This window comes from Giraffa tippelskirchi, chromosome X (assembly GCF_054371585.1).
Source record: "Giraffa tippelskirchi isolate mGirTip1 chromosome X, T2T-mGirTip1v1.2.pri, whole genome shotgun sequence".
In the NCBI taxonomy this organism is placed as follows: Eukaryota; Metazoa; Chordata; class Mammalia; order Artiodactyla; family Giraffidae; genus Giraffa; species Giraffa tippelskirchi.
The window spans coordinates 112,725,300-112,869,478 of NC_137289.1; the positions used below are offsets into that span (position 1 = coordinate 112,725,300).

Below are 144,179 nucleotides of genomic sequence, written 5' to 3' on the forward strand. Positions count from 1 at the left end.
ACACTAACTTACGTGATTAGACGTGCGAAGGCACGTTCACATCTTTGAAAGTTCACAACTTGAAGGTTCATATGTAGGGGACTTACTGTACTCAGCATCCAAAACCCCTTCCAGTTCTCATTGTGTGAGTGTTAGTGTAGAGCCTTGGTGTTGAAACATTCTCTCTCTCTCTCCACCCCCTGCAAAGTCAGATCATGGGCACATGGTCCAGCAGGTTCTCTCACCTGAGGCTTTGAATGTTGAAGGACTAAAGAAAAAGAGCCCGGGAGATGAGTCGACAATGCTGTAATCTACCAGCCTTTCTGGCTGTGTCCAGCGACTCGCACTCTCTTGCCATGGTGACTAGACCCATCGGTGGCCGTGGACTATAACAGAGTCAGCAGTACCGTCCTAACCCAGTCTGCTACCTTGCCTCGCTACTTTGCCTACCTTAATCAAGCATTCCTCTCCAGGCTGTCAGTTCTATGAGTTTCCCGATGTTTTCCCACTGTCTTTTTTTTTTAACCCCAAGAACTCTGACTGATTCAGAAATCAGTACCACAAAGTGAACTGCAGGCAACTGACCCTTGGGGAAAAGTGATAAAAAATTTAGAATGATTAAATGACGTTGAAACTCCCCCTTTGAAATACATTGGCAAAACAGATGCTTACACCATTGCTTATGGCCACCTGGAATGCTGATGGAGAATATGATTTAAGAATAGTATGAAGGGCATGAAGAGTTCAATGACAGCCAATGAAATGGTTGCTTCTTAGAATGTATGGCTTAATGGCAGGAGAAAGTCAGCTGCCTCCACTGATCTGAGATGGTCAAAGATAAACTCAGACTTTGGTCTGATCCTGGGTGCTAAAGAATCACAGTATCAGTGGTATTCACAACCCTGACAGATTTCTGAGGTGCACATTTTGGCATTATTTGGTTTAGACTGAATGCTAGAAAATTGACATGGAAATATATGAGAGGATTTAGAGAATCCTACGAGTGCTGAACCCTTAAGTCTCATTGAATCTCCCTTGTCAGCTCAAGAGATCTCCCTTAGCTTGTCTGATGAAACTCTGTCCTTTTCTTGATTGAAGACATTCTATTACTTAAGGGAGTTACCTTGCAAGCTGAAGTCAGTTCACTTCGTCCTTCCCCACCAACCCCCAAGATTGTCAGATTCCAGCATGGCCCTCGGAGGGGGCTGGCAATGACAAAGTCAAAGCCAGAGAAGGCCAAAGAACTCCCAGGTTTCCAGTATATGTTGAAAAACTCTGGGAAGTGTGTGTGAGAATAGAGCCTAAGGATGCTTGATCAAGGATGAGAAATGTGATTTGGGATTGTCTGGATACAATAATGAAAGATTCACTGTAGGTTGAACAGCTATATTGAATCCGAGGAATGAAGAAGGAAAATGCTCCCAGGTCTCAAGCCTTATACCTCCCTGACATTTGACCTGGAGGGAGAGAAGCCCTGAGGCATGGGTCTATTCTGATTCATAAGCACTAGTTTATTTGGCCAGATGATTAGGTGCATGGAAGGAGTACGATTCAAGACTGGAGACAAGGAAGTCTCAAGAAAATTGTGAGTGGGCTTCTCAGAGGAAATATTGATGTTCCTTGTGATACACACAAAAAAGCAAAAGTCTCTTATGTCTGTTTCATTTATTACTGTATCCGTTTAAAAAAATGCTACACTGCATTTTATGGACATAAATATAAACACTTTCTATATAAATGTTGTTTAGTCGCTAAGTCGTGTCTGACTCTTTTGTGACCCCATAGACTGTAGCCCACCAGGCTCCTCTGTCCATGGGATTTCCCAGGCAACAATACTGGGATGGGTTGTCATTTCCTTCTCCAGGAGATCTTCCCAATGCAGGGATTGAACCTGAGTCTCCTACTTGGCAGGCAGATTCTTTATCACTGAGCCACCAGGAAAGCCCTTCTATATAAATAGCAGCAACAAAAAAAAGTCCTCAACATTGTATTGAGAGAAATACATGCTCAATAAAGTTTAGATATTAACAGCACAACGGGTTTAGGTGTTCTAACAGGAAATCATTGATTAGGACATTCTATTGGGTGGACTGATATTTGGCTGCCCGACAGTTGAACCCCCGATTAGATTTGAGGATCTTAGTCCTGCTTTTTTGTAGAAAGATCTAGAGAGATAAAGGGAACTTCCTAAGAACAGGAAATGGGGAAGGAAGGAAATGAGAGAGAAAAGACAGAGAACTGGAAATACTTTTGTCTGACAGTCTTACTGCTGCAGATTACAAAGGATATTTAGGAGGTCATTTGTTAATGGAGATTTGTCTCTTTTTTTAGAGGAGACAGAAAACTGCCTTGTTTTTGAGCCCGTCTGAATATGTAGAAATTCCCAAGTGTGTGAGTCTTAAAAGAAGGTAGCCGTCCAGTTCCCATCAAGGAAGCCAAAGTGAAAGAAAGTGAAGTCGCTCAGTCATGTCCGACTCTTTGCAACCCCATGGACTGTCTGTCCATGGAGTTTCCCAGGCAAGAATACTAGAGTGGATTGCCATTTCCTTCTCCAGGGGATCTTCCCGACCCAGGGACTGAACCCTGGTCTCCTGCATTGCAGGCAGACGCTTTACCGTCTGAGCCACCTGGGAAGCCCCTGAGGGAGCAAAGAAGGCAATATTTCCTGTCCCCACCTCTTAGCAAAGAGGGTGAACTAGCAGGTGAGCTAACCTCAGCCAATTGGATGCTCCCATCCAGGACTTTGCTCTCAAGAATTTAACTGAAAGATGAAGGAAGAGATTAGAAGCATAGTGAGAGCAGGTGTCCATCCAGCAGTGGTGTCCTAGTCAGGCTGCTCCTGTTGGGTAGCTTTCCTTGATCTCTGCCTTTTTTTTAATGAGCCTCATTCCCCAATCTTCCCACTGATTCTCTGCACCAGCTGATAGCCTCTAGTGTTAAATACCTACCCAGGAAAGTTGGGAGGGGGAGTAGAGTGAAGTCCGAGTCTCCTGGTTTCCCATGAGATTGCCTTGGGTTGGCTGTTCCTTGATAGAAATGCCCCAACCCCCTTCCAGCCCTTTGAAATTTGTTCCTTTGTCAATAAACCCATTTCAAATTATGCTAATGAGAAGGTTTCACCTGTTTGTCAGAAACCTGACAGACATGCCTTCACGCATATTTATTTTCTGGTTAGCTTTGTGCCAAAGAAACCCTACAGTCTTAGCAATCTAGGAGGAGGGGAGAGAAGAAACAAAAGCCCAGAGTTGAGGTCAAAGGTGAAATTTTCAGTCACTGGCAATAAATGAGGCTGAATGTAGCCAAGGGACCCTGTTAGGAAAACGTTACCCATGTAAAGGCACAGATAAAAATAGTTCAAAATGCTCTTAGAGTCTTCGAGCCCGGTTCCAATCACAAAGGGTGATGGCAAATAGCACGTGTAAAAGGGAACTTTTGTTCACATACAATTACTGAACAGTTGGGCCATTCATTTTTTAAGTGTCTGGACAGTCATTAAGTCCTCCTTCCCTCCCAGTTCCTATCGTGTTCTGTGCAAACTAAAACGCACCTTGGTTCTTCTCCATGTCTCGCCCAACAGTTTTCTTGCTGTCAGCAGCACAATGTTTGGAATTATGCAGGATGACAAAGCTATTGACCTAGCGCCACCTAGACACACCAAATCAAACTGCAGAGTTGCCTCCAACTTCATTAATGGAGTAGTGAATTTTAAAAGACACAGAGCATAAAGCAAATAAGGGGAATTTTGTATTATGAGGGAAAGTAAAACATATGGAAAAAACTTGCTGAAAGCCAGACACTACAGGTTTCTAGCACATTAGGAGTTATTATCCTGATTTAACAGATAGAGAATCAGAGGCTAAGAATAAGCAACTTGCCCAGATGACTCAGGCAGCAAGTGATAAAGTCAGAATTCAAAACCATGCAATCGCAAGCCTATTTTCTCAGCTGAGGTGTGTGACCCTCCCCTCCCCCACCGAGGGGATGCTCAGGATAATCCATCTTGGTGGAGTGCTTAAACCAATGTCTGGCACAAACAAGAGTGTCATAATCTAAGGCATTATCATCGCATCACATGAGCCTTAAAAGTAGTCATCTAGGAAATAACCTAGTCATACAACTACTGCCATATACCCCTCATAATTCTTCTTTTGGAATCGTCTCTTGAGTTAGTCCACGAGTCACAGGAGATCATCAAGTCCATTTCTTTATAGTCACTCTTTGTCACCCCAAAGCATTTTTTTTTTCTTGAAAATCGTTTATATTTTTCATCCATTTAAGTTCCAAATTGTTCTTCAAAATAAATCTCTTTTATGAGTCTAATACAAGTATAGAGATTTAGGATTTTCACTTCCATGGCCAGTAAACAAGAACATAACTCAAGCTCCAGAGTCTCGTCCAAAAGAGTCAAAGCACATTCCCAGCAGTTTCAGCAATGCTAGACCAAGTGATTGCCCAGAGGAGAAATTTCATTTGGATATCTAAGTTATGTCTCATACTCCTGCAAAAAAAAAATAACCATTTTATCAAAGCACAGTGTAATGTAGGGAGTCCAGTAACCAGTGTCAAAACTTGGCTTGATTACTGGTTCAATACTTGCTAATAGAATCATTTACAGATCATTAACACGTGTAGAATGATTTAATGATTACTTGCTTATGAGTCTGGGATGGGAGATGAGCTCAGTGAGGTAGAGAGCCAAACGACGTAGGCTATTGGCTGGACTTTGCCTTTTATTTTGAATGAGTAGGGAAGCCATTGGAGGGTCTTGAAAAGAGGAGGGCATATCCCTTAAAAGGATCATTCTGACTCCTGGGTTGTGAAAACTGTTAGGATGGAGGCAGGACACTGATGAAGAAGTAATGTGCAGGGTATATTTCTGTTTTGTCTGCAAGTTCATTGGTATCATTTTATCATTTAATCCACATATAAACAATATTATATGATATTTGTCTTTCTGTGTCTGGCTTACTTCACTTAGTATGATAATCTCTAGGTTCACAGATCAAGAAAACAAACTTACAGTTGCCAAAGAGGAAAAGGGTGGGGTGGGATAATTAGAAAAATATACACACTACTATATATGAGATAAATAACCAGCAAAGATCCACTATATAGCACAGGGAACTCTACTCAATATTTTGCAATAAACTATAAGGGACAAGAATCTGAAAAAGAATACACACACACACACACACACACATACACACACACACACACACACACACACATATCTGAATCACTTTGCTGAAAACCTGAAACTGATACAACATTGTAGATCAGCTATACGTCAATTAAAAAACATAATTACAGTGACATTTGACTTTAACAGATAATCGATAATGTATGTTGTACTCTAGGGCTACAAACAAAAACTTGGTCCATTTTTTAAAAAAAAGAAATGATGGCAGTACTCTAGATGAGAGGTGATGGTATTTTGGAGCAGGGAAGTAATATTGAAGGTGATAAGATATGAGGAGTTTGCAGATATATTTTGATATTTTGTAGCCAAAAGGAATAATGTAAGTAAAAGGCCCCAGTGAGGTATCTGGTATACATTGAAACCAATAAAAAGACACAGTCATTATTACTTTATGCTCACAACTTGTACAGTAGTCAATGGGTAGCCAGTTGTTCAGGACTGTTATGAACTAGGATCTTCTAAGATATCCTTTTCCTTCCTAACATATTTTAATTTTTTTCCTCAGTAGACAAATGGCATAATCCCCAGAGTTAGGGTATTGTAGACAGACAAGTATGAGTTCAAATCCACTGCTTACTAGCTGTTGGATCATAAGCAAGTTGCTTAATCTCTCTGTACCTCAGTGTCTTCATCTGTAAAATGGACTCAATAAAATATATCCCAAGGAGTTTTATGAGGATTCAATAAGTTGATATATGTAAAGTGCTGAGAAATATGCCTACCACATCATAAATAATCATTTAATGTTAGCTGTTATGATTGTCAGCTTCTATCAGATTTCTATTTATTATTTTTCATTTCAAACCTTTGATTTTGATTGAAGAAGCAAATTGTGTTCATTATTAAAAAATTAAAGCCATATAGATATAAATGAATTAGAAATTAGAAGTCCCCTCTAATTCCTCACCCCAGAGGTAACCACTACTGCATAGCATAGTAAAGGTTGGTCCAGATATTTACCTATGTGTATATCAAACCTATCCATGTAGTTATATCTATTAATTTACTTTTATATAGTAGGGTAATACTCTGCATATTATTTTACAACTTGTTTTTATCACTAAAAATGTGATCTTAGATATCTTCCCATATAAGTACACACAAACTCATTATACTGATTTCCATGGTTGCATAGTATTCTGTGGTATGGAAGCCTAATAATTTACTTATTCATTAGCTCATTGACATACTTTATGTGTCCTTAATTTTTCTTAAACAATGCTATAGTAAACATCCTTGTACATATTTTTGGTGCAAATTTGTATATTTCTGTAAATTCTGTAAAAAAACAAACTTTCTGTAAAAAAAGTTCAGGAACCACATATCTACAGAAGTGATTATGATGAGTAAGAATTATATGCTTTTAAAAAATATATGTTTAATTTATATTGCCTTTGAAAAGGTCACACCTTTTCAATTTTCCACAAAGTGTGAATAAATATGCTCATTTCTCCTGCTGACTAGGTCCTGCCAATCTTCTTAATCCTTGCCAGGCTAATAGGCAAAATAAATAAATATTATTGCTTTATTTGCACTTTTAATAGTAAATTATCTTTTTGTATGTTTAAAATTTGGATTTTTCAGCACAAGCTTCCTACTTTTGTCCATTGCTGGAGTTCTTTTTATTTATTTTTTCCTTTTCTTGTCTTTAAAATTTGAAAAAAGGCAAGCCATAGGCTAAGGAAAAATATTTGCAATACATAAATTGACAAAGGACACTAGATGTTTACCCAAAAGAAGTTTGAGCATTTGTCCACAAAAAAACCCTGTGCATATCCATAGCAGCTTGGTTTGTTAGAGACCCAAACTGGAAACAACCCAAATGTCCATCAATAGGTAAACAGATAAATAAAGGTATATCCATAAAAATGAACAAATTACCAATACATACAACATGATATCTTCTCAAAGACACTTTCCTGAGAGAAACCAGACACAGAAGAATTGTACAAAAGACAATACATGATGAAAAATCAGAATGGTGGGTTTTTTCCTAGAAGGTGGAAGTGGAGGAGGAAAACACACATCTGGCTTCAGTTCAGTTCAGTCACTCAGTCGTGTCCGACTCTTTACGACCCCATGAATCGCAGCACGCCAGGCCTCCCTGTCCATCACAAACTCCCGGAATTTACCCAAACTCATGTCCATTGAGTCGGTGATGCCATCCAGCCATCTCATCCTCTGCCGTCCCCTTCTCCTCCTGCCCCCAATCCTTCCCAGCATCAGAGTCTTTTCCAATGAGTCAGCTCTTCGCATGAGGTGGCCAAAGTATTGGAGTTTCAGCTTCAACATCAGTCCTTCCAGTGAATATTCAGGACTGATCTCCTTTAGGATGGACTGGTTGGATCTCCTTGCAGTCCAAGGGACTCTTAAGAATCTTCTCCAACACCACACAGTTGAAAAGCATCAATTCTTCGGTGCTCAGCTTTCTTCACAGTCCGAATCTCACATCCATACATGACTACTGGAAAGACCGTAGCCTTGACTAGACGGACCTTTAGGGTGGTAGTTAAATGGCATTAATGGTGTATACATTTGTCAAAACCCATCAAAGTATACACTTAAAATGCGTGTATCCATTTTTAAGTAAATTATGCCTCAATCATGTTGAGTTAAAGAGAAATAAATTATTTTGTTCCTGAATCGAAACATTTCACTTGTACATTAAAGTACAGGAAATTAGTACAGAAAATAATATAATAGTCACTCACACATCACCACTCTAATTGAAAAGATGTTAACATTTCACCATATTTGTTTGAGATCTCTGTTCTTTTGAAAGAAGTAAACCATGACTGAAACTTACGAAGTTTCACTGTTCATCTCTCACCCTTCCTTCCTGTTCCAGAGGAAATAACTCTTCCTAAAATGATGTTCGTCCTTCCCATGAATGATCATGTTGCATGTCTCTATACAAATATTCTATTTATCATGTGTTTAAAATTTATAAGATAAAGTAGCATGCTGCTAAGTCACTTCAGTCGTGTTCGACTCTGTGCGACCCCACAGACGGCAGCCCACCAGGCTCCCCCGTCCCTGGGATTCTCCAGGCAAGAACATTGGGGTGGGTTGCCATTTCCTTCTCCAACGCATGAAAGTGAAAAGTGAAAGTGAAGTCGCTCAGTCGTCTCCGACCCTTAGCGAACCCATGGACTGCAGCCTACCAGGCTCCTCTGTCCATAGGATTTTCCAGGCAAGAGTACTGGAGTGGGTTCCCATTTCCTCCTCCAGGGGATCTTCCCAACCCAGGGATGGAACTGTGTCTCCTGCATCGGAAGGCGGATTCTTTACTGCTGAGCCACCTGGGAAAACTCTCTGCTTACTTAACTTCAACCCCTCCGGCTCCATCCTCTGAGTTCCTCATCTCAGTAAACGGCGCCATCTTCCACATATTTGCTTATGTTGGAACTTGGGAATAGTGTTGCATCAATCCTTTGGGAGGGTTCAGCACAAAAATGTGCTTACCTCTATTTTGAAATAAAAAAAACAAACTAAAGTGTATCATCACTAAAGTAAGTCTTTTAAATTCTGCTTTTCCCACAGGGACTATTCTGATGCTTTTAAAACAGAATATCAAATCCTTTCCAAAATAATTTTGGGCCCTTCTTTTGCTGTTGCTGTAAGAGCCCCTGGCCTGCCTAGGAGTCAACAGTCAGACACCATTTCCTGTTGATTCTGCTTAAAATATTTTTGAACCTGTCTGCTCCTCTCAGGTGCCAATGTGCCGCATGACGATTATGTAAATTTCTGCAATAGCTCCAAATCGTCCTCCCTGCTCCAAATTATTGTCTACAAAGCAGCCAGGTAGGGTGATTGCAGGAATATATATATATAACTGATTCCATCAATGCACTGTTTGCAAACCCTCAGTGGCTTCCCATTGTCCTCAGGATACAATCTCAGATTTGCAACAGGCCCAAGATCCTGCCACTTTGCCATGGGCCAGTGTCACCTCTTTGAGCTCCTGGAAAGAGCCAAGCTCCTTATACATCTTTGTAGCTGATTTACTCTTTGCTCCGCAGCTCTCTCACCCCTCCCAGCTTCTCCTGCCTCAGTTCTTAGATTCAATGTCCTTTCCTCAGATAAGTTTTTCTTAACCTCTTACTCCAGGTCAGTGTTCCTGGTTTAAACACTTTCTTAGTAACCCCTACTTTGCTTTGTAAGTAAACAATTATTTGTATATTGAATAGTTTAATCTCCCCTCCTAATCTACAAACTTTAGAAAACTCAGGCAAACTCCCTGAGAAAGTCAGTACTCACTGTAGTACACACAGGAATTCCAGGATCCTTGAATCCAACTTTGTCTGATTTTAGAGCTCATGCCTAAAAGTTGAGAATTAGGCTTTATTTGGTGGACAAACCTGAGGACTTAAGCCCAGAAGACAGCCTCTCAGCTCTGAGGGACTATTCCAAAGAGGTAAGGGAGGAGCCAGGATTATATAGGAGTTTTATAACAAAAACCAGATAGTCAAAAGTTTACTGTTAGATAGCTCAAATTAATGTGTGCGTGTGCTTAATCCCTCAGTCATGTCCGACTCTCTGCAGCCCCATGGACTGTAACCCACCAGGCTCCTCTGTCCATGGGATTCTCCAGGCAAGAATGCTGGAGCAGGTTCCCATTTCCTCCTCCAGGGGATCTTCCCAACCCAGGGATCGAACCTGCACATTGGCAGGTGGATTCTTTACCACTAGAGCCAACCTGGGAAACCCAAGTTTGCCAATTTAGCTCTTTTCTATGTTTGGGTAGATGCATGAGTCTGTGCTCAGGGAAATGATTCCTTTGGTATGCACCTTAGCTCTCTAGGGCTAATATCCTGTTCTTTCCCGTCCTAAGGCCCCTTAGGGTGCACCTTTGGGGGTGGCTGCAGTGGGGGAGGGCTTAGCTCTGGGCAGCTCCTTTGTCGCCATCCTAAATTCCCTCAGGGCTCACCACTGGGGGCTCTGGTAAGTGCCTGACAGCTTGATGGCCATCCTTTTTTGTTAATATGACTGGCAACATTTCTCCTTCACAGGAGAAACTGGAGAAAAATGTTAACATCTCTGGCTAATACTAGAACAGTGGTGTCTAGTGTGGGTGAATTTCTTTGTGCAAGTTCAAGTCAGTTGTAGATTTCAGGAAACCTCAGCTTTCTGTGTGTGTGGGGGGGTGGTGGGGGTTGGGTGAGGTGTTCAGCTTACCAGCAGGACTAGCCAAACTGGACCCCAGTTCTCCCACCGTATAAACATCTCTAAACGGGGGTAACATTAACCAGCTTGCAGGGCTGTGGTAGGACTGATTCATCGAATACGTATTTAATGAGCATCTGGTATATACCAGGTTTGGGGTTAGATGCTGCTGCTGCTGCTAAGTCGCTTTAGTGGTGTCCGACTCTGTGCGACCCCACAGATGGCAGTCCACCAGGCTCCCCCGTCCCTGGGATTATCCAGGCAAGAACACTGGAGTGGGTTGCCATTTCCTTCTCCAGGGGGTTAGATGATGGGGATACAAATATGATTTAGGATGTTGGGCAGAGTGCCTATCTCATTTAGCTAGACATGGTCACAGGTAGTAACACAACTGTGTGTTGACATCTGCCTGTGTCACGTAGCTTGAGACGGGGTGTGACATTTGTGACGCTGGTCACTATCCGGACGCGGGCCTAGAGGACCTGGGTCTCCACCAACGTCAGTGCTCACTCTCCAGGACATTACCGCGCGGCGCGACCACACCTCCGCTCCGGCCACCAGAGGGCGCGCGGCCTCTACCTTAACAGTCCGCTGCTTCTGCGCCTGCGCCGCGCTGGCTGCCCACCCTCCACTCCCCTCCCCCCGGCGCCCACTCCGCCTCGCGCCGGAACGCCCCGCCCCCGTTGCCCCTAGCGGCCGTTTGTTGACTTCCGGGAACGCGGGCGTCGCGGATCCCGGAGTGTCGCCATGGGGGCCCAAGGGGCTCCCGGCGCCCGCCTCGGAGCTGAGGCACTGCCTTAGGCCCAGCCGAGTCGACCCCGCCGACTTTCTGGCCGAGGAGCAGGCTTTCCATAGTGCCATTACCATGGGGGAACCCGATGAGATGGTGCCCGGTGAGTGGCTCCCGCGGCGGTGGCGGCGGGCCGGCAGGGAGGGTCAGCGGGCGGGCGGACGGCCAGGCCCCGCCTCTGGGCCGGCCCCGTCGGGGAACAGGCCTGGGCCGCGGCCACCCGACTAAGCTCGGAGTCTGGCCGCGCCCCTGCGGTTGACCGAGAGGAGAAAGAAAGGAGGGACAGGAGAGGGACTACGGGGAAAGGGGGTGCCGGTCTTTCTTTTTAATTCTTTTAAAATAAGTTTTCGACGCGTTTCTCGAAGGCAAGGGCAGTTTTCACCTCCCTATGACCTTCCCAAAGTACTTCCTTTGAGGTCCTCAGAACCCGGTTGTGTGTTGAACGCAGTAAAGAGTGGCCGACCGGGGGACGTGCGGTAAAAGAGGATGGGGAACCGAGTTGGAGAAAGGAGGGAGCCATTAGCGAGTGGTTTTTTGAGACTTTACCCCTGAGCTCCAGAAATAATCTTTGGCGTTGTGACCGGGTACCACGTAGGTTCTGTGTAACAGAAATAGACGTTTCATGAAGCAGTACTTATTCTAGCCACTTGGGATGTGCTCAGATCTTTCCTGTAATACTTTGATTGTTCTAAATGGTCATTATGACCCACTAAGTTGATTTGCTGACCCACTCCTCATAACTCAGTTGGTAAAGAATCCGCCTGCAATGCAGGAGACTCCGGTTGGATTCCTGGGCTCGGGAAGATCTGGAGAAGGGATAGGCTCCCTACTCTAGTATTCTTGGGCCTCCCTTGTGGCTGAGCTGGTGAAGAATCCGCCCGCAATGCAGGAGACCTGGATTCGATTCTTGGGTTGGGAAGATGCCCTGGAGAAGGGAAAGGCTACCCACTCCAGTGTTCTGGCTTGGAGAATTCCATGGACTGTATAGTCCATAGGGTCGGCAAACAGTTGGACACCACTGAGCGACTTTCACTTGCACGGGTCACGACCAACAGTTTGAAAACAACACTAGAGCAGAATCGTTGTGTTTCTGCCAGGCCCTTGGGTTCAAACGTGATTCAGTTTCTGCCTTGAGTTCACAAGGTAGTGAGAGACACAAGAAACTAAACAAAATGACAGTATCAATTGACAGAAGATGCCACCAGGCCAGCACAGAGCCACTGGCCCCCTGGCTTGGGGTGAGGGTAGCTGGGGCAAGGCTTCTTGGGGAGCCAGAGCAGGACAAAACAGTTGTAATTATTCATTCTATTAAAAACTCAGGGCCCGTTCTAGAACCTGGCCTCCTAAATCTATCGTTATCACTTTGAACTCGCACACCTCACAATTGTTCTCAAAAGGTTTTTCCACAGTGGCAAGTCTCTTGAGCATGAGTATTTATTATTAATACTTAGGTTTGCTATGTCTTTCTTTCTGATACCTGTGTAGTTTTTTTGTGTGTAGTCATCCTCCTTGAGGTTTCCTCAAAAGCTGAATCTGGTCTCGTGTGTGTGTGTTTAGATAGTGTCTGTGTGTTTAGATATTAAACACACAGCTTTGGGATCTCATAGAAGTTTTTGGTCTCTCTCCAAAATGGTACTGGAGTAAACCAGTTTGTGACTACTCCTCTTATCAGGTAGTATTTAATGACTTCATTTAAGAATGTCCAAATCTCAACATCCTGCGTCCTCACGATGTTACTGGTGAAACTCAATGCTGTCCTGTTTCTGTGTGTGGAGAAAAGCCTTCAGTCAGAGGCTGGACTATGCGACGTTCACCAGTGTGAGTGGGGCATTGAGGGTATCAGCTTATTTCCAAGCAGTGGACGGTCCACCTCATGGCAGCAGGACTCTTAGTCATTGTGACAGTATATTTCTTACTTTATACCAGTAAACAGATAATACATAATTGATTTATTAGATCTTATACATAAAACTAGAATGAAGTCTGAGGAGTAAGACTGAGTTAAGTTGGAAGAAGGAGGGTGTAGGCCGTGTGGAGCAGATAAAGTACTGGAAAAATCTTTTAGTTAACAGGCAACATAATAAAACTTGTGTAATCAAAACTCTCATATATATGTCTCATTTATTTGTAGATTCGGGTGCTGTGTTTGCATTTGGAAAAACTAAATTTGCTGAAAATATTCCCAGCAAATTCTGGTTTAAAAATGATATACCTATATCTCTTTCATGTGGAGATGAACATAGCGCTGTTATTACAGGTTAGTATTAAAATCTTAAATGAAGATAGTAACACTTAGGGAATTCTACGTATCATAGATGTGTTGTTTGAAACAAGTTGAAGAGATACAGAAAGTGAATTTTTGTTTTTGTTTTTTTACTTTGCCAGAGAATTCTTGACAAATTGATTTGTCAGGGAAGACTTTTAAGTTCCCTTAGTATAGTGACACGTGATTTTCTATGCATATTGCTTTCTTAGAATAAATCTATTTGAATATATTCATAACATCAAAAAACTGTTACTGTACAATCTTAGAAACTCTTCACAACTAACAGAATATAGCTATAGGTAGATGGGCAAGGTAACCTGTAAAACCGGTGACATTGTTTAAGTACAGCTTTTTTATTGTTTATGATGACTTCATTATGTTGAAGATGCTTCAGTTTATTATTTGTTTCTTTCCCACCAGGAAATAATAAGCTTTTCACGTTTGGCAGTAACAACTGGGGACAGTTAGGATTAGGATCAAAAGCCACTGTGAACAAGCCAACATGTGTCAAAGGTTTGGGGTCTTTTCTTCTTTATCACTTTAAATACTTAAATATATAAAGTACTTTTCTGTTGATTGTGTAATTCTTTAATATAAATAATAAAGCCTTTAGTTCTTTATTCACTGAGATTTACTTGAATATTATTGGCATTTAACTTTATTTTTCATGTGATATTCAGAACTACTTCGATATGTTAGGATTTAAAAATCACATTGATTTTAAACCCAGAGCCCACGAAGGAAATAATGATTTTATAGTACTGTGTACTTGAACATCGTTTTTTTTTTTTTTTGCCTGTTTTGTAAACCTACTTAAATATTACTGTTATTGTATATACAGAGAACAAACAATATGATAGGATTTTGAGCTCTGTCTCTCTTGTTAGAGTTGTGAACATCATGGTTCTATGTAGTTGTGGGTTTTAGGAAACACACTTTACCCTGCTCTATGTAGTTAGCAGATATGCTGAAGAAAACATCAGGCCTAGGAGTTGATTAGCACTAGTGTTCTTACAAGAACAACAGGACAAAATGTTTCAAATCAGGATTGTCCCAGAAAATATAATACCTTTACAAAGCTTTCTCGCCATTATGTGCAAAAGCTTCTGTTTGGTTCTAACCCATGAATGTCAGCTTTACTTGAATGGTGATAGAGACTCCTTGGGATATGACAGGAGCAGGATTCTTTATCTTTGTGGCCAGATTTTTACTTTGAGCTCAGAATTTCAGTGTAATTTATCATATCTATGCTTCCGTGGTGGCTTAGATGGTAAAGAATCTGCCTGCAATGCAGGAGCCCCAGGTTCAGTCCCTGGATCAGGAAGATCCCCTGGAGAAGGGAATGGCAACCCATTCCAGTATTCCTGCCTGGAGAATTCCATGGACAGAGGAGCCTGGCAGGTTCCATGGGGTTGCAAAGAGTCGGACACGACTGGGTGACCAACACACACATACACACACGTGCTATTTGTAGATATTGTTGTGGAACTTTTGAAGTATTCCACTTAGTCAAAAAGTATTTATTGAGCACAGGCTACTAAAACCCGTACGTTTACTTACAGTGCCTCCTATGCTTACTGTTCAAAATCTAATGAAAGTGAACGTGTTAGTCGCTCAGTTGTGTCCAACTCTTTGTGAGCCCATGGACTGTAGCCCAGCAGGCTCTTCTGTCCATGGGATTCTCCAGGCAAGATGACTGGCGTGAGTTGCCATTTCCTTCTCCAGGGGATCTTCCCAACCAGGGAGCAAACCCGGGTCTCCTGCATTGAAGGCAGATTCTTTACCATCTGAGCCACCAGGGAAGTCCAATATCTAATAGACAAGCTAACAAGATTGTCTAAACTATGAGATCTTTGAGCCAGGGACTCGTGTCTTAGTGATATTTGCAGCCCCTATGCTGAGCACTTAGGAGATGTTCTGTAAATGTATTTAATATGTAAATGAATGAATGAAGAACTTTACCGTAGGTGTATGACTAAACAACAACAACAAATGCCTGTGAATGTTGAACTTAGTGTTTTGTTGTGTGAGACAGAAAGTAAACTTGATGATGGTAATGCCAGATTAGGGAATAGATCAGGTTGGAGAAAAGGCAGCATAACAATGCGGTGGATCTCAGCACATACTAATTGCTTGTGGAGTTTTAAATAATATATAGATGCCTAGGTCCTACCTCAGACCTACTGACTCAGATTCTCCAGGGGTCAGGCTAAGCTATCTGTATTTTTTTTTTTTCAGAACACCATTGGTTATTATGATGCACAACTACCTCCAAAAACTTTTGATTTATTAGTTATGGAAATCAACTTAGAAGTCAGACAGGCCTGGGTTTAAATCTGTTCTACAACTTGCTCATGATTTGACCTGGACTATTTATCATTTCCATACAATCATAAAATATCTTACTTGTCATATTTTTGTATTTTTAGCTCTAAAACCGGAAAAAGTGAAATTTGTTGCTTGCGGAAGGAACCACACCCTAGTTTTAACAGGTATAGTATTCAGTCTGTGGGCTTCCCTGGTGACTCAGCTGGTAAAGAATCCGACTGCAATGCAGGAGATCTGGGTTTGATCCCTGGGTTGGGAAGATCCCCTGGAGAAGGGAAGGGCTACCCACTCCAGTGTTCTGGTCTGGAGAATTTCATGGACTGTATAGTCCATGGGGTCACAAAGAGTCGGACACAGCTGAGCAACTTTCACTTCACTTCATCCAATCTGTATGACTTCCTGTCCAATCTGAGGACCGAGGTCTCACTCCAGTAACATTTGTGACTTTGTAAAATTAATAGAAATGGTACCTTGGCAACAGTAAGATTAGGATTTTTAAAAAATGTAAATGGATAGTACATTTGTTTGCCTATGAAAATGTGCAGATAAATGTTAAGTGGATGAAGAAAAAGCTTCTTTTCTTGGATGATATCAAGGGGCAGCATCTCCTTACCTGTGTGCACACCTTCAGGGGCCACTTGCTCCTGATCTTGCTCTTCGCACTTCTTTTCAGAGGGTGAGTGGAAGCCCTCCCTAAAAGGCTTTTGATGTGAGTTAGCACAATTCCAATCAAAATCCAAACAGGCCATGTGTGTGTGTAGAAATTCACAAGGTTATTCTAAAGTTTATGTGGAAAAGCCAAGGAACTTGAATAGTCAAAACAGTTTTGAAAAGATCAGAATGGAGGACTAACACTACCTGATTTTAAGACCTACTGTAAAGCTACAGTGGGGCTTCCCTGGTGGCTCCGATGGTAAGGAATCTGCCTGCAGTGTGGGAGACCCAGGTTCAGTCCCTGGGTTGGGAAGATCCCCTGGAGAAGGGCATGGCAACCCACTCCAGTATTCTTGCCTGGAGAATTCCGTGGACAGTGGAGCCTGGTGGGCTACAGTCCACGGGGTCACAGAGAGTCAGACACAGCTAAGCGACTAACACACAAAACTACAATGATCACGACAGTGTGCTGTTAGTAAGTAGATAGACAAAGATTAATGGAGTGGAGTCCAGCGATAAAGCCACATGTTTATGCTCAACTGATATTTGACAAAGGTGCCAAGGCAATTCCGTGAGGAAAGGTAGTCTTCCAACAAATCCTGCTGGAGCAATTAGATATCCAGGCCCTGACCACCCAGCAGTCTTTCCCACCTCCGCTCTCCACACACAGCTTCTTCTGTCTTCAGGCTGCTCGCACTGCTTCAGCCCCACCTCACCTCTCTGCCCTCACTCAGTACTTTCCCTTTGCTAAAGTGTCTTTTTTTTATTATTATTATTATTTTTTTATTTTCATAGAAAAGTAGAGCCTTGCTTGTTTTGCTGTATTTTTGACACCAAAAGGAAACTGTTCACCAAATTGTAGGATAATGCCAGCTTTCAACTTTCTTTGCTGATAATAGTGAGACTAGTATACACTGGACTGTCTCCTAAAGATGGCGACTGTGGTATACTGATGTTCTCTTTTCCGTGTGTAGGAGAAGGCAAAGTATATGCCACCGGAGGAAATAATGAAGGGCAGCTTGGACTTGGCGATACTGATGAAAGAAGTGCCTTCCATCTGGTTGATTTCTTTACATCCCAGCATAAGATTAAACAACTGTCTGCTGGGTCTAACACTTCAGCTGCACTGACTGGTAAGACTCTTTTTCCATTTCAAACTGGGACAGAGCCCTTTTTTCTCAGACCAGGATATACAGAAATCAGTAAACTGAAGACAGCAATCCTGTTTCATTTTCTTTCATTGCCCATGTGTTTTCAGAAGACATTTAAAATAGAACTGAAAATCACGACAAATATTACTTAATGCTTACATACATGTAGAAGGTAATTGTTAAGTAACTTCTAAGCTGTACTACCCATCTGTTTCTTTAGATATTCTTAAATAGTACCTTCGTTGCATGTTTTGAAAGTTCTATTTCAGCTTTAGTGAAGTTGCTGTCAGAAACATCCCAGAAATCTGCAGGATATATGTTACTAAACTACAGTTTGTAATGGTCGTTGTGTCGCTCTGCCCTGCCTATCAAAAGCCCATATGAGAAATTTCTTAAAATTTGGAGCCGAGATTGACATGTCTCACTGAAGAAGCTGCCGGTGTACTTCTCTGTTCCAGTCTAGAGAGAGAGGTGTGTGAGGTGTGCTATCGGTCTGGCCGGCAGGAGAGCCAGAGTCGGATCTGCAGTTCCATCCCTTCAGTTCTCTCACCCACACAGTTGGCATTGAGACCTCCTCCTTTTGGTTCTTATTTTCATATTTCCTTTTATTTGCTTTATCATTAGACACTTCAGATTTTAAAACTTTTCATTAAAAGGTACAAGTAAGTAAGTCTTGATCATTCTTTTCCAGAATATTTCTCTTAGTTTTTTTTTCTCCCTGACAACACAACCTTTATGAGAAAGCACAGAAGTTAGCCTGGTTTTGAGATGTTAGGTATGCTAATGCATCTCCTAGTCTCTGAAGTTAGATGATGTATTTTCCACTGTAAAAAAAAAAGTTAGCAAAATAAATTTATTTAATTTTTTTCTTCCTCTAAAGCATCATTCCCACAGTGTTCTCGGTCCCAGTCCTTCTGACCTGAGGCTTGTCTGGGAGATGTCTAGTGTGACTCATGCTGGCATTCAGTTCAGTTACAGGTAGACTGCTTGAAAGGAGGGAACCATCTTCTGTTTAGAGACTTTAAAATAAGGAAAGGTTATTATAGGAAAGGACATTCTGTCTTTGCTATCGAGGTAGAAATATGGGCGTGACTAAAGTGATATACTTTAGGTTATTGTCTATCCTTTATCATTATAGAAACATTTCATAATAGAAATAGTACTATTAAGTAGTTCCCTGGTATAACTATCTTTAGTACTTTTCTTTCAAAATACATCATTTTTCTAAATTAAAAAATAAATGTTCTGTTGGGAATATAATAACTTGCTATCCCTGCTACCTCTTCAAATGTTTTTTTTCCTCTTCATGTTTTATCTATAGAGGATGGCGAGCTTTTCATGTGGGGTGACAATTCCGAAGGGCAAATTGGTTTACAAAATATAACTAATATATGTGTCCCACATCAAGTGACGGTTGGAAAACCTATCTCCTGGATCTCTTGCGGATATTACCATTCAGCTTTTGTAACAAGTAAGACAGAACAGTTGAATTTCTTATGTTATCTCCCATGTCTAAGTTATTACTAAATTAATCATACAATGACATAACATTCTACATTTCTATAGAACTACGGCCATGGTACTCCATGTAATGAAATTATTTTGGTCTGTTTTAGGTCCCAGTGTTTCTTCATTTTCATAATGAGTATTTATAATTTCAAACTATCTGACATGTTAACTGATTTTAATGAATTAGGTCTATTAGGAAAACAAATTTTATATATAAAAAACCCTTCTAAATGTTGGTTCTCAAATTCCTTTGGCATTAAAAACAAGACCTATGAGCCTCTTTTCTCTGGATCTGCTTGGTTCTGTACTTTGACCTACTCTGATCTTGTCCTGATAATTTGCTTTTATCATTTCCGCACATAAGTCATAGATGTTCATTGTAAGAATAGGGTTGAAGATTTGATGGAAAAGGAGGAGAGTTCAGTATGGGATATGCTTTCCTTCAGTGGAACTTTTCTCGGGATCCCCAGTTTCTCCTTTTCCTGGCCTCATTGGCAACCTTCTCTACCTTAATTAAAATATTTTAAATGCTGGACTCTATTATAGCCTACATCTACTCTAGTAGTAACAGCAAAAGTATGATCTTGGTTTTCCATCCTATTTATGGTTTTTCTAACAATAAAAACACCTAGCAGAAAACAGTTTTATGGACCCTCTTAGATATCTCTCTAAGTATTTGTTATACATTTACTTCTTATTCTGTGTACCTCAGATTCAGGTTTAGAAAATGCTTATTGTCCCATCTTAGTGCCCCCCTGTTTACCAATGACTTGGTAGTAGTTTGGTTCTAAGAAAGGGCAAACTCTGACTTGGCTAGTTTTGTTCACTACTGTGTCAGTTTGTGTCTGGAAAAAACTGACAAGCAATAAATCTTGTTGATGAGGAGGTAAGGGAATGAATGATAAATTGTTTTCCTTGGGCCAATAACACATACCAACTTATTTCCAACTTTAGGGCTCCTGGGGTTGGTATAGTCTGTGCTCACTTTGTTTACGAAACGAAAAATAGAAAAAAAACACATGGAAAAACAAATAAAGCGTTGTCTTAGATTTAGGCCTTAATAAAATTGCCAGTATCAGTTTTTATTTACTACTGCTTTAGCCAGTTGAGAAACAAGTGCAATTAATCGTTTTAACTGATAGGCATTACATTGAATTTTTTTGTTTTGTTTTCTGTTTCATGCCTTTAAAAAAAATAGCTATATTGATGTATAGTTCACATAGCATGCAATTCATCCATTGAAGGTGTGGGGAGCAGCAGGAATTTACAGACAGTTATAGAAAGAGACTTGTCTGGACTTAGAAATTCCTTTCATATGAGAAGCAAGAAGCATGGGGAAAGGGGGGAGGAAGTGTGCTGACTTACTGAGCACTTCCATGCTGAGTACTTCAGAAAAAAATGTGGTACAGAAAACTTCACTTTTGTGCAAATCAATCTAGAAAATGAGTTTGGCTGTGTTTGCAGTATTTGACCAAGTTTTAAGTGGCACCTACCTCGTGTGTTAGATGTCACACAACTTCCCTATGTTCTGATGTGCTAGAAGGGCTCTGTCTTCAACAGCTGGTTATACTCATGGCTAAGATTTAGTACAGCAAAGGAAAGATCTGTATCCTTCAGAGAGGTCCCGTATGCACTTCCCAGTCCTTCCTCTTCCAGGGCCACACGAGATGTGTTTTCTCTTTGGCACTGAACGACAGGGATGTGTATGTGATGTCTCTGCCCAGGGAAGCCCTGTTCTATTCTCAGGGTCTGAGGCTTTTCTATGGGTGGCTGGTCATGTAGGCACATCCTACTAGCCACTCATCATGGCACCTGCAACTCAGGCCCTTCAACAGTGAAACCAGGTGTACATCATCAGTGTTGCTGTTTGTGCAAAGCAAGGCTTTCTTAGCTTCTGGCTAAGCTGGCATAATTAATTTCTCCAGGTGTGCATAACAGAATCACCAATCACCAGCTCAAAGAACACTCCCAAGGGCCGCATTCCCAGGGGTTAGTCAGCAGTCAGTCGTGGTGTGGTTCTCTTGGAAACATGCGAGTAATACAACCAGACGTGCTGTGTTACCTCTTCTACATGAGTGTTGTAGAAGCTTACGATTAGATTATGTATTTACCACAGTTTTTAAATTCCTGCTCTATAGGACTCACTTCAGTTCATAGAAACGAACAAAACAGTCCCTGATTTCATGAAGCTCATAGTATAGTGTGCTAAGTGTGATAACAGAAGCAAATCAATAGTATTGGTATGGACAAGGCAGCAATTAAATGACGTGAGTTCCTTAGTAAGAGCGTTTGTCTGGAAAAAGTGCCATCTGAGTAAAACCTGCCATCCTTAGGCTCACTCACCATATTTGCTTCACATGTAAATGAGTGTTCTACAGAAAGTGTCATGAAAAGCAATTATTTATGCAATAAGTATTCTATTTAATGTACTAGACACACTGCTAGGTTCTTGCAAATACCATAGTGAGCAAGACAAAATCAATGTCCTTTTGGGGGTTTAATGTCTAGTCATTTTGCTTTATTAAAAGTCGGTGGAAGAAGTAAGATCATCTTGTCTATGTATTGTGAAACAGATAAAATAATTTTCTGGTTGTTACTGGTAGTGATAGTTATGAATTCTTCATGAAGATTTTGGGTTAGAATAATCAAGAGGAAGGGAAAATCTACCTTTATTCCTTACTATTCAGTACAAGTATCTCAAGAAAGGTCAGATTTATTAAGTTGATATTTTCTAAATTTTTTATCAAACGTAAGAACATGTACCAAAAAGACCAGTATTTTGTTCATGTCTCTGTCATCATCGATCCCTCTTTTTTTCCTTCAATAGCTGAGGGAGAACTGTACACCTTTGGAGAACCGGAGAGTGGGAAGCTAGGTCTTCCCGAAAAACTCCTGGTCAATCACAAAGTACCCCAGCTGGTGCCTGGAATTTCTGAGAAGGTGATCCAAGTTGCTTGTGGTGGAGGACACACAGTCGTTCTTACAGGTACGGGTGCGACTCCATTCCCTGCTTTCTGTTGTGCCTAAGGAAAACCTTTTTTAACATTCGCTTCTTTTTATTGTGGTAAGAACACTTAACATCTGATCCACCACCTTAACAGAATTTTAAGTGTGTAATACAGTAATGTTATCTATAGGCGCAATCTGGTATGACAGGTCTGTAGAACTTTCACCTTTGCATAGCTGAAATCCATTTATTAGCAGCTCCCCTCTCCACCACTCTAGTCCGTGGCAACTACCATTCAAGTCTCTGCTCCAGTGAGTTTGTATGTTTCAGATACTTCACGTAAGTTGACTTTGCATCTTTTTCCATTAAGATCTCTACCTTTTGTTCCTATAGTTAGGAAACGTTTCTGGCCTATGGAAGATACTGTTAAGTAGGAAAAAAATGAATCTTGTTGACTCGTTTTTGCTTACATAATTGACATTTTCATGACCTTTACAACTTTAATGGCAGGAAATAAATTTTGTAGCTCATTTTCAAGAACACATTGTTTTCCTCATGTATATGTATTACATATTTATTTAAAATTGACATTAATTTCTCTAAAATACTTTATTTTGAAGAAATAATAATAATACCTTGTTAATAATCTTTTCTACTTGTCATTGGTAATTCTTTTCTTTGATATTCACAACATCTAACTTGGTGGTTTCTTTGTGATTTTTATGTCTGTTATAGTAATTCGTTAAAGGGGTTAAGATTTTAAATTACAGATAAAAATACAGAATTAGAACCTTAATGATAATGTCTCTTCTGGCTTCTGAATTTTGTTTTTGGTATGACATGTGACTCCTTAGGATGCTAGTCAATATAATTAAAATATACTACCTATTAATATGCTTACATTGATACTCCCAGATTTGTTCAGCATTAGGTTTATTTTAGATGAGTAGTAGAGAGGTAATGCGGTTAGGTAGTGAATGATTAGGATAGTTGTTAGTCAAAAGAAGCAATTTTTGAAGTCTCCACTTAATCTTCAGTAACCCAAAGCTAGAAGTGTTCTAGACAAATTTTTAAATAATATCCAATTCTTAGATGATAATGCTTAAATGTTGCAAGGTGATTCAGTAGTATATTATCTTTAGATTTTCCTTTCTTACATCACTTTTCCTTGACTTCCTATTCTAGTCCTAGTCATGCTTATAAAGCTGTGGTTTCCCAGAATTGCAGTTTCCAGATGGAATATTTTCAAAGTGAGAAATATTTTTTTCCAGGTCTTCCACTCTAAATTTGGAAATAATTCTGAAGTTTAAGATTTTTTTTAAACTTCTGCTGATAAAATGAATTTTTATATAATTTCTGAAAGATTTATTCTAGGAATTAAACTTTAATCTTTATTACTTATCTGAAAATTTATTTTTTAGGCAGAAATGCAATTTATTGTGTCATATATTTTTGCTGGTTTATACAAAGATTATAGAAAGAATTAATTTATTAGGTGATTGAACGTTATTCTGAAGGACGCAATGTTGACTATATAATACTGTGTCATTAAACCATATAGTATAAAATATTTTCATATAAAATATTTTCAAGGTAATCTTTTAATTATACTTAAAAATTTAAAAGTGCACATAAGTGCACATAAGTGTGATATTTTCTTATAGTGTAATAGACATTTAGCTTTCTATGAACTTTGTTTTGAAGTTAAAAACCATCTTGGCAGAAACTGATTGTCTTCTCCAGATTTTTGGAGACTTTCGAATCTCACAGACCAGTCAAGTTTTTATAATTTTAAGTTTTTTATTTTGTAAGAGAATATGAGGACCTACAGAAGATTGCCAACTTCCAGTTTGTATTTGGCTAAATATGGACATTGCAAGAAAAATGCAATCTGTTTTCACCATTATATCATAAAATAAGGGTCATTTTCAAAACAAAAATTTAAAAGCTCTTAATTTTATAATAAAAGACATCCCCTTAAGTCGTATAAACTTATCTGTATGGAAAATTCACTACTTTGCCTATTTTTAAAAATTTATCCATGGACCTTTGAAGGCTTTATTATGAGCCAGTCCTGGTGTTCTGAAGCAGTATGGATAGAAACATTAAATATTTAGTCCTAATTGATAAAGAAATGGACCTAAAGAGTGTATGATCATCAGTTTGAGTAAGTACTAAGTTAAATACCTAAGAGTTATCGAATACTTTGCAGGACCATAAAGCCAAGATAGCTAATCATCTATTCTAAATGGTTCCCTTAACTAAAAGAAAGGGCTTGGGTTAGATGATTCTCTGGGGGCCCTCCCCAGCTTTGTTTTTTCTTGTGTCTGTAATTCTGATCTTAAAGTCTATTTAGGTATTGCTCAATAAAATACTTTAAAGATAATTTTAATTAGTTCATTGTTGATAAATTTATTTAAAACTTGATATTTTGATATGACTATGATAGATTACACAATACAGCTACTGGTTGTAGCGATAGTCAGGGAAATGATGGACTGCTGTTGAGAAAGTATCAGACTGGAACTGGGACAAACTAAGTGAGACTGAGTGATCCATGTCATTTTGTATGTCATCCACAGCAGTTATCAGAAGACAAGAAAGGCTTGGTTATTAGATTGGGTCCACAATGAAGTCTGGGCCCCAAAGAAAATAAGAACTTACCTTCTCCCGATTATATTTAGACAAACTTAAGATCTCTACAGGGCTATACAAGTATCTAGTTGTGAAATGAAATGTATTCTGTGAAATTAGAGTAATATTTATCTGAAGCCAACTAATCAAATCTGTTTTCCTAAGATGGTATTATTTATTAACATTGAATTACATTGTTAAAAATGTTACAAAGGTGGGATGACTAAAAATTATATTGATTTTTGTATATAATGTCCTTAGGCAAGAGTCTTCAGGCATTTAAAAATAATAGAAACTATTGTCATTGCTAATCATTCCAGCACACAAGGGAACAGAATGAGGACAAAACTTTTGTAACTTGATTCAGGCCGCCTGAACGGCCTAATCTCACAGGCTGCTGTCAGACGGCCCAAGAAACTTGGAGTAATTGTTGGCTAGCTCGAGATAGACAGTTTTTTCACTTACCCAACATCCTCCTATTAAGCTGAACATTCAGAATTGGAGATATGCTGTGTGATTATTAGTTTTACTAGAGATAGTGTTTTTTTACACTAAAAATAAAGGCTGGATGGCATCACCGACTCGATGGACATGGGTTTGGGTAGACTCCAGGAGTTGGTGATGGACAGGGAGGCCTGGCGTGCTGCGGTCCATGGGGTCGCAAAGAGTCGGACACAACTGAGCAATTGAACTGAACTGAACTGAAAGGTCTGTTTGCTGTTGCCTCAGTGTGGCTTCATATCCTTGACACACTGTGTTGTCTTTAACAAATAATATCTTTCTGTCTTATTCATGAAGTAAACATTAGAAAGAAAAATGTAAAACTATGTGACAATAGTTATGTGTTCATCAGTATCTTGTGTTGTCACAATAAGGTGAGTTGATTAGATAATTACTTTTGAGAAAAATGTCCTTTTACGACTGACTGTCCCATTGTGTTTTTAAACCTTCCTGTATGTTTTCTCATTTAATCTTTGCAGCAGCTCTTTTAGATAGGGATTATAGCATTAGGGAATTTAAGTAGCTTGTCTGCTTGCCACAGCTAGTAGTAATGAAGGTTTGGGCTTCTACGTGAATCTGAAGCTCTGGCTCCTATAACTGCAGCAGGAGAGGCAATGTGTTGCACTGCGGAGAGGCACACAAATGCAGTAGACACTGTGCTTCCTGAGGCAGGGGCCCGGAAGCATTGTGTGTCTAAAAGGACACTTACATCACCACTTGTTTATCCTGTTCTTGTGCTTTTCCATTTCTCAAGACTATATGAGCTCTAAATTATTGGAGTTCATTTGGAATCACTTCAAAACTACTAATATCGCATAGGATGGATAAACAGCAAGGTCGTATTTTATATTCAGTATCCTATAATAAACCATAATGGAAAATAATATGAAAAGAATATATGTATATGTATAATTGAGTCACTTTGCTGTATAGCAGTAATTAGCACAACATTGTAAATCAACTATACTTCAATAAAATTTTTTTTAATTTAAATAATATAGAGGAAAGGCTTTTCCCCTCCTCTGGTTATTATTGCACTTCCTGATAAATGAGCTTTGTGCTGTGCTGTGCTGTGCTTAGTAGCTCAGTTGTGTCCAAGTCTTTGCAACCCCATGGAGTGTAGCCCACCAGGCTTCTCTGTCCATGGGGATTTTCCAGGCAAGAATGCTGGAGTGGGTGGTGATGCCCTCCTCCAGGGGATCTTCCCAACCCAGGAATCAAACCAGGGTCTCCTGCATTACAGGTGGATTCTTTACCAGCTGAGCTACCAGGGAAGAACTAAATGAGCTTTACTTGTGAATAAATGTAGCATATCTGCTGTAAGTTTTAATTCTCATGCAAATTCTCCTCTGAGATTACTTTCTAAAATAGGTTATTCCATTAAACTACTGTTAAAAGTAAGGACTTTTTCTGTGGGAAACACTATTGGTTTATTTAAGTCAGTGAAAGGAATTAGCTTAATGACAATTGGTGCTTTTTGACTGAGTGGGAATTATAGGGACTTTTTCGGTTTCTCTGACTTTTGTGTATTTAGCAGTTCCTTCTATCATTCTATGTAAGAGATAGAATTAGGCCCATGACATAATTGTTACAACTGTGTGCCTTGTCATTTTTCTCATCCTTTATCGAATGTATAGGTAAGTATTAGGTATTCTTACATGAGTGTTTCTTTGAGAGACCCTTAACATACTTTATAGAAGAGGGAATATCACCATTTTTCCAGATATAATGACGACAGTATCTGTATCTCTGAAATCCTTTTCTTGTATTTTTTCCTCTCCCCTTTCAGAGAAAGCCGTGTACACCTTTGGGCTGGGACAGTTTGGCCAACTGGGTCTTGGCACTTTCACTTTTGAAACTTCAGACCCCAAAGTCATTGAGAGTGTTAAGAATAAGAAAATAAGTCATGTTTGCTGTGGAGAAAATCACACAGCTCTGATAACAGGTACAGATCAAAGTTCTGTTAATATACTTAATGGAACTGGGTATATTTTATTACAAAATAAATAGTATATAGAATGAATGTATCTAACTCAAGCAAAGGAATTAATAAGTGAGAAAAGGTAATTCCTTGTTTAATATGCCAACATATAAAGTTGTAAACTCCTTTCTCATATTTTAGTTCAGTTTAAAATCAGTGTAAATGATCCAAAGGTTTAGAGCCTGAAAATACGTCGGTTCTCTCAGAGGTGAGACCATAGTGTTATACTTTGGCAGAAAGCTGGAGTCGTTTTGAAACTGTTGATTTGAAGGCTCTGAACTCTGCTCTGCCAAGGGGAAAAATCTCCTAAGAAGGAACTTATTTTATTTTATTTTATTTTTAAATAAATTTATTTATTTTAGTTGGGGGCTAATTACTTTACAATATTGTAGTAGTTTTTGCCATACATTGACATGAATCAGCCATGGGTTTACATGTGTTCCCCTTCCTGGACCCCCCACCCACCTCCCTCCCCATCCCATCCCTCTGGGTCATCCCATTGCCCCGGCCCTGAGCATTTGTCTCATGCATCAAACATGGAATGGTGTTCTGTTTCACATATGATAATATACATGTTTCAGTGCTATTCTCCCAGAACGTCCCACCCTCACCTTCTCCCTCAGAGTCCATAAGACTGTTCTATGCATCTGTGTCTCTTATTCTGTCTCGTATATAGGGTTATCGTTACCTTCTTTCAAATTCCATATATATGCATTAGTATACTGTATTGGTGTTTTTCTTTCTGGCTTACTTCACTCTGTACAATGGGTTCCAGTTTCATCCATCTCAATAGAACCAATTCAAATGTATTTTTTTAATGGCTGAGTAATATTCCATTGTGTATATGTACCACAGCTTCCTCATCCATTCGTCTGCTGATGGACATCTAGGTTGCTTCCATGTCCTGGCTATTGTAAACAGTGCTGCGATGAACATTGGGGTACACGTGTCTCTTTCAATTCTGGTTTCCTCGATGTGTATGCCCAGCAGTGGGATTGCTGGGTCATATGGCAGTTCTATTCCCAGTTTTTGAAGGAATCTCCACACTGTTCTCCATAGTGGCTGTACTAGTTTGCATTCCCACCAACAGTGTAAGAGGGTTCCCTTTTCTCCACACCCTCTCCAGCATTTATTGCTTGTAGACTTTTGGATAGCAGCCATTCTGACTGGTGTGAAATGGTACCTCATTGTGCTTTTGATTTGCATTTCTCTAATAATGAGTGATGTTGAGCATCTTTTCATGTGTTTGTTAGCCATCGGTATGTCTTCTTTGGAGAAATGTCTGTTTAGTTCTTTGGCCCATTTTTTGATTGGGTCGTTTATTTTTCTGGAATTCAGCTGCAGGAGTTGCTTGTGCAATCTATAGATTCAATGCAATCCCTATCAAGCTACCAATGGTATTTTTCACAGAACTAGAACAAATCATTTCACAATTTGTTTGGAAATATAAGAAACCTCGAATAGCCAAAGCAATCTTGAGAAAGAAGAATGGAACTGGAGGAATCAACCTGCCTGACTTCAGGCTCTACTACAAAGCCACAGTCATCAAGACAGTATGGTACTGGCACAAAGATAGAAATATAGATCAATGGAACAAAATAGAAAGCCCAGAGATAAACCCACGCACCTATGGACACCTTATCTTCGACAAAGGAGGCAAGAATATACAGTGGAGACAAGACAATCTCTTTAACAAGTGGTGCTGGGAAAACTGGTCAACCACTTCTAAAAGAATGAAACTAAAACACTTCCTAACACCATACACAAAAATAAACTCAAAATGGATTAAAGATCTAAACGTAAGACCAGAAACTATAAAACTCCTAGAGGAAAACATAGGCAAAACACTCTCCGACATAAATCACAGCAGGATCCTCCATGACCCACCTCCCAGAATATTGGAAATAAAAGCAAAAATAAACAAATGGGACCTAATTAAAATTAAAAGCTTTTGCACAACAAAGGAAACTATAAGCAAGGTGAAAAGACAGCCTTCAGAATGGGAGAAAATAATAGCAAATGAAGCAACAGAAGGAACTTATTTTAAAACATTCTCCGTGTTCCATCTGACAGAACCATTCAGGCTGAGTAAATTCTTGGAATGCTTCTGCCACTAGGAGGTGTTTTCAGGAGTAACTTTCATACTTTCTCCAAGGTGCTAGCAGTGCTCGCTCTTCTGCTCTGTGAAAGGAAAGGAAAGTGAAAGGAAAAGTCGCTCAGTCGTGTCCCACTCTTTGCGACCCCATGGACTGTACAGTGCATGGAATTCTCCAGGCCAGAATACTGGAGTGCGTAGCCTTTCCCTTCTCCAGGGGATCTTCCCAGCCCAGGGATCAAACCCAGGTCTCTCTCATTGCAGGCAGCGTCTTTACCAGCTGAGCCACAAGGTGCTCTGTAGTTTCTCCTTTTATCTGGGAAGATGCTGCTTTGGGCCTATTTCTCAACCTCCAAAAGTAGGTGCTGCCATGTAGGACTCAGTAAGGGTGTTTCCCTAAAATGACTGACTCACCCATAGATAATTAATACACTGCACAGTTTTAATTGCTTTGGAACAAAAGGCTCTGTAATTTTTGTTTTTGCCATATGACCCAGCAATCCCACTGCTGGGCATACACACTGAGGAAACCAGAATTGAAAGAGACACGTGTACCCCAGCGTTCATCACAGCACTGTTTATAATAGCCAGGAGACGGAAGCAGCCTAGATGCCCATCAACAGCCGAATGGATAAGGAAGCTGTGGTACATATACACAATGGAATATTACTCAGGCATTCAAAAGAATACATTCGAATCAGTTCTAATGAGGTGGATGAAACTGGAGCCTATTATACAGAGTGAAGTAAGCCAGAAAGAAAAACACCAATAGAGTATACTAACACATATATATGGTATTTAGTTAATTGGTAAAGATAACCCTGTATGCGAGACATCAAAAGAGACACAGATAAATAGAACAGTATTATGGACTCTATGGGAGAGGGCAAGGGCGGGAGGATATGGGAGAATGGCATTGAAGCATGTAAATTATCATATGTGAAAAGAATCACCAGTCCAGGTACCATGCAGGATACAGGGTGCTCGGGGCTGGTGCACCGGGATGACCCGGAGGGATGGGATGGGGAGGGAGGTGGGAGGGGGGTTCTGGAAGTGGAAAACATGTACACCCATGGTGGATTCATGTCAATGTATGGCAAAACAAATACAATATTGTAAAGTTAAAAAAGAGATAAATAATCTAATTAAAAAAAACCCATTCATTTAGGATATTGGTGTTCTTAATATCTGCCTTAGAATCCACCTGCAATGCAGGAGACCCCAGTTCGATTCCTGGGTTAGGAAGATCCCCTGGAGAAGGTATAGGCTACCCACTCCAGTGTTCTTGGGCTTCCCTGGTGGCTCAGATGGTAAAGCATCCACCTGCAATGCAGGAGACCTGGGTTCGATCCCTGGGTTGGGAAGATCCCCTGGAGACGGGAAAGGCTACCCACTCCAGTATTCTGGCCTGGAGAATTCCACGGACTGTATAGTCCACGGGGTCACAAAGAGTTGGACACGAGTGAGCGACTTTCATTTGTTCTTAATATAAAGTTCAAAAATGCTTAATATGAGCTAATAAGATACTCTGCGGTGTGGCTCCTTCTTACCTCTTCAGACTCATCTCATACCACTCTCCCCTTTGTGCTTCAGACACATTGATTGCCTCTCGGCTTCTTGACTGTGTTATGCTTTCTCTGCTTGATACGTACTGCTGGCTTCTGCCTGAAAAATTCTTTGCTCCCTCCTTCTTGTAGCTAAACCCAAATCCTTTCAGCTTCAGTTTGAAAGCCTTTCCTAATCACTGGATTAGAGGGAGAGCCCCTCCTCTGTACCTGTACTGGCACCATTTCCTTTAATTCTGCTTCCATGGCGCTTATCTCACTTGAGATGGAGAGTATGAAGGAAAGGCTTGAGGAGTGAAGGTTCAGACTAGCTGCTATGGCCACAGACAAAAAGATTACCTGGCGAGGTGACAAAATTACTCATCATTATGTTGGGTCCGGCTGTACAGGGGACCCCCCACCAATATTGGTATCCCCAACAAGCAGCATGGTTGGTTTATGGCATTTCTTTCTGGAGCTATCCACAACCCTGAAACAGAAGTAAGAGAGAGAATTGCTCCAGTTGAGTGGTGTTTCGGTCTCCCCAGGGGACACATGGCAATATGGGAGATATTTTTGATTGTCACAGTTGCAGAGGCCGGGTATTGAATGGACATTTAGTAGATAGAAGCCACGGATATTGCTGAACATTCCACAAGGCACAGGACAAACCCATACATTTGGGAATTATCCAACCTCAAATGTCTGTAGTGCCAGAGTTGATAAACCCTCATCTAATCAATGACCTAAGGGAAAAAGAAAATAAATTGGGATGTAGAAGGTCAGACTACAAAAATCTTCTCTTTGAGAAGGTGGTATTTATCGTGAGATCTCATGCTGGATTGCTGCTGCTCCATACAACACCTCACAGGACTGGGTCTCAACTTCACAAGCCACCAAGGACTTAGTGATTTATTCTCGCGATAGCTATTGCCTAATGTTATGTGTGGACAACAGAAACCATAGAGAGTGTGGAAACATCAATGGACCAAATTCAATGCAGAATATGAGGGGAAAATTGCAATGTCAGTTAATATATTTGCTGTTTACACATAGATCCATCAAAGTAACACTTTCATAATTCTCTCTTTTTTTCATTTTAGAATCAGGCCTTTTGTATACTTTTGGAGATGGTCAACATGGAAAACTAGGACTTGGAATGGAGAATTTTACCAATCAGTTCGTTCCCACTTTGTGTTCTAATTTTTTGAAGTATATAGTACATTTGGTAAGGGCTTCACATTTCCCTGTTTACATGTTCATATTCCTATATTTGATTCTTTTGGGATTTCATAGAAAATGAGTCCTTTTACATTTAGATGAAATAGTATCATGGCTCTATCTCGTGAATACACTTGTGTCCTAATGGCCAAATGTCAGACATCACAACACTCTGAAAATCTGTCCTTTTCCTAATGTTTCTCCTCACTCACAGTGGTCATCTGTAAATGTTTGTTGGATCAGATACCATTCAGACCCTCAGATCCTGCTGATAATAAGTGACGAGTTTTGAAAATCCTTTTATTGAGCTAAGTGGTATTTGGATTAAGTGTTGTTTCAGTATTGTCCGCATCAGGCACCATATCTCTGTTGTTTCTAACACCTGCCAATTAAGAACTATAGATGAAAATTTTGTTTAGTCAGTGATGATAATAAGGGCTTCTCAGGTGGCACAGTGGTAAAGAATCCACCTGCAATGCAGGAGATGCAAGAGACCTGAGTTCGATCCCTGAGTCAGGAATATCCCCTGAAAGAGGAAATGGCAACCCACTTCAGTATTTTTGCCTAGAAAATCCCACAGACAGAGGAGCCTGGCAGGCTACAGTCCATGGGGTTGCAAAGAGTTGGACACGACTGAGCAACTGAGTGCACACACACCCCAGACACACGCACATGCACACACACACTGATGATAATATTGTTGCAGGAAGGGGGCCCCCTTCTAGGGCTCGAAACTGGGTTCTTGTCTAACACCCTGAAACGAATTGTCCAAGGAAACACATGTGCTGACAAAGCAAGATATTTTATTGGGAGAGGGTGCCCAGGCGGAGAGCAGTAGGGTAAGGGAACCCAGGAGAACTGCTCTGCCACATGGCTTGCAGTCTTGGGTTTTATGGTGATGGGATTAGTTTCCAGGTTGTCTTGAGCCAATCATTCTGACTCAGAGTCCTTCCTGGTGGTGCACACCTTGTTCAGCCAAGCTGGATGCCAGCGAGAAGGATTCTGGGAGGTGGTCAGACATGTGGTGTCTTCTTTTGACCTTTCCCGAACTCTTCTGGTTGGTGGTGGCTTATTAGTTCCGTGTTCCTTAGCAGGACCTCCTGTCGTAAAACAACTCATGCAAATGGTTACTGTGGTGCCTGGCCAGGGTGGGCAGTTTCAGTCAGTGGGCTTCCCCTAACAATATCACTTGGAATTTGTTCTCCAAAGGCTCAGAGCCTCATACTATGAAACACTTCCCATTCCTTGACTTGACACCTATTTGATGAATACCTGCTTGGTACAAGATACTGGACTGAGGATGAGAAATAGAGAGCATGCAATGATAAACACTGAGACCAGATTCCCACTCGCTGAGCTTATAATCTTGTGTGTGTGTGTGTGTGTGTGTGTGTGTGTGTGTGTGTGTGTGTGTGTGTGTGTGTGTGTGTGTGTGTGTGTGTGTGTGTGTTGGTTGCTCAGTTGTGTCCGACTCTTTGCAACCCCATGGACTGTAGTCCACCAGGCTCCTCTGTCCATGGGACTCTCTAGGCAAGAATACTGGTGTGGGTTGCCATTCCCTTCTCCAGGGGATCTTCCCGACCCAGGGATCGAATCCGGGTCTCCTGCATTTCAGACAGATTCTTTACAATCTAGCCACCAGGGAAGCCCCTGTATAATCTTATGGGGAAGATAATTTTTTTTTAAATGCTATACATAAAACAGATCAATTTTAACTTTGGAAATATTATGAAGGAAAGGTTCAGAGTATGCTGTTCTATGCTGCAATGTAGAACTCGATGAAGATACCAGAAGTCTCTATATTGTAAACACTACACAATGTTTTTTTTAAGCATTTTATTGAAAATTACTTATTTCTTAAAGTGCTTAAGATGTTGATTACGTTTTTCATTCTTTCACCATTGTGCATGCTTGCATTTTCCTCTTGGGACTTTAAAGCATTAAACTTAAGAAACCTTCATGTAAAGAGAAAGGCTTGAAGACATGTTTATCCCAAGAGACTGATGTATTCTTGGGTCCCTTATTTCTTTTTTTATTTATTAATTTATTTACTTTAATTGAGGGTAATTGCTTTACAAGGTTGTGATGGTTTTTACCACACATTGACATGACCCATGGGTCCCTTATTTTTAAGTAGAACTTTTCTTGATTTTTTCAAGTTGTTAGTGTTGCTCCCAGATTAAAATAGCATTTTCTAAATTGTAAAGAGAAATATAATGTGCCAGATAGTTTTTTGTCTGTACTATATATTCAGTTGAAAGTAAAATGATGTATTAAATTTGGTCTAATTTTCAGTAATAGTGTTTAAAGAATATATATTGTAATTCATGTGTTGTGTGTGTGTGTGTGTGTGTGTGTGTGTGTGTGTGTGTGTGTGTGTGTGTGTGTATGGAGGGAGAGAGGGAGAAAGAAGATTGAATTATTCAGTCTAGGAAGTCTACTGCTAAGTTAACGTTTTGTAGCTAAAAGCTGTTAAAAACCCATTTGTGTTTGAAGCCAATGTCGATTAATTTATCCATGAATTTATGCTGCAGGTTGCTTGTGGTGGATGTCACATGCTAGTTTTTGCCACTCCACGACTTGGTATGGCAGAAGACGTTGAGTCATATGAAATAAATGATTCTTGCTTACCTTCAGCTATATCTGTGCCCATCAGTGATCTGCCTTTAGAAAACATACTGCAGAGATCTTTATCAGCACGTGTGCGCCGTAGAGAGAGGGTATGTTTGTGACCTGTTCTATGTAATAAACACTGTCTAGTGCTGCAAAGGAAACTGGAAGAAAACAAATTTCTTTTCTTTTTAAACCAAAGAAGGGTCTTCTTAGATAAATTCACTCTATCAAATTATTAGAATTAATGGCTTACAAACTTTTAAAGAAAACTCAGAATTAAACTTTTAAACAAACAAATTAGAAAATTGAAATGATCATAGATAACCTTTGTAGACAGTGGTACTGCTAAATTGTTGTCTCAGCCATATGTGAATTGACTTCTACTTTGCTTTTGTCTTTTAAAGCTAATACCTCATGAGCATGAAAGGTTATATATTATAAATAGTGAAAGGTGGAAAACAAAAAATAAGGACTTTGGGTTGAGAGAGGGAATGTTCTTTCTCTATTAAATTTAGGGATTCTCATTCTGTGCTTTAAAATGATCATTACAATAACACTTATATTTTAAAAAGTAAAATCCCAAGTAATTTTTAAAGGACACATTCCTTTTTTAATAAAAATTACTTTAAATTCCCAAATGTATGCCTTTAGAGGTAAAAAGTTACATTTGGCTTTTTCTTATGAAAAAGTATATATGGAAAAATTAAGAAATATCCTGTAAGTATTGTGTAATTGGTTTGTGTTTTCCGGGTAACTGTTTTTGTCAGGGAAGACAGAGAAAACACACATACACTTTGCCCCATCTTGTGAAAAACATACCTCCAGATTGACGATTTAGAGCAACTTAGACCCAGAGGCAACAAAACAAGACATTTTTGAGCCCTTGGGAATTATTAACGAGTGAACATTGTAGGACGTTGGCCAATTTGAAGTCTCTCTCTTCAATAGTTTTTGCAACCTCAGGGTAGTTTACATCAATATCAAATATATAACATCATCTAACAGTTTATTTAACCTGTTTGCTTTAAAGGAGAAATCCCCAGACTCTATTCGAATGACGGGAACACTACCTCCAGTTGAAGGGACTTCCCCACAACCCGTTAGTTTTTTGTCTTACTTAGTTAATTTCTGTACGTCTGCAAGTAATCTGCTAGAGAAAACGATGCCTCAAAATGAGAACGCTATGCCCCCAGTGGAACCAGGTAACATTTGATACTCTGCTTGCTCTCAGAAGAAATGTACCATTTATTCCTACTGTTTTCATGTTCATCTTCAGATGTTTTCTCCACTTAAATTGTTTTCTTCCTAGTTAGAGACTGACATCTCATTTGAACTCAAATCCAGAAATACTCTGACTAATAGAAAGCATCTCTGGTGAGCTTAAAAATCCCATGTGATGACAGCAGCATATCTTTTTAGAGCAGTGTATAACATACATGTCACCTTCTCCTACATTATCACCTTTCAACCCAGAAGCAACCCAAAATAGGTGGGAGTCCGATTCTTCATTTTTATGTATGAAACAAACAATGCTTGAAGAGATTGAGTGACTTGCCCAAGGTTACTCAGTTTTATAAATGAAATGAACAGGATTGGCATACAGGTCTTCTGGCCCTATGTCAAGTTGAGTATTTAGGCAATATAGCATCACGGTTAGGAGTATGAGATGTAGAGTCCATTTGATCTGGGAGCAGATGCCAGCTCCAACATTTATTAACTATATGTATCTTCGGAATGTGTTTATGTTGCCGCATGGCATGTGCTCAGATGATAGGGACAGGGCAGGAAGCCAGGACTAGCAAACCAGAGTAAGCAGTAGATTTGGAATTAAGAAGATAATCTGGGCATCTGGGATTAAAAACAATGGGCCAGATCATTTTAATATCTTTGGGCTCAGGAACCTACAGAAAAGGTTGAGGTAACAAAGGATCAGGAACTCTGGCAAGAACTGTGGACCGTGGGAATGGAATATTCCCTACATCTAGGACCTTGATAAGGAGCAGGGCTTCTTACATCTCACCAAACTTTTGTGTTTCCTTTGGAGATAAGACTCACTGGTAGTCTTCAGCCCCGTACATGGGAAAAGTAGATTCTGGCAACAGTGTGTGCAAGGAAAAGAGAAGTTGATGGTTTGGGGCAAGCTCTTTGCCACTTGCAGAGATTAGTATGTGAAGATAGAATTTTTTAGTTAGAGTAAAAGGAAAAGCCATCCCTTATCTTCTTGTGACTGTTTACTAAAACAAACTTAATAACAAGTATTTTGAAAGTTGTATCCCTGGAGGAGGAAATGGCAACCCACTCCAGTATTCTTGCCTACAAAATTCCATGGACAGAGGAGCCTGACAGTCTACAGTCCTTGGGGTCACATTGAGTCAGACACGACTGACTGAGCACACACCCAACATATAATGTGACTTTTTCTAAATTATTTGCAGACTTCAGTGTTTCATGTGGAGATAAGGAGGTTAGGGAAGACACGGATGAGAAGGTGACATTTAAGCTAAAACAAAGAATACGAAAATAACCATACAAAGAGAGAGGATGTGTCTATTCCAGGCAAAGAAAATAATGTAGTTAAAAAGGTTTGGAGGCAGTCTATAGGAAAAGGAAAGAAGATCATTGGGGTTGAAGAGAAAGTGAGTGAAGGAAAATCAGGAGTGAAGGAAAAGACGGGACAAGATGATGTTGGAAAAAGAGACAGCAAAAAAATGTTCACGGTTTTATAGGCCATGAGAGGCCTAAGTGATTTGAGTGTTTTTCTTAAGTGTGATCGAAAGTCATTAAAGGATTTTGAACAGTGGAGTAATGTGCTCCAATCCCATTTATGTTTTACAATGATCATTTTTGCCTACATGTGGATGCAGGGATACCAGACTAGAGGTGGGAAGAAAACTTCAGAGCCTTTTGCAAGAGATGATGGTGTACAGACCTAAGATGTTGACAGTGGACAGAGAAGGGAGCCCACGGGAAATGCATTTTAGACATAGAACCAGGTGAACTTGTTAAACTTGTTAATAAATGATACATAGCTGTGTAGGCAGGAGGATGGTTGAGTGCTTTGAAAGAAAAAAGTGAAAAACTGTGTTTGAGATCCCTGTGAGGCATCCAAGCAGAAATATCAAGCAGGCTGTTGAACATGAAAGCATAACATTCAGAATAGAGGTCTGGACAAGAAATAGAAATTTGGAAACCATCAACATGGAGATGGTATTTATAATTCATGGAAGTTGGTGAAATCACTATAGAGAGTAGAGCAGGAAGAAAAGAGGGCTCAGCATTTTGCCTGGAGACTGTCTGACGCTTAGAGGGTTAGGAGAGGGAGGACCAGCAAAGCCACTTTTCTCAACCTTATCAGCCAGTAGGGCAGGAGGAGGGAAATGAGGAGAGAGTAGGGTCACAAATTCAAAGTACTGCTCAAAGCTCAAGAAAAAGGAGTGCAAAGAAGCATCCCGTGGATCTGGCATCATGGACATTTTTGGTGATCCCGACAAGAGTAGTTCCAGGGAAAGATCAGGACAGAAGGCAGAGTGTTCAAAATTGAGGCATGAAGGGGAAACGAGGAAGTGAAGGGGCGATAAAGTGTGTAGATAGGTCTTTAGCCTATTTTGTTCATGAAAGGGAGCAGAGAAATGGGCCTGCTAGAGGGAGCTAGAGGGAGATGTGGAGGGAGTGGGAGATATGAGAGCATATTTGTATGCTAATGGACATGAACCAGTAGTTCCAGAGAGATTGGCAGCACATGAGAGAGAGTGTAACCAAAGGTGCAAAGCTCTTGAGAATACAGGAGGGGCTGGCATACAGAACAGTCTTGTGAAGAGGAAAGACACATCCTACATTTTAACAGGAAAATCTAGGGAAATGTGTACGTTTGTTGGTGAGAAGATAAAACAGATCAGGTCTGATGACTTCGGTTTTCTCAGTCAAGCATAAGGCGAAGACCATGAGCTTAAACAATATACTATTTTCTAAACTTCCTCTCTGCCACCTCCAGTCTGTCTTGGTTCATCCTTTTCTATGTTAATCTCCTTCTGGTGCCGTTTAGTTTCCATCTGCTCCAGTGTCTTCAGAGGATCCCTAATATTTTTTTTTAATAAGTCGAAATTTCCCATGTAACTCCCACCTGCTTTTCCAGCTTCATCTCTCAGTAGCCTTTTTCTTAAAACCATTCATTTATTTATTGTCTGTGGCTACTTTCACAGTGGCAGAGTTTGAGTTTAGGACAGAGATCATATGGCCACAAAGCCTAAAACGTTGGCTGTGTGGCCTTTTACAGAAAAAGTTTACTGAGCCCTGATGTTGATCAAACTGAAGCTCTTCACAGTCAGACTGAGTGGAAAACCTATAAAGTCCAGGCAGACTTGAGATTGACACTTGACAAAAGAGTCACTGAACCTTAATGTATTCATTTGTGAAATGGAGCTATAACACTTACCTCTCTTACTATCGTGGAGTTAACCTGACATGTATAAAAGCCTTTGTTGCAAGCACATGGTAAGCTTTCAGGGCAGCGGTTGCACAGCTTCTGTTAGCACTAGACTTATTTTCTTCCCCATTTACCTCCATCCCTACCTCTCAGAATTCTACTCATCCATCATTCCCTGTTAACTCCTTAGTGAAAAATTTCCTGATCTCCCACATTTGGATGGGATTTCTCATTCTCCTATATCACATATTTTGTATTCCCTTCTAGACTATAAGTTCGTTAAGATTTAGCAGTTAAGTTGATATCCCCTACCTAATACCTCACATGGAGTGAAGACAAACTGATTATTTATTCATTGGAGTTGAACGAGTTTATAAGGGAGAGCGCACTGTGGACTGCCATTTTCAGTGAAGGCTTCATTAAGGAGCTCCTCTCAAATAAGTATATATGTGCTAAACGGGGGTATAGTAATTGAGAAAAATGTAAGGTCAAATGAAGCTTGTAACTTCTCATTATGTGCTTTATGATATAATAATCTTATGGTTTTCTGTGCAAGTTTCTAGGTCTTTATACTATTTTTCTGTTGCTACATAAGCAATGACCCTAAAACGTAGGCTAAAACAACAAACATTTACTATCTCGCACAGCTTCTAAGGGTCAAGAATCCAGGACCAGTCTAGCTGAGTGATTCTGGTTCAGGATGTTTCATGCTCCTCTCGCAAGCTCACTCACGTGGCTGTTGGCAGGAGGCTGGACTTCTTCATCACATGGGCTTCTCCTTGGGTACACTCACAGCATGGCTTCCCCCAGAGCAAGTGATCCGAGAGAGAGAGAGAGAGAGAGAGAGGAGTGAGACATAAGCCACAGTAACATCAAATTGATCTGCTTATTTTATTGGCCATACAGACCAACCTGGTAAAATGTAGAAGGGAACTACACAAGTGTATGCATAGCAGGAGGGTATAAGTTGATGGGGATCTTTTGGGCACTGGCCATCATATTACTTTTATACCTGGGTAGTATTTACCCCAAAGGAATAATGTTTCTCTGTTCATACGAATGAAACGGTTGTTATCTTATCAGTGTCAGGGTCTTTAAATTTTCAGAAAGATTTTAAAACCTGCTATCACTGTGAATGAATTCTGTTCAGTTCCCTTTATATGAGGTTAAAGGACCTTTGAAAGTGAAAGAAAGTGAAAGTCACTCAGTTGTGTCCGACTCTTTGCGACTGACTGTATAGTCAGTCCATGGAATTCTCCAGGCCAGAATACCAGAGTGGGTAGCCTATCCCTTCTCCAGCAGATCTTCCAGACCCAGGAATCGAACCAGGGTCTCCTGTATTGCAAGCGGATTCTTTATCAACTGACCTATTAGTAAAATTATAACTGTACTTTTATATTGCAGAATAATTTCTGTTTATTGTCTAGTTGTCTTTCACTTTTCTGTTGAAATCTGGTTCTATCTTTTCTCTGTTAATCATTCAGATTATTTTCAACATAAAATGACCAAAGAGAAAGAGACAGATAGCCTTTCATCAGAGGATTCAGAAAGCCTTGAAGAAACTGCTGATGTCTTAAATATGGTACTGGTTTTCCTCTTTGTGCAATATAGATACAAATTTGAGTTTTAGTTCCTCATGTATTTGTATGTGTATGTCTGTGTATATGTGTACGTCCTAAGCCATTCTATACATAGAAAGAAGCTTTTTGTTTTTGTCTTGGTTTCATTCATTATTTTAAACTCAGATTTAGTGAAGTATAGATTAAGTACAGTAAAATTAATTTCAGCCCTCACATTATTAGTATGCGATTGAAAGTTGGTTATATGATTGTCTGAACTGTTTTGTATTAATTTTATTTATATGTATTTTAAATCAACATATGATATATAAATATATAATCATATGTATAAGTATATAATCAGTTATATAGTCTTTATTTTTTTAGAACATATTTTTTTTAAAATTTATTTCAGACACACATGTTGTACCTGAATTCCAATGAAAAACTAAAATTATCACCAGTTCAAAAGCAAAAGGTATGATACAGAGAGTTATTTTCACTATGGTGGGAAGAACAGTTTAAATTGTTTATATTTTTCTTGAAAGGTTTCTGGAAAGAACTCAAGAAAGGTAAGTATTCACTTACTTTAGGATGTAAAAGATGGGGATACAATATGTATAGTCTCCATTTGGGCTTATTCTGTTGGTGTGTATTTTCTGTGATACAACAAGACTGGCAGAATTTCACTGCTGAAATTTGCTCTTTGGAGTCCTTAATAAGTGACAATATCCATACTTTGTTACCGTCAAGGCAAAGGATATGTATTACAGTTCTTAAGTGTTGGAAGACGCTACAGTTGTTTATGAGTGCCTCTCACGCTTTGTTTGAATGTGACTTTGGGTGAGTTACCTTGCTGACCTTACAGGATGATATTAACCTCTTTTCCAGTTCTAAAGTTTTGTGGGTTTTAGTTAAAATATTTGATAATTGCTTTTACAATGTTTGGAATAGGCTTTAATTTATCAAGGAATTGGTAGCACAAAAACAAGATTAAACATTTGGAAGTTAGTCAGAAACCATGCATGAGTGATAGAGACTTTTAATGAATAACAAATGAAGAGAAGAGGAGGGAATATTCTGGGTTTTCACAACCCTGGAAAGATAAAAGCCTGTCCTGAAATCATTTGCTTTTTCTGGCTTGAAGGACCAGTGAGGTGAAATGATGAAGGGTTCAGGATTAGAAACATAAATTGGAGAAATGCAAATTGAAGGACAGAGGCTACAGAAAGCATTTCATTTCTATTTCTAGTACCTTTGCCACATTGTTAAACTAGAAATTCTTAAAATCACAGTCACTGAAATGCAAGAGAATCTGGGTAAATTATAAACATTTAGTGCCAATCCTCATTACTCATATCTGTATCTTACTGAGAGGCATATTGAGTAACAGCATTCTTTTTGAATATGGGAGAGCTTTTTTCCTAACACAGTTGTCGAAGCTCAGTGACTAACTGATTTGTTGGCTTGACTGTACTTCCAAGCAGACATCTTTTGTGTGTCTTTCCTTCCTCTTAGACTCTGGGCTCTGCCTCTTTTGTGCTGCTTTATTGTGCTAAGGAAATAAAGGCACGTGCATTTAGAATTGGCAGCTGGGCCTCTGTCTTAGGGCTATTGAAAGAATTCTGACGTTTCAAAGAAGAGACCTAGAACAAACAGAAAAGGAAAGCACTTTCTTTTAAACTAATATATATTTTATATTTCACATAGTCCTTTTATGTAGAGGCCGTAGGAAGCCTAGTTTAGTGAACAATAAAGATTTATTATCGTATTTCTGTATATTTTTAACTTGTGCTGTTTTAATAATTTGTTTAGCAAAAAATGACCTCTTCCTAGGTCTAGCACTCTTCACAATTTATAAAACTTGACTTAGTGAGCTTTTACTATCTAGAGACTCAAATTCATCGACTCTTTCAGTCCATTAGCTTTATAGAATTTAGATCAGCAATTTGATTTGCCTTATTTTGTCCAGCAAGAAATTAATTTCATATTCTTAATGTATCATTAAAACCTCAACGGTTCTTTATATAAGTTTTTATACAAGTTTATAAAATTTTAATAAAATTTTATATTTTCCCTTAAGTATTTTTCTCATAGTTTTTTTATGTATGCAAATTATTATAATTAAAGAATATATAAATAAAAGGAAGAGGGTCAAAAATTTGAAAACTCAAAAGATTTTGTTTAGAAAAGAAAAATATATTCATTATTATGTAGTGTATTGATAAAAACATTTCAGATTTTTTCTTCTAGAAATAAGCTTTTTCTTATTTCAAGTTTTTTAAAAATTCATATTTTCATTTTGTTTCTGTCATTTTGAGAATTTTGTGGAATCAAAGGACCAATCAAAATTTGACAAAACAATAGGGAAAGTAGGAAAGTGTGCATTTTAAACAGTATTTTTAAAAATCAGTCTGGAAACATATTTAAGAATTGATTGAGATTAAAAAAAGGGGCAGAGAATAAATATTGGTGCTGTGAGTAATGGCAAAGTTAAGGTGGTGGTAAATTTGAAAGTTAAACACAGATTCATGTTACTGAATCAAAATTAGATGCTCCATAGACAGAGAATGGCATAAATTATCCCCCTCCAAAAAAAAAGAAAAACCAAAATCTGAGGAAAATGTCTGGTAAAACTGGGCATTTTAATTCTCCAAGTGAAATTTATGATAATGGAAAATCTTGGCAGTATTTTGTAATAGATAAGTTACCTTTATCAACTAATAGTAGTATGACAATTACTTCAAACAATTTACAGAAACGAGAAATAATTGAGAAACCGAAGCAGCATACAACTGATCCTGAAAGTGATAATAGTGATGAATATGAAAATGAAGAGATATCCCCAAAAGTGACAGAAGGGAGAGTATATAAACAACATTTGGCACAAGGAATGTACGTGATGCCAGCAGCTTTATCTATGGAAACATTTTCAGATGAGGACATAGGTAATGACTCAGACCAGCAAAGTCGTCAGACCAGTCAGACCAGCACCAGTGCAAAGCATTTGCAAAAAGGGACCTTTAGACATGAAAATAAGCATGGTGTCTATCCACTTAATAGTGAGGAAATAGAAAAGGAAAGTGATGAAGGACAAAGTCAGAAGGATTCAGAAGGAGAAGTAGTCTCTGAAATGGAAACTGATCTGGTGAAAATGACCGATCTGAAGGATATAAGAAAAACTGAAGAGAATAGAAAAAATATTGATACATTTTTTGACTTATCAATTAGAGACATGCATACTGAGGATGAAGAAGATAAAGATTTTGTTAAAGAAAGTAAAGGGAACAAGCAAGATATGATCTTTGACAGTGAACAAGGATCTATAGAAGAGGAAGAGGGTTATTTGGGAGGAGAAACTGCAAGTCAGCAAAGTATAGCTGATGGTTTCGAGCAGCCTGAGTCAATAGAATTTAGCAATGGTGAGAAAGAGGATGATGAAGTGGAAGTGGAAAGTGATCAACATTTGTGGTATAGCAGAAAATATATTGAACAAGGATATGAAGAGGCCAGGCAGAGGATGTTCAAAATCATGGCAGTCTCATATGAGTTTAGGTGTGGTCCCTTATCAAGGATCCCAGAGGAACAGGAAGGAGAAGATGATTCAGAAACGAGTGGAGTAGAGGAGCAAGAGATAGAGGCAAATGAGGAGAAGTGTGGAGAAAAAGAGGAGGAGGAAGCAGAGCTCCTGTCAGATGACCTTACAGACAGAGCTGAGGTGAGTGAAGGCAAGGGAAAGCTGGGGGGAGAGGCAGAGCACGCGCCTGAAGGTGGAGGTGAGGGAATCAGGAAGGAAGGTAATTCAGGAGTGGAACAGAGAAGTAGAACAGGAAGTGAGGAAGGAGAAGAGGGGGAAGACATGGGAGAGGGAGTAATGGAGAGCCTGGGTAAGGGAGAGAAAGACCTGGAGGAGGAGGAACAAGAGCAAAAGGAGAGGGAACAGGGCTACCAGGAGGCAAGAAGCACAGGGAGGAAAGCAGCAGAAGAGAGGGAGCAAGGAGGCGGGGAGGGAGAGGAGGAGGTAGGTGAGGGAGGAGAGGAAGAAGAGAAAGACAAGCAGAAAGAAGAAGGGAAAGAGAAAGAGGAGGAAGAGCAGGAGGGGAAGGGGGAGGAGTTAGAAGAGGGGAGACTGCAGGAAGGAGAGGAAGGAGAGGGGAACGGAGATGAGGAGGGGCAGGAAGGAGTGGGGGGAGGGGAGGAAGGAGATAGGGAGGGAGAGGAGGAAGGAGAGGGGGAGGAGGAAGGGGAGGGGGAGGAGGAAGGGGATGGGGAGGGAGAGGAGGTAAGGGATGGGGAGGAACAGGAAGCAGAAGGGGGAGAGGAGGAAGGAGATGGGGAGGGAGAGGAGGAAGGAGATAGGGAGGGGCAGGAAGGAGAGGAGAAAGGGGAGGGGGAGGAGGAAGGGGAGGGGGAGGGAGAGGAGGTAAGGGATGGGGAGGAACAGGAAGCAGAAGGGGGAGAGGAGGAAGGAGATTGGGAGGAACAGGAAGGAGAGGGGGGAGAGGAGGAAGGAGATGGGGAGGGAGAGGAAGAAGGGGATGAGGAGAAAGGGGAGGGGGAGGAGGAAGGGGATGGGGAGGGAGAGGAGGTAAGGGATGGTGAGGAACAGGAAGGAGAGGCGGGAGAGGAGGAAGGGGATAGGGAGGGAGAGGAGGAAGGGGATGAGGAGAAACAGGAAGGAGAGGGGGGAGAGGAGGAAGGAGATGGGGAGGGAGAGGAAGAAGGGGATGAGGAGGAACAGGAAGGAGAGGGGGGAGAGGAGGAAGGAGATGGGGAGGGAGAGGAAGAAGGGGATGAGGAGGAACAGGAAGGAGAGGGAGGAGAGGAGGAAGGAGATGGGGAGGGGGAGGAGGAAGGAAATGGGGAGGAGCAGGAAGGAGAGAAGGGAGAGGAGGAAGAGGATGGGGAGGGAGAGGAGGAAGGGGATGGGGAGGAGCAGGAAGGAGAGGAGGGAGAGGAGGAAGGGGATGGGGAGGGAGAGGAGGAAGGGGATGGGGAGGGAGAGGAGGAAGGGGATGGGGAGGGAGAGGAGGAAGGGGATGGGGAGGACCAGGAAGGAGAGGGGGGAGAGGAGGAAGGGGATGGGGAGGAGCAGGAAGGAGAGGGGGGAGAGGAGGAAGGGGATGGGGAGGGAGAGGAGGAAGGGGATGGGGAGGGAGAGGAGGAAGGAGATGGGGAGGAACAGGAAGGAGAGGGGGGAGAGGAGGAAGGAGATGGGGAGGGAGAGGAGGAAGGGGATGGGGAGGAGTGGGAAGGAGAGGAGGAAGGGGGAGGGGATGAGGGAGAGGAAGAAGAAGGGGAAGAAGAGTTAGAAGAGGGAGAAGGAGAGGAGGAGGGAGAGGCGGAAGGAGAGGAAGAGGAGGGAGAAGAGGAGGAAGGAGAAGGAGAGAAAGAGGGGGAGGGGCTGGGACTAGAGGGAGAGGGAGAAGAGGAGGGGGAAGAAGGGGTGGAGGAAGAAGGAGAGGAAGAGAGAGAGAGGGAAGGCAAGGAAAGGGAAGAGAAGAAGGGGGCAGTGGGGAAGAGAAAAGAGAAAGAGAAAGGGAGAGAAGAGGAGAAGGAAGAAGATGAGAACGATGAGGAAGAGAAGGGAAAGTGCCAGGAGACAGGCAATGAAGAATGTGGAAGGCAGGGAAGAAAGGGTGGGGGAAGGGAATCCAAAGTGAGCAAAATCAGAGGATCTGGGAAATGTGACAAAGATAGAACACATCCAAAAAAGTTTACTGCTAACAGGGAGGGAAAGGGGGAAGGGCATGAAGTACAGAGGTTCAAAATGCCAGTGCAGTCAAAACAACTTTTAGAAAATGGGCCACCAGGTTCCAAAAAATTTTGGAATAATGTATTACCACATTATTTGGAATTGAAGTAACAGATTTTAAATTTGACCCGATTATGTCCAGCCAAACAATGTTAACATCTTATGCATAATAGGCACTCTTTCTATTACATTGATTTTGTGTCATGGTTACTTTACATGTGGTACAGTATAAACTCATAAAGAGAACTTGAGGCACTGGTAAATTTTGGCTTCTCTGAAAGTAATATTTTGGTGTCCCCCCAAATTATAAATATATAGCTAAAAATATCAAAAGGTCATAGCATATAGTTAATATTCTAATTCCTCACTAAAGACAGTGTTAGGAAGGAGTATATTATAAAAGTATTGTTTGTGTATATAAGTAAGTCCCTTTAAAAATGGCACAGATCTTTTAAGGGTTATAAAAATGTCTAATCTCTTATAATTATCTATGTTAGCATAGTTTTTTTTAGTCTGTGACTACAGTTGGCCCACCATATAGAATAATTTTATAAGAATGGGTGTTATTTTAAAGCTAAATGAGGAATTCACATTTTTTTTAAAAGTAGTGCTTTTTACCTTTAATGTGTCCCTTTTGCAACAATCTACAAAGTGACAGCTGGGTTCAGAGTTCAGACTCTAAGAACTCTTTTAGTTACTGTTTGGTAAATGAGAGAATATATAATGAAATGAAAATGAACATAGATTCTAGAAGTATGAAAATCTTTTAAGTGGTTACTGGCCAGGCAAAGCTACTCACTGGGCTTCAGTTTCCTTATCTGTAAAATAGAATGGGTTAGATGGTATGATAATTAAAGCCCTTTGTAACTCTTAGATTCTTTCATTCTAACATGTTTGTTATTTGCTTAAGAAAATTTTTAAGGAAGAAAAATCATGCTTTACAATTAATCCAGTTTTCTATAAAATGTTATTTACTCTTAAATAATGACAGCTTTAATATCTTTTGTCTTCTGTAATTCTGTATTTCCATCTCCTATAATTTCTGAGCTTTCACTGTACTGTCAGACCTTCGCTCCCAGTACTGCCATTCCCAATGTCTATTACTTACCTTCAATGTATTCCTCATTCAGTATTCTGTAATTCTCTGTTTGCTGTTTGTCGGAATGTTTCAAGTAAAATAAAAATTAAATGTACCCAGCCAGTAGTTGTTTGTGAAAAGAGAAACTTTTAGATATTGAATTTTAGAGAGGCTAGATTTCCACTAGAGTAATTCCATTGTATATAATGCAGCCAGTTTGTTTGTTTCTTCATAGCTTTCCTTCCCCAGCCCCTTCAATATCTTAGACATGATGGATTTCTTATACTTGCCTTTTATCAAGGAGGATTGTGATGGTAGACATCCTGTGAATTTTGTGTAGTTGATTTCTTTACACCTTTGATTTTCCATGAGGAGAAAGACTCAGATAGAAAGTGGAAACATTCCTAAAGGTAGTTGTCAATCTTCTTTTAGCTGTGAGACTCTGTGGTAACTTCCACTAACTAACCCAATATGTGGGTTTGGCATTGCAGTGTTCTACCACACTGGTGTTAGAATTGAATTAATACCTAGATTAAAATGTGTGTGTTGTGTTGATTCTAGTGCCAAACGTGGTTGTTTTAGGAGTAGACTTAGGGTTAAATAGGATGGATGACAGAAGTGGAGTTCATAGAGGAAAAATCTCCAAGGAGATGAGAAACTCTTAAGCTCAAGTTACAGTGGTAAAGGTCTGATATTCATCTTCCACTCACGAGATAATCAGCCCTCAATACTGAAATGATGCTCTTAAAATATGTCCCTCTCAGTATTTGAACCAGTTGAGATAACCATTTGTAAACAGCATTTCTTACCCTTTTCTTCACCTTTCTCTAGCGAAAAATGAACAAAAAAATTGTGCTCTTTTAGAAGTAGTCATTCATGCAGGCCTAGGGCTCTGGTTAAAAGAGCATTGGCCTAGTCATCTTCAGACCTGAATTAATACTTGGCCAAGTAGATTGGAGTAACTAGTTCCCTCTTGATTGTCCACATCTGCTGGTTGATCAGGCTTTTACTGTACTTTATCAGTGATCATTTCTGAGGCAAGTGTGAGTTGTGTATGTAGAATCCATTGAATTACAGTTTCAAATGAGGACTCGGGCAGAAAAATAAGGTAAGATACAAAGGAGGACCACAGAAACTTCTGCCACTGTGCACCAGCAGCACTCCAGGTGAGTGTAATTGAAATGTTCTCTATTATTTCACTATAGAAATCATTGATTTCTGTACTGTGTTTCTATTACTGTATACATGTAGCTTAAAAATAAAATGCTACCATGGAGGAAGGTGCTGTAATTCCGTCCTTTCCTTCTTTCCATTGTGAAAGTTAAATGTGATATTATATGCCCCGTACCTGACACATCACTTATATTTGATGCGTATTATTCAGTCAACAAATATTTATGTACCAAGCACCAAAAAGAGGACAGAAGCTACCCCAAATCAGGTGGATCTCAAGAAGTGAGGGCTGCTCTCAGTTAACTTCCTGTGGCCCTCCAACCTATCAGGGACTTTAGGTAGGTATAGATGTCTTGAAAGAACACCAGGGAGAAAGAGTTCCTAAAACTCTGCCTGAGCTGTTGCTTAACAGTGCCCTTGTATTTGCCGATACCACTGTGTTCTTGGGCAGATAGTTTTGTCTGCCCAATGATAAAAATAAGATTTGAAGATGAATCTCTGGCTTGCCTGCATTAAATCCCTTAATTAATAAGAAGAACGTGGTTTTTATACTCTAAGCTATTTCTACAGTTTGACCAGAAAATTTATCAGCAGAATAGAGTGCTTCAAGTGTGGCACTTCAGCCGCCACCGAGAAAGACAAGGCAAGGGCTTCCCGGGAGTGATAGTGAAATGGGAGATGAGTCATGAAAAGTAAAACCTATCCGGGCAAAGAGTGGGCTGGGCGATGGAAGCCAGGAGGATGTTCAGTGTGACTGCAGCCTAGAGTACCCTCGGACTGGGTAGAGAGGCATGAGACCTTCTGTGTTTCTAAAAGATATTAAACAGGAGTAAAGTTGATCACACTTGGGCTTTTGTGGCATCCTTCTGTCAACAGGCTGGAGGGTGGAATAGAAGGGGAGAGGACCAGAGTCAGCGATAGCAGTCAGAAGGCAGTTACAGTTGAACAGGCAGAGACTGAAGTGGGGCTGGACTAGGACAGTAGGATGGAGAGTTGGAAACGAGAGATTTAGGGATAGAATTGGAGGGCTTAGTAAAGAAACGGAGCTTGGAGGGAGGGAAAAGGCCAAGCTTTTCCTGTTTATGGCTTGGAGAATTGGGAAGAAAGACTGCCATGTGTGGAGGCTGAGAACTGAGGAGTAGGGGCACATTGAGGAGACTGCTTGGGGCTTTTTCATCCAGGAGATGTTCAATAGACAAATCCACATCTGGGTCTGGCACTCAGGGAAGATGCTAAGTATCACCAGCTTATGCATGTAGTTAAAACTGGATTTGAATGAGAGGCAGCATTCAGAATGTGAAAAGAAAAGAGAACTGCAGAGAGAATTCAGGGAAACATGAGTAGCTAAGGGCAGGTTGAGAAAGGGAAGTCTGAGAAGGAGTGAGGGTGAGAACACTTTCTAGGACATAGGGGTCCCCAAAGCCAAGGAAAAAGGAGCAGTGGAGGGCCACAGGGCTGGGGCAGAACCCACGTTGCATTAAAGAGTGAACTCCAAGAAGTCTGCCTTGCAGAGACATAGAATCATAACTAGATTTTGAGAAATAAATATCAAAGAGCTCTGCTGGCATATTTCTCAATTTAAGAAGGGAGATGTATATTCCAGAGACTTTGGAGCTCTGGGGTGAAAAATTCTCAATTTTTATTTGCTATTATTATATATGATGATACATAAGAATAGGATATTACTGATGTGAGCTTATCAACAAAAAAGTCTGCAGTGCTTTAAATATCAGTAAGAGTATTTTAAAAGCAAAACAAGTAACAACTCTGAGGGCAGCCATTACAGTCTGCAAATTATTTGGTCAGAGTTGGTTCAGAGCATGGGCTCTATAGTCCAATAGGCCTGAGTTCCTGTCCCAGCCCTTACTGATTAGCTGAGTGGACACCTGGAAAAGTTTTTTTTTTTTAACCTTTCTGAGTTTTACTTCCTTCTTTTAGTAAAGGAAGGAGGGTCTTTGAATAGTTAAGTTAGTTAACATATGGCACATGTTAGGGATACTCAGCAAATGCTAATCTGTATCACTCTAATTATCCTCTCTGATCACATCAGGTTAGGTACAATGCTGTCGTCACGAATCTCCAAGTCACTGGCCGATGTGCATGAGTTTAGTTTCATGTACCTGTAAACCTTACTTTTATTTAAATACAACATAGCAACCCCTCAAAAATTAGCTTATGGAGGTAGATCCATGGGAATGAAATAGATTACAATAATGATAACCCTTAACTATGGGGTGAAGTGAAACTCCTGTTACACACCATACATGAGTCAAATGCCGCCCCTCAGCATTTGAACCGTGATGAAAGGCTGATGGCATTCATATGGTTAGCCTCAGCCTAAAATTTTAGATATAGTGCTGTCGGGGGACCAGAGTCCCCTCTGTATCCTAATTTTTTTTATCAAATAGTTAAAAAATAAGACACACAAATTACAACCATGGATCATGTGTTTGTTTAAGATAAAGAGGAAGAGAAATCTTCTAAGGAAAAACAGGGGAAATAATAAAGTAAAGCTGAGAACAAGAATAAGACTACATTCCTTTTTCCAGGCCTCTTTTCAGAGTCTTACTGTAATGTATTTGCTGCTGAAAATACAGGATTAGCAATGAAGTAACAGATTGGCACATAGAAAGAAGGGGAAGTTTAGAGATTATGGTGTCATTAGAAGCAAAGAATTGGGGAGTCACAACTGGCAGCCTGTGGGTGCACTCCAGCCTGTAGATTTGATTGGTATACATGGTGATTTTATAAACATTTGAATCAGATGCCAACATTGAAATATCAGATTTTACATTGAAAACACTGTTTTGTGGGCTTCTCTTGGGAAACCTGAGTGTCTAAGAGTATCATGCCCGGTGGCAACACAGGCCTATAGCCCAGTGGAGGCCTCCCTGACAGACCTTCCCTCTCTTGCTCTGGCTGCCAGGCATCTGGCAGGGAATAAAGGGATGTGTGTACAAGAGGGTAGAACAGAGATTCGTACACTTTAAATGAACTACTTTCTATTGATAAGATCTGGGGCATGGCAAAAAGTGTCCAAGCTTCTTGTTTTGTGACAATCCTCCATGCACACTTGGGATTCTATCTTCCTTTTTATAGAAAAGACTTCATAAAATCACTTCTGTTTACATACAAATACTTATTTGCTCATGTTATTTTCTCTGTAAACAGTCTTTTTCATCTTGATAGAGACCCTCCTAGATAGGTGTTGATAAATGTCATTTTTCCATTTTATAGACAGACATTAAGTAGGTGCCTTGCTCAGGCCAAGAGTGGTGGAGCAAGGCTTAGAAAAGAGTGTTTAGATCTTTGTATTTAGTGCTCTTCCCACTCTGCACTCCAGCCTCAGTTATTTCTAGTGTAGTTGAAACATGCACTTATATGTCAGCTCTTCTTCTCCTAAAAAAAATAATACCTTGAAACTGAGATTTTAAAATATGCACTTTCCCACCTGATAACGTAGGTATAAAGTTCTATGCTGTATATTATTTTGTTGTTTAGAAAATATTTTCTATCCTCTGCGACACTGAGTCAAGTCATGAATCCAGAATTGTAGAGTAAAATTTTACATGTTATAGTCTTTTTTTTAACTTAAAAAAACTCTTTTGAAATTAATACATAGGCAAGTATATGTCTCATGCATGTATAGTTCAATGTATTTTCTACAAACTGCACACACCTATACAGTCAACATCCAGATCAAGGAAAAGCAGTGTCAGCTCCCTAGAAGCGCCTCTTCAATCCCCTCCCATCCGCCACCCCCTCCAGGGTGGCCACTTGGCCAACTTCTGATTGCAATCTCTAGTTTTTAAAGCATACAATATATTCATTTCTTAAGGACACTGAAACCTTTTGAGAAACATTTGGTTTCTTAGTATTTCCCCTAAGAAATGTAAAAACTATTGCCCTGGTCTAGACCAAAGACTGCAGGTACCCTTGCTGTGTCTGATCAATGAAACAAGGGTTCTTTTGTGGGAGCCAGGCCCAGTCACTTCTTCCCTGGGGTCCTAGCACAAAGATGATTTCCCCTGAGTACTCCAGAATACCTCTTTACATCTAATGTGGTTCTAGTGACAAGAATGTATTTAAACTTTATCCTTTCTTTGTATAAAATGACAGTATTCTACCAATCTCTCCTAAATTGTTTCAGTTTGAAGGTAAGTGCTGTATGTGACTTAAAGTAGTTGTCCAGATGTGTAGAGATTAATTTTAAATGTGCTTAATTAAGTGCAAAATGCTACAATTGATGTGATTTCTATCGCAAATGCATTTTCTAAGAGCTTTCTCCAACTTAGAAAATGATATAGTTCCAACAGTTCTTCATTGTTATAGATTTACATAAAGTTAATGAGTAAAATTGTATTGGGTTGGCCCAAAAGTTCCTTTGGTTTTTAAGGTATAAATAAAAGACACATTTTTCATTTTCACCAAGAACTTTACTGAACAACATGTTCACCATTTTGTTCCACTACCTTCTGCCATTTTCCAGGCAACTTAATAATTCCATCTTCCCCAAGTTTTGTATCTTTTTGAGCAAAAAAAAAACTGTTCTAGGTGCCTTTTTATAGTTTTTTAGGGAATTGAAATTAAAGAGAATTTTGTAAAGACCAAAAGGGTATCTGAAGGTGCAGTGTCTGGTGAATACAGTGGATGAATCAGAACTTCCCAACCAAGCTGAACAGTTCTCGTGTGGTCATCAAAGAAATATGTGGTCTTCCACTATCCTGATGGAAGATTATGCGTTCTGTGTTGACTGATTCCAGACGCTTTTTGTAGAGTACTGCTTTCAGTTGGTCTAATTGAGAGCAGTACTTGTTGGAATTAATCATTCAGTTTTCCGGAAGGAGCTCATAATAGAGGGCTCCCTTCCAATCCCACCACATACACAGCATCACTTTCTTTGGATGAAAATCAGCCTTTGGTGTGGTTGGTGGTCTCTTCCATTCCACATTATTGTACAGTATCCACTTTTAGTTGCTTACAATTTGTTTTAAAAACGGAATGTTTTTCTTTTTCATTGAGAATTGGATGCAGAAATATAGTCAAGAAGGTTTTTTTCCCCCATTTATGTGCAACCCAAACATCAAAGCGATGAACATAACCAAATGGGTGCAAGTGATTTTCAACACTTGATTTGATTATTTTGAGTATGTCAGCTATCTCTTGCATGGTATAACATTGATTGTTTTCAATGTTTCCATTTGATCACTATCAACTTCAACTGGTCTGCCTGACTGGGGAGCATCATCCAGCAAGATATCTCCAGCATGAAACTTCACAAACCACTTTTGACACATTCGGTCAATCACTTCTCCATACACTTCTCCATACCTTCTCCATACACTGCACAAATCTTTTTTTTTTTTACATTTTTGGTGTATTTTTACCTTTCTTGAAATAATACAGCATAATATGTTGCTTTTTTCTTCCATCTTCAATATCAAAATGGCTACACAAAAATTCACCCATTTTCATAAGTTTTTTTAATGTATGCTGATATGACAGCCATCACAATGCAATCTAACAAAATTGTTTTGAATGAAATTAAAGACAACAAAGTGCTACTAGAGCCATCTTATGGAAAAAAAAAAAGAACCTTTTGGCCAACACAATAGTTTATTATAAAAAAAAAAGCAAGATGTCTTGCTTCTAAAATTGGTAAAACTCCGTGTTTCTTTTCATAATAGCATGATATCCTATGGTTACATTAATACCTTAGTAGACTAGCACAGTTACAATTGACCCAGGTCCTAGATTGTCGAAACTGGCCAAGAAATGAGGACTTCGATGGGATACAGCTCACTGCCCCTCCCTCTGGGAGATAAGTGGGCAGAGTCTGAAGTTCTCTGTCTCAAGAGCTCTGTTCCTTTCTCGGTGGCCTTCAGATAATGTACATTTATGAACACATCTACTTATCAGACCTAAGTCTTAACTCTAGTAATCTTGTTTCCCATTCTCTTCCAAGGTAAAGTGATCTCTGATTATTTTATTTACTGTCATGTGCATTTGGCTAGCCATAATATATAAGTCACTTAGAGGGGAAAGCATGCAGAAGGAAAAGAAAGCTTTAGGAGTCCTTGGTAAAGGGTAGCTACCTTGTCATGAACCCTACCCAACCTAAACATGTAGCACATCCTTCAGTGTAACTCTCTACCCTGTTGCCTTCTCCTGTATTCCCCTCCTGAGTGCACTACCTCATGACCTTGATTAACCGAAATTAAGCCCTCCCACAGTAACTTCTGAAACTCTTTCTTACAATCTCAAGGCTTCACTTCTGGATTGCTTGTCCTCCGTGGGAGGGCTATCAGGCCATACCCTTAGTGCTACTGGCCTGAGGATGCCACTTATATGTGTTACTGAGGTGTGAAATACATTCTTTCCCTAGCCTGGACTCTCACAATTTATATTTTTTGCCAGGAAAAAAAAAAGGTAAGTTAATTATTAGAGACATTCTTTTCTAACCACCCAATAAAGATTCTGTTGGGTGTCAGGCTTCTCCTTAGCCAAATAGCCACTAGGAAGGTGACCATGAGCAGCTGGTTACAGTGTTGAAGGGATATAAAGGACCTATATGGTCTCAGGCAAATATGGCTAAGGTGGACTTTGTAAAAACATTCTTCAAAGGAGTGAATGGCACAGATTACTTACTGTGTCCCCTGTTTTAGGGGCCATTGTGCCTTTAGTGAAGTGCACAAATGAAAAGCGTAGGTAAAAATGTCCAATAAAGAGTCAAGTCTCTTAATGACAATAAATAAGCAGTTTTCCACCCAAAACATGAAATGGCAAAAATATATAATCAACGTAGAATAAAGGGTAAAACTAATATTTTCTGCCTTTAACAAGCATTACAGGATTTATTATCAGTCTACCAAATCCATAGACAGGCTATTTTATAATTTGGATTAACTGGACAGGAGCCAGATGGACAAAGTTCTGCCTCTGTTTGGTTTTCCATCTGCTTCAAATAACCAAGAGCAAACCACTTAAACTGTCTATGTCTCTTTATCTTTTTCATAGAATGTAAGTAATTATAGTTACCTCTCTCTTGGATACTGGTGAATTGTACTTCTGAAGTGATTTTAAATCCCTGTGTTTTGGGAAATGAACATAGTATGTACCTATGATTATGTTAGAATGCTACAGTAGCTAGAAAGCTTTTGAACTTCTCTAATATTTAAAAGCATTCTTTTGAGACAGCCCAGAAAGCATTTTATTTTTCCATTTTAACCTTACCGTAGGTATGGAAAAGAACTTTGGGAACCCTAGTCATTGCAAATGTTGAAATAGAGTAACTAACATGTATAAAATCCTTGGTGATACAGTAACTTGATATGGGGCATGGATTATTCAGTATTTCACTTCTTTGACTTTCATATTTGAATTCATAGTCTATGTGTTCTTTGAAATGGTATAAATTATTTATGACAGCAATATCACATCTCTTATTTTTTTAAAAAAGAAAATTTTGACTCTTCTTTGATTATCAATTTTGTCACAGCATCACAAACTTTCTGAAAATGAAGACCTGGTTGAGGAAAGTGACGAATATACAGAAGGCAAGAAGAAAGATACAGGAGACAATAAAAGTGTCCCTAAAGATGATCACAGTGACACTGACAACTCAGTTAAAAAGGTATTGACAGCTGTTGAAAATATATGATGATATGTGCTCAAATCCTGAGATCCTGCTCAAGAAAAAGCTTATAGGTCTCCTGGTCTCTGCAGAGGGCAGATTCCAACTTCCATGGAGAACAGAAATACTTCCGTGAATGACTTTGTTCATGTGCTGCAGGACAAAACTTAGGCAGATTTATGAATCAGGCAGCCTTTTTTTCCCTCGAGCATTCTTTCCATACTTCTTGGTAGCATTCCGTTCTTCAGATGAGTGAAAGTAAATTAATGTGGGCCAGTATAGTACACTCTTGAGAATTATCCAGGAGATTGAGCACCAGGTCCTTGAAATGATAAAATTACAACGTTAGCAGCCCAGTACTAGTGGCAGAAATGGGATGTGTATGTGCACACATACACGTGTCTTTTTACATGGCTATGGACAAATGAAAGTTGTTCACAGCAGTGTTTGAGGTTGTGATTGGTTCTGCACAGATGTGGTCTGGGAGAAAGTACTTATAGGAGGAATGGGAGGAGGCCTCTGTGAGGAAAAGAAAGTCATCCTGAAAGTGGAGCTGGAGATGCCGAAACCATCTCTTCCAATTGGCAGATTTCCCTGAGTGACCCTGCTAGGAGACAGGTGGTAGGTTTGAAATCATTCATTTTCTAGCACTACTCTGGATTCATTTCAGAGGTAAGGAACTCGGAAACCCAAACCGAATGATACTGTATTGATTCATTTTCATTTCATTTTTTAGATCGGTTGCAAAGAGCTCTGAGTTAATCATGCCATCTCATTAATGAAACACTACCATCACTTGTCTGTGTGAGGCTCTTCTCTCTTTATTTAAATTGATTCCCTTTGAGCCCCACACTCCCCTTTTCCTTAACATAGACAACCATTACAACCTGCTTTCCTTTTATTTGAATGTGTACTTGTAAAACATGTATTATTTTGTAGGTATGTATTTTTAACTTAGGAATGGTATTGTGCTCTAGAGATCATTCTATCCCTTACTTCCTTCTTTTTCCAAGACTCCTTTCACTGAGGGAAAAATACATTCTAGCAGTTATTGTTTTCTTTCAGAATAAGGGGAAAATTCTCTTTTATAAGGAATATTTATGAGGTCCAGTTATGGTGGTCCCTGAAATTATTTAGCATAGAATTCATTAAACTCCAATTTGACATTATAAAATGTTGAGCTAATTCATATACCAATCAACGTTCCTGAATCTTCTTTGAGTAGAATTCTTGAATATACAGTTCTTGTTAATCATACAGTTTTATGCTAGTGAAGGACATTAGCAGTTATCTAAGGCAAGAGTCCAGCAAAGAGAAGTAATTGTCACATGTTTATGTTATTAGCTGGAGACCGACTCTAGAACTCTGCTTAAAACCAAGACTAGGCTTTCTAGCCCAGCACAAATGTTTTTTATTATATTGTTTCTAGGATGAAAAAGCCAACCGAGAGGAACGAGCCATTCATGAATACAATGAAAATCCAAAAGGTGTGAGCATATTGACTTTGAAAGCATACTTTTAAGAAGGCTAGATGCATAGCATACTACGTTCATATGTACTTACAGTTATATATGCATATATGTGCTGTACCTAAGCACGTAGCTTACATACATGTATTCTATTGCACACTTTTTATTGTCACATGACCCTCATAAGCTATGAAATATGTGGCACAGTATTACGTGTTCTCATTGATCACCACCGTAGCTTCTTTACATGGAAATATTCCCATCGCTCATGGCTGCTCATGTGTCAGTGTTAAGTGATTTAGAACAGCCTTTTTACTGCTTGTTTTTTTCAATCAGTACTATGAAGTTGGGCATTTGTCCCAGATCCCCATTTATATGTCTAGTGAGCACTGCCAGACCCTGTCACCAATGTCCATGCTGGCCTAGAGCCACAGCAGGCCATCCAGTTATTTCCCCCAGAGCCTAGACCTGAGTCTTTGATGGTACCACAGGCATTTCAGAGGAATCCTTTCCCAAGCCTTGCTGCTGGTGTCAGAGAACAGGTGCCACAGAACAAAAGAGACTGTGACCGCCCTTGAGACCTGCAGTTTCTACACCCAAACCATTGGTGTTTTTGCTCTATGAGCCCTATATTATTTTCCACACCATAACATCAGAGTGCCTCCATAGTAGTGCATATCTCATCTGAATTTAAGCAAAAGAAGGAATAATTCCCCTAACACTTTTTTCCTTCTAACTTTTGCAGAAAGATAGTAAGTTTTAGACTATTGTAAGCAAAATGTTAAAATATTTGTCATCACTAAGTATTCTACACCCTATAACCTAAAATGTTAAAAAGAAATTAAATTTAAGATTTAGGCTGTTGATGATATAAAATTACAAGAATGCACATGCTTCATGAGTATACCTGCAAGATCATTATTCAGCTAGGTAACATAGGGATTAATTTGAAACACCAAAAGATATAACATGTCCATTTGGGTACAGATAATTTCATTGCAACTAAGTTTATTATTTTAAAAGGTACTTTATATTTTACAGAAGTCTTCCCTAACATTTACAGTTATCTTTGCTATATTTGGGTCCTGATCATCTAAACATTTACAGCATCAGTTAGGTCATTCTGATAATTTTGCCTTAACTTTTCAAGAAATATGCAGTTGTCTGCTCCTCTTTAGTATTACCCCATAATTCATGGTTGATAGCATTTCACAGAAAGCAGCAGGACTTTTCTTTTTCTCATTAGTTAGAAAAAAACATTTCATAATATATCCTATCGTAGGAAATATGTGTGATCGTGCAAAGAGTAGTTCTTCAGAAATCCCAAAAGATAGTGAATCAACACCAACTAAAGACATAAAAAAATCGAAGGTAAGTGAAATGAATTTTTCATTTAGTGTTAAGGCCAAAGTATTGAATTGCTTCTTCTACTTTCATATAATGATCCACGTAATTTAACTCCCTTAATATGAGTTTTGGTGGCCCAAGGACATGTGATGAATTCCAGGTGATGTTTCACATTTTTAACGTGCCTATTTACTTATTGGACGTTAGATTATGATTCAAGTTGCTCTGCAAAAATGTAATAGCATGTTCCTTTCAATCATCCCATGCATACTGATTTATCATACAGGAAAAGATATGTTAAAGAACTCTATTGCTTAATTATAAGAGTATAATACCCTGAGAGTCTAGAAGAGAGTAAGGCTAAGTAAGACAAGAAATAGGATGGATAAAAAAGTTGATGATTGTTCTTAGAAGACAACATGCTACTTCAGTGTCTCCTGACTGATACTTGTTTTGGAGTTTTTACAAGTCTGATAGATACGTTTCTTCTTCTTGAAAGTAAATTAGTCTTTCCACTTGAAGAAGAACTTTATTTAATCAAGAGACCACATTTCCAGGTAGAAGTGTTAGAAGGAAACATGGCAAACAAGAAAAATGAAAAGCTTTGTTAAATTCTTATTCAACCTTAGGTCTCAGCTTAAATGTCATTTCTACAGAGGCCTTTTGTGACCAACAGCACTTATGTAAATTATGTCTCACTATTATTCTCTTACATAGCACCCTTTTTCTTATACTTCTTACTGTTTGTCACAGTTTGCAATTACACAGTCATTTGTATGTTTGTTTGCTTTATGTCTCTATCTCCCCACTGGCCTTCAGTTCCGTAGGGACAGAAGCTATTTTCTGTTTTGCTTTCTAGTAGCGCACATCACAGTTCCTGGTATATGGCAAATGCTCAGTAAATACGTTTGGTTGACAATGAATTGTAAAATGTAAGGGGATAAGAAAAAGGAAAGAATGAAGGTAAAGCCAGGAGCCATCCTTAAGGTAGTAAACAGTCGTCTTTTGCCATCTTTGTGGGTAATATGCCACTCTGAAATATCTTTCAGAATTACTTCAGAGATGTGAACAGTTATTTTAGCCCGAATATCCATATTGTTATCTTTTACTAAAAATTTCTTCATGACCATTTTTATCTTTCTAAAAGTATCTTACAAGTTTGGGTTACTGTACCTAAAGATGTCTTTGACCTGGCTCAAAGGACACTTCAGAATTGTTATCCTTTTTAGAATCATAATGAGCATTGCTAGAACACTGCATCGGGATTTAGGAACTTTCTAGATTCTCTGTCTTGTAGAACAGAACATGTAACAGATACTCTACCACTACACTTCGTAGCTTTCCTGTGAAAACTTTTTTCAATTTTAAGGAGCTCAAGGAGAGAGTCTGGCAAAGAAAATCAAATATGAGGGAGAAGGATGAAAAGTAAAGGAGTCAGGAGACATGAGAACTCAAGGAGAGGAAAAGTGAAACAAAGCAGCAGAAAAAAAAAAAAAAAACTGAAACACACCTCTGACCAAATGAAAATGCTTATAGGTGGTTGAGTTTAGGGAACGTTTTAGGCTCTCCAGTCTTCAGCATTGTCCACAGAAGGAACACTGTGTGGCAGGCACCTGTAACAGCAGCCAAGTAGGGAGCCCCGCCAGCCCGCACGACAAAGGTGAGGCCGGGCCCGGATACAGAGTGCCAGGCTGACGAATTCACGCTCAAACTTTGATTCTGCTTAATTTCTCATTTATACCTAATGGAAAAATATAATTCAGTAAGTACTCATATCCTTGGTTAAAGAAAAGAAACAAAAAGTAATGAAAATTATATTTTTAAAAGTCAAGCAGTAATAAATATATTTCTAACTTAAAGAATAGGCTGTTATTCTATATATTTTAAAAAGGAAATAGATGATTTGGATGAGATTTTTTTCCAATCCTTCCCACACGATATATTTTAATTTACAATGTCTCTAACCTATTTATACTATCTGAGCCAAACAAATCAAACTGTTTTTAAAACTCGGGAAATAAATGATGCATTAACTCATATCAAAATAATTATGTGTTTGAAATTTTACATCCGTTCCCTTAATTAGACAGCCACTCCAAAGATAATCTACAAAACAAAAAAGAAAAGAAATAATTACACTCTTGGTATCTGCAAGTCAGAATTCATCATTGAATTTTGTTTTGATGATTTTAAATGTTTCAGATAGCCGGGTTAGGACCCATGATTTTAATTGGTGGCAGAGGTTTTTGATGATTGTTATATCTGGAAATTGCCAAATACTGCTTTTCCAAACTGTAGCAAATTTGGATCCACAGTTAGCCACTAAGAAAAATGTGTTATTGGCTGAATTTCCACCTAAGTAAGCTAATGAAAAAAGCAGGAAGCTTCTTAGCCATTAATAATAATTTCTTCCCATCATGAAATTAGTTTATTCATGTATTTATTTAGCATATATTTACTGGAAGTCTCTTATGTGCCAGGCACAAGGCTGAAAGCTGCAGATATACAGAAGTTAAAAAACCACTGCTGTCCCTCAGAAGTTAGCTAGAACGTGGCAGATTCCTGGATAGTTCCCCATACCAGTGCACAGTCAGTTGATTTATTATTCATTGTCATGACCATAAATACAAGAAGCTGAGATGAGAATTTCTCCACCCAAAATTATGTATGTGGGGTCTTACCTTTCCTAATGGCTTCCTTTTCTCTGATACTTTGCTTTATTTACCATGGCAGCACAACTCAGCACGTTTGCCCCAAGTACACAGCTTCACTGTGTTGTGAAGAAAATCTTAGGTCAATTACACTTACAGTTTCCTGCTGCTATCAGTTTTCTCAGGCTTAATACATGAGAGGATCTCCTTCATACCCACCCAATAATTACTCCCATGCTTTTTAAAAATAGCTTTATTTAGATATAATTGACCTAAAATGAACTATGCATTTTTGAAGTATGTAGTATGATTAATTTTAACATAATATACACCCATGAAAGCATAATCACAATCAAGAGCGTGAACAGTGCCTTTATGAGGAGACGGTTCTTTGTGCCTCTTTGTCATCTCTGTCTACACCCCACATCCCCCTGCCATAGTCAGCAAATCACTGATAACTGTTTTGAGATTCATCCATGCATGTATCAGTAGTTCATTCCTTTATATTGCTGAGTGGTGTTCCATTTTGAGTTAATTTCTTATTGCGGTAAAGGTGTGGATCGAAGTTCTCTTTTTTTGCATATGGACAATTGTTCTAGCATCATCTGTTGAGAAAAAGAAGCCTATCCCTTTTCTACTGAATTGCCTTCATATCTTTGTCAGAAAGCAATTGATTTTTTATGTGTGAACCGATTTCTGGACTCTGTATTCTGTTCCTTTGATCTGTTCATCTTGTGCCAGTACCACGCTGTCCGAATGACTATAGCTTTAATGTAAGTCTCTAAATCAGAAAGTTAGTCCTCCAGTTTTGTGCCTTTTCAGACATATTTTGGCTATTGTAGACCTTTTACACTTAAAAATGTGAATTTTTACAATCAGTTTGTCAATGACTAAAAAAAAAAAAAATGCCTGCTCAGATTTTGATTTGAAATTATTTTTGAATCTATAGACAAATTTGAGGAGAATTAATATTTTAACAATGTTAAGTCTCCTAATTCATGAACATGACATTTCTCTTAATGAGAAATTTCAAATTTCCTTTTGCAATATTTTGTTGAATTTTTCTTAACATGGAAGTTGAGGTCACTGATTTGAGACCTTTCTTCTTTTCTCTTTTAGGCTTTTTGTGCTGTAAATTTCCCCTGAAGTACTTGATATGTTGTGTTTTCATTTTTATCCAGTTCGAAATACTTTCTGAGTTCCCTTTTGATTTCTTCTTTGACTCATGGGTTATTTAATTTCTATGTATTTAGGAATTTTTCTGGGTTTCCCAGGTGGTGCTAGTGGTAAAGAACCTGCCTGCTAATGCAGGAGGCATAAGTGACTCAGGTTCAATCCCTGGGTGGAGAAGATCCCCTGGAGGAGGAAATGGCAACTCACTCCAGTGTTCTTGACCGGAGAATCCCATGCACCGAGGAGCCTGGTGGGCTACAGTCTATGGGGTCACAAAGAGTTGGACACGACTGAAGTGTCTCAGCAAGGCACGGGATTTTTCTAGTCATCTTTTTGTCATTAATTTCTAATTACATTGTGACTGGGGAAATCCTTAGTATGAATTGATTCCCTCTAAATTTATTGAGACATATTTTATCACCCAGAATCAGGTTTATCTTGGTAATTGCTCATTTGAGAAGAAGGTTGAGAAAAATACTGTTGTTGGGAGGAGTGTTCTATCAATGGCAATTAGGTCAAGTGGTCAATAGTGTCGTTCAAGTTTCTTTCCTTCCTGACTTTCTGTCTACTTGTTCTATTGTTGAAAGCAAAGTATTAAAATCCCTTACTGTAGTTGTGGATTGGTCTAGTTTTCCTTGTGCTTCTATTAATTTTTGCTTGATGTATCTTAAAGCTGTTATTTGGTTGTATTCTATATAATGTTTAGAATTGTTACATCCTCTGAATTGACTCCTTCATCATCATGAAATGACTTTCTTTATCCCTGATAATATTCTTTGCTCTAAAATCTACTTGATCTGATATTATATAGCCACTTTATAGCTTTCTTTGAATTAGAGTTATCTTTTAACAATCTTGACTTTTAAACCATTTGTGATTTAACATTTGAAGTACATTTGCTTTAGGCAGCATGTAGGTGGGTCTTGCTTTTTTATTTAATCTGAAAATCTCTGCCTTTTAATTGGAGCATTTAGACCCCAGTGGCGCTAGTAGTAAAGAACCCACCTGCCAATGCAGGAGACGTAAGAAGTGGTAAAGAACCCACTTGCCAGTGCAGTAGACGTAAGAGATGCTGGTTTGATCTCTGGGTCTAGAAGATCCCCTGGAAGAGGGCATGACAACCCATTCCAGTATTCTTGCCTGGAGAATCCCACTGGACAGAGGAGCCTGGAGGGCTGCAGTCCATAGGGTAGCAATGAGTCAGACATGACTGAAGCAACTTAGCACACACGCACATAGATGGGTCCTGCTTTTTTATCTTATCTAACAATCTCTGCCTTTTAATTGGAGTATTTAGACCATTTATATTTAATCTTTATTTAATATTTCATCTGATTATTGATGCCATTAGGTTTAAGTCTATTTTCTTACCATTGGTAGTATTTTTCTTTGTCCCTAAAAAAAAAAAATGCTACTTTATCAGGTATATCTTTTTTCATTCTTATATTTTTATTTGTAGTTTAGCTGTGTCTCTTGTAAATGCCTATAAGCTGGATTCTGACTTTAAAAATGTTAACATGTATAGTACTTAAAATCTAATGCTAATGAATGCTCCTTTTCCCCAAACATTACCAGGATCTTAGAAGAGTTTTCTTTCACCCCCTTCTTCCCATTTTACATACTGGGGCTTCCCTTGTAGCTCAGTTGGTAAAGAATCTGCCTGCAGTGCAGGAGACCCGGGTTTGATTCCTGGTTTGGGAAGATACCCTGGGGAAGGAAATGGCAACCCACTCCGGTATCCTTGCCTGGAAAATCTCATGGACAGAGGAGCCTGGTGGGCTGCAGTCCATGGGATCGCAAAGAATAATATTTTAATGTTTTAACCTCATCAATCAAATAACGTTATTGTTATACCACTTTCTTTATTCACCACTCCTTTTCACATCTCACATGTCCTTTCTGTAATGTTGTTTTTATACTTCCTGAAGAAAGCTTTTGGAAGTTATCATCATAAATTTCTTTCTGTAGTTAACTTTCTCAGTTTCTTTCACTTGAAAATTAATGGTAGTATGGCTGGTTGACAGTTACTTTCTTTTAGTATCTGTTCCCATTGTTGCTATTAACACATTTGCTTGAGTATAGTTGCTGATAATTTCACATATACTCTGTCATTTCTCTCTGGCTGGTTTTTACATTGTCTTTGATGTGCTTCATTTCACTATACGATGCCTAGATGTGAGGGTTTTTTTTTTACTTGAACTTTCTTCTAATTCATCATGACTCTTGAATCTGAAAATTCATGTCATTCATCATTTTAAGAAAATTCTCATCCATTATATTTTTGAGTATTTCCTCTCTCCTCTTTGCAAGTCAAATATAATAAAACTTTTCATTCTGTTATCTGTGTCTTTTAAATATTACTTTAATATCTTCTATATCTAAGTGATATTTGGGGAATTTCAGGGCTTGTCTTTTTCATAGTATCTTTTCATCTAAAGACTAATCTGCTATTTACCCTCCCCTATTGAGTTTTAATTTCAGTTATCTTTCACATTTTTGAAGTGAAATATTCTATTTCGACTTTTTCAAATCTATCTGATATTGTAAAAACTAGTACCTTGTTTTATGTTTGTGTTTTTTATTATAGTCCTTTAAGTAATGTAAGCATACTTATTTTATATTCTGTATGTAGTTATTCCAATGTCAGACATCCTCCAGAGTCTAAATCTGTTTGTTGCTTTGGCTCACTTGCCAGTGGTGTCTTGCTTCCTTCTGTAGTTTGAAATTTGGATTGTGAGTTCGTGTTTAACCAGGACTTTTTGTAGAAATGCTTTAAAGCTTAGATTAGGGTAAGTCGATCCATAGAGAATTTGTGTAGAATTCTGTTAGCTCCCCTTGTTGTTACTGTTCCAGGACCGTTTTCAGTTAATGTCTCAGTTAATGGTTTCCCGTGATTACTGTACATGTGAACCCCAAACTCACATTAGGAAAACACTGTTAAGCTGAGAGAGATGTTCTTTTGTTATCTTCCAATATTTGTAGATAGACTTACATTAAAAGGCCTAGTCCTTCGAGGGCCCCCACTTTACACAGGAGTCTCAGTTCTAGTTCTCCACATTGTGTGAGATCAAATAATTAAAATCCAAGAGTAATGAGATCAATAAATACCATTTCAATACTCAACTTATCTCTGAGGCTTCCTGCTCCCTCTTCATTTTTTGGCCCAGGGGAATTTCCCTTCATTTTTATGTGAGCTTGCCTACACATTATAAAATGATATTTTGTATACTTCTTCAGCATTTCCTAGTTATTTTGTAGTGGCAGAATTTTTCAAGATGTGTATTCCTACACAATAACAGGAACAGAGGTTGTCACATTTTAGTTCGTAGACTCTTTTTCTAGACTCTTGACTTTTTGGGTTAGAACTTGTCATTCTCATTCCTCCATTCTTTAAGACTAAAGGTAAGCTATTATTATTTGCTGTTGATCAGTCACTCAGTCGTGTCTCACTCTGCGACCCCATGGACTGCAGCACACCAGGCTTCCCTTTCCTTCACCATCTCCCAGAGTTTGCTCCAACTCATGTCCATTGAGTCAGTGATGCCATCCAACCATCTCATCCTCTGTTTCCGCCTTCTCCTCCTGCCCTCAATCTTTCCCAGCATCAGGGTCTTTCCCAGTGAGTCAGCTCTTTGCATCAGGTGGTGAAAGTATTGGAGCTTCAGCTTCAAGCATCAGTCCTAAAATGAATATTCAGGGTTGATTTCCTTTAGGATTGACTGGTTTGATGTCCTTGCTGTCCAAGGGAGTCATCCCCAGCACTACCGTTTAAAAGCATCAATTCTTTGGCACTCAGCCTTCTTTATGGCCTAGAAACAGTGATAGACTTTATTTTCTTGGGCTCCAAAATCACTGTGGACTATGACTGTAGCTATGAAATTAAAAGACGCTTGTTCCTTTGAAGAAAAGCTATGACAAACCTAGACAGCGTGTTAAAAGCAGAGGCATCACTTTGCCGACAAAGGTCTGTATAGTCAAAGCTATGATTTTTCCAGTAGTCATGTAGAGATGTGAGATTTGGACCATAAAGAAGGCTGAGCTGTTATTTTTAGCACCATTTTAATTTCTGAAAGAGCCAGATCTTCAGGTGCTTTTTTGATTTTGGCATCATGTCAAAACCATTATTTGGATTGCCATTCTTTAGGAATCCTGTTTTCTCTGGCTAAATCCGCAAAGACCTTGAATCATTTGGCACTTTTCAGTAATCATCTTCCTTGATGTGTCTTGCATGTGCCTTGATGGCCACTCTCTTCCTGGTATTCTCCTCCTCTGATTTCTGAGATCCTTCTTTATCCTGATTTTGTTCCTAGAAAACTCAGTTCCCAGTGCTGGCTCCTCTTCCTCTGCTTCCCTTTACACTAGGCATTTCCTCCATTTCTTTTCTTCTTCTGTCTCTTCTGCCCACTCGAGTCCCTGGGTTATGAGGTCTACTTTCATCTCTTCAGCTATAATCTGCATTCTGCCTGTCTGTAGCCTCGGCCCTGCCTGGGCAGCAGGTCCATGTGTTGAACTGCCTACTCAGACCCCTGGGGCTCCCGCTCATTTGGCAGCACTACCATTTTGCCAGAAATTCTGATCTATAGGAACAGAGAGGTATGTCCTCCTGTAGAATATCTCGGTTTTCATCTTTTTTCCTCTTACAACAAAACAAAGTAAAATTAGTTCTTTGAAGAAAAATGACATATAACAAATAGCAAATATCAATACTACTGATAGTATTGAAGTGTAAGCCCCGAAAGGTCTTGTTTTAGGGAAGAATCATGATAGCAATTGGTAGAAGAAAAAAGGCTGGCGGATGCTGAGAATGTACCACTGTGGTGCCTCGTAAAAATGTGATGAAATAGTATTAAGACTTATTGAAAATTATACCCTCTAAATACTATTAAGTAACTGTTTGATTTACTGAAGTGAATTTTCTGCATGTGTTTTTTCCCCTAGATTTTCTTCTTTAAAAGAATGTCATTGACGAGTCAGAAAATTATGCAGATTAATAATAACACACTCCCAGAGATAAAACCAATAGGAGACCAAACAGCTTTTAAAAACAATAAGAAAGATGCCAGCCAGAACCACATGGGGCAAAATCATGAGGATACCTCACCCCCCAATATGAAGAGAAGGTCAAAATATTGTATAATACTTTGAATATATGTTTATGTGTTCATGGTCACCAAGCACATTGTAATTTATACTTGAAAAACTTTTTGAGTTCTGAAAGAAAGTTTCTGATAATAAACTTTTAAAGATATAACTTACTAATATGTTTTATCTGGTTTGAATAGTATGACCAGTTTTGATGTTTAAATGCTGACAGTTTTGACAAGCAATTTCAGAATATGTTTATCTCAAGCTCTCCTTCAAGTGTTGTGGCCTTACTGTTCAGTGTTGTGATATAAAATATATTTTTATATGTGAAAGTTAAATGATAATATTTCATAGTTTTGCTAAACAACTTTATTATAATTTCATAAGACAATATTTGCAACCTCATGACACTGTAACAGTTTTTAATGTATTTGCAATTTTCAAAAACTGAGTCAAAGATGTTTTGAATGAACATATTTTAATAAACTAAATCTGGTCAGTTCCACAGTTTAAATGGATGAATATAAATATAATTTGGGGGTACTTGGAGCTATCAGTATACAAAACGGGCACAACTATTAATTTTAAAATATTGAAAGACATAAAATGCATTTACCTTTAAGTAAAGAAAATAGGGCAACTGTGTAAACAGGACATCTTTGTGGAGAAACTGTTGAGGTTTGACATGAAACACTGCAGATTATGTCGTGTGATCTGTACTGTTTGACCATGCCACAGATCACCAACCTAGGAGAACCAGACACAGCCCGGCCGGCTCATTCCAGCTGTCTCTAGCACTGACAGTGGTAACTAGGGTTGGCTCCACCACATGGAATAGGAAGGGTAAAGCTGCTAAGTCAGGTCGAATAGAAACATTGCTTTCCTCTGCTCACAGATGCTACTTTGAGCAACTCAAAAAAAATGGAGAAACTGCCTTTTTTCCCATTCCAGCTTCTGACTAAAACATTTTCTTATTCAATCACAGTGACCATTGCTCCATTTGAACAAATAAACTCCATCTTTGTGTTTCATGCACAAGGGCTAAAAGGATGTTAGTCTAGAATAGACCTGATTTTGAAACCTTGCAAAACAGCCTCATACTACATTTAGTAGAATTCTAATATTATTAAAGGTAAATTTAATAAAAAATGTTTGCTATCGCCACTCTAGTACAGTATTGTAAGACTACTTCGCCCAAAATATAAACTATAGAAACCAAGTGGAAGCAAAACTCACAAATACTACTAAGACATGCCAAGTGTGATAGGCAAGATATCCTAAAATGGCCCCTGAGGTTCCCACCTGCTGGTATATGTGCCCTGAATGATCCCTTCCCCTTGAGTATAGGGGGGAAACAGTGAATATGATGAGATAGCACTCCATTGCTTATGTTATATTATGTGGAGAAGGTGAAATATTTTGCAGATGTAATTAAAATTCCTAATCAGTTAACTTTAAGCAGAAGAGAGAGAAACCTAGGTGGGCCTGACCTAATCGAATTAGCCCTTTCAAAAAAGCTCTAGATATCAGAGTTGGAGAAAGTCACAGCAGTTCAAAGCAGTAGAGATGATCTCTGTTGGCCTTGAAAAAGCAGTCTTGTGTGTGTGTGTGTGTGTGTGTGTGTGTGTGTGTGTGTGAAAGTCGCTCAGTTGTGTTTGACTCTTTGTGACTCCATGAACTGTAGCCTGCCAGGCTCCTCTGTCCATGGAATTCTTCAGGCTAGAATACTGGAGTGAGTAGCTGTTCCCTTCTCCAGGGGATCTTCCCAACCCAGGGATCGAATCCAGGTCTCCCTCATTGCAGGCTAATTCTTTACTGTCTGAGCCACCAGGGAAGCCCTGAAGAAGCAAACTACCTATAGAGAGAGTCATGTTGCAGAGTGAGACGCCTCTAGGATCTGAAGGTACTATGTATTCTATAACTGCAAGGCACTGAATTCTTCCAACAACCAAGTGAGCCTGGAAGAGGAATTTAATCCTTATATTAGACCATAGCCCTGGCTGATCCTGATTGCAACTTTGTGAGGCCCTGAACAGAGGACCGAGCTAAGTAATGCCCAAGCTCCTGACCTATGAAAACTACAAGATAAGAAATATATGTCGTTTTAATCCAGTAAGTTTATGGTAAATTGTTATGCAGCAGTGAAAGCCAATATCACTTTTATTCTGGGAAAGGGCCTCAAATTAGAAAGTTGGAAAGTCTTCATCTCGGGAGTGTACGAATATTTTATTAAATTGAACAAAAAATGCATTTAAACCAGGGATTGCATAACTGAAGTATTTTCAGAGGCTAAACAGATAATCATATTGGAGCTGCTGCCAATCTGTTCTAGCTGGTAATTGCTATTTCTCAATACTGGGCCCTGTATTGCCAGACTCTCAACTGCTTTCAAAAGAAGCTGGAAATGTGGGTTTTTTTTTTTAATTTATTTATTTTTAAATTGAGGGATGATTGCTTTACAGAATTTGTTGGTTTCTGCCAAACATCTACATAAATCAGCCATAGGTGTACATATGTCTTCTCCCTCTCGAACCTCCTTCCACCTCCCACCCCATCCCACTCCTCTAGGTTGTTACAGAGCCCCTGTTTGAGTTCCTTGAGTCATACAGCAAATTCCCATTGATCTCTTTTCCATATGGTAATGTAAGTTTCCATGTTACTCTCCCCATACATCTCACCCTGGAAATGCGGGGTTTTATGTAGGCAACTCATTCGTGTGCATGTCCATGCATGCATGCATGTGTATATAAACAGGGAGAGCCAAATCGTAGCTGCAGGCCCAATTTTGGCCACAAAGGGCAAATTGTGATCTCAATTTTAAACAAAGTACATTATTTTGGCAAGAGAATTTTGTTTACAAGCGAAAATATGTTGAAATAATTAATTAGGTCCTGGATTTATCTCAATTGTAATCTTCCCTTGTTTGGCCTCTGGAAATGAGAGTTGAAGAATTACTTAGAAAAGTGATCATTCGGCTAAGAAGGTAATTTTTTGTTGCATACAAATGCATACTAAGCCTTCTTGGGAGTGTGGGGAGTTGAGGGAGAATGATGGAATATTATTGTCTTGAATATAATGAAGTAAGATATTTCTCCTGGAAGAATCTACATTTAAGTTAAAAGACAACAAACAGGCTTAATAGTAAGCAGTTCCTCCAACAATTGTGATGGATGGCTACTTTGGCATAGTGTTAATACACAAATCCTAGTCACTGAAACGTCAGGAAATATCCTAACCCTAAAAGTATTTACAAAAGCTATAGCAGGAAGTCTTTCTGACCAGGCCAAGCCATATTCTCAAATAGTTCCATTTGCTTTTATTTTCATCTGATATGTATAAATATGTATGTTACGATAGATGAGCTGTCTTAAAGGTAAGGTTATCAGTGGATTAGAGAGCTATATCTAAATTTAAATGATGGTACTATTTTTATTTTAAGAAAACTTATCTGATTTAGTGATAAATATCTATCCCAAGGTGAAAAAAAGTTTTATATTCTAGAAAAGCTTTTGAAATTAATCAGAAGTAATCTTCGCAAGTAATTACTTAGAATTAGTCAAAATATTAGCACAGGACTTCTAAAATTTTACAGAATTTTCCCTATGAGCTTTTTTGTTATAACAAAAGTTTTCTTTTATAATTTCTGTCTATCAATTGCTTAAAATCATTAAAATTCTGTACATAGGAATATTTGAGTTCATATTTTTAGATAGCTTATAATTTCCAACTTGGCATCAGATTTATATTAACTCCTTAATTGGTATAATTGTTTAACTTACTGTATATAGTAATTAAGAATTAACAAAAGTTATATAAAAGTGTAAACTAATTTGGGAAAACTTTTTAAATGGAATTGAAGCTTTCCTATTTGAATTGAATATTGATTTACAGAAGTATGTTAGTTTCAGGTCTGCATCAAAGTGATTCAGCTATATATATGTGTGTGTGTATGTGTGTATTTTAAATTATTTTCCAATATAGGTTACTACAGCATATTGACTATAGTTCTCTGTGCTGTATAGTAAATCCTTGTTGCTTCATCAGTAGTTTGTATCTCTTAATCCCATACTCCTAACTTATCCCTCCCTTCTTCTCTTTCCCTTTTGGTATAACCATAAGTTTGTCTTCAAGGTCCATGAGTCTGTTTCTCTTTTGTATATAGGTTCATTTGTACTATTTTTTAGATTCCATGTATTGTTTAGTCGCTAAGTTATGTCCGACTATGTAACCCCATGGACTGTAGCCCACCAGGCTCCTCTGTCCATGGGATTTTCTAGGCAAGAATACTGGAGTGGGTTGCCATTTCCTTCTCCAGGGGATCTTCCTGACCCAGGGATCAAACGTGTGTCTCCTGCAGTGGCAGGCATCAGAAGGCAGATTCTTTACCTCTGAGCCCCCCATGTAGAATTTGTCTTTCTCTGTCTGACTTCATTTTAGTGTGATACTCTTTTAGGTTCATCCATGTTGCTGCAGTGGTATCTTTCATTATTTTTTATGGCTGAGTAATACATATATATGTATTATTGCCCCTGGAGAAGGAAATGTTGACCCGCTCCAGTATTCTTGCTTGGGAAATCCCATGGACAGAGGAGCCTGGCGTGCTATAGTTCATGGGGTCACAAACAACTGGACACGACTGAAGCGACTTCGCACACACACGCGGTTTTCTGTTGGCAATAATCATCGGACCTGGGAGTATTAAGAGGGATCCTTAAGGATTTTCACTAGAGGTAATAGCAAACAGTGCTGCTCCCATCTCCCCTGCTGTACTCAGGGATCTATGAATACTGGCTACGGGAGAAACAACATCATATATTTGATGGCAACTCAAAGCATATACAGCATCCAGGATGACCTTGCCCAGCCCTGCAAGGTGTTGCCTCTTAGCTGTGCATTAAGTACATCTTCAAGAGGCCACGCCACTTTAACCAAGCTGCTTCTGGATGGTAGGGAACATGGTAAGATCAGTAAATTCCATGACCCCGAGTCCATTGCCACATTTCATTTGCCGGGAAGTGCGTTCCTTGATTGGAGGCAGTGCTCTGTGCAGCACCATGATGGTGGGTAAGATATTCCATAAGACCATGGATGGGAATTGGGGCAGAAGCACGTGAACAGAGAAGGAAAATCCACATCCAGTATCTCAACTCAAGTCACCAGATGGAAGTGAAAGTAAAGTGTTAGCTGCTCAGACCTGTCTGACTCTGTGACCCCATGGACTGCAGCCTGCCAGGCTCCTCTGGCCAAGAAATTTCCCAGGCAAGGATACCGGAGTGGGTTGCCATTTCCTCCTCCAGGGGATCTTCCCAACCTAGGGATCAAACCTGTGTTCCCCGCCTTGGCAGGTGGATTCTTTACCATCTGAGGCACCACCAGGTAGACTTCTTAAAACCTTGCCTACTAAGAGGATCCCCCTCAGTGCTGTTGTTCAGGGCTGTAAGCAAGTTGGGTGGTAACACTGCCACTCTCCACTTTGGTGCTGCCTACCTGCTGTGCAGAACTCTCTGAGGTTTTTCTTCCTCAGTTAACTGGCCAGAGAGCTCGTTCCATCAGGCCAGAGATGTGGGTTGGAAGAGTGAAGTTAATGAAGCAGAAATAGGGACATGGATTTAGGGGCCACTTCTTTTTTCTTTCTGTTTTTTGGTTGCACTGGGTCTTTGTTGCTGTGTGTGGGCTTTCTCTAGTTGCAGCGAGTGGGGTGTTCTCATTGATGGGGCTTCTCTTGTTTTGGAGCACAGGCTGTAGGCACATGGGCTTCAGCAGTTGTGGCGCATGGGCTTAGCTGCTGTATGGCATGTAGAATCTTCCTGGAGCAGGGATAAAACCCATGTCCCCTGCCTTGCCAGGTGAGTTGTTTATCTACTGTACCACCAGGGAAGTCCTTGAGGCCTTTTCTTAATGCAACTTATGCCTTTCAGGCCCACACAAGCCTGATTACATATGAATCACTTCCATTTGATGATAGAGCGCCGCAGTGAATACCCTACTGTATGGCTTGGCCAGTTGGACAACACTAGTTCATGATGAGCAGTTCAAGCTACACAGTAACTTGGTGGTCCACAGATAAGCATTTCATCAACCAAAAGTTGATTCTGAAAAGGAGAGTAATTACCACTAAGGAGGGCAGGGATTTGGCCACAAAGTTTTAAGGGTCAGGTCTTGCTTCATCTAGAGGGGCTTGCCGAAGACATCACACTGCATCTCTTTCAGCCGCTGACACGTGGAACACCAGTAGTCACATGGGTCACATGGCCCAAGTGACAGAGCAGCTTACACAGTGGCCCAGACATATGACGGGGTCTCCTCTTGTCCTGTGTGTGTGCATGCTCAGGTGCTCAGTTGTGCCCAGCTCTTTGCAACCCCATGGACTGCAGCCTGCCAGGTTCCTCTGGCCATGAGATTTCCCAGGCAAGAATACCAGAGTGGGTTGCCATTTCCTCTTCCAGGGGATCCTCCCAACTCAGGGTTTGAACCTGCATCTCCTGTGTCTCTCTGCATTGGTAGGCGGGTTCTTTTCCACTGTGCCAACTGGGAAGCCCTCTCTTGTTCTGAGCCCCACTCAAAACTAGCATGTCTTAGGTCACATTCCGGAGAAGGCAGTGGCACCCCACTCCAGTACTCTTGCCTGGAAAATCCCATGGACGGAGGAGCCTGGTGCGCTGCTGTCTATGGGGTCGCACAGAGTCGGACACGACTGAAGCGACTTAGCAGCAGCAGCAGCAGCAAGCCCCTGGTTGGCTAGCCTGAGGCCTGTGCTGACCCCTCTAATTCCAGGGGCCTTGGACTCAAGTTCTGTTGACCCAGCGTGATTCATGGGACCACACCTATGACCATGATTTGGAGAGTCTATGGTCAGTAGATCCCTCCAGAACCACACAAGGAGTTCCCCAAATGATATTTTTTTCTGGGACTTCATCATTGAGTCATTCTTAGAGTTGAAATAAGGCTCTGGAAAAGTCAGGTAGGCCTCTTCAAGTAGTCCCTTTCCCTGGAGAAGTCTCTGAGCATATTTCAGAAGGATTACTCATCCCTTCTCTCTGCCAGAGCAGGAGGGGGACTTTTTTGGCCCTTCCCCATGAAAAACCTGGTGGGGTTCCTGAAGTTAAAGCCTATGGCAGTGTGGGAATCTCTGCTATGACGTCACCCCCAGCAGTTTCTCACTCTCCCATTAGTCTGCACTCAGCCCTCAGCCATTTTTCTAAATTGCCATTACGACATACCTAACCAGTGTACGGGAGAAGGCAATGGCACCCCACTCCAGTACTCTTGCCTGGAAAATCCTATGGAAAGAGGAGCCTGGTAGGCTGCAGTCCATGGGGTCGTTAAGAGTTGGACACAACTGAGCGACTTCACTTTCACTTTTCACTTTCATGCATTGGAGAAGGAAATGGCAACCCACTCCAGTGTTCTTGCCTGGAGAATCCCAGCGACAGGGGGTGCTGGTGGGCTGCCGTCTGTGGGGTCGCACAGAGTTGGACATGACTGAAGCGACTTAGCAGCAGCAGCAGCAACCACTGTATGACTCCAGCGTGTCTTCTGCTCCAGGTAAGCAGATCTTGGCTGTGACTGTCTGGATCTGCCTGTGTTTCTAGATGGGTGGTGATTTGCCTGAAAACTCAGTTCTTTGTTGACTCCAAGAAAAGTCATGAATTTTTGTTTACCCAGTTTTCTCTTGTTGTCACGACAGGAATAATAACTTCCAAGCCTGACCAAAGGCATTAATTTCATATTTGAATCTTTGCATTCTTATATTTCTCAATTTTCTGTATGTGTGCTCAGTCGTTTCAGTCATGTCCGACTCTTTGTGACCCCATGGACTGCAGCCCACCAGGCTCCCCTGTCCATGGTGGTTCTCCAGGCAAGAATACTGGAGTGGGTTGCCATGCCCTCCTCCTTGGGATCTTCCCGACCCAGGAATCGAAACCAGGTTGCAGTGCGCCTGCAACCCCCATTGCAGGTGGGTCCTTTACCAATTGAGCCACCAGGGAAGCCTGTATGACCCCCTACTCCTACTGTATAAGAGTATTCTTCTTGAATCTTTTGCTGAATACACCAAATAGTTTCTAAAACTGCCTTTCCTTTTTTTGGTAGCTGATTATTTTCGTAAATGAGATGTTTTCCTTTGAATCGTTAAGAGTCAAAATATTCCTTTTCCCTTATGCTGCAGAAATTTTCATCCCTTAGAGCTTGTATTGTATCACTCTGAATATTTATTCTAGAAAGAGAATAAATCTCTTTAAGCCAGGGGGTTGTAAACAGACTGCCTGTAGCTTTTTTTGATCTTGACCTTGAGCACTCTTATGTTAACCCTCTCAGATCTAGATTTGTAGCAGGTATCAGAGAGCAATGGTACCAGCCAAACTCGCCCTACCCTTCTGGCATTCATTTAGCACGATTCCAATAGACTGCAGTCGCATCTCCTTGTCCTTCGAGTCTTGAGTTCTCAGAAACCTGGAGTCTAGTGTGGTCTGTAGTTTGTATAAGTGCAGGATGGAAACAATTAAACCCACTATAACTGTGCTACTCAAAGTGTGGTCCCTAATGCCACTCTCTGACTTATTCCCATTTTATTTTTCTAGGGAGTTATATTCATTGATTTTATAAAAGCCTTGATCAATGATGGATTGGGAATTTTTTTAAATTTATTTTATGTGAGTATAGTTGATTTGCAGTGTTATGTTAGTTTCAGGTGTACAGCAGAGTGACTCAGTAATACATATATATGCATTCCTTTTCATGTTCTTTTTCTGTTAATGGTTTATCAGGGGATATTGAATATAGTTCCCTGTGCTATACAGGACCTTGTTGTTTATTCATCCTATATGTAATAGTTTGCCTCTGCTAATCCCAATCTTGGATTGAGAATTTTGGAAAAACAGTCCTTCACCACAGCTAGTTTCCAGGTGGCTAGTGCGTAAGGAATCTGCCTGCAATGCAGGAGACCTGGGTTTGATCCCTGGGTCAGGAAGATGCCCTAGAGAAGAGCATGGCAACCCACTTCAGTATTCTTGCCTGGAGAATTCCATGGACAGAGGAGCCTGGTGGGCTACAGTCCATGGGTCGCAAGTAGTCGGACACAACTGAAGCGACTTAGCACGCACGCATGCACAGCTAGTCTGAGAAGCACTGTCTTAAGTCTCATCCCTCCTGAGTGTCTCCTTGACTTTGATTCCACTCCCATTTCCTAAGGTACAGTGAGCCAACAATGTTCCCCTTAAGCTTCAGGTCTTTTACTCTGGAAGGATGTGTGAAGAGAAGGACTGGGTTGTGAGGGTGGGGGATAAGGAGGTGTGGGAAGACGGCAGAGGCTCACAAGGGAAGGGCCTTGACTGACATGCTCAGAAAAGCTCTCTCCTGCAGTAGGTAGGGGGCTGCCAGATTCTGCTTCAGTGGCATCTCTGAGTCTACAAGTTCAAGGAAGAGAGTGGCGGGTCGGGGAATCCTGCGACTCCTTTTCCTTCTTTCTCCACTGTGGGTCATTCTGCTCTAACTCAGGGGACAAGGCTGTGCTGTTTAATCCAGCCTCCTCCACACTGTAATCGGTGAAAAGACACCTCTTCCCACCCCCCACCCCCTGTGTGGGGCGTAGGCTGTGTTCCCTTCTCCTCACTTTCAGCACTTTGCCCAGCAATCAGGAATGCTTCCGAGGATAGAACAGGCTCTGTCAGCAGCTCTGTCAGCAGCGCCCTGAGGTGCCTGGCAAGGCTGTCGTAGCCTGTAGGCAACTAAGTGTGGTAGGTACTGCTGAGAGGCCACGTTTCCTGTACTCTGAGTCTGTGTGGTTGAATTTTGAGATCTCATGTAGGGCATCATATTTATCTTTATTAACTTCTTATTTATTTATGACTGTGCTGGGTCTTCTTTGCTGCACACGGGGTTGCTCTAGTTGCAGTGAGCAAGGGCTGCTTCTTCGTTGCAGAGAGCAGGCTTCTCATTGCGGTGGCCTCTCTCCTTGTGGAGCACAGGCTCTAGAGCACAGACTTCAGTAGTCGTGGCTCTCGGGCTTAGCCGCTCAGGGCTTGTGAGATCTTCCCGGAGGGATAGAACCCGTGTTCCCTGCATTGGCAGGTGGATTTTTATCCACTGTGCCCCTAGGGAAGTCCTATCATTATTTTTTAGTGTTCAGAGTCAATACAGCATTCTTGCTTATTAGAGATGCTTGGAACCTATTTCTTACCTATCTCTGTGCCTCATGCCAACAGTGCCTTTTCCCAACTCGTTAGTAGCTATGACCAGCAGGACAGGACGAGATCAGAGCTCTGTGGCACTCCCTGGGTGACTTCTCCTCCTATTTGCATCCATTCATGACCCCCTCTGCTAGGTTCAGTTGCTTGACAGATTATGAATCTACCTAACCATCCTATTGTCTAACGAGACCCTGTGAAGAGGATGGATAATTTCTCCTACGCTTCCCTCTTCCCTCATCCCTTCTGCCAGAGAGTCCTGTATATAATAATTATAAATAGTAATACTAGTTATTGTAATTATTATTATAAATCTGGTTGGAGTTTGTTCGAAGGCAATGTCACCCCACTCCAGTACTCTTGCCTGGAAAATCCCATGGACGGAGGAGCCTGGTAGGCTAAAGTCCATGTGGTCGCTAAGAGGCAGACACGACTGAGCGACTTCACTTTCACTTTTCCCTTTCATGCACAGGAGAAGTAAATGGCAACCCACTCCAGTATTCTTGCCTGGAGAATCCCAGGGACGGCAGAGCCTGGTGGGCTGCCATCTATGGGGTCGCACAGAGTTGGACACGACTAAAGCGACTTAGCAGCAGCAGCAGCAGCAGCAGCAGCAGCAAAGAAAGCAGCTCTTAACAGTGTGGTGTTGCTTGTTATCAGCCAGATTCAGGTGCTAGGCGAGAGCCAGGTGTTCCTTGTCCACTCAGTAATAAAATGCATACTGGGTTTTGTGAGCAGAGCTTGTCTCAGAGGTGATATAGGAAAGGAAGGCCACCGTCAGACTAACCTGGGCCTGGAATTTTGGGGTACCCATAAACCTTTGCTCATGAGCCTCCAACAGGGGTTCTTGATCGGGGCTAGTTTTTGTGCTAGAAGATACCCGACAGCTCCTGGAGACATGCGTTGATTGTCACAACAGAAACAAATTGAGGGCCTGCTGCTTGTTCTCAGGGGCACAGAGGCCAGGGATGCAACTGAAACATCCTTCAGTACACAGAGCAGGCACCCTCCCCAACCAAGAATGGTCCAGCCGCAAATGTCAATAGTGCTTGGGCTGAGAATCCTTGACTTAGAATTTATCCCGTTCTAAAACCTGCACTACTGGAGCATGGGGGCAAGGGGATGATCCATCTGCTCAAAGGCCAGGCCACATCCCTGAAGATTCTAGTTTCACTGGTCTGGCTGGGGTGGAGCCCAGATAGGGTATTTCCATGAAGCTCCCCTAAGGTTTCTCTCCTAGGTGGACAGGATTGAGAACCACTCCCTGGAGAGTCTGGTGAGATGGAGGCCCAGGAAGAGCCTGACCACCTTCATTGTCTTGTGATCAGAGGGTTACTGAAGGGTTGTCCGCTCGGTGAGGAGGCAGCAGCAATGGAGAAACGCCCAGGAGATGGAGAGAAGGCTCCCAGGCACCAGAGAGGATAAGATGGAAGTTCAAGGCAGAGTCTTTTGTGAGAACTGGGGAAAGAGCAAGCCATCTAGATTAAAAAAACTGAAACCCTTCTGGATGGATATTCCCAGGGCCCTTCGTCTAGCTAACAGACCAGACTGCTGAGGCGAGGAGAAAGCTGCCTTTCCGCAATGAACATGGCCTCTGCCATGGTACAGGGCTCAGTGGCCCCAGAGGCTGCTGGATGTTGGCGCCCTTGCCCCTTCCTCCAGGACCTTCGCTCAATGTGCAGGGCACAACTGAAGCAGCAGCCCTAGCTGGAATCTGTCTTAGCTAAGATCTTCTGGCAGGAAAGGGGGGAGGTCCCTGCCTTAGGTGTTTACAGAAAAAGAGAGAGAGAGAGAGAAAGCCTAGAAGAAGAAACCAGATCCGTCCTGCAGGCAGCCGAGAAACCCTATCCTGACGCCAGCCCACAGGGTGGAGGCTCCAGGCTGATCGTGGTGTCCTAGGGGTACGAACAATCCAGGAAATGGGGAACTCATTGCAAGAAACTACAACAGCTGGATTCCCAGGCTGTGGGTGAGACGGGGAACTTTCTGGGCCTTGTGCCCGCCCATTAGCCAACCTTGGAAAGAGTACCTCAAGCCTCACCCCAAACCGCAGTGCAGCCCGCACGCACCCGGGCAGCCCTTGATTTATTCCTTCGCTAAAGAGAAACCAAAAAGCCATAGCACGGACGTTGGCGCCGGCGCAACCACACACCTAAGTTCAATCTCCGCTCTGTCCGTAACCGTGAACACCTGCGGGTTTCTAAGCGGCGTTTCTTTTCGGAGAGGGTGGGCATAATAACAGCAAACTTGAGGCGTGATCGGGAGGGTCAAATCCGCGAACTTGGCCATGATCACCCGCCGCGGTTGTCTCTTCTCTTTGCCTGCGACTCACGCAGCTCTCTGCATAGATGACATGGAGCTAGGGGCCCCGCATCTGGGAGGGGATCGAGCAACCGGTGTGTGCACTTGGAGTGAAAGGGCACAAACTGGGAAACCCAGAGATACTTTGGGATAGTTCGGTTTACTAGGGCACGCCCCTGGCGCGCTCCGGCACCCCGGAGAGGAGTCGGAGGTGTCAGCCCCGCTCCAGAAGAAGCGCTGGCACAAAAGGAAGGGGTGGGTCGGAGCCCCAGCCGCGCCAGCGCTCCGGGGAGGCGGAGGAAGGAGGGTTGGCCGGGGGCGGGAGGGAGGGAGGGAGACAGGCGAGAGGAGGAGTTTTCAAGTTCTGCCTCCGCCGCTCCGCGGCGCAGTCTCGGTCCGGTCGATCTCCTCCCGCCTCCGGGACGCGCGCCGCGCAGCTGAGATGGGGAGCCCCTCACTCCGGCCCGCGCTGCTGCTGCTCTTGCCGCTGCTGCTACAAGTCCCGCCGAGCCGCGGCTTCCCAGGTAGGGCCGGCGGCGGGCCAGCCTCCCCAGCGGGGTGCCGGGGACCACCCCCATCCCCGGCTTGGCCGGCGGGTGGTGCGAGGCGCCCTTTGTTTGCGCCGACTTCGTTTTTCGCCCCCCCGGGATGGGGGGACGCGGAGTGGGGCTAGCGTCCGGGCATCGGGAGGGGAGAGCCGATTGTCAGCCGGTCGCCGGGAGCCGACGGACCCTCTGCGCCCGGAGTTCCAGGGGGTCAATCAAACCCACGTAGGCGCTAGAGGCGACCAAGAGACGTTTGGCCGCGGGCTACTTTCTTACCCTCAGGAGTTGCCTCTCCTGCGGTTGCTGGCGGCTGGGACCCAGGGGGCTGACAGCTTGTGCTGGAAGGAGCACCTACCCCCTCCCACTCGAGGTCCCAGGCCACCCCCTGGGGCTGCAGGGCAGGAGTCGCCCTAGAAGGACTCTAGTGGACGGCGCGGGCGGGGCCTCTCCCGCATTCCGCCCCCCCCACCCCTGCTGGGGATTCCGAGAAAGTCTGCACCGCTGGGAGAGAGGTGCCAGCTGAGAGTGGTGACATGTGGCAAGCGCTTGGTTAGCACGTGGGCTTTGCTAGACAGGGGGTGGGGCTTCTGGTTTCTGGAAGGCGTGGTCTGTAGCATCTAAGGGGACCCAGGTGTTTGTTAGGGCTCTCCTGGTGTTGACAAAACCTTCTTTGGAAATGCCCTTTTAAAAAATGCAGCCAAGTCCCTCATCCGAGAGGCTTAAGATAACAAAGAGCTTCAGGGGAGCTGGGAAACACGGATGCATCCGTGTCGCCCTGGAAAGAAGAAATCCATGGGCGCATTTTAACTTAGTGTTAATGGGAAAGTGGGTGATGTGGACTATGGGGTCGGCAGATATCTGGCTTTACTTTCAGTACTGTGGGCAGTTTAAATTTGGGGTCTGAAAAGCGAACCTACAGAGTTGTGGGTGAAGGTTGGAGGGGGAGGGTTCCCAGGTAGCATGCTGGGGAGATGTAAGGCTGGCTGCTGGACATTCCCTGCACATCCACTAATGAGTGAATGAATCCAACGTGTGAAGTGATAATCAGGAACTTTTGTTTCCAGCTGACTCTTTTTTGTAGGAACTGATTCAGGGCAAAGTGGAAAGGAGACTTTATCCTCTGTGCCAGGCAAGTGCCATTCCCCTGTCCCCCAGGTGGAATCATTCCCACCCACCCCCAAAGCGGGAATCAGGTTACTGTGAAACTAGAGGGGAGGGAGAAGCCCGCACTGGACAGGCAGCAGGGGGAGAAGTTGAGAAGTTAGAGGTGGCTTTTCCTGCTGAATTGGGAGGCATCTCTAAGCCGCCCGTGCATCTGGTGGAGCCTTTCTTAGGCAAGTGGCCTCTTTCCTTTTTCCATCTGACCTTCCTCCCCTCTCTCACCCTGCCCTCTGCTCTCCTTCCTTCTACCGCATAGCTTGCTGCCAGAGCCCAGCCACCCACAGAGTCATGGGTTTCCAGCTTGGGCGCTCACTACTTTTGGGAACTGGCCCTGGTTGGCCCGGCTCCTTCCTCCAGTGCCAGCCTGCAGGCTGCCCCCAACTTGGCACATCCCAATGGGATCTTTCAGGAAATGTGCTCTGCTGGGGCTGATGATTCCAAAGGAGCAGATTTCAGTCCAAGCCAGAGGTTTTGGAAGTCTGGGGAGGGGAGACTCTCTAGGCCTGTGGGTCCCAAGGCAAGTCCTGTCAGCCAAGTTCACCGTAAGTCCTGAGTGACAGATTTTGAAGATCATTTCAGAGGCAGTCTCTTAGCAAGTGTACATTGTGTCTCTGGTAAGAGGCCTGGAATCAGGAATCTCTGAAAGAGGGAGATGGGGATTGAGAAGCCCCATCAGCACTTCTCCCCCTATTGTATAAACATCTGAGATTTAATAGGGCAACTGTCAGAGAGAGAGAAAATCATTCCCAGTCCCACTCCTAGAAGGTCTCTGGAGTTCTTCCATCTTTGAATTTGATGCAGCTTTTCTGGCTCTCTGATTTATTCTTTGTAGCCTACCAAGATGCAGTGTCTATAGAAACCCACATGAAGTATATGGAAAGTTCATAGCTAAGTTGTCTATGTTGGATTGTGTTTGTATGTCTGTAAGATAGGATTTCTTACTCTGTTCTTTGTTTTTGCTTTTATTGATGTGCAATTGACATATAACATTAGTTTTGGGTGTACAGCATAGTGATTTGATATTTGTACACACTGCACAATGGTGACCACAGTAAGTCTAGTTACCATGCATCACTGTACATAGTTACAAGATTTTTTTTCTTGTGATGAGAACTGTTAAGATCTACTCTCAATACAGTATTATTAATGATAGTCCTTCCCTGGTGACTCAGATGGCAAAGAATCTGCCTGCAAGGCAGGAGACCCAGGTTTGATCCCTGGGTTGGGAAGATCCCCTGGAGAAGGAAATGACAACCCACTCCAGTATTCTTTCCTGGAGAATCCCATGGACAGAGGAGCCTGGTGGGCTACAGTCCATGGAGTCTCAAGAGTCGGACGCAACTTAGCAACTGAACGCATATGGTAGTTGTACTTTTAGTTTTTTGAGGAACCTCCATGCTGTTTTTCCATAGTGGCTGCCCCAGTTTATTTTCTCACCAATAGCACATAAGGATTCCCTTTTCTCCACATCCTTGCGAACACTTGGTGCTTCTTGTCTTTTGGAGAATAGCCATTCTGACAGGTATCTCTTTGTGGTTTTGCTTTGCATTTCCATTTTATTCTGTTTGTAATGAACTCTTGAAACCTCATTTACATCTGAGATTTTTGAGGTTCATTGTACCTCCTTTTTGCAAGCAAGGCTGAAGATAGAGAAAAAGCGCTGTGGCCACTAAGAAAGGCTCCATGAATCTGATGCTTGGTGAAAACTGGTAAAGTGTGTGGTTTCACCAGCCAGGAAAACCAAGTGAGGATGGCTGAAAGCCAAACCAGACCTCACCAGCCAGAGCAGTCTTTTCAAATGCTGCATTTGGAGATAAGTATTAGGAGCTGAACACCTGGCTCAGGATATACAATTAAAGTCTCATTGGGAGCGGGTTAGGGTAGAAATTTCTATCTGGGTTTAAAACATGTAATCAGCTGATAGAACTCCTCTGCATTCAAAAGGAGAATGCTAGTGAGAAATGGCATATTTTCTGCCCTAACAGTAAACATGGATGTCACAGCCATGAGTGATTGCAGCCCTCCAGTGTGAGCTGGTGGGAAACTCAGGAAAGAAAAGAATTCCTGCCATCTTGACTGCAGCCATTCCCTACAGTGAGCCCTGAGAAAACCCAGGATGTAAAAACACAGGGTACTGGCCCCAGACAGCTGAGGTGCATATCAAAGGAATGATTTCAGTGAGCCCAGACTTGCATCTTCCCATAGATAGAAAAGCACTGAATTTCTAACGTGGGTTATCTAGTTTTAATTAATGATAATCTTTTGATGTTCAGACTACCTGCCCTTTGGTGTTTTTAATATTTATTTTCATTTATTTATATGCCCTGTGAGAACTCTTAGTTGCAGCATGCAGGATCACAGTTCCCTTACCAGGGATGAAACCTGAGCCACCTACTCAGGTTGGAAGCAGGGACTCTTAGCCACTGGACCACCTGGGAAGTCCCTACCTGCTCTTTGTTGCAAAACTTCTACATAACCTGGCCCCTCCCCTCACCTCCTCAGAGCATTTCTCTCAGGGTTACTGGAGATGGTATCTCCCGGCTTGAAATCCTAAAAATTCGCACCGAATAAAACATAACTCTCAGGTTGTGAATATTTTTTAAGTGGACACTGGGAAAAGCAGGACCTTTTCATCTGGCATTTTCTTATTGATAACACTTTCAGTACAGTATCCTGCTGCTGCTGCTGTTCAGTTGCTAAGTCATGTCTGATTCTTTTGCATCTCCATATACTGTAGCCCACCAGGCTCCTCTGTCCACGGAATTCTCCAGGCAAGGATGCTGGAGTGGGTTGCCACTTCCGTCTCCAGGGGGATCTTCCCAACCCAGGGATTGAACCCATGTCTCCTGCATTGTAGGTGTATTCTTTACCACTGAACCACTGGGAATGAGAATGCCTAGTTTTGGGTTTGAGTGAACAATCCAAAGAAACCAATGAACAGAAGAGCTGCTTTGCTGTGCCAGGGAGACTGCTTTCTTGTGGGTGATGATGCAAACCATCCTTATATCTCCTTTTAGCTCATTATAAAGACTTGTCTCATGGTGTAACCTAGAGGGCTCCTTTCTCTAGGCAAACATCTACCACTTTTCAAATGACACCAGAGTTGAGCTTGTCATCTTAAGTTGAATGTGTGGTTTAACAATACATGTGGTTTATCCCTGACACCCCTGGAGGCAGGGTCAAGGCTCACTGTGGGAGTTATGTGTGCAGGTGAAGGCAAATGGAGAAAACTTAGAACCTAGAGTAGAAAAGTCCAGTTTCTGGCAGTTGGCCCTGAACTTGTTTGTGTAGCCATCCTTTTAGATGTGTGATAAGGCTTTGGGGTGTGAGGACTTGCAGTAGTGTGAAAGGTGGTGCTAGTGGTAAAGAACCCGCCTGCCAGTGCAGAAGACATGAGATACGGGTTCAATCCCTGGGTTGGGAAGATCCCTGGAGAAGAGAATGGCAACGCACTCCAGTATTCTTGCCTGGAGAATCCCATGGACAGAGGAGCCTGGCGGTCTATGATTCATAAGGTTGCAAAGAGTCAGACACAACTGAAGCCATTCAGCATGAAATTAATCATACGTATTGGATCCCACAGTCCACCATTTTTTGTCTTTAAGAGTTATCCTGTATATATATATATATAAGTATATATACATATTTAAACATTTTACATAATGATATGCTCAATGAACAAAACATGAAAAAAAAAGGGTGGAAATTTTCACTCTAATTCTACTGCTCCAACATGGAAGTTTATGGTGTATTCTTTGAGCCCCCTTTCCCATTTCTCCCATTTCTTTCTTTTCTCCCTCTTCTCTCTCCCTCTCTTCCTTTTAAAAAATGGCAAAATATTTCAAATATAAGCAAAGTATTCACCATCTATATTCAACTGATGTTAGTATTTTCCCACATTTACTTCAGATATTTTATAAGAACTGAGACATTAGCGGCTCCTCATGTATGCATTTCGCTTCCTTCTCCTTCCTCCCTGCCCAGAGGAAGCCATTAATATAAAGTTGCTGTATATCTTTCCAATCCATTTTACTGCATATCTCTAGAAAACATATTGTATTATATTCTGCATTTAAAATTTTTGTATACTTAATCTTATGCTGTATTTATCATGCAACTTGCTTTTTTTTTTTACCATACATTGTTTTGAGATTTCATCTTGTTTTATGTAGCTCAAGTTCACTCATTTGAACTTCTACAGCTTCTTATCGTATGAATAATACACCTCCATTTATTTCTAGAAATGGTTGTATACATCTGTTTTTACTAATGGCAATGCTGCAAGGAACATTCTAGCACATGGCTACTCCTGTCTTATGCCAAAATTCCTGAGGCGTATGTCTAGAAATGGAAGGGCTGATTTGAAGGATAGTTTCAAATGAAGTGCAAAGTTTTTCCAGCCTACTTGTACAATTGTATTTCTACCAATGGAACTTAAAGAGTGTCTGTTTCATGACAGCCTTGACAGTTAAATTGTTGCCAATCTCCTGAGTATAAATTGGTATCTTGATGTATATTATCCTGAATACCAGTGAGCCTGAAGATTTTTTTATATTAACATTCTATGGTATTTGCTTCAAATTCAGGTCATTTTCTGTTCTACAAAACTTCTAATCATTTTTGTCATTTGTTCCCGTTGGACTATCTTCTTTATATATCCTGGATAATAATTCTGCATTATATACATTCCAAATATTTTTTCCGAGACTGGGTCTTGTCTTTAAACTTTATTTATGTGTCTTTTATTGCACAGGAGTTTTGTATTTTTGTGTAGTGAAATGTAGCCATATTTTTCTTTATGGGTTATGGTTTGTGAGTTTTGTTTGATAGCTTTTCCTACCTCATGTTTATGCAGATATTCCTCCTTTTCCTCAAATTTGGGGCTTTCAAATTTAGGTCTATAAACTGTCTGGAAATTATTTTTTGGTTTGGCGTAAGATAGGATTCTAACTTAGTTTTTGTTTTTCCTTGTATATGATTTATACATATACAAAGCTAATTAACTAGCTAATTAATCTCAGCATATTTATTGACCTTTCCCCCACTTTATCATATTACAAATTTGACATATGTATGTGTCATATAACAAATTTAACATATGTATGTGACATATAGAATATGTAACATATTCTATATGATATATATATAGAATATATAATGTCATTATATATATATAATACATAATACATATGTGTATGCTAAGTCACCTCAGTTCTGTCTGAGTCTGTGCAACCCTATGGACTGTAGTCCACCAGGCTCCTCTGTCCATGGGGATTCTCCAGGCAAGAATACTGGAAAGGGTTGCTGTGCCCTCCTCCAGGGGATTTTCCTGACCATGGATCAAACCTGCAGGCAGATTCTTTACCACTAGCCCCACCTGGAAAGCCGTGTGTGTGTGTGTGTGTGTGTATTCAGTTTCATACTTCATCCTGTATATAGTTTGCAGTATCTGCTTTCCTGGTTAGTTATATTTCACACATATTTTCCAGACTTGATTAGTGGCTATAAAATAGTTTGTTGATATAAGATAATTTGCCCATGCCCCTATTGTTAGATGTTTAATTTTTCACTGTGTTAAACAACATGTGATGACTCTTAGAATGCCACTGTCCTGGTAAAGTGGAGCTGTGCACCCTAGGTGCCCTATCTCTCCAGTAGGTCTCAGTCCCGTCCCATCTCTACGGAGAGTCCCTTCTTTGAGTTAACACATCTCCAGTTGATTCTCGGTGAGTGTTTCTGTGATGGTCACGGAGATGCATTGATCAGATGTGCCTTCAAAAGGACTGATTGTCTCAGCTGGGGGTAATGCTGTTCTCAGACACCCGTCACCTTTTGGTCCCTTAAGAGCTTGCCTCAGCTGTTGGGAGTGCTTCACCGAAGTTCATGTCCTCGAGGTGGGCCATAGCCCATGGCTGATGGAAATAGGGATAGAAAGCTACAGCCATTTTAGTCCAACATCAGAAGCTGTCAGGCTTCCCCAGTGGCTCAGCGGTAAAGAAACCACCTGCAATGCGGGAGCCACAGGAGACGTGGGTTCGATCCCTGGGTTGGGAAGAGCCCCTGGAGAAGGAAATGGCAACCACTCCCGTATTCTTGCCTGAAGAATCCCATGGACAGAGGAGCCTGGCGGGCTACAGTCCATGGAGTCACAAAGAGTTGGACACGGCTGAAGCGACTTAGCACGCGTGTATGCACAGAAGCTGTCACTGGACTGACTTTAAAGCTTGACTTCTCCCTCTCTCCAAACATATTTTCTTCTTGTCCCTTTCAAAGGTGTGGATCCCTAATAAACACTGTGTGTACTAAACTCCATCTTGTAAGGTATTATACCTCCCAAAGAGCCCAACCTGTGGCAATTGTCTTCTCTGCTTAGAGCCAGGAATCAGTCCAGATCCTCTTACTGCCTGGATAGATTATATGGAGGCCAGGGTGACTTGGAAAGAGGGAACTGCTCCTGATATGAGACATATCTTGCAACGCTGAGAAATATGCCATATGGAGTTGGAGAATTCACAAGTTCTGGAGGACTTCCAGTTCAACTCTGATTCTGGGGGAAGGGGGCAGGGTAGGAGGGGAGGGACAGTAATTTCTTAAAAGCTTCTGATCCGTTCAAAACATATTTTGGAAACTACACTTCTTTGCATTAAGTGAATAATAAATAACATTTATTTTCCATGATGAAAGTAACATATGTTTATAATGGAACATTTAGAAGAGAAGAAAGAAGAGCATCCAGTGATCAGACTCTTTTCCATGCATTGTTTATTTTGACTTTGTTTTACATTATTATAAATCATATCATTTATATAATTTTGTTACAGCACATTTTTCACTTAATATTATAAACCTAAGCCTTTTCTATTTTAACCCTTTATAAACATTTTAATGACTACATTATATTATATCCAGTGAATGTACTTTGGTTTATTTAACCATAACATTGACTGTTTGGTCAGTTTATAGTCTCTTTCTATTTTAAATGATGTTGCAAAGAAATCTTTGTACATTCTTTTAATTTTTTAAAATTGGAGTATAGTTGATTTACAGTGTTGTGTTAGATTCAAGTATACAACAAATGCAAATTCTTTTTCTATATTTAATATTCTTTTTGGGGGATAGATTCCCAGAAGGGGAATCACTGGATCAAGGGATTTGAATATAGGCTTCTAATTCATGTTGCTAGATTGCTTTCCTGAAGAGTTTCATGTTCATTTTTTGATATGGAATAAGGAACAGTTTATGTAATTTTATACCTGTCTAGGTGGTCAGAGACCAGGTAAAGAAACCTGAAGCAGAACTTGGCTTCTCTAGTTGGGAAAGTCCTTTCCAAATGGTCTGGCCTTCATCACTTTTAATTTCTACTCACCATCTCTCATCCAGGATACAAGTAGAGCAGGACCATTACTCGATTCTCTTGTCCTGTTTGGAGCTTTGAATAAACTCATAAAGGAGAATGTTCTTACCTGTGATGGTTGCAGTCCCTGCTGGTAAATGTATGATCAAGATGTTGCTAATTCAACAGTCAGTGATCAGAAGAGAAAGGCTAGAGGGAGAGATCTCTAAATTCAAGATTATTGCTTTGAAGTTTGGGGCCTGGTGCTGCTCTAAAGGTTAAGAATCACCATTCACTGGAGTTCAACAGTTAACATTTGAATAATGATTCAGTTCCAACTTCCAAATGAGTTTAAATTTTTAAATTAAACACAGACTTTCTCTCTAAGGTTGTGGTTTTCAAGGACTCATCAAGAAATTTGACTTTAGCCATGCCTGGGTGAGCGGTTTCGAACAAACATCCATATCATCAATTTCAGCAGTCATTTCCTACAAATAGACTAAGGCAGCTTTGAACTTCTTTTGTCATTAAGACATTTGATTTGCCTCCTTATCCTCCACCCCAGTTCGTTTCACAAGATGGACTTCTTTTCAGGTACCATAAACACCCAGTTCTACCAGGTTTTCTTTGACTAAAGGAGAAACTCTGGGCTGTGCCTGAGTCACACACATTTTACTGCGTCTCTGCTGGCATGAGATTCATATTCATTGGCCTCTTCTCAGAGTGAAGTTGACTTTCTCTCAATCCCGAGTCCAAAATTCCAGTGGACACACGGTGATTCCCAAACCATTGGAGGCTCATCTTGACGGGCTCTGGCAATCTCAGTCCAGCCGGGTTCACTCTGAGCGGTCCCCTGTCCCTTTGTGAATGGCCACAGAAGCTTTCATTCTTGCCCTGCGTTCTAATAGCCCCTCTTGCATGGACTGTGCCAAAGCAGTGCTTCAAAATATTCACCCATATCGTGTGGCTTTTCTTGCTGCAGTTTCTGTTCTTTTTTATTGTAGAGTCTGGAGATTCACTGCTAGAAGATGATGAAGTCGTGTATTCAGATGCTAAATATAAAGGTGAATCCTTTGCTTACGTGCTAATGAAAACCTGCTGATGCCAGGAGAACTTTCCCTTTTGCCCTGCAGAACCGATTATAATAAAGTGACCAGACAACGCATTTTCACTTGTAATTGCCTGTCCAGAAAGGAAAATGTTTAAAAAGTAACATGCATATGCTCCCATTTGAAAGAAAATACAGAAAAAAACAAATGAAAGAAAACTAAAAGCATTTGAAAAATCTCTGAAGTGATGCCCTTCAGCACTCCAATGGTCATTTTATTCTCATCAATTTCTTTACTATCCTTACTTCTGCAACGCCAAGCTCTACTGATGAAAGTGAAAATCAAGCCATGAGTTCTACCTAATTCATACATTACAGCCAGACTCATCCTGAGTAAACCTTCCAAGGTCAAATCTGGACCCAGTGCTGCTAATGTACTGAAATGAATGGGGAATGAGAAAACTTGATTTTCGTAAGCTCATTTCATTGTGCTCTTTCTGAGTGTGGCTTGGCTCCTGAAATGATGAGTAAAGTGTGTTGACCAATGAAACCTGAATGATAAAGAATTCCATCTCTACACATTTTCAGCAATCTACCCCTTCCAGCAGGTATAAAAAGCCTAATCAAGAACCTTCTATGCAGGCTCAGGTAAGTATGTCCATAAATATTTTCTACTGGTGAGTTGTTTCTCTGAACTTAAGGAGTCTTGAGAAAAGTGAAGGTAAATTTAGATTATTCCTTGCTGAATCCAGTTCCTTTTACATTTGAGAAATAATTTGAATAAAATTGCTTAGTAAAGTTCCATCATGGCTTTTTGTCCAGGAAATTTGTCTGTATTTAGGCAAGAGCACAACCTTTCTAATATAATGACTGGTACCTATGTCCAGGTGTGTTTCCCACCATATTCCATGTTTACTTATGACCTGTGACTACAAACACTCCTTCCTATCCATAGCTCCTGTATTATTGCCTCAGGAATTAACCAATCAAGCAAAGCACAGTCTTGTTAATGAGTTGTTTGGAGTAAGGTGGTTTTCCTATTCCTAACACTTCTTAATTGATAGAGAGTTTAAAAAAAAAATCTTCCTAAAACACATGTGTGTCCATGTGACCCTTCACATGTACAGGAGGCATTGTATAGTGCCCCTGGATCATTGTTCCCAGTGTTCACCCCCCCTTCACAGCATTGGACCTACAGAAGGTAGACCAGATGGCCAAAATATATGCGTGCCCTAGAGCTCAGCTAGAATGTTTAAGAACATATACTTCTTAGGGAATTGTTTCATTGTTATTTTTAAATTTTAAAACTGAGAGGCAAACCATTATTTACCAGGGGATTAGTTGTAGATCCTCAGGCCCCTACACAGTGTCTGGCACAGAGTATGTACTCAGTGTTTTTTGAATTAAATTTATGATATAAATCATAATTTATAAAAGAAAGAAGATGTGAAATGTAACCAACACTTAATGTGGCAAGCCTTGCTTTTGATTCTTTTACTTGGAATGCCATTCTGTCTTCACACTAATGGAGGGGAGGAGGAAGACATGTAGAGATATGTTGTTGTTACTTATTTACAGATGAAGGAACCGCAGATTAGAGAGGGGAGGTGACTTGCCCAGACTCGCACAGCTAGCAAACATTATGCTTGGGTCTAAACTCCAGATGTTTTAGCTCAACATCCAGAGTTTACTAGTGGTTCCTCCTTAGTCTGCTACATGATACTGCTTACCCCCAGGAACTCCACAATGGCCCAGGGAGATGAAAAGCTTTCCAGAAGAATCAATTTAGGTTTCTTCCTAAATAAACTGTCTTAATTGAAGAGCATAAGAGCTTCCTTTCTGTAAATCTCTATTGTAAACATTTTGCTAGTTCAGTTTTTCAAACATTTATTTTTAAAATTATTTTTAAAAATTAATTTTTATTGGAGCATAGTTAATTTATGATGTTGATTTGTTTTCCACTGTACAGCAAAGTGAATCATTTAATACACTCATAACTCATGGTATTTGCATGCACTTCAAATTCAAGTCACTCAGTGACTGTCACTGCAGGACTGTTAAAATGTCAAAATACCTTCCAAAGATTTGTCTTGGGAAGTAATCCAAAAGAAATTCCTTTTGAAAAAAAAAAAAAAAAAAACAAGGTTCTTTCCCCCTCATGTTGACAACAGCACAGCTTTGGATAGGTAGCCAGCACTGTTTTTGAGCTGTGTGAAGGCTCAGAATATCTTAATTTAAAAAAAAAGAAAACTGCTAATGGCCTGGTTGTACTGAAATATGTGAATTTGTGGTACATGTATATGCCCATCATTCTGTAATGTACCTGCTAGCCTTAAATATTTGTCCTGGGCACAGTTGTGGAAAAGATAACCGTAATATGTGTGCTAAGCGCTGTGGGTCTGCCACCTGACATTAGTTTACTCTCAGACCCTGTACTTCCTAACCTCGCATCAAAGTCCAAAGGTTGGAAGATGTGAGTGTTTTCAACGTTCGAGCGAAAAACAAGTAGAGAATTGGATGCCCTTCCAAGTCATAAATCTGTGCAATTGTGATTGGGACCCATAATGTAAAAAGGATTTGCCTTTAGCTGGAAGGATTACGAGAGACTACCCAAAGTTATCAGTCAGAAGGAGTAAGGAGGTAGGCGTGGGTGTGAGACGGGTAGGAGGGCAGAGAGGCAGAATTTGAATTTGAATCATACAACTGCAAAGCTAGATGGGACTTTCTTTCAGACATTTTCAAACTGGTATAACATTTGATCAGAATAAAAATAAACATTGTATTGGGTTGCCCCAAAAATTCATTCAGGTTTTTCTGTACCATCTTAGGGAAAACCCCAAATGACCGTTTTGTCCAATGCAATAGATGGGACTTCTAAAATAATTTCATCAGATTCTTTACTTGTGTAGCCTAGGAACCTGAGTCCCTGAAAAGTGTTTTGAATTACTAGGAGATGATAGAGTTAGATAACATGAGCCCAGTGCTCTTGGCTTTGCCCAGTATCCACCGTACACTGCTAGCTCACTGTTTTCATCACCTCCCTCTGGGTCTCCCATATTCCTTCTTTCCTCATCACCCTTCTGCCCCGATGGGGATTTCATTTGCTCTCTCTGGAGCCCAGTTCTCAGTCCAGGATTTCAGTTTGGCCTGTGAGATGGTGACAAAAGGGCAGTGAAGGGGACCAGTTGGCAGGAGAAGAAGAGGCTGGAACTAGAGACACACAGAAGCGTTGCAGTCCAGAAGGAGAACTTAGAGGAAGTGAGGTTGTGGGGGAGTTAGGGAAAGGGGGCGGGGAAAAGAGGACAAAGACAAAGAGGTAAGGCCACAGATGACTTTAAGATCTCACACTGTGGAAGTCCTTTGTGGACTACAAAGTGCTTCTTTGAGCTTTAAAACACTAAGTGCATTTTGGAGTTTCCTTGTGGGTGGCCTTACAGTTGGAAAAGAAAGGCAGAAAGAGAGAGGGAGGGAGAAATACATCATTTCTAGTAGCCATAGAAGCCAATAGGTTCCAAGTCTTGGAGTAGTAAGCATCTATGGATTTTTTTCAGAATTTATCGTAAGGACTTTTCATTATAGAAGAAATATCCACAGCTTGGCAGTACTAAGCAAACATACCCCCAAAGCCTTCTTACCTGTGATCTTGAAATCTCTTAACTTCGTGGCTTACCAGGAGCCATTGCCAAAGAAAGAACTAAAACATTTAAAATCGGTTCAAAAATTCTTTTATACGTAGAAGAAAATACTGGAGATAGTCTGCAGTTTTGTACTTCACTTCAGGGTCAGATTTTTCTCATTTTAAAATGTTAGCACATACAGACTGGATGTCTAAACCCCAGAGGAAGGAAACTTCATTCCAGAAAGGGCTGGAGGCCTGGTGTAAGCTCCTGCAAGTCTGTATCCACGTGGTCAAACTTAATCAGCTCTAGACTAAACCTGGGACAACACTTCTCCCCAGGAAGTCCAGGAAATACTGCTTGAGTCTTGACCTTAGCACCCATTTGCAGCTGTCTGCAAAGCATTATATGGTGAAAATATTAGCCAAAGGTGATGTCCTAGCACATAAGTTTAAAAAAAAAGGAAAACAGTCTATGCACGAGACCTGGGCAGGAAGCACTGTTGGTTTTCATGGTTGAGAAGCAGCCAAAAACACAAGTCAAACAGGGAGTTTCCTGCGTGGCCACATGATGGCGCACAAACCTCACTCACTGACAGCTCAGGTGCTGGGGGAAAGTGAGCGTGGCAGCCGCAGGGAGGGAACACCTGTTCAGGGTGTGGAGAGCCTGACAGACTTGAGGGAGCTCGTCTCTGGTCCCCATTGATGTGTAGTGGGCAGTGTGGGAACTTTCCAGGAGCTAGTCTTGTCCTGCTAATTTTATGGCTCTCAGCGAGCACCTACTAAAGGCCCAGGGAGAGGTTCTAAAGTATGTGTCGCCCTAAGCTGTACTCTGGGCAACTATGAGACCGAAATCAAAACACCCTGGAACTTTGCCATTGGAGAAGGGTGTCATCTCTTACCTAAAGGGGGCTTAACTGCAGACATCTGAAAAGGGAGGTTGCTTCCCAATGGGGAGTCACTGTTCTGTGACTTTAAGCCCAAGTTATATGCTGTGGCAAAACCCTGGAAATTGTTGCTATATCCACACTCATTAAGATGGGATTACATGTTTTTACAGTGACTATGATACGACCTTGGAAAAAAATCTAAATTGATCAATTATTAACTACCTGCCGCCATGTATGGATGGTTGGGGTTAGACTTCACAATGGTAACAGCTGTTAGGAACCACTTACCTAACATTCAGGTGATACTATTTAACTGGAGGATCATCCCATCCATTTCAATACTATTACATAAAGAACACCTACCTTTATCTCCAAATAAAAAGGAGAATGACTTGCGATTGTGTTGCGAGTGCTTGGGTATGGTGGTTCCAAACAATAGTAAATATAGGGAGTTTTGCATAAGATTCTCTTTTTCTAAGTATTAACTTATTACTATGTAAAGTCCACTAGTGCAGAGGTTGTGGGCACTGTTGACATTTTGAGCCAGAGAATTCTTTCTTGTGAAGGGCTGTCCTGTGCCTTACAGTATGTTTAGCAGCACCTGTGGCCTCTACCAACGAGATGGCCAGTAGCACCCTACTTCCAGCTGTGACCAAAATATGTCTGCAGACATGGCCAAATACTGGGGGAGGGGAGAGGCAAAATTGTTTGCTGCTGAAAACCACTGCTTTAGAGGAACATCTCAGAGAGGGAGAGTGATTATAGATAGAAGAGGAGGCCAAATAAAACAAGATCTTTTTTTGTTTTTCTTTTTATTTATTTTCATTGGAGGCTAATTACTTTACAATATTGTGGTGGGTTTTGCCATACATTCACATGAATCAGCCATGGGTGTACATGTGTTCCCCATCCTGAACCCCCCTCCCACCTCCCTCCCCATCCCATCCCTCAGGGTCATCCCAGTGCACCAGCCCTGAGCGCCCTGTCTCATGCATCGAACCTGGACTGGCGATCTATTTCACATACTATAATATACATGTTTCAATGCTATTCTCTCAAATCATCCCACCCTCACTTTCTCCCACAGAGTCCAAAAGCCTATTCTTTACATCTGTGTCTCTTTTGCTGTCTCACATATAGGGTCATCGTTACCATCTTTCTAAAGTAAGTCAGAAAGATAAACACCAATACAGTATATTAACACATATATAAGATCTCTCTTTCATAACTGTAGGTACATCGATCTCTTGATGCTAGTGGTCTACCACCGTTTTAAGCTCAAATGTCTTCTAGTCCTAAATCTGAGGTATGGGAAGAGAAGTGCTGCTGCTGCTGCTGCTAAGTCGCTTCAGTCGTGTCCGACTCTGTGCGACCCCATAGATGGCAGCCCATCAGGCTCCGCCGCCCCTGGGATTCTCCAGGCAAGAATACTGGATTGGATTGCCATTTCCTTCTCCAGTGCATGAAAGGGAAAAGTGAAAGTGAAGTCGCTCAGTCGTGTCCGACTCTTAGCGACCCCATGGACTGTAGCCTACCAGGCTCCTCCATCCATGGGATTTTCTAGGCAAGAGTACTGGAGTGGGGTGCCATTGCCTTCTCCGTGGGAAGAGAAGTAGTCACATGAAAATGATTCAAAGAAAACAGGAAGGAAAAGATTCTGCCTAATCTTTTGTCCATCTTCCACTGAAAAGAACACCAAGATCATCCCTCTTGTTCATTACCTGACATAATCCCAGAAGTTTTGACAAATATTTGAGTACCTACTACATGGCAGAGAAAGATACATTTATCAACTGCATTTACTGAATAGACAAATCACTCTTATAGACAGTATTTTCTTCATAAATTCTCATTTGGTGAAAAATTCTTAAATATGATACTAAAAGCACAAGCAACAAAAAATAGGTAGATTGGACTTTATCAAAATAAAAAAACCCTTTGTATGTCAAGGGACACCACCAAGAAAGTGAATAAACAACCCATAGAATCAGGGAGACCTGGCGTGCTGCAAGCCATGGGGTCACAAAGAATCGGACATGACTGGGCAACTGAACAACAGCAGAAAATATTTGCAAATGATGTATCTGATAAGGGACTTGAATCAAGAATATATGAAGGACACATACAACATATACAACAATGTTTAAAAAATAACTGAAATAAAAATTGGGCAAAAGACATGAACAGACATTTCTTAAAGGGAGATATACAAATGACCAATAAGCACATAAAAAGATGCTGGATATCACTGCTCATCAAGGAAATTCAAATCAAAACCACAATGAGATATCTACTAGCATGGCTAGAATTTTAAAAGTCAGATAATAACAAATGTTGGCAAGAAAGTGGAGAAATACTTTAAATCACAGTACTCATACACTGCTGGAAGGAACGTCGAATGGTGCAGTCACTTTGGTAAACAGTCTGGCAGGTCTTCAAATGATTAATCAGAGTTACCATATGACCCAGCAAATCCACTCCTAGGTCTATACCCAAGAGAAACGAAGACACATGTTCACACAAACACTTGCACATAAATGTTTATAGCACTGTGACTCATAATAGCCACAAGATAGAAACAACGCAAATGTCTATCAGTGGACAAATGAATGAACAAAATGTGACACAGTGTATAAGCATGCAGTGGAGTATTATTTGGCCATTAAAAGGAATAAACATGAATGAGAACATTATGCTAAGCAAAAGAAGCCATTCACAAAAGACCACATACTATATGATTTCATTTAGATGAAATGTCCAGAAAAGGGAAATCTATACAAAAAGTAAATTAGTGACTGCTTAGGGTAGTGAGGGTTATTGAGAGCAGAAAAGAGAATGATAGCTAAAAGGTATGGGGTTTCTTTTTCAGGTAATGAAATGTTCTAAAATTGACTGGGGTGATGGTTACACATATCTGTAAATATACTAAAACCCACTAATTTGTACACTTTAGGGGTGAAGTATGTGAATTAGATCTCAATATAGCTGTTGTTTTTCTTTTTCTTGCCATTTAAGGTATAATGGAAAACACAGCATTTGTACCATGGTTTATTCACGAAAATGTTTTATTTAAAAATACCCTTGCATCTGGAGAGCTCTCATTCGTTGGTTGTGAAGTATGAAGTGATTATTGAATGCTATTTGAACTGTTAAATTCGTCAGGTAAACATTTAAGAGACTACAGAAATCTTGAAAGTAGAAAAAAAAATGAAAATGCAGGCATCAAGGAACTTCAGAGGGCATAAAATGTTGTGCTTAAGATGTATTAGGGTGCATTAAGTAACTGGATTCAGGAGGTTGAGGAGGGGAGGGAGTAAACAAGAGTTAAAAAGCTCCCATGAAAAGCCTTCCTCTAGAAGGCTCCCTTCTTTACCAGCAAGCAGAGATGCTGGAAGATTTTTCAGGAAGCTAAAAATAATTACCCATATGATTTACTCCAGGAACAAATAGGATGTCAAGTAAGTAAGAAGGGCCAAACACAAAGAGATATAATGAAACAAACAAAAAAGCTAAACCAGTTCCCAGGAAAGCTTACTGGGAAGTTTCAGCAACCAGCATGCATTCTTGCTTTTTCCAAGAACATAATATAGGATCTGGGCAGAGCTCACCATTCCACTACTGAAATTTCAGCCTAAATTCCATTCCTGTGGTTGCCTGTGTGATATACTAGTTAATCTATCTTATCTCATTGCAGACTTCTTGGTATGTCTGATCCCCAGAGTCCACAGTTTCCCGACTTGAAGAATCGCCAATGACAAGGAATGTCCGTGGGGGGGCGGGGGGCGCATTAGGAATTTTTTTCATCCTTAACAAATCTCAGTTCCTGCCTTGGTCATTACAAACAGCCTGTTTCACCATCAGGCCGAGTCTGAGTACCTCATAAAGCACTGTGCCTCTCTTTCAAACCAAAATTAGGGCTAATTGGGGGGCGGGGGAAAAGGCAAAGAGAAAAACCACCAAAGACGGGGATTGGCTTTTTCTGCAGAGCCTCAGGTTTCAAAATGACTGCCTTGAAAGCTGAAGTGACCCAGATTATTGGGGGGTGGGTAGTGACATTCATTCTCCTGTAGGGTGGCTGTGGCTTGGTTCAGGAAAGGAAAACTTGGGGAGAAGGGAGTCATCTACACGGAAAGAGAAATAACGGGGAATGGTCTTTAGGTACCACGTACTTCAAATGAATCACTGCAGTGTCAGCCCTGCACTGATTCCACGAATTGCCAAATAGGATGAGGTAAGGCACAAGCCTGGAGTCCGCTCCCCGCCCCCCACTCCTCCTCCAGCGCGCAGAGGCTTCTGCTGAGGGGTTGACGTCACCCTTCTGCATTGAGGTCAAGGACCGATAGCAGCACCAGTTAAGATGGGGAGTAGAGTTGGGGCGCTACTGCCCTCACCAAGTGGTGGGGGTCCTCCCCCGGGGCTCTGCGGAATGGGTTCACACAACGACAGAGAGATGAGTGTAAGGGTGCAGGCGAGTGGGCAAAAGGTCCTAAGACCTGGGTCTCCGAGAAAGCGCAAAGATGCCCCTGGTTTATATAAGACCCTCTTCCCTTCGTGCGTTTCGGCGCGGCGGCGGCGCCCACCCCCTATCAGTGCGCTTAGGGGGGCCTTTGATCTCCCTTGCCCAGCCAAGCAGCTCACGGCTCCCGTCGCCTGCCTCTCGCAGCCCCGCGGGGTCGGGAATAACCGGGAATCTGGGATCAAACCCTGCGCTCTCGCGCCTGCTCCCAGCCGGCCACAGGTTAGCTCCAAGAGGCGCCGCGAACGGGCTGGTAAGGGAGGGTGGGGAGGGGGATCCAGAGAGGAAAACAGCTGAATAAAACCGCAACTTTCCCCAGAGGCTGACCCTAACCCGCGAGCTCAAAAGAATAAGTCAATGCATGAAAATATTTTGGAAAGGTCGACAACCTGCAGTCATCGCCACCACGCAGCCCCTTGCAACCTACACAGGGCGGGGTGCAGGGTCCGAGCAGCCCCAAGGCTGCACCCTGCCATCCTGCAGCCCCAGCTCTGCGCTTATCTCTGTAAGAAGGGGACCGAGATTTGATGTTTGCTTTGATTTTTTTCCTCCCCCTTCCCTTCCCGGAGCATCACTACACTGACTGATGGACGGCAGCGCAGCCGCTGGTCCGGCTTGGCCACTCACCCAGAAGACGAAGGAGTAGATGATGAGGAGGGTTTTGAGACAGGTTTATCACAGGTTTAGTCTCCATTCTCCTCGATGCCATATTACAGAGCTCCGGCGGCGGCGGCGGCGGCGGCTGGAGGCGGGCGGGCGCGCGGGAGGGGGGCGGGGGCGGGGCGGGGCAGGGGCGCGTGCGGCTAGAGGCCCCGTGCGCGCGTGCACGCGAGACTGCGCGCGTGCTTGAGCGCGCACCCGGCAGAGCGCCCACTTAAGCAGGCGGAAACTGCGCATGCGGAGGAGGCCGTTTGCCCGCGCGAGTCCGCACAGGTTCAGCCAGCCAGCCCAGGGGTGGGGCAGGGCCCCCGGGAGTGAGTAGGAGAGTTTCTGCTTTGTACGCAGGAGGGCTTTCCATTTGCAGGACTGTCTGCACCTGGTTTATTGCCATCCCCGGAAAGCAGATTTCTACATTTGGACGACCCACCAGGCCATCTGAGATGGAAGTGGCCCGGTAGTCGTGTCCTTGGAACAAGCTGGCCTTGTCTGTGCCAGTAACAGACTGTGACAGGTGGCCGGAGATACAGCTGGAGGGATGGTTAGGAACACGGGAGCTCAGACAGACACCCCCAATCCTTGCCACCACAGGCGCTCCATGCTTTCTTGACATTTTGAAATGATGAAACCGAATGACAAGGTTCTATATGAAAGTACCATTCATTCTTCACATAAAATGTATAACAGGAAAAAAAAAAAAACGTTTCAAGGCCCTGAGACTCATTTTCCCCACCCTAACAAGTACAGACCAGCTCACACTCAGGAAAGAACTGTTTTAAGGTCAAAAAATAAGGTTGGAAAACAATTCAGAAGTTCCTCAAAACGTTAAACACAGAGTTACCATATGACCTGGTGGTTCAGCTGCCAAGAGAAATGAAAACATGTCCACACAAACGCCTGCCCATGAATGTTCACAGCACCCCAATGTCCATCACTTGTGAATAGATGAACATAATGTAGCACATCCATACAATGGAAAATTATTTGGTCACACACACACAAAATACAATGAAGAACTGATATTTGCTGTAATATGTTTGAGCCTTGAAAATATGCTAACTGAAAGAAGCCAGACACAAAAGACCACATACTGAATGTTCCATTTATAGGCAATGTCCAGAATAGACAGATCCATAGAGACAGAAATAGATTAGTAGTTGCAGGGGAGCAACAGGAATGAGGAGTGACTGTTGATGAGTAGGGGGTTTCTTTGGGGAGTGACAAAAATGCTCTGAAATTAGATTGTGGTGATGACTGCATAATTTTGTGAATATACTAAAAACCACTGAATTGGACACTGTAAAACGGTGAATTTTATAGCACATGAATTATATCCCAATAAAAAAGCAATGTACACTCCACCCGGATTTCCTGTGGCTGGTTTGCAGAGGAACACACAGTACAGATTCTGTGGGAGATTTCGCTGGATTCCTAAGAGACTGCAGTCAAAACAGTGACACCATCAAAGGCTAACTTAATTGTGGATGATGCTAAGGATGCCTTTTGTGAAAGAATGAAAAACAAAGTCAATAAAGCTCGAAGAAAGCCTGCCAAGGTCAGTTGCAGGAGTAATTATTACCACCAGTGGGTTCTACATGGTCCCAGGTCAGTGAGGTCATTGTATAAACAGGACACAAATATGAGGAAGAGGAGAACTTGCTTAAGGTAATGACCAACCATGACAGAGAGGTAAGTGGGCATTGAGGGGAGTGGAGAGGAATATGGGTGCAGGTAGAAAAAAAGATTAAGGACAGATTGGCAATGTTTCTCTAATAAAGGAAGAGCTTGCAGAGTGATTTTCTACTCTGGTTGCTTATTTGCATCACCTGGAGAACTTAAACACTAACAACAAAGCCTTGACTGTCTGTGCCCAATCCCAGGTGGCCTGAATCATTTGATTTGGAGTGAGGGCGTGGCAGTTTTCAAAGTTTTTCAGGTGGTCCTAATGGGAATCAAGAGCTCATACCACAACATGCTCAAACCCACCCTCAGAAAGGCGCTTTCACCTCCACTTTCACAGTCCCTGGGCAGCACAAGAAAAGGATACTGAAGACTTCAAACCCAGTGAGTATCCTTATCCAAAAAGATCTTTCCCGTGCATAATTACTCTGTAAAGGGGTCAAAACCCTCAGTTTTCAACCCAACTGGGACAACGCTGAGCATCATAGATAATTTTATGAGTTAATATACGATATTCACATATGGCGCCCAAGAACTCAACTAAGTCACCATTTCACGGTTTGTCTGAAGCTTTTTGGGGTCAAGATTCTTGAAATCTTGGGCTATTCTAGCAAAAAATAATTTATTTAAATGTAAAGATAAATACTGAGTATTCAGTAATGTAGTTAATGGGTAAATCACCATAGTTCATAACTAGAGCCTTGCTACTCAAAATGTGGTCTGTGATATAATAGGGTGACAAACATTCCAGTTTTCCTAGGACTGAAGGGTTTCCTTTAACTCTGGATTTTTATTGGTAAAACCCAGACTGCTGCTGCTGCTCCTCCTAAGTCGCTTCAGTCGTGGCCGACTCTGTGCGACCCCATAGACGGAAGCCCACCAGGCTCCCCCATCCCTGGGATTCTCCAGGCAAGAACACTAGAGTGGGTTGCCATTTCCTTCTCCAATGCATGAAAGTGAAAAGTGAAAGTGAAGTCGCTCAGTCGTGTCCGACTCTTCGCGACCCCATGAATGGAAAATCCTCCGTCCGTGGGATTTTCCAGGCAAGAGTACTGGAGTGGGGTGCCATTGCCTTCTCCCCACTAGAAGCTAGGAAGTGGCAAACAAGGATTCTACTTGGTCTCAGAGGAAGCCTGGCCCTCCTGACAGTTTGATTTCAGACTTCTGGCCTTCAGAACTGGGAGACAATAAATTTTCTGCAATTATTTTAATTGTACTTTGTTACCACAGCCACAGGAAACTAATCCATGTCGAAGATTCACTGATCTCGTTCCTCAAAATATGACCACAGCTACCATATCATGTAGCAGATCACTGCTAGGTATATACCCCCAAGAATTGAAAGCAGGGATTCTAACAAAAACCTGTACTTGAGTGTTCACAGCAGCACTAGTCACATTAATTGAAGGATGGAGACAACCAAAACAAATGTCCATCAACTAAGGAATGGATAAACAAGATGTGATAAATCCATACAATGGAATATTATTCAGTCATAAAAAGGAATGAAGTACTGACACATGCTACCATATGAATGAATCTTGGAAACTATACTGAGTGAAGGAAGCCACACAAATACCACATATTGTACTCATTTTTGTGAACTGTCCAGAACTGGCAAATCCATAGAGACAGAAAGCAGATTAATGGTCTCCCAGGGGCTGGGGCAGGAGGGAATGGGAAGTGACCGCTTAATAGTCCAGTGTTTCCTCCTGAGATGATGAAAAAGTTCTGGAGCTAGAGAGTGATGATGACAACATTGTGAATATCCTTAATGCCACTGAGTTGTATACTTTTCAATGGTTAACATGGTAAATTTTATGCTATGTATATTTTGTCACACATGCAAATAACATATAACCACAGCAAGTCCAAAGGTCCTGTGGTCTGCTCCATTTGAAGAACTGAGAGAAGGTCAGCAAGGCTCAATAGCAGGGGCAAAGATGGTGTACAGGAGGCTGGAGAGAGGCCAGCCCATCCAGGTCCTGTTAGATGATAATAAGAATTTTAATATTTTGCTTAAAAACAAGGGGAGCTTTTGATTTGTATTTGTCTTAAATGGAGCAAGTACTTCAAGGAAAACCAGAAGCACCAAAGCACCTGCCTGGTCCCTGCTCCTACTGTCACCCCCAATGTGTTGTTCCCACAGCAACCAGAGTGATCTTGTTCAAACACAAAGCACATCATGTCACTCTCTCACTTAAAGCCCTCCAGTGGCTTCCCGTCATTGCCCAAAGAATCAAATTCCAACTCTTTACCCTGACTTAGAAAGCATGTGTGAGCTGACTCCAACTTCATCTCCCACGGCTCCCCCTTTACCCCTGTGCTTCAGCTGCTCTGCCTTCTTCTGGCCCTTCAATCAGACTTCATTTCACCTGAAAGCCTTCACAGTGGCTGGTCCTCTCTTTAGAATGCTTTGCCCCTTAAACTCTGAATAGCTGGTCCCTCCCTTCCTGTCGTTTAGATCTCAGTATAGATGTCACCTCCTTGGAAAGGCCATTTCAGATGGAAATAGCCACCCAGTCAAAAATAGCCATCTAGTCGCTATATGTTCCAATTCTCTGCATCACACTTACCTAACATTTTCTTATTTGTGCACTTCTTTTGTTGTCTGCCTCTCCCACTAAGCTCCACCAAGCAGGTAATTTTGTCTGTCTTATTCACTGCCATATCCCCAATACCTAGATACAGTAGCAATTCATAAAACGTACTGAGTGGTACGTAGTAACCACTCAATCGACAATTGCTGACTGATAGAAGCAGGATGTGGTGTGTGAAATAGACGTTGAAGTAAGAAGAGCCCATGCCATAGAGCCCAGAAACCTCAACTATCGACCCCGTGTGCTGCAAATACTGAGACCACACACCCTAGGGCCTGTGAACCTCAACAAGAGAAGCCACTGCAGCGAGAGGCCCATGCACTACAACTAGAGAAAAGCCTGCACAGCAATGAAGACCTAGCACAGCCTAGATAAATAAAGAAAATTATGTACAAAACAGAAACAAGAAAAGAGGAGGTAACTGCAATAACCTGATTGGGAGTTGATCAGGGCTGGGGCTTGGGAAGTGGCCTGGGGCTGGGGCAGTGCATCTCAACTCTGGCTGTATTAAAATTCACTGAGGAGAAAACCTCCACTTCCAGGCCACTGGAGAGGCCCGCCCACCCATTAGCCAGTCCCCCTGCCCCGTTCACGATACAGCCTGCTTCTGCAAAGTGCTACGATCAAAGGGACTATGTCTTCACTGAATTTTGTGTTGAAGACAGTCAAGATGTTAATGTAAATTTTGAGAATGCCAAACTTACATTCAGTTGTCTTGGAGGAATTGATCATTTTAAACATTTACATGAAATTGATCTTCTTCACTGTATTGATTCAAATGATTCCAAGCATAAAAGAATGGACAGATTAATTTAATATTGTTTATGAAAAGGAGAATCTGGCCAGTCATGACCAAGGTTAACAAAAGAGAGGCCAAAGCTTAATTGGCTTAATGTGAACTTCACACACAGGAGGTGATGGAGTTCCAGTTGAGCTATTTCAAATCCTCAAAGATGATGCTGTGAAAGTGTTGCACTCGATATGCCAGCAAATCTGGAAAACTCAGCAGTGGCCACAGGACTGGAAAATGTCAGTTTTCATTACAATTGCAAAGAAAGGCAATGCCAAAGAATGCTCAAACTACCGCACAATCGCACTCATTTCACACGCTAGGAAAGTAATGCTCAAAATTCTCCAAGCCAGGCTTCAGCAATACTTGCACTGTGAACTTCCAGATGTTCAAGCTGGTTTTAGAAAAGGCAGAGGAACCAGAGATCAAATTGCAAACATCCATTGGATCATCGAAAAAGCAAGAGAGTTCCAGAAAAACATCTATTTCTGCTTTATTGACTATGCCAAAGCCTTTGACTGTGTGGATCACAATGAACTGTGGAAAATTCTGAAAGAGATGGGAATACCAGACCACCTGACCTGTCTCTTGAGAAACCTGTGTGAAGGTCAGGAAGCAACAGTTAGAACTGGACATGGAACAACAGACTGGTTCCAAATCGGAAAAGGAGTATGTCAAGGCTGTATATTTTCACCCTGCTTATTTAACTTATATGCAGAGTGCATCATGAGAAATGCTAGGCTGGAAGAAACACAAGCTGGAATCAAGATTGCCGGGAGAAATATCAATAACCTCAGATATGCGGATGACACCATCCTTATGGCAGAAAGTGAAGAAGAACTAAAGAGCCTCTTGATGAAAGTGAAAGAGGAGAGTGAAAAAGTTGGCTTAAAGCTCAACGTTCAGAAAACTAAGACCATGGCATCTGGTCCCATCACTTTATGGGAAGTAGACAGGGAAACAGTGGAAACAGTGTCAGAATTTTTTTTTTTGGGGGGGTGCTCCAAAATCACTGCTGATGGTGACTGCAGCCATGAAATTAAAAGATGCTTACTCCTTGGGGGGAAGGTTATGACCAACCTAGATAGCATGTTTAAAAGCAGAGACGTTACTCTGCCAACAAAGGTCCGTCTAGTCAAGGCTATGGTTTTTCCAGTAGTCATGTATGGGTGTGAGAGTTGGACAGTGAAGAAAGCTGAGTGCCGAAGTATTGATGCTTTTGAACTCTGGTGTTGGAGAAGACTCTTGAGAGTCACTTGGACTGCGAGGAGATCCAACCAGTCCATCCTAAAGGAGATCAGTCTTGAGTATTCATTGGAAGGACTGATGTTGAAGCTGAAACTCCAATACTTTGGCCACCTCATGCGAAGAGCTGACTCATTTGAAAAGACCCTGATGCTGGGAAGGATTGGGGGCAGGAGGAGAAGGGGATGACAGAGATGAGATGGTTGGATGGCATCACCGACTCGATGGACATGGGTTTGGGTAAACTCTGGGAGTTGGTGATGGACAGGGAGGCCTGGCGTGCTGCGATTCATGGGGTTACAAAGAGTCAGACACGACTGAGCGACTGAACTGAACTTCAATACTTGGAAAGACTGTGAAGATGATTCGGTTGCAGACATGTGTAATTTTGATCATTTCTCTGAGATGATGAACAACATGGGTGTGATGAGAATGTAGATTTACCAGAAGTAGATGGAGCAGGTGATGATTCACAAGACAGTGATGAAGAAAAAAATGCCAGATCTGGAGTAAGGAATGTTGTCATCACTGGATTTTGAGAAAGAAAAATAACTTCTCTGCAAGATTCTGTAATTGAGAGAATTCCTGAGTTGATAGCTCTAAAGGCAGATGCTATATTTGCCTCCTATAACCCATTTTTCAACCTGCTTGCTTTTTTAAAGGCTTCATTAAGGGTTCATATGCAACATTGTATTGGGCAATTTTGGGGCTTCCCTGGTGACTGAGTTGGTGAAGCCTCTGCCTACAATGCAGGAGACCTGGGTTCGATCCCTGGAGCAGGAAGATCCCCTGGAGGAGGGTGTGGGAACCCACTCCAGTATTCTTGCCTGGAGAATCCCATGGACAGAGGCTCCTGGCAGCAGTCTATGAGGTCACAAGAGTCAGACACAACTGAGTGAGTAAACCACCACCACCATTTTTTCCATGATGCTGTTGAGGTCCTAGGCAGTTGATAAAGCAGTTGTGATAAATAAAAACATTTCACCAAAGTCTCCTTTACTTCACAACCTAGATACTGACATGATAGGAAGCACTTAGCTTAGGGAAAGGAACTAAATTTTAGATTTTAGAGCATGAACTCAAAGTGGCTGAAACAATTGGTTGATACTTTAAACTGCTGCTGCTGCTGCTGCTAAGTTGCGTCAGTCGTGTCTGACTCTGTGCAACCCCACAGACGGCAGCCCACTAGGCTCCTCTGTCCCTGGGATTCTCCAGGCAAGAATACTGGAGTGGGTTGCCATTTCCCTCTCTGGTACTTTAAACTAGTTACATGTTGTTCCTCTGGTATATCTTTCAGAATTATTTCACCAAAGTTTTATTTTTCAAAAAATTTGCTTCACATTATTGTACATAAGTGATCATTTGTCAGTGTTCCAGATGTATCTTGGCTAAAACTAGTGAATGCTGTAACTTAGATGGTTTTGAAGCCTATACGTTTGGTATTGCTTGATCCTTAAACCTCTACATTTCTTAGCACAGATGATGAAGAAAGGCTGTACATTGTTGTTTGAGAGTCTGTACATTTAGACCAAATTTGTATTTGCACTGTCATTATGACAAATGAGTGGGAAAAAATGTTAATGCACTATTGGATTTTTTTCGTTCCTTTCTTTCTTTTTTCCATTCAGCTTGTACCTGGGCTGAAAACCTTAATATATGTTCATGGCAGTGGGGAATTTTTAAAAAATGTCTACATTCTTTCTAATAAACTGTTGGAAGACTTCTTGGCTATCCTTTCAAGTGTCTGGTTTACTGTAATTTCATGTATTGCCATTTACTAGAATGGAGTTTTTATTTTTACTTGAGGAAGAATTTGGGAATATTTCTCTGTTTGAAAAAGAAAAGCTTGCTGTAATATCACAGAAAACCTTTTAAAAAGTGGATCTGTAATAGAAAATTGTAGATACACTTTGCAAAAGTTGGAAAAGAAAGTGTGATTTGAATGAAATAAAACTAAATGTGTTGTCCTTCTCTAAAAATTCACTGGGAAGCTTTCAGACTTGTGGATACCTGGTCTCCATCCCCCAGAGATTCTGATTAGCTCAGTCTTTGGTGGAGCCCCAGCAATCATTATTTTTTTAAAGCTCCCTATATGTTCTAGCTGGGATTGAAACCACTGGGACAGGTAAAAGAAGTTGTTCAGAAATAGAATAGACAGCCCTCAAGACTAAGAGGCTTTGGGTAAAGAAGGAAAAGGAGGAATTGAATATGACTGACTTCTAGTGTGAGTAAACTTGGAGGACGGCTTTTAAAATACTATATGATCTCAATAAATGGTACATCCAAACAAGGGGCTTGTTTACGGTTGTTAGCAGGTATGTAGATGGAGAACTTTTTTAGTTGCAAAGGGACATTTTTGTTAGAATATTAAGGAAAAATATAAAAGTAGAAAAATATGTATGTACTATGATCTGAAACAGGTAAGAACATATAGAAAAGAAATTGGAAGAAAATAGGCATAAAATTTTCACACTGGTAGCTCTGGGGCTGGGGGTTAGAGGTGATTTTATTTCCTATGTTTTGTATTTACTTCCTTTCCCCAAATTTCTAAATGATCATATATAACAATTATCATAAAAAGGATATTTTTATAAAGGAAGCCCTCTACATAAAAGGTTAAAGTATTAAAATTTTTAGGGCTTAGAGGGGGGAAACCTTAACTGTTTTGAGAATTTGCTGAAGTGAATTTTGAACATTTGTCCATTCATCCAAATTTCTGTATTTATTAGTATATCTGTGTGTTTCCAGGAGCTCCCACCTGAACACCACAAATGACTTTTACCCTGGGATTCAGAAATGTCTACAGGACAGAGGCTGGACCTGCTAAAGGTATGTCTGCGAAAGTCACTCAGGAAAACACTCAACCAAAGAGAGGAGAGAACTAAGGTTTGTACATTTAGTCCAAGGAGCTTTAATGTGAGCATCAAAGGGTTGTTCTGAGGACAGCTCAATATATATTATACATGGAATGTCCTTTGTATTTCCTCATTGGGAATTTACCCCTGAGCTTTGGGGGAAAGCAGATGTTCCAAAAATAAAAAAATAAAAACTAGATAAAAAATTTTCATAGAGATATCGAGAGCACAAAGTTTTACAGCCAGTATAGCCTGCTTAACAAAAAATTGCAGGGACAAAGGGTACTGTTCTCATTTCCACAGAATGACAGCCAGATGTCTCAAAACATGGGGTAGAAACGTAAGAGACTCAGACGACTTCCCCAAGCAACACAAGCTAAAAAGAAGGAAAAGGCCCATGCTACTTTGTAACAGGACTACATTTGTGAAACTGTACTGGCAGGTCTAAGTAATAGCTAGGAAGACCAGACTTGTAAATACAAGTGCCATCTCCCTTTCCACTGGGGACTTCCTGAAAATATTGGGATGAATTTGAGAGGGGTTGAAGTGCTTCAGTTTTTTTGTTTGTTTTGGTCTTGGCAATGCATTCAACATATATTTATAAGATTGCTAATTGCCAAATTCATTATTGGAATAGTGAAAGATGGAGAACAATACGGCTCTTCATCTGTAGTGTTTTGCCATTTAGTCATTCATTCTACACAATTTTGAAACATCTGCTATTTGCCAGGTGCTTGTCTATTGGAAAAGACCCTGATGCTGGGAAAGATTGAGGGCAGGAGGAGAAGGGGACGACAGAGGACGAGATGGTTGGATGGCGTCACCGACTCAATGGACATGGGTTTGGGTGGACTCCGGGAGTTGGTGATGGACAGGGAGGCCTGGCGTGCTGCAGTTCATGGGGTCGCAAAGAGTCGGACATGACTGAGCAACTGAACTGAGCTGTCTAAGTATTAGAGATTCAGCAATCAAACCAAACCAGGTTCCTGTCCTCAGGGAGCTTGTACTCTACTGAGGAAAATGAACAATAACATGAATTTTAGCACATCCATCCTATAGAATGCTATGATATGCTTTTTATATATTACATATATTTAACTGTATTAAAACAAAAAGTTCATCAAAATATAATGCATAATATATAATCTTTTACTTACAAAGGCAATTTATAGAAGAGAATTGTAACCTGTGACTATAATACTAAAATGTATTAGAGTGTTCATAGGAAAAACTCAAGATGAAATATACCTGATAAATCTTTGAATGCTATTAGGATGGAATTTCACCCCTGAAAATGCTTGTTTGATTTTTTTACAAGCAGTATGACATTTATGATAAAAATAAGTTAGTAAAATGAAACACTGTGTACAGAGGCTAAACCTTAGAAATGCTGTTTGCAACATTGCCATTGGGATTTTATGTTTATATTGTGACTATTGGGCATAGAGAAATGCAGCTAAAGCTTTTGCATATGGGAATGCAATGTGAAGGAAATAATTTTGGAGGTAAACTATGTGATGATAGCTCCACATGGACAGAACTCTGGTGTTCATCCTGTCTCGAAGACATAAATCTACCCTTGGAGGGACAGAGCAGAGCTACTCTGAGCCATTCTGTTTTATGTATCATTTGTTTATTGCTGAGCTCAAGGAGGATACATCCCTTCTTAAATGCCTTTCTTAGAAATTAAATATCATTGTCCATTGGGCTCAGAAATTATCCCATTGATGACTTTGCTTTCCACATTTATGTTGTATTTCCAAAGAAATAATCTAAATATCCAGCAATGGGGGATTTGTTAAATGAATGATATTATTGTACAGTCACTTTTCACTTGAGTCTCAGCTATACTTTTGACGCTCTTCTCTGTATCATGGGTGGTTAGAAACCAGTAAACTCCATTTTGCAGGGTCCCTTTCAGCTTGCATCCCGTTAGGCTTGCTACTGGGAGGCACTGGTGGGGAGACCATAAGGTGGAAAAGAGAATAACCTTTTAGTCTGTCTCGAAGGGTCCTCTAGAGGCAGCAACAATGACTACAGGCAACTATTTGTTCCCAAAACATCTGTGGCACTTTTAACAGATTCATAACTTTATAGATGCCTAGATTTCTACTCAGTGATAGCAGTACCTCTCACAGATCAATATTAAGTGCCACAAGTGCCATCACCCACATATGGGCTCCAGCCCCAGGGATGGTGGCAGCTTTCAGGTTTCCTAGGTAAGACACACTGTCATCAGTCATTTGCAAAACTAGCCAGAACTCTTTCTCTCCCTGTTTCCATGCCCTTGTGCAATGTGACTTTGCAACTTCCACGTACAAAGCAGAATCTGTTTCTCTACTCTTCGAATCTGGGTTGGCCTTGTTCCTTGCTTAGAATAGTAGAAGGCAGAGAAAAAGGCCCTGTGGTAGTCCCAAGCCTAGGCCCCAAAAGGACCCTCTGGCTTCTGCTCTTTCTCTTGGAGCCCCTTGACTGCTGTGGAACAAGCACACGCTGGCCTGCCAGAGAATGACAAACCATGTGGGTCTGAGTCTAGCCAGTCACCTTGTGCCAGCTGAAATCCCCGAACATGTAAAGGAGCCCAGCCAAGATCATCAAAGCCTGCCCACAGCCAACCATAGATGCATGAGAGCCCTCAACTGAGACTACAGTGCTGAGATGAAACCCAGCCTAAATTGTTAGCCACAGAATTTTTCTTAAATTCTGGTTTTACACAAGTAAGTTTGAGTAGTTTGTCACACAGTGATAGCTCACTAAGACACACCTTTCTCCTTGTTTCTTCTTCAGCACTTTTTATAACTTTATAGCAAAATACTAGCATTAAGTCTGTTTCTGTATTAAATGTATAGAGTGGTTTCTGTTTGCCTGCTGGATACTGACTGTTAAAATGCTATGTGCATAGAATGGAATTCTGTGCAGTCATCAGAGTAATGTTCAAGTAGAATATGTTGACACAGGAAAATTCCTGTAGGATGTTTTTAAGTGAAAATATGAAATTATAAAAAGTACATATAGTATGATGCTAATTTAAAGATAACATACCACATATTAATAGTGGTAATTATTATCTCATGTGATCTGATATCTGATCACTTTGTGATTTCTTTCCCTTTACTCTTACATTTTCTGCATTTACCAAATGTTGTATAAAAGCATGTATTTCCTTTATAATTAGAAAATTTTTTCATTTTAATTTCCACTATTGAAATATAGTTGATTTGCAATGTGTTAATTTCTGCTGTATAGCAAAGTGATTCAGTTATATATATATACATGTGTGTATATATATATATATATATATATATATATACGTGTATATATATATATATATATATATACGTGTATATATATATATATATATATATATATATATATATATATACTTTCTTTTTCCTATTCTTTTCCATTATGGTTTATCACAGGATATTGAATATAGTTCCCTGTGCTATACAACAGGACCTTGCTGTTTATCCATCTAAATCTACTAGTTTGCATCTGCTAATCCCAAACTTCCACTGCATCCCCCATCCCTTGACAAGTCTGTTCTCTATGTATGTAAGACTGTTTCTGTTTCATAAATAGATTCATTTGTGTCCTATTTCAAAGTCCACATATAAGTGACATCATATGGTATTTGTCTTTCTCTTTCTGATTTGCTTTGCTTAGTATAAAAAGCAACTCTATTTTTAGTTTTTTGAGGAACCTCTGTACTGTTTTTCACGGTGGCTGCACCAATTTACATTCCTACCAAGAGTGTGAGAGGGTTCCCTTTTCTCCATAGCCTCTCCAGTGTTGGTTATTTGTAGACCTTTTAAAAAATTTTTAATTGAAGTATACTTGATATACAATATTGTGTTAATTTGCTCTACAGCAAACTAACTCAGTTATGCACATATATACATTCTTTTTTATATTTTTTTCCATTATGATTTAGCACAGGATACTCCATATAGTTCCCTGTGCTATGGATTAGGACCTTCTTGTTTATCCATTGTAAATGTAATAGTTTGTATCTACCAATCCCAAACTCTCAGGCCATCCCTCTCCCACTCCCCCTGCACCAGCAACCACAAGTCTCTGCTCTGTCTGTGAGTCTCCTTCTGTTTTTGTAGACAGGTTCATTTGTGCCATATTTTAGATTCCACATAGAAATGATATCATGATATTTGTCTTTCTCTTTCTGACTTACTTCGCTTAGTATGATAATCTCTAGTTGCATCCACATTGCTGCAAATGGCATTATTTCATTCTTTTGATGGTTCAGTATTCCATTATATATATGTACCATATCTTCTTTACCCATTCCTCTGTCAGTGGACATTTAGGTTGTTTCCTTGTCTTGGCTATTGTTAATAGTGATGCTATGAACATAGGGGTGCATTTCAAATTGTAGTTTTGTCTGGGTAGATTCCCATGATTGGGATTGCTGGGTGATATGCAACTGTATTTTTAGTTTTATGAGTCACTGTTTTCCACAGTGACTGTACCAATTTACATCCCCACCAACAGTGTAGGAGGGTTCTTTTTTCTCCACACCCTCTCCAGCATTTGTTATTTGTAGATTTTTTAATGATGACCATTCTGACTGGTGTGAGGCCATACCTCATGGCACTTGATTTGCATTTCTCTAATAATTAGCAATGTTGAGCATCTTTTCATGTGCCTGTTGGCTATCTGTATGTTTTCTTCGAAGAAACATCTATTTAGGTCTTCTGTCCAGAAATAATCTTAAATTGTTAATTTTTAAGGACATCTAGATTGATATTTGGTTTGGGGGAGCCATGGTGTTTTATGTAACTCTCTAGCAATATATACAAAATGACTTTTAAAAACTAGGTGGCAGGAGAACAGTGTTTTATATCTGCTAACAGTATCCCAAGCTAGGTTGCAGTCACTGTTATTGCCCTGTAATTTCTCATCACACAGTAGCAAATGAATTGGAACATAAACAATTTTTGTTTCTTCTTTTTAAATCCTTCAAGTCACCTGACAACAAAGCAGCTGCTGAAATATCTTCCTGACATGTATCCTCTACATGTGTCCAGCTCTAGATAATTCACTCAGCAGGTGTATAAATCTTTGCTCACTGATAATCTTTTATTAAAAGGATGCTATGCTTCTATACTGACTTCGCTACCTATGATAAATGCTGTATTTATCCTGTGCCATGAAAGATATAATTGATGGAGACACGGCTCAGAGGAATTCAGCCAAAAAGATAATAGTTCCAGTATCCAGATTCTGTGCAGTGTTTTTTTGTTTGTTTGTTTTTACCATTTTAGTAATTTATATCATAACATTTATTGACCATATTTTTAAAATCCAGAGATTGATTACTGTTCACTGACTTCAGTAGGAATATCCTCTACATAATGGTGACTAATGTGTTTTAGTTAGATTCATTTATTAGAGGAGTATCTTTGTACTTTAATAAAACAATACATAAAAATGAGTATGTTGAAATTCCTTCTATCTAGTTACAGGGAAATATACTCTAGACATTCAAGCATGCAGATGTTACATAACCCAGGCCAGAGCCCCATCTGGTCTAAGTGGCTAAATTTAAGATGAAGACTGGGCCAGCATGGCTGAAACAGAGCAGAATATTGAGCTGATTATCAACGACTAACTTCTAAATTCAGTCAATATACATGACCTTGATCCTAAACTTCCTTTTGTTAGAACTGTCCCCATCAGTGAGCTGATGGCTGCCAATGAGTGTAGTATATCGTGATCATCATTACAAGTATTTATTGATCAACCACTGGCATCAGGATTTGAACCCAGTCTCACTTAGGAGCCTGCACTCTTGACAACAGGTTTTGAAGTCAGACTGCCTGGGTTTCCTCCTGGCCTCTGCCACTTACCAGTCTTCACATCTGTAAAATGGGACTATCAATAGTTACTAGCTTATTTGGAATAGTTATGGCATAGTGGGTGTTCAGTAAATGTTAGTTGTCATTGTAATAACACTGTGCAGTCTCCTAGTTACAAAAGTTGTGATCTAAAAGAGACCTCAAAGATGATTAAGTTCGCTAGTTTTCAACTGCAGGTCACAACTTGTTAGTGAATTGTGAAATCAATTTAAGGGCTCACTTCCAGCACTTCATAAACCAAATAAGAGTATAATCAAATAGAAATTATCAAAGTGCATTGCGTGTAGTAAGAGTAAGTGTTGTTTCATGCAACATTTGTTTTGGAGAGAGAGCAGACATGATTGATCCCTGCTCACATCACCTCAGGTCTCTTGCTGGTTCTGTCCATCCTCCAGTGTCTTTGTGCTTCTCTCCTAAAGAATCTTCCCTGTAGTTTTTCATAAAACTTCCCTTCAGCTACTGGAAACACCATAGCCTAATATATTTGTATTGTTTATCTGTTGCCGCATAGCAAATTTTTCAAAAACCTAGTGACTTAAAATGACAGCATTTGTTATGTTACACGATTTCTGAGGGTCAGGAATCCGGAAGTAACTTATCTGGGTGATTCTGGCTCAGGGAGTTTCGTAAGATTTAAGTAAAGTTGATAGCTAGGGCTGCAGGATCTGCCTTCAGATTCACTCCCATGCTTGTTGGCAGGCCTCAGTTCCTTGCTGGCTGTCACCTGAAGGCCTCAGGTCCTTGTTATTAAGAGTCCATGCCATGGGCCTCTTTATAGGATTGCTCATAAAATGAGACCTTGCTTCCCCCAGAGACAGGGAAGAGAGAGTCCGAGACGGAGGCCACAGTCTTTCATATTTTAATCTGAGAAGTGACATACCATTACTTCTGCTGTATTTCATTGGTTGCAGTGACCAACCATGGAACAGCATAGGTGGAAACTACACAAAGGTGTGAATTGTACAAGGCCGAGATCATTGGAGGCCATCTTTGAGGACTGGCTACCATAAGTACCATGAGCTTCAGTTCCTGGGAGGTTACATCCTGCTGGGGTGGCCTGTAACCAGCTCTCTTGGCTCAGGGCGAGTCAGTCTTGAGTTTATTTTATGCTTCAGAGCTCCCCATGAGAATAGGCTGGGGCTGAGACTTCACCTGAAATTGGACCCTTGGTTGATTTCTGCACCTTTCTTGCTCTGCCTCGTCTATTCCCATACCACTTTCTCCAGAAAGCATCTTTGATTAATCACTCACACTCAAATCCTTATCTCAAGGTGTGATTCTGGGAAACCATGGTGTATGTGTGTGTGTATATGTGTTTGCAGAATGGGTCAATATAAAACATTTCTTACTGTAAGTCATGGTCAAAAATGTTGAAATTTTTGAAGTTTGATCTATATCCATTCCTTCATTTTACAACTGAGTCAACTATAGCCCAAGCAGGTCAAGTCACAACCCAGTATTACCCAACCCTTAGCAGTTAGATGAGTACTTAGTTTTATTTATTCCTGTGCTTAGCCCTCTGGCTATAAAATCACTTCCATTGGATTGAACTTCAACTCTGCCACTTGATAATTGTGTGACATAAGACAGTTCAGTCCTTCTGGGCGTTAGTCCCCTGATCTGCAGCATGAGAGTAATAACAGCTCTGAGTCGTAAAAAAGGTTGGATCAAAATGAAATCAAATTCAGGCTTCACAATTCACTGGCTTTTTCCCTGCAGTTTTTTTTTATTGTGATGAAATACACATAACAATGTACCACCTTAACCATTTTAAGTATAGTTCATGAGCATGTGGGCGTGCTCAACTCTTTACAACCCCATGGACTGTAGGCCACCAGGCTCCTCTGCCCATGGGCTTTTCCAGGCAAGAATACTAGAGTGGGTTGCCGTTTCCTTTCCCAGGAGATCTTCCAAACCCGTTTACCTGATCATGATGGAGATCACACAATCTGACCCTTTTTGTATCCTTCTTTGCCTAATCCTCCCCGTGTGTGTATTCAGTAACACGTAAGCAATTAACAGACCTTGCTCATTTTAATTTTGTGATTATTTTAAAGTAATTTCAAGGAACATCATGGGTTTGTCTAAATTCCAAAGCTAAGGGGTTAAGGTGTGATACATCCCAGGATTATATGCATATTGCTAAGAAACACGGCCTTACATCCAACGAATAGATCCCTAGTTGTGAACTTTTCAGCATTAAAAAGCATATGGGAATGTACATGATAGAGTGTGCCTGGAGGGAGACCTAGGTGAAGGTATGTGTGCGATGGGGAAGTGGGGCAGTGGTCCATATGCTTCTGAAATAGACCTGCTGTTTCCAGTTATGCAAATTGATGCAAAAAGGCCAGAGCTGGGAAGCTGGTGGATGCTAAGAAATAGCTCCTCTCTCTCCTCCCGCTTAGTCTGCAGCATATGGATGGAGAGGCTGTGATGGACAGAAAGAAGCCAGTTCTCCCTCTAGTCTACCCTAGCTGCATCTTACATCACAGAAACACAGGCCTTCCTGTGTCCCTTCAGGAACGTGTGAAGGTCAATGTTTCATTTTTGTTGAAATCTTTTAGGAAAGGTTTCTGATGGGAAATCTTTAATTATTAAAATCCAGCTACTACAACCATTTAAAATTATAATGCCTTGAATATCTGTGCTTTTTTAATTTGTTTCATTAATTTACTGGAAAGGCAGCCTCTAGGGACATGTTTACAAGGTAAGGAATATCAGAAAAATGCTGCTGATTCTCCTTGGATATTTCTAAGTCTGGATATATTCAAATATCTGAATAATTACTTGAGTCCTTTTAATTTAATTTTAGTATTTCTCAATATACAAATAAAATATGAAATACAATTTAAAAAAGAATGAAGATTTTTTTCAAGCAGGAATGTGGAGCCTAGGGTAGACATTTCAGCTGGCCTATAGATCCGGGCATTCATTTGCTACTCCCTGACACCTGGTTATTATTAGTATGGTAACACCTCCCACACCCTGTGACCATAGGCATTTACTGGCTTCATGTTGTTTTTTTATTTGAACACCATACAGCATGTTTTAAGCCCCAGTAGCCAGAGGTATTTGTTTGCAGAACTTAATTCCTGTATAAAATAAATAAATAAATAAAAATCACTTCCTCTTTTGCAAGTCTGCCAATTTGTGTTCTTTAAGGGGCAATTATGTTAGTGCAAAAAATACAGTGAAAAATATTCTCCTCATATTTGAATTTTAAAATGAAGCCCTCCAGAGGTTTAGGTCAGAAAAAACCAGTGATAGCTTACTTTGCTGGACTCAAGTTCAATTTAAAATTCACAGGTTAATAAAGAAAACATCTTCCTTTCTATTTTGGACTGAAAGAGAGAAAATAATGATAAAAGCAAGTTAAGACTTACCTTAGTAATTAGGGAGTCCCAATGGATCAGACTTGCTAATAGGAACCCAATCAATACACATTTTTGAAGGATTTTGTTAGAACTTATAAACATCCCAGAGCTAGTTCTAGAATGTGAGCTTTTTTTTCCCTTTTACATTTACAATTATGTTTTTATTGCATGTTGCATACCAAGTAGGGCTAGGAGAAGCCTCTGTCTATTAATCAATTTTGAGACAGTGCATAAGACTCTAGCACATCGAAGCCAAACAGGGAAACACAATTTCCTTGTAGCCCATATGTCAGGCCTTAGCCTTCTATTAGTAAAGCTTGTCATTAATAAAGAATCTACTTTGCATCATTTGTGTCTGAAGATCAGAAATTGCTGTACTTAGTTCACAGCCTCACTGCCAATATACAGGCACCTGCCAAGTTGAGAGGGTACAGCCACCTGGGACAGCTTGGAACAGAGTGAGGAAAGCCTTTTCAATTTGCCAAGAAAGAAATTACTACATAAAATGAGCAAGATGGGACCAAAAAATGAACGCCCCATCTACCCACCTACTGTTCTTGATCTAGAAATCATGCAGTCCTTCAGTTATTGTCAAGGAGTGTTGGGAAGAAAACCCATTTCACAAATCCACGTGGCTACAGAGATTGCTCAGTGGTTCTCATCACTCCCCACCCCCCGTGCCTCTGGGTTCCTGTGCACTGTTACATGGCTCAGTTGACTCTGATTCACCAGCACACACTGCTGTAAAGCATCTTGATGTCCTCGTTGTAGATACATGAGGGTTTGAGAGCGATGAATCTGAGACAGAATGGCTGCCTTGGGCTCACTGCAGGTGTTACCACTCTTGGTTTTACCTCGGCTGCAAGTCAGAAGACTGGAATGGTAAAGTTTACACATTTCACCCACTGCACTGTCAGTCTGAGAATATAATGAAATGAGCCTTTTGTTGACTCTACTCTTAGAATCCCAGGAGTCTTTCTGCAGGATCTTCATAATGTCAAAGCAACGAGTGTTCTGCTAAGTGAATGGGGGAGTGAGACAGGGAAGATAAGGAAAGCAATAAAGGGTGAATTTCCCAGCAAGATGGCACTATGGAATCCCCAAGGGAAACTGCAACAACTATAGAACCGGGGATTAGCACTCTATAACCCATGAGCCAAATCCAGCCTGGTTTTATACAGCCCATGAGCTCTGAATGGTTTTTTTAACATGTTTTAATGGTCACAAGCATCAAAAGAAGACACATAAAATATTGTGAAAATCAAATTTCTGTGTCCATAAATAAAGTTTTAGTGGAACATAGCCATGCTCGTTCATTTACGAATTGTTTATGACTGCTTTCACTCTACAAGAGCAGAGTTGAATAGCTGCCATAGAGGGGGCCTGCCTGGTGGCTCAGTGGTAAAGAATCTGCCTGCCAAGGCAGGAGACACGGGTTTGATCCCTGATCCGGAAGGTCCCACATGCCATGGAACAGCTAAGCCCATGCACCACAACTATGGAGCCTGTGCTCTACAGCCCAGGAGCCACAACTGCTGAAGCCTGCACACCCTAGAGCCATGGTCCACAGCAAGAGAAGCTTCTGCAACAAGAAGCCTGTGCGCCACAACTAGAGAGTAGCCCCCCACCCTCTGCAACTAGAGGAAAGCCCACGCAGCAACGAAGACGCAGCACAGCCAAAAATAAACATAAATACATAAATAAAAATGTTTAAAAATAGTTGCAGTAGAAACCATGTGGTGGCAAAGTGTAAAATGTTTACTCTCTGGCCCTTTACAGAAGTGGTTTGCTACCCATGATGTAGAAAGCACCTCTGAGGTATCTCACCTCAGAGGCTTGAGAGCTCGCACCCTTACCCACTAAGTCCCACTGTCAGTGCACAGGGGCTGATCCTGGAGGGCTTTCATTTCCCAGCACCTATAGCCTGCCCTGCAGAACATCCAAGTATTCTGAATTCTGTGCTAGTTCATTCTCAACTCCAAATGACATAAGTACATAGTTTCCTAATTTTACAAATTCCTAGTGTTCTATATTCATGAGAAAACTCAGTTCCATTTTGAGCCCAAGAGCGCAGAATAAATTAAATGTTTCTACCTATGTTCCAATGGATTGAATTAAGCAGTCTATATAATCTAAGTTATATAGGAGAGCATTAGGCTCAAAATACGTTGCCTTTGTGGAATAGAGCTGGGGGCATGAAGTGGTTTTCTCAATTGACAACAATTCATGCTAATGGGTAAGTTGGAGCTGAGAATACATTTTTCTTCTATACACCCCAACCAAGTAGCTAGTTATTTCAGTTAGAATGGTATGAAAACCAAAATGGAGATTGTTATACATTTAACTCCATAGTTAATATTTTGCTTGTAAATAACTGAAACTGATGAAATGTAAAAGGTAGAAGCATTGTCCAAGTTGTTGTAAAGCAAAACTTGCTCTTGCTAAGGTAAAACTTGGATTCTAGGCACCAATTTTACCAAGATTGTCCTGTATATCCTCTGCAAAGGTGCTATAGATATATATAATATAATAAATATCATGGGCTTCCCTTGTGGCTCAGCTGGTAAAGAATCTACCTGCAATGTGGGAGACCTGGGTTCGATTCCTGGGTTGGAAATATCCGCTGAAGAAGGGAAAGGCTACCCACTCCAGTATTCTAGCCTAGAGATTTCCATAGACTGTATAGCCCATAAGGTCACAAAGAGTCGGACACAACTGATCGACTTTCACTTACTTACTTAATAAATATATAAATATATATATTTATATATAAAATGAAGCCTAAACATAACAATTTCATACAGCTTTATGCACTAACTTTTCATAGGCAATTCCATACAGCCTTATGCACTAATTTTCTTAGATGGTCAAAAATCACCAAACTCTCTTTCTTTAAAAGTGAAAATAGCAGCATGGCTTAAAATCCAAAATAAACCATTCAGAAACGATTTTTTTTAATTTATTTATTTTAGTTGGAGGCTAATTACTTCACAATATTCTAGTGGTTTTTGCCATACATTGACATGAATCAGCCATGGGTCTACATGTGTTCCCCATCCTGAAACCCCCTCCCACCTTCCTCCCCAGATTGAAATTGAAAACAAAAATCAAGTTTTTATTGAGAAACTATTTCAAGTTCATCTCCGCTTACTAAAACTAAGCACAATTGTTTCCTCCAATAGAGTTGTTAAAGGGTGCAGAATTTTAGATGTTGTTTCTCTCCCAGCACACCAGTGTATTGTTGAAGAGGGAAAAGTCTATGTATCCATGCCCAGATTTGAAATTAGAAGAAACTGTACACTTTAATGATCCTGTGCATGACCCTTTTATTTCTAGAGAACTCGAAGATTAAGTGCTGCCAGATTTCATCATGCCCGCATAAACCTCCCCCTGCTCATTGGAAGGTTAACCTCCTGTCTTGGGATTCTCCCAACTGACAGACAAGCCTTCAGTGCAAAGCTATCTTAGTTTTCCTTTATTAGGAAGAGAATGTTTGGTGATGGCAGGATAAGAAAACACTGGTCTTAAATACAGTGGCCTGCTTCTATTTTTCTGGCTTGCTGTATTTATTTTTCCAAAGCCGGAAGACACTTTTCCCCCAAATTCCACTCATTCATTCAAGTGTTTATTCATTTGATAAATCTTCGAGTTCCAACAATATATCAGGCAATATCCCCTCAAGTCCCCCTGTCCCAACACCCCCAACTACCACACACGTATCCCTTTGACTCACCTCAGGTAAAGCTGATAGAAGGCTGGAGGAATGTATGTACTGTGCTGGGATCTTCCATGTTACCCCAGCTACCAGACCACATGACAGATTGCCACAACTTAAGATGGTATGGTGGGGATTGACTCCAGGATTGTGAAATTCTGGGTTGAATCCCTTGAAAGAACTCTTCAGGAAACCAAAGTGATTTCACCAGAAAGATTTACCTTCTGGACCCTAAAGGCTATTAGGCAGCTGGGTAGGTTTGGCTATCAAAAGAAATAAAAATTATTAAGCATGGCGAGGGGATCAGAGTTGCAGCAACGATTTAGGCAGCATAGTTCTGTTAACAAGATGGCTCTGGAAGTGAATGATATTTGCAGTTCATCTCTTTGCTTATAAAATCGGCTTTGTAATCAATATTAGAAGAATATTACCTATGTGTTCATTATGGTCATAACAATATCAATTCTGTTTCCTCTTTCCTTTAAATCACACCTAAATTTTTTCCTTAGGGTTCTAACCTTACGCCAGTGGATTTGAAAAAAGCAAACAAACTACCTATTCTTAACGCACCAGTATTAGGTCTTTCCCTCTTCTGCCAGGTCTTTTTCTTTTGAACAATAACTAGCCCCTTATTTCCATATTCTTGGAAGGGATCCATTATATTAATATCATGCACTAAATCTCGCTGATACCTGTGAGATTGTATATGCCTTGAATATTAAAATATTAGATTGCCTTTTTATTGTTTTTAATTATAAATATTGCTTGGGTTGTTATAAAGCAGGAGTAGCAAACACTTGGAAAGCATGCTCTAATCCCTGCTTCCTGCACAGGGCGGGCATTGCTAATCAGATGTAGCCCTCTGAATGCAGCTTCAGAATATTTCCCAACACAAAGTTCAAGAAATCTCTATCAAGATGAAGTCTGTTTGCCATTCTTGGTATATTAAGCTATGAATCCTGTTCTTTGGGGTTAATGTCAAGAAAATTACTTTTGAGATAGGTTTGAGCGAGTTTTTAATTTGGAAGGGATGAAAAGAAAGAAAGAGAAGAGCAAATAGAGCACTGTTCATATAAAGCAATGTTTCTCCGAGGAGAATGCTTATCGGATTTAATTTCCATTCCGGCAGATGGATTCTAACGTTTAAACAGAATCTCTTGGGTTTGAAGAAACCTCTCGTGGGTCATTTAGCTCATATCTCAGCACAACCAGAAGATAGATCTCATTATTTTTCTTAAATCCTGTCTTAAAAATAAATGGGCATCTAATGAGTCTTTAGTGATTTTACTACCTTCTTTGGATGCATGTGCCATAACTTCTGTATTCTAATAGCTTCCTAGCCTCTGTATTTTAATAGCTACTAATTCTTCTCTAATATTTATTTAAAAGTTGTCCCATAGCATCACAAGTCCATTGCTGCATCCTCTATACTCATTATGCTTTTAATCTTTTAAGCTCATCCAGTGGCCAATCACAGCTAGCAGCTACTGAATAAGAAACATGAGCCATAGATGTTATGGACAGACTAGTCACCGCAATCCCCTTGGACTTAACATTTATTTCTGACCAGTTCCCATTTTTGCACCCCACCTCCCCAAACTTGGAGGATAATTGGCAATCATGCATCCAGCCCTTTGGATTCAATTGTTGTTGTCAGTCGCTAAGTTATGTTTGACTTATTGCAACCCTGTGGACTGCAGCACACCAAGCTCCTCCATCCTCCACTATTTCCTGGAGCTTGCTCAAACTCATGTCCATTGAGTCTGTGATGCTATCTAACCATCTCATCCTCTGCCACCCCTTTCTCCTCCTGCTCTCAGTCTTTCCCAGCATCAGGGTCTTTTCCAAAGAGTCAGTTCTTCACATCTGGTGGCCAAAGTATTGGAGCTTCAGCTTCAGCATCAGTCCTTCCAATGAATATTCAGGGTTGATTTCCTTTAGGATTGACTGATTTGATCTCCCTGCAGTCCAAGGGACTCTCAAGAGTCTTCTCCAGCACCACAGTTTGAAAGCATCAATTCTTTGGCACTCAGCTTTCTTGATAGTCTGACTCTCACATCCTTATAGAAGTGAAGTCGCTCAGTCGTGTCCAACTCTTTGCGACCCCATGGACTGTAGACTATCAGGCTCCTCCATCCATGGGATTTTCCAGGCAAGAGTACTGGAGTGGGCTGCCATTTCCTTCTCCAGGGGATCTTCCCAACCCAGGGATCGAACCCATGTCTCCCACACTGCAGACAGATGCTTTACCGTCTGAGCCATAGCTTGGATTTAATACTGTTACTTTGAGTCTTGGCCTTTTTTCCCTTACTTGTGCCTCCACTTCTGGGCTTCTTTGGCCCAGAATCCCTGCAATGCTTCTCCGTTATTCAACCCTGATAGTCACATAGTGGGTGATTCAGAGAAATTATTCCAGAGCTTCATTTAGAATGTTGACATTAAAGCATGATTATGTCTAGAGTGTGCATGCCCAGGTCTATTAATTAGGGTCCTTATCACCAATAGATGGAGTGGGACGTTATCTTTGTGGTATGATTTGAGTGAGTAGCCTCAATAATCAAAGCTATCTTCCCTACTCAGGAGAAGTGCTGGAAATTCAATCACTGGACAGCTTTTCTCTTGATTAATCCTAAGGCAATCCAAGACTCTCTTTTAATGATGACCTAGGAGGATTCACCCATTAGGCCAAAACCCCTTGAGTATGACTTGGGTCTTTTGTAACCCACTTTCTTCCCAAATAGGTGAGCGTAAGTAGTATAATGGAGTCTTTGGAAGGTGTGATGCTGAAACGGAAGGAGAGGCAGAAATGCCATGTTGGAAAATCACCAAAGGAAAATTCTGCCTGCTTTACCACGTAGTTGTGGGCTAACCTGAAGTCAGCTCTCACACCAACGCAAGTAAGATGTTTTCATTGTGTTTCCTTAAGGCTAGGTTTCAAATCAGTATCTCTCCTACTTATCCAGTGTTCTTTATTCATTAATCCTACCTTTGGTTGCCTGAGACTTCAAAGATTATCTTCATCCCATCTTATTACCAGGCCCCGGGAGGCCTTTCTTCTTTTTCACTGTCTGTCAAATCTCGGCTTCCCCTCAAAGCCAAGATCATTACGTACCACCATAAAGCCTTCCCTGGAACTTCAAAGCTGACATGATATCTCCTTACTCTCAATTTATTTAGCAAAAATAACTCGGCTGCTGCTGCTGCTGCTAAGTCGCTTCAGTCGTGTCCGACTCTGTGCGACCCCATAGACGGCAGCCCACCGGGCTCCACCGTCCCTGGGATTCTCCAGGCAAGAATACTGCAGTGGGTTGCAACTCTAGGGAATGAAAATGAAGAGGAAGCAATCTATGTTCATTGAGTACTCACTATGGGCCAGGCACTATGCTAAGCACATCTTATAAGGTATCTTTTTTAAAAATTTAATTGAAGTATAGTTGATTTACAATGTTGTGTTTATTTCTGCTGTACAGCAAAGTGACTCAGTTATACACATATATATTCTTTTTCATATTCTTTTCCGTTATAGTTTATCACTGGATATTGAATATAGTTCCCTCTGCTATGGAGTAGGACCCTGTTGTTTGCCCATCCTATATGTACTAGTTTGCATCTTCATAAGGTATCTTAATATTCACAACAACCGTATCACATAGATGATATTATCTCCATTATATAAGGGAAAACTGAAGTCATAAAGGGTCTGTAACTTTCCAAAATTTTGGAAACTGGGTCCCAAATCCCTATCATTTCTCTGTCTCTCATTCCTATGGGAAGTTAAAATACATAGCTGGGTACTGGTATTTATTTGTGAGTAAATCCCTGTATATAATACTTGCTTTTACTTTACATTTTTGAAGTGTTAAAAAGTGAAAGGCATTAAGTACAATTAAGCAGAGAATTATAGAAACTCAAAGGGAAACTTTGAACAGTGACTGCTATAACAAGAACTTACATTTTGTGGTAAAATTGTTCCCATCCTTCTGATTGAAGCTTTCCACAAGTGAGTTACGGGTGTGGAGATATATTGGTTCCCCATGGCCTTTAGGTTAGCTCAGTGCAACATAGAGGAACGAAAATCCCTCTGGCCAGGAGCACTCTCCTCTTCTTGTCCTAAAATGTCTTACAAATAATATCACTTTCTATGTGTGCTGTGATATATAAAGGTAGACAATTATTCTTCTAAAGAACTCTTCTTACTTTTTATTCTATACTGGAGTACAGTTGATTACAGTGTTGTGTTAGTTTCAGGTGTACAGCAAAGTGAGTCAGTCATACATATACGTACATCTGTTCTTTCTCAGATTCTTTTTTCATGTAGGTTATTACAGAGTATTTAGAGTTCCCTGTGCTATACAGTAGGTCCTTACTGATTATTTTATATATAGTAGTGTGTATATGTTAGTCCCAAACTCCTAATCTATCCCTCCCTTTCACGTTTGGTAAGCATAGTTTGTTTTCAAAATGTGAGTCTGTTTCTGTTTTGTAAATAAGTTCATCTCTGCTGTATTTTAGATTCCACATATAAGTGATATCATATGATATTTGTCTTTCTCTGACTTAGTATAATCAACTATAAGTCCATCCATGTTGCTGCAAATGGCATTATTTTGTTCTTTTTCTTATGGCTGAGTAATAGTCCATTGTATACCTGTACCACATTCATTATCCATTCCTCTGTCAATGGACATCTAGATTGTTTCCATGTCCTGGCTGTTGTAAATAGAACTGCAATGAACATTGCGGTGCGTGTATCATTTTGAATTATGGTTTCCTCCAGGAGATTTCCTCTGTTTCTCTCTGAGCCTCAGGAGATCTCTTTCCTGGCCTTCCAGACAGAACTAGAGGGCTTTTCTCTGTCCCTGCCTAGTATCCATTCCTAGCTTTGGGCTTTCCTTGATTTTAGGCCAGGGATAGCAGAGAAAAAAGAAATGATAAACTCAGGACCAGTTTGGTAGTGCTTTGGATTCTGATATGTCTTCTTTCCCAATCTGCAAGCAGTTTACTTTTCAGAGTCCTCAAATAGCTGCCCTATGCATTCTGTCCAGGTTTTACAGCTGCATTGAGTGAAATAGACAGGGCAAAGTTACCCCATTTTACTTGAAACCAGAACCTCCTATTTCTTTTATATCTTGCCACAATATGTCTATTTATTCGTAAAATCTCTCTTGTATTTTTATAACAATTTCTTTTTGGAAAATCCTCTCAACTTCTGAATAGCAATATTGCCTAGGTAATGGAGAAGTAGATAAGGAGACTAGGATTCTTACTGAAGGAGTGTTCTCAGGAGAAACCTTTAAGGAAGGAAGGGGAAGAAGCAGGAAAAGCTGGAGAAGAAGCTAACCAAAGAAGTGGTTTCAGCAGAGGTCTAGCATCAGCCTTGATTCCATAGAGAGCTCTAGAGCAAAGATGGCACCAGAGTTGTCTCCCTTGAGGCAAAGGGGCTGGCCTTGTGCTCCTTAATACCAGTCACTCATTGGCTGTGTTGGTGGGTATATGACCTCTTAGGCATCTCTGAGGCTTCACTGATGACTCAGTGGTAAAGAATCCACCTGCCAATGCAGGAAACTCAAGAGATTCTGGTTCAACCCCTGGGTTGGGAAGATCCCCTGGAGGAGGGCATGGCAACCCACTCCAGTATTCTTGGCCTGGAGAATCCCATGGACAGAGAGCCTGGCGAGCTACGGTCCATAGGGGTCACAAAGAGTCAGACATGACTGAATGACTAAGCAACAACAAGGCATTTCTGAGTGTGGTGGGTTCTGTCAGCAGAGAACACGTCTCCATAGAAGAGTGCAGCTGTAAGCCATTAGCAGCCAACATTCACAGCCGCTAAATATAAAATAAATAGAGCTGATCTTGGTTCTGAGGAAGATGGAGTCAGGAGCTGGGGGATGGGATAGAGTGGTAAAGGAACTCTGGGTGGGGCATCAGCATCATTATTATAATGATTAATCATACATTTCAGTGGTGATCATCACTGAATGCCCGATTTCTTTCCAAAACATAGAGGACCACTAACTAGCCGTGGCGTTGCAGGAACCATGCCCAGGCTGAAATAATCAGCCTCTAGGGCCATGGTTATCAACATTTAATGTGCATGAGAATCACTTAGAGAGCTTGTTAAAGATGCAGATTCCAGCAACAATGCCTATATTTGTATTCAGTAGATCTGCGAGAACGGCATCTTAACAAGGAACTCCATGATGCCTTCTGAGATTCTGAGTGGTCATACAACCCAACCTGTTTCAATGATGGCAAACATCACTCTGTCTTAATTTTGCCTCCCTCAATACATCTGAAGCTTCTAAGGCAGATGTTAAACTTCAGTAGTTTTTCCTATAGCGATGTTCACAACCATATATATATATATATTTTTTATATTGGATGTTTTTTAAAAGCCCTTTCAATTCACTCTTCCAGTGATCCCAGTAACCGCTTTATGAGAGCCTGAAATGAAGTGGTTATACCTATCTAGGGTGCAAAAACAATCTCAGAGCATGAACCATAGGAGTCACAGAATCCTAGAAGGCAATAGAGGCAGCTAGCATCATTGGCAGTGAATCATAACATTTTAAAAATAATCTTCAGGCAGTCCAGGAGTCTCAGAGGCTGACTGACACAAAATGCCCATCTCTGCCAAGTGCCCAGCACCAGGAATCAAAACATATGGCTGGGGTAGCCCTGGGAGAGAAGCATCTGTTTTTACAGTTGTAATTGTCTATACATATTCAGGTCAGCATCAATTATGGCATTTTTCACAGAAAAGACGGACTACTCATCAGTACCTAAGCCTTCCTAACAATACCAGCTTCATTTTGGATATCTCAACAGACTCTTAAATCAAAAATGAAATGAAATGATATTTCCAAAGAGCCATAATGCAACAAAAACTAATATGAGAAACCAATAGACTATCAAACGTTCCTTTAATTCCTTTGTAAGACCTAGGCTGCATGCTGGGAGAGGAAAGGATTTATTAGGAAGATCTGCTTAATAAGATAAAGTATCTTTCCACAGAATATCTTAAGAAAATAAGCAGTTATACTCTACTGCATTTTCACCCTTTATGATTTTATTATCTTATCAGGCACACAGTACTGCACACTTAAATAGGGAAGTTATTTTTTTCTTTTCTTCAAGACAAGATGGAAGGTTTATCCAATTGTAGTTTAGGAAATCTGACATGTAAGGAAGCATGTTATGATTTTACGGACCATTAAATGTATAACTATTTTAATGATAACTCAGATCAAAATGTCATTTATGGTCATGACAAATACATATTTTGGGATCTGTTATTCCCAAAGGAGGTATCATTGAGGCTGACCCTTGCCCTAGGGCATGCTTATAAATATACCAGCTTTACAAAATGGATGAAACACCTCACTGTTTATATTCCCTTAATGACTGACTCTTTGTCTGCTTCTGATGTATAGTCAGTCACACAAGCTTGTTGTTTGCTGACAAATCCTCCTAGGACTCAATAGGTCAAAGGAAAGGACCAGTGTTGTGTGCATCCTGTGATCATCTGTCTCACTTCCTTGAAGAATGAAAAGCTCTGAGCTGAGGCAATGTACGGTAGGCGGAACGTTGATTAGTAGGCATCAGGAAGAAAAATCATTTTTCCGACTTCATTTATATGCTTGTGTAAGCAGGCAAGCTACTCTAGCCATGCCTCTGAGCAAAAGTAAAACATGATGGGGGATGAGTTGGGAAGTTATCCCGGCAGCTGTAATTCTGGGAGGCCATTCTGTGTCTTGGGTTTAATAGTTTCTGGAGGACTCCAGAGATCATGACACAGACTGTGAGTGAATCTGCCTAGACCTGGTACTGTAGGCTGGGCTTTCAGAAAGCCGACTCTGAGACACAGCATGGAGGCAGGATACTTCTTGCGCTGTGCTCTTGAGATCAACTCCTGGGGAAAGAAGGGGAAGGAGGAAAGAACGGGCAGAAGAAGAAGCTGAGCTGTGATGTGGGCCCAGCAACAGCTTCGGCTGACCCACAAGCAACTTGGGAGCTAGAATGGCCCTTCAGAGTTGTCCTCAGCTAGGCTCAAATGGCTGGAAGTGGATATTTCTGCACTGAGCACTGGATATGAACCACCTCAGAAAGTGATCAGGGACCCTGCCTTTGGGTCTTGTGGCTCTCTGCACCTGAGGCAGTCCCCGAAGAGGCAGAGAGCTCAGGGTTGTCACCCCCAGGAGTCTTAGCAGCTGGGACAACAAGGACTTCATTGAAGGAAGAACTGGGAAGTGCCTGAAAGTGGCCACCACACCTGGTCATATTTGGGCTTGTGGCTTATCTGAGTGATTTGCCAAGTTAATGGCAACCCAGAAGGACTGCAAGACAAGTCATGCAGCCTGAATTGGGTTCCTTCTGCCTGTAAGAACGGTTTTCTTTTGAGATTTGACAGGGAAGAGCAGAAGTAATTAGTTGTGGATCCGGCCCAAGGTCTGTCACAGGGTAGAATGGAGTCAAGCCATCAATATAGGACATCCAAAATGAAACAGGGACTTCCCCGGTGGTCCAGTGGTTAAGACTCTGTACTTCCAAAGCAGGGGACTTGGGTTCAATTCCTGGTCAGGGAACAAAGATCCCACGTGCCACATGGTGCAGCTGAAAGATTTTTTTAAAAAAGAAGGAAAGAAGAAAAGAAACAAAAATCAGGTGGGGGTAACACTTGGAACGGAGAAGGCAATGGCACCCCACTCCAGTACCCTTGCCTGGCAAATCCCATGGACGGAGGAGCCTGGTGGGCTGCCGTCTATGGGGTCGCTAAGAGTTGGACACGACTGAGCGACTTCACTTTCACTTTTCCCTTTCATGCACTGGAGAAGGAAATGGCAACCCACTCCAGTATTCTTGCCTGGAGAATCCCAGGGATGGTGGAGCCTGGTGGGCTGCCGTCTATGGGGTCGCACAGAGTCAGACACGACTGAAGCGACTTAGCAGCAGCAACACTTGGAAGGTCATGCACTGGGACAAAAATGGTAACAATGACTATATAAAGCCGAAGAATTGATGCTTTTGAACTGAGAAGACTCTTGAGACTCCCTTGGACTGCAAGGAGATCCAACCAGTCCATCCTAAAGGAAATCAGTCCTGAATATTCATTGGAAGGATTCATGCTGAAGCTGAAACTCCAATACTTTGGCCACCTGATGTGAAGAACTGACTCATTTGAAAAGATCCTGATGTTGGGAGAAATTGAAGGCGGGAGGAGAAGGGGACAACAGAGGATGAGATGGCTGGATGGCATCACTGACTCGATGGGCATGAGTTTGAGTAAACTCCGGGAGTTGGCGATAGACAGGGAGGCCTGGCATGCTGCAGTCCATGGAGTCACAAAGAGTCGGACACAACTGAGCAACTATGTGGATCAAGGACCCTGCTAAGGACTTGATACATACACATCATCGCATTTCAAGCTTGCAACTCTGTATAGCAGGCATTATTATCTCCATTTCCATTTTTATAGGCAAAGAAACAAATTCAGAGTGGAACTTACTGAAAATCACATGGCTGGTAAGTGGGAGAAATTCTGGAAACAGACTGCCTGGGTTCGAATTCTGGCTCCTACTAAACATGTGACCTGGAGCAAGTTGCTTAACCTCTCTGTTGCTCAGTATCATCTTTAAAAATGGAAACAATAATAATAATAATACTTATCTCTTACAGCTGTTGTAAGCATTAAATGCATTAATATCAATAAAATACCAAGCAATTGCATTGCTTAAGAGCTATGTGGTTGTGTGTGAACTAAATGAATAAGTCAGCCTAACTCCAAAGCCCATGTTCTTGACTATTATGCTACCCTGGCAGGATGTGGATTCTCAGGACATGGAGAGAGAGACCTAAACAGCCTAAGTACTAGGAAGTAGCTAAGACATTAGGCAACTAATCATTCATTCATTCACTTATTCACAGATATTTACTGGGTACCTCTATATATGTGTGCTAGGCATTTTTCTAGGTAGTGGAGATAAAGCTATGAACAAGACAGCTAATGGTCCAGCTATCCCAGAGCTCATATTCTAGTGGGGAGATACTCCATCAACTAAGTGACAGACAAATATCTAAATCATGTCGGGTAGTGGTAAGAATTATGAAAATAATGAAAGCAGGATCAGGGCACAGGAAGCTGTGGAGGTAGACTGTGGGGAAAGGGCAAGTGTGTGCTACTTTAGAAAAAGAACTCAGGAAAAGCCTTTCTGATGAGGTGACATTTGAGCAGAGGCCTGGATGTGTCAGGGAAGGAGTCAGGTAGTAATCTGGAAGACAAGCCCAGGCAGAGAAAATAGTGAGAAAAGCCTGCCCCTTGGAGCTGTACTGAGTTAGGAGATGTGGGCTATCTTCAGAAGGAGAGGAGATCTTGGGCAGGGCAGTGGTCTGCAGCAGAGGCAATTCCCAAAGTGGGCTGACAGCCGAAGGCCACCTCCCGGCTGCATTCCCAGCAGCCCAGGAAATACGTGTTTCATTCCTTAAGGGCTTCCCAGGTGGCACAGTGGTAAAGAATCCATCTGCAATGCAAGAGATGCGGGAAACATGGGTTCAATCCCTGGGTCAGGAAGATCTCCTGGAGGAGGAAATGGTAACCCACTCCAATTTTCTTGCCTGGAGAATCCCGTGGATGGAGGAGCCTGGCAGGGCTACAGATCCCAATGCATGGGATTGCAAAGAGTTGACAAGACTAGTGCGCGCATGCGTGTGTGCGCGTGCACACACACACACACACACACACACACACACACACACACGGGCCATCTGGTTGGTACATCCCAGCTTCCATCACCCTCTTTGTGCTTCAGTTCCTTGTCCTACCGTTTGGCTTAACTCCTGGAAATATGGATCTTTGTCACCGAAGACTATATGCTAAACATTTTGCACATTTCATTGAAGTTGCTGTGCAAAAGCACTAAGGTTGAAATGTTTCTTCGGATGTAAGTAGCTCCAAGGACAATGTAAACATGGAATGCTGATTCCCAAATAACACAGAGGGAAAGAGCAAAAGCCCAAATCTGCCAGTTCTCCGGAAGGGAGTACTTGGCAGATGGATGGTTTAAAAATGTGGTACCATGTATCCTTTTGCAACTTGATAACACAACAGCACTGCCCACATTCTCTAGAAACCATGTGAATGAAGAAGGCTGTCATTAGAGCTGGAAATTGCTTTGAGATTTTTAGCAATGGTTTGCTCCTAGGCCAGGTTCCAATTTCCCAGTTTCTGAATTCTAACCAGTAATTGCTGTTATATTGTGTTGGGGTGATGGCTGCTGGAGATGTGGCGAGAAGATGGAATTCAATTCTCTCCCTTTTAAGGCATCTTAATTATGATTTGGGCAGCATAGGAGCCTTCAACCTGGTAAACTGAGCAGCCATCTCCATAGCAGAGAAATGAGCTACTGTTTGACCCAGAGAGGGAGATTTCGGCTGTTGTTTGTTGACCTGAGCCAAGGGAAACAAGATGACAGATTGGACAAGCAGCACACCATGCAATTTATGCCCTTCACGGACTGTCAAACATTAATTTAATTTAATTTTAATCATTGCCATCTGGTGCTTATACAGAGCATCAGGCCCAGATAGATATTTCCTTATCTTGAACTGGGGAATAGTGCTGTGTCTTGGCCTGCAGCCATGTCCAGGCACCCCAAGGAGGGAGGCAGGGGTGAGGTGGGAGGGGAGCTTTGTACCAATGCCAGACAGGCAATCACGCCCAGCCCCCGAAGCTGTAAATGGGACCTGTTGCTGGTGCTGGTCCCACCGTGGGTTGGTGGCCTCTTCTCCTGCCCCTCAGTCATAGAGACATAAAATGCTGAATCATGTCTTTGAATACCTGGACATTGGCAAAAGGGACTGGCCGGGGATGTTGTCTAGGTGAACTGGGACACCTGACTGTGGCTCAAACTTCTTGAGCAGCCAACGTGACCAGTAGTCACATTTAATCTGTTCATGAAGTAATGACTAAGCATTGACAATGGGGATAAAGACTGGGATCAAGTGACCTTTGAGTTTTCATCACGCTTGAGAATTTGTGACTCTTTGTGTCAATCACAGTGCCAGGCTCAACAGGAAATAAGGAAGAACTATAAGGCGGCATTTACTTAGCAGTAATACTGAGGGTTTCATAAACATTTACTTTCTCAAGCTAAGTCACTGTTCACAGTGACATCATGGCTGCAAATTGAGACTTTAATGACTTGACTCGCGGTCACTGATAAGAATATTTTCTTTCTTTTAAATAACTAACGGTCATTTTTTCAGGTTGGCTAGTGGGTGTTACAGAGAAGGCAATGTCAACCCACTCCAGTACTCTTGCCTGGAAAATCCCATGGATGGAGGAGCCTGGTGGGCTGCAGTCCATGGGGTCGCGAAGAGTCGGACACGACTGAAGCAACTTAGCAGCAGCCGCAGCAGCATAAGGCGGCAACCCTGCCCTACAAGTCACCTCAGTCCCAGGGGGGATTCTCTTCTCAGTCCCTAGACTGAACCACAGGTTACTGGTGGCTAGTGAGGGGTAAAAGGACTGCCAGTGAAGTCCCAAGGGAGTAGGAGAGGTGACATGGAGAGAGACATCCTTCATTTTTCATTTTTCTTGAATTTTAATTTCTCAAATGCAAAGTACAATAGCTTGGTACTTACAAGGCTGGAGGGTGCCATTCATCAAGCCAGCTCTGGCTCCAGGAGACAAACAGTGAGTCCTCTCCATTGGTCTGTGGACCAAGAGCACATAACATACTTGAAAGAAGGGGAACAAGTTTCTTTTTTTCCTTCGAAAATAGAAACATGTCTTTAATTCCTGAGTTTGGGGAGGTAATTTTATTTTTTTAATTTTTAAAAAATTTTATTGATGTATAGTTGATTTACAATGTTGTTTTGATTTTTTTATGTACAACAAAGTGACTCAGTTATACGTTTATATTTTTTCATATTCTTTTCCATTATGTTTTGTCCCAGAATATTGAATATAGTTCCCTGTGCTATACAGTATGACCTTGTTGTTTACACATCCTGTATATAACAGTTTGCCTCTGCTAATCCCAAACTCCCAATCCTTCCTCCCTCACCCTTCCTTCCCCTTGGCAACCACAAGTCTGTCCTCTATTTCTCTGAGTCTGTTTTTTGTTTCTTAGATATATTGATTTGTACACATTTTAGATTCCATATATAAGTGAAATCATATGGTATTTGTCTCTTTCTGACTTACTTCACTTAGTATAATCTCTAGGTCCATCTGTGTTGTTGCAATTGGCATTATTTCATTCTTTTGATGGCTGAGTAATATTCCATTGTTTGTGCTTATACCACATCTTCTTTATCTATTCATCTGTCAGTGGACATTTAGATTGTTTCCATGTCTTGGCTATTGTAAATAGTGCTGCAATGAACATGGGGGTGCATTTATCTTTTTGAATTAGGGTTTTATCTGGGTATATGCCCAGGAGTGGTGTTGCTGGGTCATATGGCAACTCTATTTTTGGTTTTTGGAGGAACCTCCAGACTGTTTTCAAGAGTGTGGCACCAATTTACATTTCCACCAACAGTATAGGAGGGTTCCATTTTCTCCATACCCTCTCCAGAGCTAGTTATTTGTAGACCTTTACAAAATGTTTTTAACTGAAGTGTGGTTGATTTACAGTGTTGTGTTCATTTCCGCTGTACAGCAAAGTAACTCAGTTGCACACATATATACATTCTTTTTTATATTTTTTTCCATTATGGTTTATCATGGGATACGTGATATATTTCCCTGTGCTATGGATTAGAACCTTGTTGTTTATCCATTCCAAATATAATAGTTTACATCTACCAATCCCAAACTCTCAGTCTACCCTCTCCCACTCCCCCCACCAGCAACCACAAGTCTCTGCTCTATGCCTGTGAGTCTCCTTCTGTTTTTGTAGATCGGTTCATTTGTGCCATATTTTAGATTCCACCTACAAATCATGTCATATGGTATTTGTCCTTCTCTGACTTACTTCACTTAGTATAATAATCTCTAGTTGCGTGCACGTTGCTGCAAATGGCATTATTTCATCCTTTTTATGACCGAGTAGTATTCCACTGTATATATACACAGCATCTTCTTTATCCATTCCTCTGTTGATGGACATGTAGGTTGTTTCCATGTTTTGGCTATTGTGAGCAGTGCTCCTATGAACATTCCGGTGCATGTGTCTTTTTGAATTATAGTTTTGTCCAGGTATATTCCCAGAAGTGAGATTGCTGGATTGGGTGGTAATTCTAGCTTTAGTTTTTTAAGGAACCTCCATAGTGGCTGTACCAACTTAAATTCCCACCAACAGTATAAGAGGGTTCCCTTTTCTCCACATCCTCTCCAAGCATTTGTTATTTGTAGACTTTTTAATGATTGGCATTCTGACTGGTGTGAGGTGGTACCTCAGTGTAGTTCTGAATTGCATGTCTCTAATAATTAGCAGTGTTGAACATCTTTTCATGTCGGCAGTAATTTTAAATACATACTCATTGCCAAAATAATCTGGATAATATAGGAAGGTAGAAAGTAACAAATTGGTCACAGGCAGAGACAGACCACCATTAACATTTTGGTATATGTCTTTACATCTCCACACACATGCACACACACACAAATGAGATCATGTTACAGATAAGGAAAAGCAACATCTCTTGCTGGGTGATTCTCTTCGTCAGCCAGATGTCAGCGTGATCAGAAGGAACATCCAGGGGCTTCAAGCAGGAAAAGGGAGAGTGGCATTGCAAAAGTTGCTACTTCAAATTTCAAGGCTGGATGTTCTTTCCAGCACAAGCTGTGTCTGTCCAACCCAACTCTTGGCAACCACCAAGGGCTGGCTTGCCAGCACTTCTGAAATATGAGGCCACCTCTATTCAGAATGTGAATCTTGTTTCTTTCTATGAAGCATTACATTTTTCCCTTTGAAAATGAACAGAAAGCACTTCTCATCATGGAGGGCTAAGGGGTAAGTGCAGGTTGGAATAAACATTTGCAAGAGTTAAAATAGAGCATGGTAAGGAAAGAAAAAAAAATCATTTTGTGCCTTCCTTTCTTGACTACACAGTTTTTTATTACAGTATAGTTGATTTACAATGTTACGTTAGTTTTGGGTGTACAGCAAAGTGATTCAGTTATACATATATCCACTCTTTTTAAAATTCTTTTCCCATATAGGCAGACTTTTTTCCTTTTGGTTAAAAGAGAACACTATTCCATACAGATCTCATTTTGATGCACATGGATCAAAATTAAAAGGATATGTGTTGTCCCAGGTAAGGAGGTAGTTGAAGCTGTCTCCTGGGGGGAACTCGACTCCCTTCTGGAGAGTGACTAGAGAACAGAGGCCCACAGAGGCAGGCTGTAAGAGCAGTGGTAAAGGAAGCCAGCCAGGCCTGTTTAGATGGGGAGGGGCAACCTTATATCAGAGGGAAGGTGGGCTGGACTTACTTTATATTCTTCTGGAAGTTAGAACCAGAACGAAAGGATCAATCCTATTGTGAGGCAGGCAGCTGACATATGAGACTAGAGAGGTTGGAGAAGGAAAAGCAGTGAAGGCAGCTCATGTTAATTTAGCACCTACTATGTGTCAGATGTTGTGCTAAATTCCTTGTATTATCTCATTTAATCTTTACAGTATTCTTAAGAAGTAGATAATATGACTGCTGGTATTTTATAGTTAAAGAGAGTAAGATTCAGAGAGGTTAAGTAATACTTAAAGTTACAAAGTGAGTCAGGTTCAAACTCCGACCTGTTTGGTTCTCAAGCAGCTCTATTTTCCCACGTCACACTCTGAAAATGGAATGCATATCCCTTATGAGCTAGTGTGTTCCTGCTAACCTGGGTGGATTTAAGCAAAGACTAGATGATCATTTGTCAGAGACATTCTTAAGAGGCGATCCATGTATTGGTACAGAACTGGAACACGCGATTTCTAAGAATCTTTCCAATTGCCTCTCCTAATGAGGCCTCTCAAACTGAAACATATCATGACTGCTTATCTTCTAGGATGTCTACTATAGTCATGATTAGAACTACTTTTTGGCTAGGGCATCTTCCTCAGAGAAAGCCACTTAAGATATATCCCCATGAGTGTTTGCTTGGATGACTAACTCTAGCACATATCGTTGGCACCCTACCCAATGCTCAGAACTCACCATTCCCGTGCATGCCCATGGGATTCTGTGACAAGCACCAAACTCTCCCCCTGAGGGAGCTTTCTTTCGGTTCTTGAAAGGTAGGCTGGAAGTGCCAGAAACTTAGCATGCTTGGGAGCAGTCTTCAGCTAATAACAGATGGGATTTGGAAGATAAATATTTTGGCTTCCTTGTCCTTGTTTGAAACAACTCTTGAGGCATGCCTCCTTGAGTCTCCTAGAGTTCCCCAGGAGGCCTGAGTCCTAGTTGCCCATAGGAGTAACTTGTTCTTTAACACGCTCTATTGATTTTATTCCCTTTCTTTGTCTCATTTACCCTCTCACTTACTGGTGCTTTCAGGGACCATCACTCAGGCCAGTTATACTCAAATCCTTATCTCCCGATCTGCTTTTGCGGGAACCCAAACCAAGATACGAACATTATTTACCCATTAGCATGGGCTTTCACAACTTCAGCACTACTGACATTTGGGGCTAGAAAATTCTTTGTTAGGGGGAGAAGCAGTGCTTCCTGTGCACTGTGGCATGTTCAGCAGCATCCTTGGCCCACTAGATGCCAGTAATACCCTCCCCCTAGTTATGACAAGAACAAATGTCACCAGGCATTGCCAAGTGTCATCTAGGAGACAAACTCAGATCCACTTGAGAACCCCTGCTTGTCTGAAGTGTCCGTGGGAAGCACAGAGAGAAGAGGCCTTACGAGGCAGACCTGTTTTAGGGTAGGCTGTTGCCAAGCTTCTCAGTGAGCTCTAGAGTTTAAGAGATGGCACAAGTGGGATGAAGAGGAGGCTGTATGTGTGTGTGTGTGTATTTGGGGAGAGAAAAATGATGAACCCAGTCCTTCTGTGCCTGGTGGCAGGTGTCCCTTGTCCAAAGTAGAGGAACAGCTCAGAACTAAGTTGTACCTGTTTACAATTCCTTTTTAAAAAATGACAAGCACATAAAGACAGTTTTGCTGTTCGTGTACCATCTGTTTTCAGGTGAGTTCAGTTTGGATGACAGGTCCTTAGGCAGCCATTTCACAGCCTCTCAGTGTCTGGATTGCTCGTGCTGTTTTGACTTTTAACTAGTTTTGTGCAGCTATTTAAAAAATCAATATGCAGTTCCAATATGGGGAATGATGTCCATGAGAGTAGAGAGTTCAATAAAAGATACAAATGCTTTCTTAGTTGGAGTTTGGGGTCTGATTTGGCCGGATATATAAACATGCAAATGAGACCCCTGAAGAGAGTTACAGATTTTCAGATCTGGGCTTGCCTGGTGGCTCAGTGGTAAAGAATCTGCATGCAATACAGGAGACACATGTTCGATCCCTGTGTCGCAAAGATCCCCTGGAGAAGAAAATGGCAACCCACTCCAGTATTCTTGTCAGGAAAATCCCATGGACAGAGGAGCCTGGTGGGCTACAGTCTGTGAGGTTGCAAAAGAGTTGGACATGACTTAGCAATTAAACAACAAACAACAAAAAGGAGATTGCAGTATAGGCCTCCAAATCCCTGTATTCCCTATAAATAGAAGTAGCAAAGAGGTATATATATATATATACCTCTTTGCTACATGGGTTAAAAACTATGATAAAGGCTTCATTTTATCCACTGGATTCCTGGCTAAAGGTACTAATTGGGGTTTCCCATTTCTACTGTACTCCAGTCCCTTCCAAAGTCAAGTGGGGAAGCAAATTGGTGGTGGATACTGTCTGATCCCTGCCCAAATCCTATCAGATGTGCTCCGCACTCAGCCCAGTGTGCTTTTCTCTTAATGACTAGCACCCATGACCTTCTCCACTGTTCCTCTGGGCTACTGAAGTTGCCTAACCTGTACACAGACCCTGGAATCTATATCCACCTAGAGACACCCATAGCCAATCGATGGGAGTATAAAAGTCCAGTTCCCTTGCCTCATGTTGAAATAAACTTTAGGTATAATTTCTGCTCCAAAGCTACACCGTGGGATGATTCTGAAGCTGAGCACTTCCTAAAATTGCAACTTTGCTTCTTGGATTCCTTTCTTTCTCTTTCCTGCTTCACCACTGTCTTTTGGTCTCTCTGGGAGCACTTTCCCAATAAATCTCTTGGATAGGAATTCTCATCTCAAGGTCTGCGTCTGGGGAATCTGACCCAAGACAAAAGCATTCCACAGTCTACATTTGAGTGGTAGAAGGTGAATTCTACCATTTGCATGAGACGTTCTGTAACCTTATCCTCTCCTGTCAAGTAGGCATTCCTTAAATATTTCTTGCTGTAGTGACCATCTTGAGTTGGAGAACTGAGAACAGAAATAGACCTCTGCCATCTATGCACTGCTCCCCTTCCTCCACAGCTGGCAGGGCCACAGAGGACCTCAGGAGGTGTTGCTGAATCTCACTTGGCCCAGGGAAGTCAGAGAACCTGGCTTTGCTCATGCTTTAAATGAATTTGATCTTGACACCCAAAGCTGCACCTCTGTGCCTTCATAACTGAAAGGACATCACCACAGAAAGACAAGTGATTCAGCAAAACAGGTCTGCAGTGAGGAAAGTGTGTTGTGTGTTAGTTGCTCAGTCGTGCCCGATTCTTTGTGACCCCATGGACTGCAGCCCATTGGGCTCCTCTGTCCATGGGATTTTCCAGGCAAGGGCACTGGAGTAGTTTGCCATTTCCTGATCCAGGGATCGAACCCAGGTCTCCTGCACTGCAGGCAGATTCTTTACCAACTGAGCTACCAGAGGAAGATAGTGAGGAAACGTGGATCAAAAACATATTGGGATATGCTTCTGATACAATAGGGCTTGACAGGGCCTCTACAATCTTATTACAAAATCTGATGGATGACACGACACTATTTTGGGGGGTGCTTTCTACTTGTTTGGTCGTTTTTTCTCATCTATTATGTCATTGACCCCTTGTGGTATGCTTGTGAAATGTTAACATTGACATTTTATAGGCGAGAAAACTGAGGCCCACCCAGAGAGGTTATGCTACCTGCCTAGGGTTACATTTGTAACAAGTGGCAAAGCTGGGATTGGAGCCCACATTACTCTGATTCTGACAACTAAGTGCTTAACCATCCACCAGAGTAGTTTCCACACTGGCTCTCCTCTCTCTGAAGTGATGAGGGGAAGATTTATAAACATTTGCACAAGGCAGAAAATGATCCCATCTGAGAAGGTTTATATAGACATTTTTCTTTTCCAAGTAAATGTATGGGAAACTGAAATATATTAAATGAGCCTGACATCCTGCAATATATAAAGTATGCTATATGGTGAGGTTTTCTCCAGGCTTTGCATTTTCTTGTTACAAGGTCAATACGATGATTAATGGTTTATGCACATGGTAGGAAATGATCATTTTCTTTGCAGTTATTTGGAAGGTATGGCATCTAGTATAATTTCTCTCCTATTTGGGGATGTGCTAGGATTGTTCTTGGATTTGAATTTCTGTTTTCTCCCCTCCTCTCCACCCCCAGCCTCTTTTTGGCCGGAGAACCAAGGCCAGAAAGGCTGCAGAACTACTCCTGTTTTACCCGGTGAATTCCCTCCAGGTTTGAAAAATGTGCTATTCCTGAATTCTGACAGTTTTTGCAAACTTCAAATGCAATATGAGACCACTTTGGGATGACAGCATTTCATGAAAAAAAGTGGACGATATATCCTGTATTTAGATACAGGATATGTATTCATATTTTAGCTTAAGCAGTAAAGGGAGACTGCAGATATCTTTTTGAAATTTTAAGATGTCAGATTTCAACAAGAGATAGTAAAATTGGAAAGTAGCTGCAAAAGGGTGGATGTTTATTTTCATTTAGACCTAGATCCAAAGTTTAGAGCAAAATTCACTTCTCTGGGGTTCAAATATTGTTTACCCTGAATAGAATATGTCTTCCTGTTTGACAGAAAACACATGAAAGCATTCTAATTGTGCAACAGCCCCAGGCAAGTGGTATTTCGGAAAATAAAATGCTAACCATGGAATCACAAAGCTAGAAAAGCCCTTATGAAAACATCTAGTACTGCCCTCATCTTCTGAGAATGACTAACTTATCCTGTATGGGATTTTTTTTCCTATTTTGGTAGGATTTATACATCTACATTTTCATCTTTAATGCCCATTTACATGACATGTTTCAGTTAATGGTTGAATATCTGGGTAATCACAGGAAGCCACCAGTACCTAAGAAAACTGAAGGAAAGTTACATGGCTCAAAATAGCATGGAGTTAAAACTCCCTTCCAGGTCCTCCCCATCACTCTATGCAAAACAAAGAACTCTCTGGACCGAAGGAAAAAAAAAGAAAAAGTGGACATTAAGGTTGATTACACCCAGCTCCCAGCTGGTCCAGCCTCTGGCGGATCTCCAGTATTCCTTGCCCCAGCCGTTTAAGAGATAACTACTCCGAACAACCTTGGAGAAGAACAGGCCCCCTTAAGACAGTAACTTTCCACATATATGCCTGTATATACTTACTCTTTTCTTGGGTTAGTGCAGCAGCTCACTAATCTGACTGCTGCCCCTTCTCGCCTCGTTAAAGGTGATCTGTTCCTGTAAAGTGCGGGTCTTGTTCTTTTTCCGAACCTCGCCTTCTCTAACTCCCTTACCCTACAAAAACACCTGGCACATAATCAGTATTTAGAACTTTTAGTAGAAGGAATAAAAGGATGAACAAATGAAAAAAATGAAGGCTGAATAGTAGAAAATTTATGATGGGATTCTTACTGGTCTGATTAATTAGTACTGTGTCTTGTAAACGCTACCATTTCACATTCCATAGTGTGGATTTTGTCCTTTTCAATCAGTAAGATGACTATGTAATGTATAGTCCAAATAAGGACCCTTTTGAATGTGAAAGGGGGGATGCTATGTTTTAATTAATTTAGGGGGAATTATGAATAATTATATCAGGATGGCAAGACTGCTCTGGGCAAAGTGGAACTAATAGTCACCCTCTCCATCAGGGATCAGGAGCAGGGGGAAATCTATTCAAACAGGCTCTAAAATAAGCAACAAGCGAGTGTTAAGTCAAGAATGCAGATTGGAAGAGGTTCACTATCAATTCTTTTGAGGTTTTTACCTTGGCCGTTCTTACCTCATCTCGGCATTATGGAAAGAAATGGGTCAAAATGATAAAGACTCCTTTCCAATAATTAGGAAAGAAAGATACTCTTCCCAAAAGCTAGAGTGAGAGACAATGTACCTGGACACCTCCTACATCAGTCTCTTGCTTCACCAGCGTTTGGATGCAACAATCAGCGTCCTCCCACCCGGGCCTTGCCTCCCCCTCCTCCTGCCTCCCACCACCCTCTCGCCCCACCCCTTCAACCACAACTTCCGGCACAATCTTAGGACTTATTTCCCACTTCCGAGACCAGCCTCACAGCACAGTTTGTGGAGAAGTCCTCACTGCTGGCTAACCATGAGCACCCAGATCCAACAGAGTTCTGAGCTGGAGGCAGCAGTCAGCCGCCTGATCAGACTGCACCTAGAGGTCTCATCCACCTACCTCTCCCTGAGCGTTTACTTTGAAGGCAATGGAACGGCTCTGACTAGTGTGGGCCGCTTCTTCAGGGCGTTGGCTAAGGAGAAGCAGGAGGGCGCCCAGCTTCTCTTGAAGATGCGAAAATCCTGGGGTGAAGGCGCCCTGGTCCAGAGTGGACAGACGCTGTCCCCAGAGAAGTGGAATACCAGCGTGGATGCCATGGAGGACGCCATGGCCCTGGAGAAGAGCCTGAACCAGGCGCTATTG

General features: G+C 41.1%; 1 protein-coding gene and 2 pseudogenes across 23 annotated transcripts in view; all 3 read left to right on the plus strand.

The window, feature by feature from the left end:
• The first annotated feature begins 11,057 nt into the window (after nt 1-11,057).
• LOC145536232 (X-linked retinitis pigmentosa GTPase regulator-like) lies at nt 11,058-98,887 on the plus strand. 22 transcript variants are annotated; one of them, XM_081565182.1, is made up of 19 exons: nt 11,058-11,238; nt 13,267-13,392; nt 13,822-13,914; nt 15,831-15,893; nt 17,358-17,516; nt 18,856-19,005; nt 21,871-22,029; nt 26,915-27,070; nt 31,849-31,973; nt 34,501-34,686; nt 35,610-35,781; nt 40,487-40,584; nt 40,977-41,039; nt 43,320-44,279; nt 56,066-56,200; nt 57,630-57,687; nt 58,952-59,040; nt 90,454-90,513; nt 98,698-98,887. In XM_081565182.1, exons 1-18 carry the CDS (start codon nt 11,211-11,213, stop codon nt 90,472-90,474), a joined length of 2,841 nt encoding a protein of 946 aa, XP_081421308.1. In that variant the 5' UTR covers nt 11,058-11,210; the 3' UTR covers nt 90,475-90,513; nt 98,698-98,887. The 22 variants fall into 22 exon arrangements, with proteins under 22 accessions (XP_081421308.1, XP_081421299.1, XP_081421307.1 ...); XM_081565173.1 differs by lacking the exons at nt 90,454-90,513; nt 98,698-98,887 and adding exons at nt 62,458-62,460; nt 67,779-68,439; XM_081565181.1 differs by lacking the exon at nt 98,698-98,887 and having other exon boundaries at nt 90,454-90,614.
• A 2,967-nt stretch (nt 98,888-101,854) lies between these two features.
• LOC145535730 (prostaglandin E synthase 3 pseudogene) lies at nt 101,855-107,096 on the plus strand (annotated as a pseudogene).
• A 35,401-nt stretch (nt 107,097-142,497) lies between these two features.
• Nucleotides 142,498-144,179, plus strand: part of LOC145536234 (ferritin light chain pseudogene) — a 2,864-nt pseudogene continuing 1,182 nt past the window's right edge. The window contains exon 1 of the transcript XR_014075710.1: nt 142,498-144,179. This exon is cut by the window's right edge and continues 1,182 nt beyond it. The product of XR_014075710.1 is annotated as a ferritin light chain pseudogene (transcript).

Bases quoted from the DNA above. Each gene is read 5' to 3' on its own strand.
- LOC145536232 (XM_081565173.1), top strand. From the start codon at position 11,211: ATGGGGGAACCCGATGAGATGGTGCCCG. The intron at 17,517-18,855 runs GTAAGACTCTTT...TTTTATCTATAG, and splicing joins CACTTCAGCTGCACTGACTG to AGGATGGCGAGCTTTTCATG. The intron at 31,974-34,500 runs GTAAGGGCTTCA...TTTATGCTGCAG, and splicing joins TGAAGTATATAGTACATTTG to GTTGCTTGTGGTGGATGTCA.